This window comes from Aricia agestis, chromosome 17 (assembly GCF_905147365.1).
Source record: "Aricia agestis chromosome 17, ilAriAges1.1, whole genome shotgun sequence".
Classification (NCBI taxonomy): Eukaryota; Metazoa; Arthropoda; class Insecta; order Lepidoptera; family Lycaenidae; genus Aricia; species Aricia agestis.
Window position 1 is genome coordinate 10,951,726 of NC_056422.1, and position 144,179 is coordinate 11,095,904.

General features: G+C 34.9%; 9 protein-coding genes and 2 long non-coding RNA genes across 13 annotated transcripts; 5 read left to right on the top strand and 6 right to left on the bottom strand.

The window, feature by feature from the left end:
* The first annotated feature begins 514 nt into the window (after positions 1 to 514).
* Positions 515 to 1,736, top strand: LOC121735508. Its single transcript, XM_042126355.1, has 3 exons — positions 515 to 589; positions 985 to 1,217; positions 1,651 to 1,736. Exons 1-3 carry the CDS (start codon positions 571 to 573, stop codon positions 1,663 to 1,665), a joined length of 267 nt encoding a protein of 88 aa, XP_041982289.1. The 5' UTR covers positions 515 to 570; the 3' UTR covers positions 1,666 to 1,736.
* On the bottom strand, positions 1,604 to 2,759 carry LOC121735501 (nucleoside diphosphate-linked moiety X motif 8). The gene has a single exon (XM_042126347.1). The coding sequence runs from the start codon at positions 2,573 to 2,575 to the stop codon at positions 1,919 to 1,921; it is 657 nt and encodes a 218-aa protein (XP_041982281.1). The 5' UTR covers positions 2,576 to 2,759; the 3' UTR covers positions 1,604 to 1,918.
* An 892-nt stretch (positions 2,760 to 3,651) lies between these two features.
* LOC121735500 (nucleoside diphosphate-linked moiety X motif 8-like) lies at positions 3,652 to 4,517 on the top strand. Its single transcript, XM_042126346.1, has one exon. The coding sequence runs from the start codon at positions 3,819 to 3,821 to the stop codon at positions 4,500 to 4,502; it is 684 nt and encodes a 227-aa protein (XP_041982280.1). The 5' UTR covers positions 3,652 to 3,818; the 3' UTR covers positions 4,503 to 4,517.
* Positions 4,518 to 7,692: 3,175 nt separating this feature from the next.
* Positions 7,693 to 45,088, bottom strand: LOC121735493 (chloride intracellular channel exc-4). Of its 2 annotated transcripts, XM_042126338.1 has the most exons (8): positions 44,921 to 45,088; positions 14,508 to 14,609; positions 13,851 to 14,015; positions 13,154 to 13,293; positions 10,873 to 10,975; positions 9,777 to 9,887; positions 9,367 to 9,432; positions 7,693 to 8,362 (listed from the first exon to the last, which is right to left on the bottom strand). In XM_042126338.1, exons 1-8 carry the CDS (start codon positions 44,987 to 44,989, stop codon positions 8,267 to 8,269), a joined length of 852 nt encoding a protein of 283 aa, XP_041982272.1. In that variant the 5' UTR covers positions 44,990 to 45,088; the 3' UTR covers positions 7,693 to 8,266. The 2 variants fall into 2 exon arrangements, with proteins under 2 accessions (XP_041982272.1, XP_041982273.1); XM_042126339.1 differs by lacking the exon at positions 9,367 to 9,432.
* Positions 45,089 to 45,767: 679 nt separating this feature from the next.
* Positions 45,768 to 46,606, top strand: LOC121735497 (pre-mRNA-splicing factor Syf2). The gene is made up of 2 exons (XM_042126343.1): positions 45,768 to 45,794; positions 45,826 to 46,606. The coding sequence occupies exon 2, from the start codon at positions 45,874 to 45,876 to the stop codon at positions 46,564 to 46,566; it is 693 nt and encodes a 230-aa protein (XP_041982277.1). The 5' UTR covers positions 45,768 to 45,794; positions 45,826 to 45,873; the 3' UTR covers positions 46,567 to 46,606.
* A 6,108-nt stretch (positions 46,607 to 52,714) lies between these two features.
* On the bottom strand, positions 52,715 to 59,895 carry LOC121735480. 2 transcript variants are annotated; one of them, XM_042126320.1, is made up of 5 exons: positions 58,183 to 59,895; positions 56,495 to 56,710; positions 56,048 to 56,188; positions 53,046 to 53,093; positions 52,715 to 52,798 (listed from the first exon to the last, which is right to left on the bottom strand). In XM_042126320.1, exons 1-5 carry the CDS (start codon positions 59,408 to 59,410, stop codon positions 52,773 to 52,775), a joined length of 1,659 nt encoding a protein of 552 aa, XP_041982254.1. In that variant the 5' UTR covers positions 59,411 to 59,895; the 3' UTR covers positions 52,715 to 52,772. The 2 variants fall into 2 exon arrangements, with proteins under 2 accessions (XP_041982254.1, XP_041982253.1); XM_042126319.1 differs by lacking the exons at positions 52,715 to 52,798; positions 53,046 to 53,093 and having other exon boundaries at positions 55,207 to 56,188.
* A 922-nt stretch (positions 59,896 to 60,817) lies between these two features.
* On the bottom strand, positions 60,818 to 61,933 carry LOC121735514. Its single transcript, XR_006036867.1, has 3 exons — positions 61,709 to 61,933; positions 61,370 to 61,539; positions 60,818 to 61,257 (listed from the first exon to the last, which is right to left on the bottom strand). It is a non-coding gene; the product is annotated as an uncharacterized LOC121735514 (long non-coding RNA).
* Positions 61,934 to 62,209: 276 nt separating this feature from the next.
* LOC121735507 (ragulator complex protein LAMTOR3 homolog) lies at positions 62,210 to 63,719 on the top strand. The gene is made up of 3 exons (XM_042126354.1): positions 62,210 to 62,406; positions 62,488 to 62,680; positions 63,125 to 63,719. Exons 1-3 carry the CDS (start codon positions 62,363 to 62,365, stop codon positions 63,263 to 63,265), a joined length of 378 nt encoding a protein of 125 aa, XP_041982288.1. The 5' UTR covers positions 62,210 to 62,362; the 3' UTR covers positions 63,266 to 63,719.
* Positions 63,720 to 64,038: 319 nt separating this feature from the next.
* Positions 64,039 to 67,435, bottom strand: LOC121735484 (glyoxylate reductase/hydroxypyruvate reductase-like). The gene is made up of 7 exons (XM_042126325.1): positions 67,183 to 67,435; positions 66,653 to 66,801; positions 66,206 to 66,395; positions 65,720 to 65,883; positions 64,995 to 65,159; positions 64,616 to 64,741; positions 64,039 to 64,230 (listed from the first exon to the last, which is right to left on the bottom strand). Exons 1-7 carry the CDS (start codon positions 67,392 to 67,394, stop codon positions 64,109 to 64,111), a joined length of 1,128 nt encoding a protein of 375 aa, XP_041982259.1. The 5' UTR covers positions 67,395 to 67,435; the 3' UTR covers positions 64,039 to 64,108.
* Positions 67,436 to 68,288: 853 nt separating this feature from the next.
* On the bottom strand, positions 68,289 to 70,890 carry LOC121735490 (glyoxylate reductase/hydroxypyruvate reductase-like). The gene is made up of 7 exons (XM_042126335.1): positions 70,694 to 70,890; positions 70,216 to 70,355; positions 69,825 to 70,014; positions 69,477 to 69,640; positions 69,131 to 69,295; positions 68,753 to 68,878; positions 68,289 to 68,585 (listed from the first exon to the last, which is right to left on the bottom strand). The coding sequence occupies exons 1-7, from the start codon at positions 70,762 to 70,764 to the stop codon at positions 68,467 to 68,469; spliced, it is 975 nt and encodes a 324-aa protein (XP_041982269.1). The 5' UTR covers positions 70,765 to 70,890; the 3' UTR covers positions 68,289 to 68,466.
* Positions 70,501 to 74,426, top strand: LOC121735512. Its single transcript, XR_006036866.1, has 4 exons — positions 70,501 to 70,512; positions 72,807 to 72,812; positions 73,262 to 73,266; positions 74,352 to 74,426. It is a non-coding gene; the product is annotated as an uncharacterized LOC121735512 (long non-coding RNA).
* The last annotated feature ends 69,753 nt before the right edge of the window (positions 74,427 to 144,179 follow it).

The following is a 144,179-nucleotide window of genomic DNA, read 5'->3' on the forward strand; positions in this document are numbered from 1 at the left end:
TCGGCTACTGGGTACTTATTATATCGATAAGTGCATTTGTTGAATAAATAATAGTAAATTATTACAACTCGAGACTGATGGCGACCATTGTTTGTGCGACTGGATAGCGATGGACGTTGCCAGTTAGTCACTTCAATAAAATAATATGGGTGAAATACTTTATATGGCAAAAAAACGTTTGCCGGGACAGCTAGTAATATCTAAAATATATATTGGAACCTCTTCTACTTACAAGTTTTGCATTACCTGTATCACAGTAATATGTTACTTACCCGAACTTAAAAAAGACTACTTGGTTGCACCTCAAGTACATCAGTAATGACAATATTTAGCACTTCAGAAAATGCTAAGACATTAATTGATCTATAAAAAAGATAGTAGCACGTGTAAAATACATAAGATATGAACTTAATTTATTTTAACTGCACTCCAAAATTGAGGACAAGCAAACTTTAGTAACGTTTTATCGTATTTATTGTAATTTTATCACACAGAAATTATATATAAGTAAAACTCAGGTATGCTAGATTCATTGTCGTAGTCTTTAAATCAGAAGTGTTTTGTATAAAAATGAACGGGAAAGTAATTGGTAAGATAGTTGCAAAAGCAATGGAAATTTATTAAGTTTTTTTGTTACCTTATAAAAAATTTATTTGTTCAACTTGATGTTGACAATAGTTAAAATTTCCACCCCCTTACTAAAGCAATGATCTCCGTTCCTAATGTAGCAGACTAGAATAAAACATTTTGATGTCTGTATACACAATGATCATTTATTAGTAAAGGGATTAATTTTCTTCTGTGTGTTAATTAATATATTACTAGCTATTTGACCGAGCTTTGCTTGGTATTCGATAAAACACAAATAAAATGTCATTTTCTAAAAATGATTACTAGCTAGATCGAAAGAATTGCTCATTTAAAGATATAAGATTTAGTATTATAATTTTTGAGTGCACTGTCTTATTTCAATTTCCATTTCAGTCCTCCTTGTTGCGTTGATGGCGGTATCATGTTACAGCACACCATACAAACGTGTTTCAAATAAAAAGTCCTGTCCATGTTTTAAAATATACCTCCCAGTGTGTGCATCTAACAGAGAGAGTTACGACAATTTGTGTGAGTTCCAATGTGCTGCGGACCATTTATTGCTCACAGAAAATATTAAACTGGAAATAATTAAGGAGGACCGCTGTGACTCCTTTGACTTCAGTGATGTAAGTTGCAAATTTAAAATTCTGGATAGTATTTTATTCGAAGGGTAACTATTTTAAATATGTTGACATGTGAATGCAGTTTGTGTATTTTATTGCACAGTACTCAGATGAGTATTTGGCAGGATTTTATCTGCTTTAAAGTATTGTTGATTAATATTTTGATACAAATCAAGTAAAAGTAGTGGTGAATTATTATAGATAAAAACTAAAACCTTATAATTTAAACATAAATTTTGTTTGTTTTTCTATAGGTAAAAAGTTGCGTACCTTTGATAAAGTCAAAGTATCTTGTATTTTATTAAAAGGAAATTAAAATATTTATTATTATAAAAATAAATATATTTACCAATATAAAATATCACATATTTAATAATTTATATCACATTTGCGTTGTGGAATATTGTAATGTATAATTACATTTTTTTATTTACAGGGCTATGGCCAATAGTGCAACTCTCCAAGTAATAATAAGCTACAGAGCAGCAGTATTTATTGTAAATATATAAATTTTAAAATGTGCTATGGATTTTTATTGTCTTTTATGACAAACTACCATACAAGTGTTTCCCAACTAGTAGTAAGAGCTAATATAAATATTTAATTTCAACTAACTATTTACTACTTTTTACATTTAAAAATCAAAGCTTTTAATACTTTTTAACCCCATAAAGCCCATATTAACTATGTTTAAAATCTAGCTCTCATATTTTTGATGGTTGAAGTTCTTCTAACTTATACTGTTTTCTAGTGAAGTTGGGGTGGTATATATTGGGTAAGAATGCCTGGAGAAACAAATGAGTGATGAAACCAGTAATCCCCCAAATCTTATATTTGCCGGAGTAGTATATTGGTGCTATAACATCTTCATCTATCAAATATGCATGGTTGTTAACATCACACAGGGCTTGCATTGACACTGTGAATATTTCCTCTACCTCATCCGCGTTAGCAGTCAAGTTATTCATGTCAAAGTTTTTTAACACCCCTACTACAGGTGTTAGGCACATTTCTTTCTTATTATTGGTGTAGAAAGATGGCATTTTGTACCATACCTCCACATCGCTGCGCGGGAACCCGATTTCTTCCTCGGTCTCCCGTAAAGCTGTGTCCGTTGTCGTCTCGTTTCCGTCCATCTTACCACCGGGAAAAGACACTTGACCGCTGTGTTTTCTCAGATTGGGCGACCTCAGTGTATACAGCAAATGGACTTCGTTATTTTGTACGCAAAGGGGCACCAATACCGCAGCATTTAGTTTAGGTTTCTCGTCTTCTGATGTAAACACAGGTAGAATTTTTAAATTCTCTATACATTTTTCCCGACCTTCTGCTGATAATAAGTCTTGGGGCGATAAAGACATGATAAAGTTTCTATACTAACTTTATTAATTTGTGATTACTTAATACTTTCAACTGTTTTAACACAAATTAATAATTTATACCTACAAAAGCACAACAGACGACAAAAAGCAAACAAAAAGTTCTTCTTCTTCTTTTTTATTAATGGCTCCTTTGTGAGTTGCCAGTATCAGAGTGTTTTGGCAAAGACTTTACTTTGTGAGATGGCTTTATGAAGAAACAAGGTTACGGTATGATGAGACGCGTACGGTGACTGTTGAAAAATCTAGGGTTAGTCCTATACACCTTACAATTTAATACTGTTAGTATAAATGTATGAACATAAAAGCACAACAGACGACAAAAAGCAAACAAAAAGCAAACAAAAAGTTAAAAGCGAGCTGCGAGACTATGCGAGAAATGTCATGTTGACAAATGACATCTTTTTTTTTTCTTTTTCTTATTATGGCGCTCGGATTTTTAACCATGGCCAGTGTAAAGTAAAATATGGCGGGATAAAATTTTTTTTCGTGATAAGTTTACAAAATTTAAATTTAAAAGTTGTTTTTCCAGATTATCGTCAAGTCGAAAGTCTAGTAAATGTCTAAAAAAGTAGTCAGTAAAGTCAACTAGTCAAGTCAGTTGTTTTAGTATAGTGGTAGACCCTTTACTAAACTTTCGATGGAGTTTTAGAGGGAACACAAAATAGCACATTTCTTGAAGTTGTATCACTTGCCCACCCTTGTGCACGACATCGAATATTTAATAGTTAATATTCTACCAACATTAAACATCAAAAACCGAAATAACACAATTTTAGGAAAATAATACAAAAACACAACGGTATATACTCTTTCGTATCCCCGGCAAAATTAACCATGGCCCAGTGTCGAGTATAAAATATATGGCGGGAAAATAATATTCTAATTAAATAATAAAATTTTCAGCATCGTTCTTTTTTTATAATATTGTTAAATGGTTTTTATAGCCCACTGACCTCCATTATACAAGTAATGGAGATCAGTGTTATAGCCGAAGTGCCATAAGAAAGAAAAAAGAACTGTCAGTGACTGTCAAACGTCAGTTCAGTTTTCAATTTGTCACAAGCAGAAATTTTGTGGCAGAAATTCTAAAAATTGTTTTGATCAAAGATGTGCAAATTATCATTTATCTAGCCAAATAACAAAAAACAGTCATGTGGAAGTGTTCAAAGTTCAGTATTACGTGTTGTATTTCCTCAAATAAACATATTATGTAAGAAAAAGAATGGCGTCTACAGCTTTTAAGGTTCAGAACATTTTTTCGGCCGCATCTCGAGAACGGTGCCTGAAAAACTTTAAGAATATACGTGTTCCTACGATATCTAAATCAAATATCGATTTAAAGTCACTGCCCACCGCTGCTGTATTAGTACCACTGTGTAGTATAGACAGTTATTCCTCATTACTATATACTGTGAGATCATCAAATCTGAAGAGCCACAGCGGACAGATTTCTTTTCCGGGAGGGAAGACAGACAAAGGCGAAACACCTATCGAAACTGCCTTAAGAGAGACCGAAGAAGAAATTGGATTACATCGAGAAAATGTTGAGGTTTGGGGGTACGGACCGTCATTTCCGGGGAGGAACAATCAAATAATGATTACTCCAGTTATAGGCAGCATAATGGATTTAAAAGAAGAACACTTAAATATTAACATAAACGAGGTGTCAGTAGTGTTTGCAGTTTCATTAGAAACATTGTGCAACCCAAAAAATCAATTTTATACCCAATTTCAAAATGGATATATCTTACCTGTGTTTATGGCTAATGGTTATAAGATTTGGGGATTAACTGCAATAATTACGCATGTGTTTCTTACTACATTGTTACCAAAAGATGTTTATTCAAATGATTGGAGCTCGAAAAAGATTAAGTTAGATAAGAAAATTTTACCAATGACTAATTAAAACAGAAATTTTTTATTACAAAAGTATAAAATATAAATATATTTTTTAATTTATTTAATATTTTTTCTATTTATATGTATATTTCTCTGTTGTAATCATAGATGTATTTAAATAAATTAAACAAATAAGAAAAAGACAAAGTATGAAAATTTTATTTAAAGTACAAAAGCTACATATCACAAAAGCTAAAGCTATAATAATGTTATTATTTTCATCAATACTATAATTAAACATAATAATATATAACATGTTGGTCTTCTGCTGAACCTAAACTGTTTAAAATTTTTTACAGCTCTATGGCCACTATGGAATATTATTTTTTTAACAAAAGTTACTGGCAAGTAACAATTAATTTTACTTCTTGATTAAACGCTACATCAATCTTAAGAAATACAAAAGGACCAATCAATTTATAAAAACTATGCCAATACCGCATTAGCAAGATGTAACACAAATTATTTGGGCTCTTTTCCATACATTTTTATCTATTAGTGATCTCTCTAAAAATATTTTCCATATTTTTTACAGCCTGATGTAATAATGTGCAGGCACCTTTTGGTAATTTGAATGATTTCTGATTGTACTTACAGTATGAGACTTATGTTATATGTTTAAGTTTATTCTCATTGTTTCTATTTCAAGGTATGCAAGGTTGTTTAATTTTTAATTATAACTTATTATAAATTAATACCTACCTGAGAAAATTACCAATTGTTATCATAATAAATAACTTAATTACCTTGGAGACATTCTTTTCATGTATTTTTAACCCCCGACAAAAAAGAGGGGTGTTATAAGTTTGACGTGTCTGTCTGTCTGTTTGTCTGTGTGTGTATCTGTCCGTGGCATCGTAGCATCTAAACGGGTGGACCGATTTTGATCTAGTTTTTTTTTGTTTGAAAGCTGACATGATCGAGAGTGTTCTTAGCTATAATTCATCATCAACCTGCGCATTGCTGAAAAATCTGGGTTTATCTGGTTCATGAAAGGTCGTTAGCAACTTACAGTCGTTTGATGGGTTTAATATTTTCGTTCGTGACATTTGTGAATATACAGTATACATATACACATTATTGGAAAGTTGACCTGGTGCTGCAGCATCACCTGGTAATCTATAGGATACCCAACTCCTCACCAACTTAGAGCAGATTTTCGTGTTTGGGCTCATTTTAATTGCGACAGTCAGTAAGACGTAGATAAACAGTAAATATTTGAATGCTGCTGCTGCAGCATCACCTGGATTCTATAGGAGCCGAGCTCCGTATGAACCCAGTGGTTCAGGGTTTCATGTTTGGGCTCATATTGACGGGCTCATCCAAGAGGACATTCATAGACTGTATTCTTTGCATATTATTCTGCACTATAACCAACAAAAGTTTAAAAAGCATGAAATAAAATTAAATTAAGAAATTAAAAAAAAACCCCACCAAAAAACTTTAAAAAGTAATGAAATAATATTTACTGACTTTAAGTTTAAATAATTCCTAAATGTAAAGTAATATTTTAGTCCATAATTGTTGTCAAGGTGTGTCGGGGGACCGCCAAGTTAACTACGACAACAGCGACTTCTGCTTTTGTATGTCCAAGTCGTTGATTGTCTCGATTCGGTTCGCTGTGACCTGTCATCTGACCCTTAAATTATAATGTTCTGTCATCGTGAAATCAAACATGTACATTAGCGGTCCCCCGACACACCTTGACAACAATTATGGACTAAAATATTACTTTACATTTAGGAATTATTTATACTTAAAGTCAGTAAATATTATTTCATTACTTTTTAAAGTTTTTTGGCAGGGTTTTTTTTAATTCAATTTTTTTATGTTTGTTGTTTATAATCTCATACAGGTGCAGTGGTCATTTATTATACCAAAATGTTTAGAATTTTTGTTAAATAAATTGGTTTCTTCTAGGTGTTTTTTTATATAATTCTTTTAAGATTGTGGTATATCTGTTGTTCTATAATTTTGAATTTAATTATTTATAGAAATGTGTTACATATTTTTAAGACATATTCATTGTAACTTTAAAATAAAAACCAAAGGCAAAGCAAAAACCGAAACATGCTCAACCCAAAAGAAACAACAGGAATAAAATAAAATAAAACTCAAATAAAAAATAATATTTATCCAGGTTTATTTCTTAACATAACATTAACACCTAGTATTAATATTTTATACATTATCCAAAAACGAGGTGATATTTTGCCATTTCTATTGTATGTACTAAAACTGTTTCACCATACATAATGTAAATTATATTTAACAAATAAAATACCTTTCAGATATTTGTCGTTTAGGTGGTTTAATTTAAAGCCTCTCTTACTTACTTATGATAAAACAAAGCAATGGCGGGTAAAGTAAAATTAGTGCAGAATAAATTTTTATAAAAGTATTTAAAATGAACGCAGCATTACCACCGGCCGGCCGCCGCCGGCGAATAGGTACAAAAAGTTGTTTAATTTAATAACAATAATACGTATCAAGATAGTGTATAATGTATATGCTGTGGTACGGATTTGCGTCCACTTTTTCAGATTTTAAAGGAGATTGGCAAATACTGCCATATCCGTCAAGAGTGTTCATGTTCTAAACATTTGTGATTTTATAGTATATCGAAAATACAGTGTGCTTGTGTAAACACCGTTAACCTTAAAACCATCAAATGAGCCCGTCAAAGTGAACAACTTTTTCTATGAGAACAATGCTGGGAACTCAAAAAAAATGCCGTCTTCATACCCATATACGCATGCCCAGATCGGCAATATGTATGGGTATGAAGGCGGATTTTTTTGAGTTTGGGCATTGGTCTCATAGAAAAAGTTATTTATTTAACACTAACATCTTGTATATGCTGTCGTTTGTAAACACCATAAAAACTTTAAACAAGTGGAACAGACAACATCGGTGGGCACTTGGTAAAGAATTTTCTTAACCATCACCAATTCCAATTTTTTTGCACCTTAATCCTACTTTGACTACACCATTGTAAAGAAGCAGTAACATTATTTTCCAGTGCTAGGAAATATATGCAAATAACGGCAAAACAGTTTAACATTTAAGTTTTTACCGGCACTGGCAAGCAAAATATTACACTAAGTAAATATATATTTTATTACCTTTGCAAGGTAAGATAATATTTTAAGAGGCAGGCAAGAGATTAAAATATAAACAGCGATAACAATTTCACATTAACCGTTCAAGAAGGCAGAGGGTGATACAAAATTGTGGGGGAAAAATAACTACAGGACTAAAATAAAGTGGTCAAAAAATACTGTAAACGAATCTTAAAATCTAAATTGTGAATATATTACAAAAATATTTCAATATCCTTATTCGTTGTGTCTATTCTAATCCTAATAGAACTAATTAAGTGTACGTTTTTATAAAAAAAAAATATTTCGTACCTCTGCCATTGAAAAAAGTTTAGGCAAAGAAAAGTTTTCTCATGGAAACCAACATAATGGCCACAAACACCCCCGTAAAGAGGTTTCAAGTAAATACTTATGAATACGAAAATATCCAGTCGATAAATAATCGTCTAAGTGTAGAAATAATTTAGAATACATAAATACCAACTTTGTACGAATCTATTGAAATATGTATCAGTCAATCGTAAAAAACTGTTGCGATCAATTCGAATATAGATTTTGAATGTTCGGACTCTGGTCAAAAGTATGTCATGTAAAAAAATGTAAAATTGCAATTGGCATTTTAAGTAACAATATTTTTATTGTTGGCAACACTGTGCCGTGAGTTGCCGCTTTACTGCTCGGAGTTATTTAAGTCGTTTACGTCGATTGGAATGGAAGTCGTGAACGTTGGCGTTTCGAGCTCCTCATGTTTCTTCATTTTCAGTGCCTGGAAGTTAAAAAAAGTATTAGTATTTAAGTAACAAAAAAAAAGCATTTTCACCCGACTGTACCAAAAGGAGAGTTATATTTTTGTCAGTGTCAGTCAATGTGCGCTGCTGGTAAAGGAGAACTGTCAAAAATGACGTTTTTGTATGATAGAAGCGTTAGTTCCTTTTCTCGCCACATTCATAAACAGCCTTGTCGAACTCTATTTTTTTCACACTCTAGTTGGTTTTTAACATTTGGGTTTATAAGGCAAAGCAGTCGGGACTCGGGTCATATTTTATTTATTATTTACTAACATGGTCACATAAAATTATTGTCATGGTGTATTTTTAATACAATTAAAGACTCGTGCAACATGAACGTTAAAACATATTCATTTCACTGGAAAGTTACAACTGTGAGAAGTATAAGTCAAGACCAAACCTGTCCTTAGCAAATAATGCTGTAAATTAAGTATTATTTCAAGCGTTGTATTATTACCATATCCTAAACCACGGTTATGAATGAGTGACGTCACAGGAAGCGAATTATATATATTTTTTTTGTAAATAAGCCATGAAATTATTTGTGAAAATCCATTTTAGCTGATGGGTCAAATGCGTGTCAACTTGATAAATCAAGATAGTACAATATTTAATGTGGACAATCCTTTCAAGAATAAATTATGATAATTAGCCAATGCAATATAAATAAATTTGCCTTATAATATTATATTCAAATAAGACAATTAAATTTAAAATTTTATGTTACAAACTTATCCGCCTTACCAAAAAAAACTTTCAAAAGTAATCAAAAATATGTTATTGGTACAGAACACCTTATTTGTTTGTTTTTTATAATGGTACAATTTAAATTTCAAAAACTTAAAATCCATTGTGTACTTTGTCTATGGTTCAACTCAAGCAGCGCAGGAGACGTTTATCTATGAGACAGCCGTATGATATGGTTATTTCCCTCTCTTTCACCCACGTGATTGTGACGTGATTCACAACACACACAACGTACCGGTGTCGTTTCGTCTTTGCGTTGTCGCGACAGCGTCGGCGACATGATCAAACCTTTTGACGATTGCTGTGGTATTAAGGATACATGATAGAAAGAAGGAAGACAAAAGTTTTAAAACATATTGAAACCGGAGAGTATTCTACAGCAAAGAGAGTAATTGCACATAGAAGATAGACAGTAACGATTATAATACTAGGTACTCTAAACAAGATAAACTTATTTCTTAACTTACAATTTTTCGTCAATAGAGTTAGCTAGTTTTATTGCTATAAAAAGCTAGCATTATTAGATATTACCAGATAGATTCAAAATTAAGTTGACAGTTAAAAACCACAGACATGAGAAAATTTTGAATATAGAACACTTTGACAGCTGTCATTTTGACGTAACATGATAAAAAGGAGGTTTACCTGTTGGAGTTTGTAGTGGTTGATGATGTCCTGATCTGCGGGACAGCTTTGCGTGAATGCGTCCAACTGGTACATGTGGTACATGTAACGCCAGAGCGCGCGGAAACTCGTCTGGAAGGTTTTTTTTTGTTATTTACAAAAATTGCACTGCATTAAAAGCTTAGAAGAAATAAAAATGGGTCACATAATAAAGGGCTTGAACCTTTTCGTCCAATAACGTCCGGAACGTTAGCCAAAACACAACATATTAAGGTGACGCCTTGATAATTTGGCTGCAGCGATATCGATTTTTCTAAGCAATGACTAAAGCTAAGAAATTAAAGTTCATTGTCACTTGTCAGTATTCATCATGTCTTTGTCTTTCAATTACCCATAGCATAACACGATTAGTTAACTTTTATAACACAGAATAATTAATCAAAAAGACCTCTATAAAAATAGGGATTCTAATTTTGCCAACAAAGGAGAGTGATTTAAGCTTCCAAAATTATTAGTTCAAGCATACACTATAATTTGCCCATAGCTTATATGAAATATATTTATGGTTTTAAATTACGCGACAAAAGCCATTTTGTCGCTTACGCCCTTTCAATTTCTTGCTGTTCCATTTCTTGTTTTCTAATTTCAATAGAAAACAAGCGATCTAAAACATATCCAAAACTATTTTTTACTTTAACGCGGCGTCACCTTAACCACCTTTATTTAAAATATTCGCTATTTTCTCAACGTTTTTTGTAACTACCCGCAATTTTCTACCCCCTTTTTGTAATAAAATAAGCTACACTATAACTATTAGTCTTATTTATTTTATTTAACAGTTTTTTGTAAGTATACAAAACAATCAACAAGTTATAATACAAATACGAATAAAAATGACACAACAGGCCATTTAGCCGAGACTTTTTCGTTTTCGCTTCGTTATAGAATCGCCGATCAAAATGTATGGAATTGACATAAGACGAGTGGAACGTCAACGTCATATTAACGAACGCCTATGTCAATTCCATACATTTTCATCGCCGATTCTATAATGAAGCGAAAACGAAAAGATTTTGGCTCACCCCCCAGGTCATTTTAGTAACTATTTAGTCCTTACCGGTATTTCAAAGTCAACAAAGTATTTCCCCGCCACGCGGATGTGCTGCAGGCGCGGCATCAGCTCGCAATCGAAACAGCACATCGTGTCGCCCGTTAGGAACCTGAAAGTGAGATTAATAATATATCTAATGAGATTCAACTTTACTTAGAAAATAAAAAACTTTGTAAAATGTTGTGAAAACCCTTTTTGATTGGCTTCAACGGAGTTAAATTGCAAATAAACTTTTCAATTTTATCAATATTTTTTTTTTATTATTTCGCCCTACAATCTACATCATAAGTGGAACACATATTTTTTTTAATTTCAAGCTAGGAGCTTCAAGGGATTGCTTTGCGTGTTGATCCATCAGCAGCAAATCTTTGTCTTTTATATTGAAAAATATTACAATAACATATTGTTATTATAATAGCTTTTATTATTCGTAGTATAACAGATAAGTACCTGGATGACCGAGCTTTGCTCGGTATAGCAAACACTCATTGACTTCGTGTTACTTAATAACGCCATCTGCTGGTCGTTAAAACAATTTGTTGCTAACAAAATAGTATTATTACTCGCCAATAGCTGTCAGGAAGAGTCATATTTTTCAGTTTATCGATTATCGATAAAACACGAATAAAAAGACATTTTCTGAAAATGATTCCTAGCTAGATCGATTTATCGAATTTCATGAAAATCGTTGGAGCCGATTCCGAGATTCCAATTATATATATACAAGAATTGCTCGTTTAACCCTTCAGTAAGTGCCAAAATCTTTGCAAAAATGTAGGGTACGTGGTTTGCAAAAAAAAATGGCACCCGGCCTACCCTCTTTGTACAAATAATGTAATAACCTTACATCTAATCCATATTTTATGTTTGAGTGAAAAATATTATAATATATGTTAAATTTTCTATCTATCAAGCCATCATAATATAGTATTTAGTCAGATGTGATATTTGTCTCATCACTGTAAACTTTGAAATCTATGTTTCTAACTATTTCGCAACAAATATATTAATACATTATTATAATCTCAATAACACAGAGCTATACAAACTGTTTATGTAAACAATTCTTTGAAATAACTTAACTTATTATCAATAAACAGATAAGAGATAAGAGTAATAAAAACCGGTTTTGGTATTATACACAAGCAAACTTCGTCCTTAGTGCAATACAAATAAAGTTCAAAATGGCTGCGGCCGGCAAAAAGCCGTTATAAATAGGTAATTTTTATCTTGATTATTTTACTAAAACGATACCATTATATACTATTACTAGGATCTAAATCGTTTTGTACACGATAATATACGCTTTTAACGTCAATTATTTACAAAAATATTAAACAAATCGCGTTCAAATCACATAAATAACAACCAAATTTTCTCGTGTAAACTAGAAGTTATTACGATGTAAGTATTTCTTTCAAATGATTATCTAAAACTATTTATAAATTATAATTAATAAATTAAACTATTTTACTACTTACATTCGTTAAATCCATCAATAATATCAAACAAACAACACAACATGGCAGAACACACACGAAAAATTCACGATTTTCAAATGACTGACAAATATTCGTCGACCACAGATTGTATAATATTTTGCATGCAGAATGTGGCAAATTTATCGTAGATCATAACTAACCAAACTTCTTCATACAAAAGTAGTCTCTAAGTCAACGAAATACGTAATTCAATCGAACGAAAGAGCGCGGCCACATCCGGCCGCTTGGGTGTAGACGGAATGGCTGCAGTATAATCTGTGGCGGCCGGATCCGGCCGCTTGGGGATTAAAAGGTTAAAGATATAAGATAATTATTATTATCTACTAGTCTGTCAAAAAAGTGAAGAAATTAAAAAGTGGCAACAACATCGTAGTGTCATCCCTTTTTTAACCAACTTCCAAAAAGGAGGAGGTTATATGTTCAGCTGTGGATATTTTTTTTCTTAGATTGATTTGAAAAAGACACACACTTTCTTGACAGACTATACATCAGTAAAAATTAATAAAAATAAACTATAAATCTATCACTGGCAAACTTTAATAGTTACAAAAACGCTTTTTTATCAAAATTTTAACAAATTATTGCATTGTCATTGGCGCATGCAAAGATTCGAATTAATTAGACTACTGGAGATAGGTAAAAATCGTGCTCAAATATTCCGTTACATACATACAGCCCAAGCTTAAATAAAAGCGTGTTAATATAAAAACAAACGACAATAATTATTAATCTATCGTTGGCAAACTTTCCAGGAGTTACATTAAAAAAAGAAGAAGGCGTAGTACCTGGTCCCTCTGCGCTCCAGCAGGCCATCGATCCTGGACAGGTGAGCTCGCAGCGACGCAGACTTCTGTTCGTCCTTGCGCACCAGCACCAGTTTGAGCTTCGAGTAGAGGTTCTCGATCAGTGACGCCACTTCTTTGTCCTGGAAACAAAAATGGCGGCATTTTTAATATTTGGCACTTATTGTGGTGATAATATATCTTTAGGCAGCGTTGCGACTTGCGGCTATCCTGTGTTATCAAATATCATGCCTTCTCTGCATTAAACGATATAATTTTAGAGAGCGTCGTCAAGAATTAGCACACTTTGACCTACTAGCGCCAATCAAAATTAATATTGAATTGACATGATCCGACCAAAATGTGATGTTGGTCTATCAACTGCCTAGGAAAAAAAATTCTCGATGGTACAAGAGCGGACTTAATGTCAAATCATTCTTAAACCTGTGGTAAAATATCAGGCCTGATTTGCATTAAGCCGTCACAATTAATTTATAAACGTTACTAAAATGAGCACAAAAACCTGAATGAAGCATTAGCACAGAATATATATTAGTAGTACCAAGCATTAGTCAAACAAACAAAGTGGCTGTTCTATTCTTTAGTATTGGCCAAATATATAAGCTATTTACTTTATTCCTCCTTTGGCCAAGTGTCTGCACAATTTCCTCAAGTCTCAGCTCTAAATTCTCAAACCAACCTGTACAAACAGATTGTGTCCTCCCGGCACCGACTTCATGATGTGTCGCTCAATCTTCTCGTTCTCGAGGATGGCCAGGCCGTTGTCTATGAGTATGGGCGGGTGCGTCGCCTCGAAGTTGGTGCGGAAGTCGGGCGGGGGCTTCTGCATGTCGACTGTCGTCACCTGCAAGTTGAAAAAAAGCTGTCAGTTATGACATTGGCAAATCACTACGGAGGTCACTTTTAAAAAAGAAGGAGAAGTTGAAAGTTACAAATTCATTGCACTACTGGATGTTGCTCAAAACATCATTGCGCCTAAATGCGTTTATCACGCAAAATCGATTTAGTTTGCAATAAAAGTGTATGGTCTGTCTGTCTGTCTGGCACGTGCTCGTGCTCGTAAGTGCTCTTTTTCGTATTTCTCTACATGATTGTATATCCGAGAAAACTGATTCCTAGGCAGTGTCAACTGCCGTCATCCAACGTCATCTGGTCGGATCATGTCAATTCAATGTTATATTTGTAATCTGTCGGCTGGGTTTGACATAACGCGATCAAACTACGTAGGTCCCCCATCTGCCTAGGAATCAACTTCTCTGATAGTATATTCACAGTTGGCAGTTGCATTCCTTAGTTAAAACTCTCTACATAAAACAAAATCAAGTTGTGGACTAACTTTTAGACTGATGGTTTTTAATTCTGCCAATAGGTAGAGGTCCATGAAGTACTCCTGACAGAACAGGCACGCTCCCTTTCGCCTGCCATCGATTGTCGACGCCTGAAAAAAAGAAACGATAATTTAATATTGCAATAAAGTGATCAATTTATGTGTGTTGTAGTCACTCACGCAGAGATCAAAACAGAAACCCATTCCTATGTCATTTTGGGTGATTGGTTTCCGCCGGTTTTTAGGGTTCCATAGTCAAATGGCAAAAACGGAACCCTTATAGATTCGTCATGTCTGTCTGTCTGTCTGTCCGTCCGTATATCACAGCCACTTTTCTCCGAAACTATAAGAGCTGAAACTTGGTAAGTAGATGTAGTCTGTGAACCGCATTAAGATTTTGATACAAAAATGGAAAAATTATTAAAAATTTTAGGGGTCCCCATAGATACAACTGAAACAAAAAAAAATATTTCATCTAACCTATGCGTGTGGGGTATTTATGGATAGGTCTTTAAAAATTATATTGAGGTTTCTTTGGAATATCATTTTTTTCTAACCTGAATAGTTTGCGAGAGACACTCTTCCAAAGTGGTAAAATGTGTGTCCCCCCCTCTAAATTCTAAAGTAGGGGCATGATAAGTCTAATAAAAATATATGATGTACATTACTATCAACGGAAATTGGTTTGAACGAAATCTAGCAAGTAGTTTTTTTTATACGTCATAAATGGTAAACCTTAATTTAACTTTCATTAAATCAACTGAAATATAAAAATAAATCAAAAACCTTTTAATTTCATAGAAATAAACCTTATTGCTGCTGCGGAACCTTTCATGGGCGAGTCCAACTCGCACTTGGCCGGTTTTTATTGATTTTGGTAGCCAAAAAGGACAGATTATAGTCAAACAACGTTGAGAGTTACGACTAAAGGTTGCCCCATCAGTTTTGATCCCATTGCGCTCTATGGCATCTATGGTACAACTTGTGAGAAATAGTTTTAGCCTAACAGCGGTTACTGATGATTTTCGAATCACCAGAACAACATCTTTTCACTAGGAAGACAAAACATTATCTATTACCAACTAAGAAGTAAGATTATTACACTCTACTGGTTAGAAAAAAATTTTTTCATGCCATCCACTTAAAATAGACGAAGACCTTCATTGTACGTTCATAACTCCATACTCTATAATTCTATAGTCTATACTCTATAGCCATGCATTGTACCATCACCACTCCGTGACTTATGTTGCCATTCAACATCACTAATGAACCTCTTGTCTGTACACTATTCATTCTGATAGACCGACGCATAAATTGAAACGAAAATTCAGGTAGCTTCATTGTTCATACATTAATTATTTTAATGCAAATTGCAGAGAACTGAAGAGCAATCGAGGTTCTCCCACAGAAATTAAAATAAAGAGATCTTCGGCAAATCGTAGATATTATGTTCCTTTTAATAAAATACGTACGTTCACGAAAGCACTTAGACTTTAGTTAGAGGGATACAATCATTACTTAACTTTAAGTAATTTAATCTTATAATAAACTCCATACATTCTCTATCAAACTCTTCATTAAATTTAAATTACTTAAATAATTGTAAAATGCTCTGTTTGCATCATAAAATTAATATACCTAGCGGAATAGAGAAACAAAGTCTGAGCAAGAGAGATGTCACTATCAGTAACACTGCGTGGTAAAATGAGGCGTGTGATACATGACAGCAGCAATCTTTTTTTGACGTCCAGTCGGCACGTGCCGCACGCTGACAATTTAATCTCATAGAATTCATGTTCAATCATGCTTGTGTAAGTGTATATGTACACATATTTTTCACACAGATGAAAACCAATTTCGGTTTCGTTTGACAGCAATAGGTATATTAACTTTATGGTTTACATACATTATTCCTATAGTAATCCAACAGAAATGCACTGGATTGGAATAATGTAAACCGGACTGTATTATACAATATAATATGTACTAATGATATGTACTAATGATGACTGATCTTGACTGACTCATGATAAGTGATAACACATCTAGATATAAATAAAAATTACTTTGTTAATGCACAAATCAATGTGCGTGATAGTTTATCCGTAAAGTGTACCACAAAATATTCAGGCTGTGGGACTAGACATATCTTTTAACATGGGGAAACGCTTTACGCATACCCGGCAAATTGGGGATATCGGCCGGGGTATGTGGGACTCCTGTAGTCTACCCACTAAAATCCCATGGTCCACTCCTCGCTTAAGGCAGAGTTGCGGGTACGCCGTACGATAGAACCTACCGCAATTCTACCAGCGATTATCTACATTTTGCAGACGTGACACCACCCCGCTACACGGGGGGCAAGGACTAGACATACCTACTAGTACCTGGTAATAATATAGTAGTGTAAAACGTTGTCTAGGCAGCAGGTATGTAATATAAGCAGCAATGTGTGAAGATTAGAAAGTAACATACTAAGCCCTTTGACCTAAAATCGGCAGGGCCAATGAATCATGAACCAACAAAGAGCACACTACACAAGAGAGCTTCATTTGCATAAGAACTGTGGTTTTATACTTGTATGGGTTAACATACGCCACCTCCCCCATGAGTAAGGCATAAAGACTAACGGACGTACTGAGAGACAGAAGCCCGGCCGCACATTATCCGAAATTTGAAATTTTTGATCAGAAAAATTCGAACGCCTACCGGCACACTTTGTTGTGGACCCCGCATACTATCAGAATTCTGACGTGTCAAAAAACTCAAAATGTAGGTATGAGCGGGGTGGGGCGGGGCGTTCGAATTTTTCTGATCAGAATTCGGATAATGTGCGGCCGGGCTAAAACACATTTTTTGTAAAACTGTTAAAATTAAAATTAAGTTATCATTTTAATTTTTTAGGGTTCCGTACCCAAAGGTTAAAAACCGGACCCTATTACTGAGACTTTGATGTCTGTCCGTCTGTCTGTTTCCAGGCTGTAACTCAATAACCGCTATAGCTAGACTTGTGAAATTTTCACAGATTGTGTATTTCTGTTTCCGCTATAACAACAAATACTAAAAACAAAATAAAACGTAATTTTTTTTTGGTCGTTTTTGCTTGTAATCAATAATGGCAACAGCTAGGCACTTGAAATTTTCATAAAGGCCTTAAAGTTATATGTCTACTTTAATAATTAATAATAATATTTAAATAAAATAAAAATTTAAGGGGAGCTCCCATACAAAAACACAATGTTTGGCCTATTTTTGTCTATAACGGTACGGAACCCTTCGTGCCCGAGTCCGACTCGCACTTGGCTGATTTTTTAGATGACACTAACATGATTAAGTATATAATATATGTTTCAAATGGAACGCAATAACTTTACTATCAACTCAACCAAAACTTATATTTTCCGAGGAAACATTTTAATTTTTAAATACCTATCTAGCCCTAACCTACGAGTATCAGTTATTTTTGCAATTTAATCACGTATGTGTCGAATATTATAATCGACACACACTGGTGATAAGCAACACCTGATGTACTAATCAAATGTAGAAAAATAACACGGAAAAGTTTAATTATGTTACTGTAACCATTTAACACGAATGAATTTCAATGTTAATTAAAAATGAATAAGATACCACTAAAACAAGCGTTAACAAACTTAAAACTTTACCGTAATTATTATCCCACCAAAAACATGAAATGTAAAAGGAGCCAAGCAAAATATTGCATAGCTATTCAATACTTATGTCGTAAAAAGTTTTCAGATCACATTCAAGCCAAGCTTCAACTTAATTTTGTAGTCTATACCAACATTCAGTAAAATTCAAACTCTCAAACTCAAACTTTCTTATTCAGAATAAATTTTTGCAAATGTTCTCTGAACGTCTACATGATGCCTACCACCGGTTCGGGAACTAACCCGGCGAGAAGTTTTTTACCAAAAAAAGTGTTTACCAAAATGTATCAATAGATTTAGAATAGCAAAAGCACCGGATGAATATTTGACTGCAAGCTGAACCTACAACGCACATGGTGTCACCACAACGTACGGAATAGAAAACCAATAGCGATGGTGCGTAACGCGGACCACCACAATACCATTAGAAAACTGAATAGCGCATTGTCGTCTTGTCGACAATACGCTGAATAACGTTAAACTGCACGTGATGGAGTTACATCATGACTCATTATGACCATGAGAAAATTGAGGATAGGTCATAGGACAAAGGATGGAAACAATACTAAAAGCAAAAGTACGCATAACGCAGCAAAAGCAAAACCCGTAAGCGAGATAGATTAAAAAAAAAAAACAACCATGAAAAAAATGATGATGGTCATAGGACGAAAGCGTGGAAACAATGATAACAGCTGAAGTGCTGCCTAAGCAAAGGCAAATCCTATTAGTCAAAGAGATAAAAAAAAAAAAAACGGATTCCTCTTCGGGAATGCCGACTAATTAAGTGAAACCGAAACGGCAAGTAAAGGCTACATTTTCATCTCTGAAAGAGTGCATAAAAGTTACTTGTAGGAACCACAAAAACAGGCATTATAGCCGTTCTAGTTAAAATATAGACTAGAAATGATTTTATATAAGTTAAAGGACAAAAAATCTGCCTCATACTTGAGTGTGGTTTAGTGACTGGGTTAGCCTGGCATGCCCTCGCCACTGTTTTAGTTGCAGTAATGCAATATGAAATTTGTATAAAAATAAAGTAAATACAGTATACATTATTTATAGCATCACCCATGCGCGGCAAACATTTAGACTTTCCTTTTTGTACTTGTTTCATATAACATCGGTATATTTTAGTTTAATAATGTAATATGTAAATTAAAACGGTATTTATTACATTTTCCTTAGACTTAATTGTGTAATGTCATAATGTGTTAGTATCAAAATGTATACTCAAATCAAAAGTAATCAAAATGTTACATTAAAACAAAGGATTAACCGTAGAGTATAGAAGAAGTATTGTTTAAGTAAATCAATAGGAGCTAAAGACGTTGAAGAGCTAATAATCAAGAATACTTCGTATAACTTAAGTATTAATAACCTATGAATTTTCAATACAGTAACAAACGTTTTGGGAACGAGAAGCCGATGTTACAATCTAAACGTGAAGAAAAATGCCTTGACCTTCAGGTCTAGGACAGATTCTGGATGTGACCTACGACCAACTTTGGCAATCATGGAAGCATAATATAAATTATACCTACTGAGTGGGAACATGTGGGAAATATCAATGCGATAAACGCTAAAGTAACCCGACATAATATTTTAGCCCAGAGGCAAATGCTACTTTGGAATTGCGAGAAACACAATTTGGAAATGACATTTTTCCAGTGGGGATAACCTACCTACCTCTAATCTAAATGAGATCTAAGCTACTGAACAACTTACTCGTCATATGAACTAATAATGCAAAAATATGAGAAATTAAGAATGCAAAAAGCAATAAAGTGTGTCAGTATGACGCTGAATGGAATCATGACGCAATGGACGCAGTGGTCAGTTGGCTACTGGAACCTAAAGCACATGAGGACGACAAAGGTCAATCCACAAAAACAATCATCACAATTAATCGGAGCAGATTCAAACACGTGACGGTCGTTGGCTTGTGCCACACAAACAAAACACACAAAATGGCAGCACGATAGGATACGACCATCCAGGCGTGGCAAACAAACATTCGAGTCAACGACACAGCCGAACATCGCCACTTTCAGTTTCATGAAAACGAAAGCGGCACACACATCTCCGGCGCGTTTTCGCAAAGCCGTTGAAAAGACGATAATCCGTCACGGAGATGCGCGAACGCATCGGCCAAAACTATTTGTCAAACGCACGACCATTTCTTCAGCGATACTATTCCGAATGGAAGTCGTTACGTGCAGCGTAGCATCGGTAAACTTTACCAGTTTTAGGATCTTTCTAAGCTGTTGCTGTAGTCATCAACATTAGAAGTCAAATTTTGATGCGCATGTGATATCCTTCAGTAAACATAAATCCATATTGATGAGTGATTACATATTGTTTAATTTAAAAATCAGATAGCTGAGTCATAAAACCAATTATGTGAGGTGGTCCATTCGCCAAATTTGTAGAGACATATTATTCTCTAAGCTAACAGGGGTGAGGGGATATTTGAGAATCCTAATAATATGTCCAACAGTAAACTAGTATTTTACGCTAATAACTGTGAGCGTAGCACAAAAATATAAGTTTACTTAGATAAATGTATAACACAAACTATATAATATGAATAGTACTTTTCTCCAACCAGCATCAGTGCAGTGACCTGTAACGGGGGAACTGACTCAACTGACCACGTACCGGGCCCATTTGAGAAAGTGTCTCCTATCACCATTCGCCTTTCAAGGCGCCGATGAAAATAATTGAAAAACTACTAGGAAACTTGCAACTTCTTTTAACCTTTACGCCTTTCGATTTCGAGCTATCGATGCTTTTACAGCATGATGTAACTGAGCAAAGGTGAATTATACGATTTGTGAAGAAGAAACGATAAAGCGAGTAATATTTGTAATTTTTTTTGGATTCGACACTTTTCTGTTACACTTTTCAGTTACCAAGACTTTGAAGGTCTAAGAAATATCAATTTTACCAACCAATACCAAGCGCATATTCAGCACATTAAAATGACTTTGTGTACGCAGCCTTACTATAATTCTCCGAGTAATTGTAAGTAAACTACGTTTTTGCGTGATTCGGGCTGATCGCGAACAAAACTGTCTTCGGGCGCACGTTCGCTCTGATTAATCGCTCCCAAGATTGAATGATTGTAAAAACTCATCGCGTGCACATTAGTTTTGGTGAAGTGAAATTTAAAATAGACCTCACTGTCTCGCTTCCGCATGCTTCTTGCCAAAGTGCAGTGATGTAACTGCAAACTGCACTTGCAACTTCTAAAATTGTAAATGCTGCGTTACGTGAAACATTATTTAAAAGGCTCAAATACTGAGCAATAAAAAGTGTAAAACCAAATAAGGAATTCCGGAGTTGTTCCGTACTTTAGTGATATCAATTTTAAATGTTTGGTGTAAGTACACAGTAGATATTTGTGGAGGTCTTTATATATATTTTACGATTGATGGTTTATATATATTACGATTTACGAGGGAAGTGATACGAAGCTTGACGGGTCATTTAGTTGAAAATAATTTTACTTTGAGCAACGGAAACAAAGATTCGCCAAGCTGGGAGAAAATTCAAAGCCAAGTCTAATAAGGTAGAAAGTCAAGTACTATTTTCTAATCTCTATGATTGGCAGTCCAGCGACAATACCGAATATCGATAACTTTCAAACAATTAACACTGATTGAACGGAAAGCTAACAGAATATAATATACTATTCTTATTTCTTAATATAAATATACTTTTTTGCACACATGACTTATGCCTGGTTTCTGTGGCTTTATCTTATCCTTCAATCGCGGACTCTTGGAAATCTATTGTTATTCTATTGTTGTCGCGGTCGCTGGTGTCCTTATGGGGGTTGAGAGGTTACATGTGAATATTGTTATTTATTTATTTTATTTTCTTAGGAAAACTTACAGCTACATAATAATAACTAAGAGCCAATAACAAGTTTAAGTTAGCCACCCAAAGCGCTATTACATAGATGACCTTCTTAAAAAACCCAAAAACTAGTCACGAAACAGACACGGCATCCAATGATAAGAATGAAAATGCGTGGAGCATTGGGGTAAATATACCATCTACTTATCTCGTGGATCAAAATAGGTAGCCAGGTATATGGTATATTATAAAGATATCATTTCCATGAGTCATTTCTCTCTAGCGTGGGTGTCGCAATGTTGAGGCTACACTTTATGTCCACGAAACCTTGACATGCACGTTGTTCACAGGGAAAATACATGACAGAAATATTGAGAGCACTTCTTAAAATGGAGAAATAGAGGCTGCCTTAATTGAAGGACGCAGAACACCAAAGTTTTAGGTCTAAACTGGTCAAGGGCTAGGGTTACTTCAAACAATAAATGCACAAGGGAAAAAACTGTTAAAATATTTAGAACATTTTATCATACATATGAAGAACAAGGAATAGTGGGAAAGATTGCAGATAAGAACCACAGTTTTTGGTAACACTGATCTTGCTTAATACAATAAAGCTTACTAATTATAAAAATATAAGCTAATAGTAAAAAGGTTATAACATAAACAATCAGATTTCGATGAAGGAAACAATTATGCTGAGATATGCTCCCCAACGCAATAAATCAATGCTTATCCTAGATATCAGGATATGGCGAAGGAATCTAGGAACGAAGCAAGTACACGACACAGGAATTTTTAATAGCTCTATCCGAATGGTCATCCTATTATAAATAGAACATTTTCTTGATTGAGAACTGTTTTTGTTGGTGATGCTATTGTTACGGTACATGGTATACGGACACGTGGTGCCATCTAGCGATAAACCAGCGAAACTTACCGAGGGAACACAGGCAACATAAATCCCCTACTCAATACTGGATGGCAGGAGGTGCGAAAGTACATACTCGAACCTTCTAGAAAGGTCCAATGTTTGTTTACGTGTTTACCGTTTATTTGTTTGCGTGTTTACGTGTTTTAATTTAGACCTTATGACTGAGTCTATAAGGTCTAAATTAAATTTGCCAAAAAATTCAACTTACTGCACTTATCGTAAGGACGGCAGTTTTATTGTGGTACATGCTCGAGCCTCCGAGAAAGTTCCCACGGTTGTTTACTTGTTTACGTGAATCGGGAACTTTCTGGAATTCGTCTCGCCAAATAAAAAGCCGCAGGCAGGCCCGGCGAGTCAGTTCAGTTCGAGCGATCTTCGAGGCGACAACAAGTGATCAATAGTGAGTGAACCAGTGAAACCTGCGACTTGGCTACGACCTAGGACAGTGATAGTGCTTAGTGATTGGACCTAGTGATTTGTGTTTGGACTTAGTGCTAAGTGTTGTGACCTAGTGTTTAGTGCAGTGTAATAAAGTCTTCAAGAGAGTCACCAGGTCTTTCTCTCCAAATCCTCGAACCCTAGCACGTAACACTATTTTAAGATTCTATTAATAAGATTCCTGGTTATTTTCTATATTTATTACTCCTGTAACTAAACATACCATTACACCAAGACAAGTGTACCTTGTGATTATTTATTATGAGTAGTTCAATTACATTATAGTTTGTATAATGAATTTAGATTTGGATCATACTCTATTATTATATATTTAATTTTGGTTGTCGCTTAAAAGCTATCTTTGAAAATATTAGTATTTTAAGCTGTAGTGGTATAACACAGGTTATTCGTTTCGTTAGCTTCATCAAATGGATTATTAAAACAAAAATAACTTTGTTTATACAATTACGCAAATTCTGCGTCCAATTTCCGTTAAACATCAAAACATCCAACCCATATTCATCAAATCACTAGAACGTCTGCTAGTGTGTTTTCAGTGAAAATATCACTGATTGCAATTCAAATGGAGCACGCAACGTCGCTTGTCGACACGACGGACAGACTTCCCTAAACGGAGGAATACTGTTAAATTATTAATATAGGATATACTTCGTTACCCATTTTAATTAACACTATTAGTGTTAACAAAACTTAAGCATCGACAGCAATCGTTTAATAGTCATTATTTGTTAATGATTATTAAGCTTGACAGCTTAAACGGGCGTAGGAGTGCAAAAACTAAATTATTTAACCAGGGTGATTTATATATCTTTTAGATTTTAATTTGCTGGTTAACTTTCACAAATCATTTTTATCAAGGTCCACCAAATTATATTTTATCTGTTTTTTTTTTCCTACATTTTTGGATGTGTTCTTAAACTCTTTTGTGTTGACCACTAGAAACGTCTAGCCAATCAAGTCTCGCAAAATTACACTTGCCAGGATGCTGTTGAAGTATCACATCCACGACCCAACATTTCAGAAGAGTGACTCATCCTGAGATTCAAAGTCTGAAGAATAAAATAATTTTATGGAATTTTCAACATTTTTCAGAAACATTCTGTAGCTTCACGATCATCGTGATAATGTAACACATTATACGTAATATAGGATTACCATACGAATTTTATCAGCCAACAGATATTATATCATAGTAATTTTATCTTATCATCTTAATAATAACTTTATCAAAACGAAGCAACAATTTTTAAAGAAACAGAATGTTTCAAAATATGCAAATATAAAACTGTCAAAGAATGCAAATTTGTATAATTTGCATTCTTTGACAGTTAACTTTGAAAGTGACAAAACGATTAGAATTAACACAACATTAGATTTGCTACAAAACGATTTTTTGATTCTAGACGATATCTTATATCTAAACTTGCATACATCTTTAAAGTATGGCAGTTCCTAGTTTCAGAAAAATGCCATAAAAACACACACAAATCATCCTTTATTTCTTATTGTTCTCACAGAATTCGCATTACTTGGTTCACCTTCGCTATGAAAAGATTTATAGTAATTTATATTGCCAGTTAATATTAAACTCTGATGATCTCAACAAGTATGATGACAATGACGTAAGTACAGTCGACATATCCATTTTACTACTTTTCAACCTTAATTCTTCGTAATAAGCTTCAAAAGTGATAATCCGGATCTGTTTTCTACCGGACATTTCATTATTGACTTCAAAATGTAGCTTCGTTTTAATATTCATCAAAAATATGAAGTAATCAAAAATAAAAGGAGACCAAAAAGTGAAGGTCTTGTCTTTGAAACGCCTTACAGGCTTAGCATGAGCAAAGTAGAAATTCGAAGGAATAAAAATACTAACAGAATTTAAAGACAAAATGACAGATGCCTTTTGTATGGTCCTAAATGACTAATAATATTATAATGTGTTCATTTCATAACAAGGATATTTCCTTACTGTCATTTTGGTTTGTGGTAACCATTTTGGAATACTAATTGCCAAATGGTTTGTAATAGCTACCTTTTAATCAAATAAGGAAAAATACATACATATGAGTAATAAAATAACTGACATTGCTATTTGATTGTAATTTGCAATAGCTAATCACTAATTCTACAAATCAAACGAGGCTAGTCATAAGCTTTTGTCATTTTTAATATGAAGTTTTGTGACTACGTTTTATTACAAATCCAATGTACCTGAAAATCAGAAAAAAAAACTGACTACACTTCCATTAACCAGTAAACCGCAAACGACGATAACAATCACAATTTCCATTTCCTAGAAAAACATCTAGGTCGTTTGATAAAAAGAAGTACCTAAACGAAGTCTTTAAGGTCACCGGAGCGCAAAACTACATTATAAAATGTTGAGTGTTGATACTTTTAAAATCCATAGGGTCTTGATTTATCTGCATAATATCAAGTAAATTAAGAAATTTAAAAAAACCCCCGCCAAACAACTTTAAAAAGTAATGAAATAATATTAACTGCCTTAAACTTCAAATAATTCCTAACTTGTGTAAAGTAATATTTTAGTCCATAATTGTTGTCAAGGTGTGTCGGGGGACCGCCAAGTAAACTACAACTCTCTCTCTCTCGATCTCGATTCAGTTCGCTGTGAATTGATCCTTAAACTTGTTATGTGAAATCAAACATCTACATAAGCGGTCCCCCGACACACCTTAACAACAATTATAGACTAAAATATTACTTTACACAAGTTAGGAATTATTTGAACTTTAAGGCAGTTAATATTATTTCATTACTTAATAAAAGTTGTTTGGCGGGGGTTTTTTTAAATTTCTTAATTTAATTTTATTTCATACTTTTTAAACTTGTGTTGGTTTAAATATTGCAGAATAATTCCTATCAACATAATCATATTCTCATAATAACCATATTCTATCAATGTCCTTTTCGATGAGGCCGTTAATATGAGCACAAACATGAAAACTCCACTTTGGGTTCATACGAAGCTCGGTTCCTATAGAATCTAGGTGATGCTGCAGGAGCAGCATGTAAATATTTACTGTTTATCTACTTCTTACTGGTTGTCGCAATTAAAATGAGCCCAAACACGAAACCTCTGCTCTAAGTTGGCGAGGAGCTGGATATCATATTGATTACCAGGTGATGCTGCAGCACCACGTCAACTTTCCATTATTATGTGTATACGTATATTGTATATTCACAAATGTCACGAACTAGAATGAAATATAAAACCCATCAAACGACTACAAGTTGCCAACGAAATTTCATGAACCAGATAAACCCTGATTGTTCAGCACTGAACAGGCTGATGATGATGAATTATATCTAAGAACACTCTCGATCATGTCAGCTTTCAAACAAAAAAAAACTAGATCAAAATCGGTCCACCCGTTTGGATGCTACGATGCCACGGACAGATACACACACAGACAAACAGACAGACAGACAGACACGTCAAACTTATAACACCCCTCTTTTTTGTCGGGGGTTAAAAATAATAAAATCATTCATGATAATTAGAAAAGAGACAGTATTCAAAACTGCAAAAGAAATTGTCTCAATGAAGTAAAAATCGACCATCGACACTTTTCCTAACTAAATAAAGTAATTAGAGAGATAAAAGACGAGCACAAAAATGTAAATCACATAGTACGCGTACCGCGCGAGTGACCAGAGATGGCTAACATATAATTATGTGTAATGGCTCTTGACGAGAAACACCTGATATGAAAATAAATGCTTCAATAAAAGAGCTACTTACTCGTCATTGTAACAAGATAAATCTTGGAACTGACGACGACTTAACATTCTATTGGAAAAAAAAAGTAGAGTATGAAATTATGGTAATGTCCATTATATCTAATACTTTTAAACTAGAAATTGTTATATATCTATTTATTTACATCTGCTTGTACGAGGAAAGTAAATAGGAGTAATAATTATAAGACCAAGAAATGTGGAACTAAGCCTGACCACGACTTTTGATGAAATGATTAAAATGCTGCCTTAAAAGCTATACCATACCAGTTTGCACCTCTTTCAAAAGAAACCCCCGCCGTCTCTATCATCCTAAGAATCTTACCTGAAACAATACAACAGAAACATTAACGTTAAAAAATTCAGTGTTATAAGTTATAACACCGTTAATTTTTGTAAGCGTATCAAATTTTCACGCTTTCTCTCTAATCATGCAACAGCAAAATTTACTTTCCCCAAATTAGCCGATTTGTGTAATACAAAGGAGTCATTGATGATGAAAACACGAAATCAAATCTTTCAGCTTTTGTCAGAGTTGAGTGAAATGCTATTGAAAAATACTTATTATACCTTTTTCTGACTTTCTAAAAAGCATGCTCTGAATTCGTGTCAATTCAGTTTACCAGTTTATTGAAAAAAAATATTATGACGTCTTGATTTAGATTCTAGGTCCTCCGTTTGTTTGGGAATCTGATCATGCGTAACAACTGAGGCAAGATTACTTTGTCTGGTGTTGTAGATGATCTTTTGACGCTTGATTGGTTTTGCTTGCGAAAAAAGTGGCAATTTTTTGCAATGTTGACCGAAGAAACTTTGTGTTGAAAATGTACAGAATAATCGTGTTGCTATCGCATGCATAATGCGACGATCTTGTTTTGCGTTTTGCAACAGTTTCAGCTTTGTGATGTTTCAATTTTGATTCCAAAGTTGCAACTCAGGTCTCAGCATGTTGATGTACGGAACTATGTTAATTGCTAAGTAACAACAGCTGTGAAAAAAACATATTAATGCAAGATCTTGCAAAATTAATAAAGAGCTTCTTTTTAGCCATTAGCCAGAGCATAAATATTCTGGATTGTGGCGCTAGCTGTTCCACCAGTAACCACAAGAATCACAATTTTACACTTCACGTGAAAAATGACGAATGTATTTAACTACTTACATAAGATATAAATAGGATTATTTATTATTATCTATCTTATGTCATAACATTTAGCTCACGATGTGTTAAAAAGCTATTGCGACTCGTCGCTCGCTCGTGACAATCAATATGACCTTGAAGCACATCTTGACTTTTTCCGAGACCAATGTGAATTGTGCTGCTAAACTATCATGTAAGTATACTTTGTAATTTAAAACAATATTATACAATAGTTAGGGAGGGGAAGAGGCGATTTCGGGATAAGCTCGAGCGTGTCAGATTAAGCTTGTATAGGCTTCCGAGTTCCGACATATGTCTAGTTATCATGGTATAGAAATCTGATTTCTCACATGGTGGGTTTTTTTTAAAATACTTAAAGCTTCATATTTTCCTAACTAAGCTTCGCAGATATTTTATTTTGCACTAAACTAAATGATTTAGTCCTAGTTGTCTAAAATATATTTATAATTAACTTAAATAAGCAATTTTCTGGACATAATTTCTTTTTCAAAACTTTAAAATGGCTGCAATTTCTGAACCCACCGCTAAAATAAAAAAACGCTCTTATTATTTTTTTATCAGTTTTACCTGATGTAAAAAATTTACTAGGTCTCCATGACGCTCGAGTGACTACAAAATTAGCACCTTCCCCTCCCCTACTACAATATGCATAATAAGCAAAAAGTGTCTTTTTTTTCCAGTAGCTCACACCTATTGTTTCTAACTCATTTGTCATAGTAGAAAAACATTTGAAGCACTTCGAGATCAAAAAGATATATAATATGTACAAGAACTTAAGCGTTGTTGTTTCTAATTAAGCAAACGATAAGTTGATATTCAAGATACATGTTTTGAAAACTTGATAACTACTGTAGAACTCTGTATAAAGTTCGGCGACAGTTTTTACGTAAAACTCCTATTGTGGCTGTTGACACTTGATGAATCTTGTGGTTCAGTTGTACAGAAAATTACAAATGAATATACCATCATACGTATATAATGACATAAAAATATTAGTTCGCACGAATAAGTCGCATTCGTATGCTTGTATCCATGTGAAACGAGTTTACAATGAGATTACATAATCGTCCCATTGAGTAAAGGTTACGCAGCATTCTAGAAGAGTCTAACAGCAGACATAATTCTTTAATGATAACTTTGGAGCGATTGTTGTAAATCAACGTGATTCAATAATCACAAGTGTGTACGGTACTGCAGATGCAATTTTATGATCAGTCAGACAATCTAAACGAAATAGCTGATGAAATCCAAAATTAAGGGAATTGTATTCTGGAAGAAATTTGTGAGTTTGTAACACAAGTTTAACTTTGTAGTAGAATTTAAAATAATTTTGTTGTCCGAATAAAATTTTGGGATCACTACTGTACGGTTTAATGGAAAATTGTTTTAAATACGAATTAGAAGATTTAGAGAAAATATAACTAGAGGTAAAATTTTAACTCAAGTAATATTTCCGAGAAAAATACTCAGCCTAGAATTTTAGAGTTTAGACCTACATCATAGCCAGACTCGTTGGTCCGACTATAAATAAAACAAGTTTATTGCACTTCCTAGTGAGTAGTGACAGTATTGCACAAGCTGTGAAAGTGAAGATAAAAAAGGTGTTTGTGCCATTAACCAGTTGATAAATGCTGTAAGCAATGCAGCAAATGAATTACAAGACATTTAACTTAGACAATTTACAGACACTTTTTATTTTACATAAGGTCCGATTTTTTTTTTTTTTTTTTATGAAATAAGGGGGCGAACGAGCAAACGGGTCACCTGATGGAAAGCAACTTCCGTCGCCCATGGACACTCGCAGCATCAGAAGAGCTGCAAGTGCGTTGCCGGCCTTTTTAAAGAGGGAACAGGGTAATAGGGGAGGGTAAGGATGGGAAGGGAAGGGAATAGGGGAGAATATAGAAGGGAACAGGGTAGGGGATTAGGCCTCCGGCAAACTCACTCACTCGGCGAAACACAGCGCAAGCGCTGTTTCACGCCGGTTTTCTGTGAAAACGTGGTATTTCTCCGGTCGAGCCAGCCCATTCGAGCCGAAGCATGGCTCTCCCACGAATTCCTTCCGGAGAAAAAATGACATCCTCGCGATAAGTTAAAAATATGTTTAATGTATGCTTCAGTCACGCATACATTAAAAATATTCAATGGCTTAAAATGACCTTGAATTTTAAGCAGTAAAATTTGTATGTGTACATTTAATATATAAAATATCTTATCAGTATACCGGTTAACTGGTTTTACCGGTAAATGCAAAATTTTAAACGAATGACGATATTCTAAGTTCAATTACGGTCGATTTAACTTTAAAACTATGATAGAGACATGTCTGTGAAGCTGTTCAAAAAGATCACAAATCTCAATAATTTAATGTCAGTTTCTTCAGCATGAAAAGAAGCAAACACAGCTTGCGCCTTGCTGTGTAAGATGCAAATCTTTATTTTTCATTAATATCATTGGTAGCGTCTAAGCTTGAAAGTCTTTGCATCTATACAGATACTTACATGAATATCATGTTGGCTTTGACTTATAACAATACAACTGAAAGTAGCACAGGTACAATTCGATAGCCTTTCTCCCCCAGATTTGTTGATCATTATAACGTGAGGTACAGATTTGTGAGGCTTGCTAACATTATAAGCGCATGAAGATACAAGAAGAATATTTCCACTAAAATTAACACCACAATCCTTGAAGGATATTCTTTTTGGCTAAATACATGTCTGCATCAATTTCTTACACCCACCTTCCAGAGCAAAACAGTGTGTTAATACACCAGAACTATATAGCGAGGATTATGAGTAAGAATCATTCGCAGCTTATGATAAAAAAGATAAATAAAAAGGTTCTATATGAGCTTCAAAGCCGGCTTCTAAGTCGAGCGAATCCGGTTTTGAGGTGAGTCATCCGCGACCTGAGCGCGACCTCTGCGCCAAACATCTCCATATCGAAGCAAGCTTGAAGACTTGCAAAGCTCTTCATTATAATATAAATATGTAGATAGTTTCTTAAAGCTGGATACTATGGAAAGGGAAGACTGATGAAAAGACAAATTAATAGTAGAATCAAGGATAAGAGGCATGAGTCATGACTAATGTAAATGCAATACGCGCTAAATATCATGAAAAATTACAGAGTTTACTTGATAGTCATTGATTTATTGATACAATAATAAAATTCATGACGGATATTTCCAAATTTATAAGCAGAATCACTCACATAAGTCTAGGCATAAATATAATTGGCCCACATCAGAGAAATCATTCAACCAAGTGAACCATTGCAAAGACGTCCTGACCTAATATGGACGTGCTGACCTAATATGGAAATTGGCGTTTTCTTTGAACCCTTATAGGCAAATGATAAATGAAGCCATTACGGTAATAAAGCAAACGTCTCGAGCGATTTTACCTTAATGGACAAACATTTTAATAAGTGTGAAGTGCTAAGTGACATACATTTTACGCTTTATGATAAAGAGTCTTGCGGCACAATATCTAATCACTGCGTTATCTAGTAGAAAGGCGAAAGGCTTGTAGCACTTGTCATATCCTAAGGCGTGGACAGTTTGGAGATATCCAGTATCCTAATAAGGCTAGAGTTGTTTAAACTTTCCTAAATATTCAGATTAAAAAGTTTTGACGAATAGAAAAGATTTGTTTCAAGATCCAAACTTTGATCTCTCATCTCGGTAAATTGTAGTTTAGGCAAGGTCTTCTGCGTTTTTACAGATGAATAAAACTAAGGATTCCAAGTCATTTCGAGTCGTTTTCTCGTTTTTATTATTAATTCATATTATTACCTTCAAATTATCTTATCATTAGTATTTTTCTAATCGAAATCGCTATTAGTTTTATTTATCAATTTACAATAATTATTGTGTCATATCTCATACTTAATAACACAAAAAGTTACAAAAATAACAATTGAAATAATACTATTACGTTACTTATTTGTAAATAGTATCGGTTTTAAGGTTTTTTGAGATGACTTTAAATCTGATCAATAGCGTTTGTTGATTGGTTAACTTGTTTAGGGAGATCGCAGACAGCACACTTTTTGTGTGATCGAGTCTGCGGCGCACATACAGTCGACATGGCCGCGCTATGCCGACAAAAAAACTAAAAACTCCTTGGTAACCCGGCATTAATAACTCCACCGCGTGAAAATGATTCTGATAATAATATTTAAATATAGAACTTTTCTAACCAAGAGATATCATTACAGGTACAAGCTACTGAAGCATTTGGAAATATTTTTACAAGACGAGACTTTTACAACGCAATATAACATTCTGGACTTAGATGAATGGTTGGTCTCGCGCTCGCGCTACGACTAGATACCGTCGGAGTACTTGAAAAATGCGGCAACATATAATACGCCTCATCGGGCGTAACCGTGCCAGTCGCGCCGCAAGCTTCGGGTGAGGTAGATGTGTCGATAATTTTCGAAATTTTAAGTTACGTCCGTAGCAAAATGCCAATTTGCGTTGTGAGACTATGCAATAATAACACTACAAGAAACAAGAAAGTTACTGGCATCACATATAATCAGTAAATATTATATAAATCGTCATAAACACAGAAAAATAATATAAACCTGAAAATTCGGATCGGAGTACCGCTTGATGTTCAGTGTTGCCAATTACCATAAACTAAAAATTCCCAAATTTTTCTGAGATTGTGATTTTTATTTATTTATTTATTATATCTTATTTTTTTATATATACATAGTGGATGAGTGGATGAGCGCATTAAAATCTAGCTAGGGTAGCTGGTTCGAATCCCGCCAACGGAACAAAAGTTCCTGGATCATGAATGTGTATTAATAAATATGAATTATGAGTATCATATTATAATAAAAATCTTAAATACAGTTTATATTTTATGTAAGTACACAATACAGTAACAAATGCGAAAACAAATTTAGCATTTGCTTTTTTATGACTCATTCTTAACTTTCGTTAAACTTCCTACCATTGTTTTTGTATTGTTTTCTCATCAATATTGTATCCATTATATTTCGTTGACCTAAACAACGTTGTTATTTTATCGCATTCTTTTCGAATGGACTTTATTCCAATGGTAAAATTTATCTGGTGATTGAAAAATCAGCACTTACTATACAATAATAATAAATTACAAGACCACAGCAACTAATTTTTCCCCATTGATTGGGCACCAGTCACGTATCTGGCAACCCGATTATCTACGCACACAACTATATTTGTGCATTGTTTTACACACAATATTGAGGTGCCGCATTCGGGAATCTGTTTTCTATACAGCGCGGTATCTAGTCGAGCGCGCGCGCGAGACCAATCATTTATCTAAGATTCTGGACATAGCTAGCTGGCTGTACTAACGCAAAACTTTATATTCCATCAATGCAACGCCTTCAAGAATCTAACATGGGTTTTTAATTTGCGTTAACAAGCCGTATCCTATCTGATCTGACATTTAGATATAATTAGTACACTAGTTCCAATAAGCCGCGGGACGAATTTGAATGGGTAACGGACGACAGCTGCCGCTAACGCCATCTGTCCTACAGGTTGCTCCCCCTACACGAGTAATTGGTTACAAACATTACTGCAACCTGCGGGGCTAAAATGGTCGCTTTGAAGAATCATGAAATGAATCATAATATGATTCATTTTTCTAAAATCGCAAAATGCAACTCTTATTGCAATTCATTTCTGTATTTTTGTACTGATTTGACATTTGTCAGTTTGACAGTTTTGACAATTTATTTACTGAATTGATTGAGAGGAATTGCTAAATGTGACCATTTTAGCCCCGCTGTTATTCAATGTTTTGTTGTAAGATGATATTTTGAGTTATTTCAAAGGTAGATAAACATAGACAATGCGCGAATTTGTGTAATATCTGAATAATATTTGGTATGACCAAAAGTATCTTAGATACTACGCTTAGATATTATAGGTACCACATCCTTGTTTTGAATTATTCACTAGATTTATGTAAAATAGGATAATAAACATTAGTCACATTTTTGTGTACTTTCATTGCTTTTGTTTTAAGTTTTAATTATTATTTATGACTTAATAATTTAATGAGTCATGCCAACAATTACTATATAATCATAGAGGGCCTTACATATTTCCTAGAACATTGCAGTTGATAACGAAACTTTTCAGAATTATGAGTCTATAGAATAATAATATCTTAGTATCTATATATTAATACGTGAGCCAAAAACTTTGTATCCCTTCTATATATTAATTAATACGTGAGCTAAAAACTTTGTATCCCTTTTGACGAAATATGGGGAAACGTAGGTGAATGAAATTTTGCACAGTTATAGTTTACTAGATGTCCCTCGCGGCTTCGCCCGCGTAAATTAGTAATTTCACAGAAACCGTACATTTTCGAATAAAAATAGCTATAAATACTTCTTTCACGTGGTCTACTCTATATAAGTGCCAAATATAGCTATAAAAATTGCTCCAGTAGTTCGTGAGATAAACCCTTTCTAATATTTTCCCCGTTTTTACCACATTTTCCCGAGTTTCTTCGGTCGTATTAGTCTTAGCGTGATAATATAATATAGCCTAAAGCCTTACTCGATAAATGAGATATGTAACACTGAAATAAGTTTTTAAATCGGACCTGTAGTTCCTGAGATTAGCGCATTCAAGCAAACATACTCTTCAGGTTTATAATATTAAGTATCGATTTTTTTAAATTATCGCTTGGCAAACTCGACCCTCGATCTAAAAGACTATGAAAAGGCTCATAATCATGGGACGATGCATGGTATAATATTATGGTAGTGATGATGATGATGATGATGAATGTAATTTGCATAGTAGCATAATATGCTTTCCGTTCTTAAAACAACGCCGAAACTCCCAAACTTGTATCTATAAAGAATCAGGAGTTCTCTCAGCACCTTCCGAACCACGGTATACCAGGTATACCTCGGTGCAAAATCTTACTTGTTTGTAGCATATGCTTAGAATATACGAAACCAAAGTCACACATGTTTCCCCATAAATTTTAAGGAGTTCCCTCGATTACTTATGGATCCTTCATCAGATCACCACTTTTGTGAATATAATACCAAATTGGGATGATACGCTACATACCAAAAGAAAAATTTTGAAAATCCGTTAACAAACGGCGGAGTAATCATTGAACATAAGAAAACGAACATAACACCTCCCCCATTTTGAAAGTCGGTTAAAATTGTAGCCTATATGTTATTATGAAGCTATATTATTTAAAGTTTCATTAAAATCCGTTCAGTAGTTTTTGCGTGAAAGAGTAACAAACATCCATACATTCACACATCCATACATCTATACATCTATACATCCATACGTCCAAACAAACTTTCGCCTTTATAATATTAGTAGGATATGGTGAAGGAGTGCATCGAGCTAATATTATTTTGAAATTATGCTTTTATCATGCATTTTTTTAACAAATAAAACATTACACACACTACAACACACACACTAGGGAAAATGACAGATTTTTGAGTGACAAGCCTATACATACGAATTATACTCTTTTATTTATGGTTGAAGTCTGTTGACAGCAAGGTGACAAATTGAAAATGGATTATAGTTTTTTTTATTTATTGAAAGTGAGATACTATTAGACAATGCTTACACGGCCAGTCTGAGATCAGCTGAGTCCCAAATACAAGAGTTGAAAAAAATATGATAAAGATATATCTTTTTACAAAATATAGGTAGTAGTCCTAATGTCGAAGGTCGAATTTCGACCATTGGGCGATCTCTAGTTTGAATAAAATGTTTAACCATATCCTGACATCAATGATCATCATGGTAAAAAGAAATAAAAAAAACCAAATAGGATTTAGTCAAATCCTTATAATAGCAATTCGCATTTTGCATTCAACCTATTTGCACTACTGATGTCAATGACCACAACCAAGAATTTAGATTTTAAATAGCTTTAGAATCAGGTTATTCAACTTGTAGGCCATGATTATAGTTCGTAAGGTGACATGTGTCAAACTACTGAAGCCTTAGATTCTAAAGAACATTAAAGCCAAAGAGCACAGACGGCAAGACTATAATATACTAGACTACATTGTTAGCACTTAAACTTAATTGCTTTCTTTATATGGAAATATGGGGGATGCACGCGTACAATGTACATTGTTTGCAGGTGCCCGATCAACAATTAATTACTGTAAGTGTCCAATATTTAAGCTTAAGTGGAAAAAGATAATGGTGACAACACAATTGAGATACGTGCCGAAGATTATAATCACCAAGAAGTACCATTATAAGAAAATCGCATTGTTTTTCGCACGTTTTCAAGCTGGATTCAAGGTCACGTGATGATATTTCACCGCTCTTTTGAGCCATCTTGAAAACAGGAAACCTTTAAAAATTTTGACAGAAATATATCTTTTTACCTAGCTTTTTTCATTATCTTACATCAACCGTGTTAACCAATAAACAAGTAGTTGACAAAACTATTGAAAAGGTTGACTGATCATAACAAAAACATGCATTTATGCCTGACAAGAAATCCGTTACATCAAAGTGGACCAACCCGCGATACGTCATGACTCATGCATAATTTCCTCCATCCACACCTGTCCCCGTAAAAACTCGGCAGCACGCGCCAAGTACTTTGCCCCATTTCCGAGGGGTACTTTATCTTGTCACAACTCAGTACTCACACAGGAAACTACTGTCGTATCGTGACTGGTATTGGTCCCCCAACCTTTTAATAAGTAGTATAAATCAAACACGACATTTAATATTTCTGTGATATACCGGAAACATTAAATACTAGCTATCAGTCGTCAACTTTGGTTATCAAGCATCATTAATTGTGTCACAACTCACTAATTATTAATATTACAACTCTAAAATTGTATGTTCTGACTTCTGACGTTTGTCCGAAATCAGAACTAACAGCGCCAAGCGTCAATTGAGAGTCAGCTACTTCGCATCCACACTCCATGACAATGCCACCAGAGTTCTACAAGATCCTCGTGTATGTCTGTTGTCGAAGCAAGTATTTAAATTTTTCATCGCAAATGTTGGCTACATTCAAAGGATGACGTCATATAATTGTATCGTCAAGGACAAGGGGTTAAAAAACTTACGCGAGAGGTGGACATCTTATAAGATTCTGGCTTAAATTCAATATCATACTTTTCAATTTAAATGTGTTTAAAAAAATTGGAACTAACCGAGATATTGCTAGTCATCAATGAAATAAAATGTTGCGCAATCGAACCAGATGCCCACGACGAAAGAAGTTAATTTCAGACCAATTTACATGTTTGGAAACACTTGTCGAGGAATTGAAACGCGGTAGATATTGAGGGAATTCTAAAAGAATTGTACAAGAAAACCCACAAGAGACAAAATGAAAATTGTTCTCAAATCAAAGCAGACCAAAGAAATGCCTCTATAAAATGTAGAAATGTGGCATTAACTACGAATAATTAACAATCCAACAGCAAAACTCAGACAAGGCAAACAATAGAGAAGCATCTTCCAGCCTACGATGTGAAGCATGAATTTATGGTCTTTAAATTAAAGACGAAATAAAGTTACATTAATTTCAATTAGAATCTATTAGACAAGACGTGGGATGATTCGTTCACCCATAAAATATTAAACGACTAATCATAACTTTCGGAAGAATATGGCTGTTTTAAGTTAAGAGTCTTCCTAAATCACAAGGTGCTTCCTACTAATGTACTAATTTCTTTTGTTTTGATTCGTTGCAGGTCTCAATAGAACTTTATTATGTCCCTTGGCCAACCCTGGGACCACGTCCAAAGGTTTTCATGGTTTAATCACCAGTTGATCTTGGCTATGCAGAAAAAATCTAGCTATCTTTAACTTCGCTTGGCATCAGGTGGATTACGACCCACTTAAATAGTGTTTCAGTAAGCCGTAATAGAGAGGCTCTAACCCAGATCCAATGAACTTTCAACGATGGAGAGCGTGCAACCTAATATCTAAGGTATCATTCCTATCACGTATGGAGCAACCAGTTGACATTTGAAGAATTCACATTCAGTATTGACCCAACCGGGCGATTTGTAACATGTTTTGAGCAAGTTTTGCATAACATCAAGTTCAAACGGTGCTGAATCGTGACATCGAAATTTCACAACACCAAGGTCAACACCAATATACCAAGAACATTTAGCACTTTCAACTTCAAATCTGGACAAAAATATTTGGATTTTACACCTTCCGATTTCGTAATTTCTAGAATATTGTTCAATTTACTGACCTAGAGGAGAGAGGATCAATAAATACGAATGGAATTTTAGACTATGTGGTGTTATAATAGGATTAACGAATCAGAAGTTGGAAACACGGAATTCCACAAAAAAATCATTGCTGTTAATAGATTTAATGTTTCCTAAAGCATTAAAACGTTGAAAGCATTCGCAGAATTCAAAAGACTGGAGCTTTTTATAGGTTATCACATCTAAAATTCTCTCTCAAACATTCAAAGGCGATTAACTGCTAAGTTTTAATTAAACATTTCTTTAATAGAAATAGCAAAGCAAAAACTTAAGTATATCTTACACCATCGCATCGTACTTAAATGCTAGCTCTTTAGTTATTTGCACCTGCCTCATACATTTATCTTGGGACAAAATAGAAAAAGCTGGCGTGTGATGGACATTATTCATTAAAGTTTATCATCCACGGAAGGTCAAATTAAGTAATTTGTTAGTTCGATTAAATACGCATCAAGTTGAAGGAAGGCACGTAAACATCTTTAAAAATAGTGGCGCTAAAGGTTTGACAAAGAAATGTGATGAATTTATCGTTCCTTTAAAATGGAAACAAATAGCAGATTAATAACGACGAATAAGTTGCTGCAGCGTTCTTTTGAAAAAAAAAATCTACAGCCGAACATAATATTATAACCTCCTCCTTTTTGGAAGTCGTTTAAAAATGGAATCACGGTGCCGGGTGCAGTAACATTATCTGCATCATGTTTCCATTTTTGAAAAGAAAGATGCGGAAAGTGATTTAGCTGAGGATTTAGGACAACGAGTCTTTTGAAATCTTTTGAAAATGGAATCACTATTCGAAACGAATGTTCTTTTGATAAGGGAATCATGATGCTAACAACTTACTGTGCCATCGTTTTTTATACAGTCTTAATTGACTTAGATTTTAGACTTTTGAGTTTGTCTTTAGAGTTTAGAAGACTGCGTTATGACTTAGCAACTAGATATTTTCGCAAGTATGATACAACATCCGCAATCTATACAAAACCTTTAAAAGACTATTCACCTTCACATTATGAGCAACAAGCTAAATATTTGTTATTATGTCATGCACATAGTCATAATATATCCGTATATTGTATGGATATGATAAATTACAAGATTTATTACGTAAAATTTTCATCTTTTTGCAGACAGGAAACTTTTCAGGAGACATTTTGGCATGGTATTCGGATACGGAGTTCTGCAGATTGCAAGGCAGGTGGTGTCATTTCAAAAGTCGAAATGAGATTTTTGCTGGTACGCACTCTCAACAGATCTGAGATAAAATCCGCTGCTGAGGGGATAGCGAAGACTATCCAGATTCCCCTGTTAAAAGAATAGAAAGAAAAGCAAATATTGTAATGAGTATGATAATGGACGTGGACATGGTAATCGTTCGTGTCACCTGACTTCCAGTGTCGCGTGCAACATCACTTTCTCTGGTGAGGCGACCAAGTTTTCTGTTTCGAAGGCGCGCGAGCTCTCTCGCGTGGAATGTTCTCGAGGACTGGAGAATTTTCTAGTCCTATGCATTGGCGAAATGTTGAATAGGGGTTTTTAATTTAATGACATAATATGACACGAAAGACCGCTACATAGCCCCACCAGCAGGCCATGGCCACCATAGAAAGGTTTGTTCTTACGGTAAAGTAGACAAAGTGATGGATTAACACAGGAATCTGTCAGTTTGTAATCTATATATATAAAACTCAAAGGTGACTGACTGATTGACTGTCTATCAACGCACAGCCCAAACCACTAGACGGATCGGGCTGAAATTTGGCATGCAGGTAGATGTTATGACGTAGGCATCCGCTAAGAAAGGATTTTGATAAATTCCAACCCCCTTGGGGTTGGAATTTATCAAAATCCTTTCTTTCAAATTCAAAATAGGTGATGAAAGTTTGTAATATAATAATCTTCTTAACGCGAGCGAAGCCGCGGGCAAAAGCTCGTAAGTATATAAAATGTCAGCGTTTCTATTCTTTGGCATTTCTATTGTGGACATGCTGAGCCTGCTGGTGGTAGGTAGAAAAGTCTTGGAAAATTCATATTGACAGTTTTTGAAAACATGAGTCTACTAGGCGGTGCTCCGTTGCTAATTAAGTCTCTAGGCTTGGCCATGCTTGGCTAAAAACTAAAAAGACTTTTTCAGTGATGGTCAATTTGTCGAGTAGGGAAGTCTAGCAAAGCTGCTATAGTATCGTGTTGTCTTTGTCGTTCTGCCGAGCATCAAACTAAGGAGCCCCAAACCTGCCTTGAGTAGCACTTAATTTTAAGTCGCATTTCATTACATTGCTTGATATTTACTAAGGGTGGGTTGCACCAGAGGCGTGGTTATAGTTACAGTTATGGTTATAGCTGTTAAGACTAACTTAAGGTTATAACTTTGACCACAGAAGTTGACAGATGTCTGTTGCTAGTCCGACAAGGCTTTAAATGAACGTGGGCGGCGGCGCTGCTGGTAAAGGAGAACTGTCAAAAATGGCGTTTTTTGTATGATGACAGCGTTAGTTCCTTTTTTCGCCACGTTAATTTAGGGTGGGTTGCATCAACTTACTTTAACTTTAACCATAACAAAATGTCAAATGAACTGTCAAATCCCTAGTAAAAGTCCATAATGGACGCCTTAACTATAACTACGCCTCTGGTGCAACCCACCCTTAACCGATTCGTTGCCACCTTCATTTTCACGACTTCTTACCACAGGCCAAGCAGTTTGGTCGATGACGCGCCATAAGCGTCATCGGCCCTGCCAAACGATGACGCCCCACGTGCGGCATTGGCCACTGGTTGTGTTTTATGCACATTCAGACTAAGGAATTGTAATTACTGTATAATAAATTAGTTTTAACGTGTTTTTTAACAATCCTTGTATGCCGCGCCTGGCGCGTCATCGGCCTCACTGAATCTTTTTAAATGACGCGCTGGGCTTGGCAGTGGCCACGAATCGGTTAAACTTAAAGCATTGTCGAGCTCTATTATGGTTATCGTAAAATATGGTGTCCAATATTGACTTTAACCAAAGATTTGACATTTTGCATTGTAGTTATAGTTAAAGTTATAGTTATAGTAAGTTGGTGCAACCCACCCTAAACAGATTAACACGCAACGGCGCGGATACGTTCAAAATAAACATTTATCTCAGAATGAACGTAGCAAGATGAATGTTGCCAATTATTTTTATAACAGTAAACCACATACATAATCAACAACCAAAACAAACATTTTATGTAATAGCGCGCAATTAAAACATTGTTCCGTAAAAAAGGTATTTGGAACATACTCATATTGTTCAGAGAATGTATCTAAATTACAATACATATTTAATGATGAAGAAATAATCTTTAGAATGTTACCTCATATTCAGAAATTAATTTCTTGACTGGATATCTAAATAGATATCCAGTCAATCTATACAAATTATACTATACAAATATGCGAGCGAAAAACTTTGGAACGTTTCCTGGCAAGTAGGAATTAAAAACGTGTTACCTACTCTGCGCAAAATGAAGTGTTGAAAATAAAATATTTTTCAGTCATGAATAATTAATAAAATAAATTTTCATGATTTTTTATTTCAACATAGCAGAATAACCATATTCTCGAAACAGGTATGAGCTGGCCCCTCCTAGCTGAAATCCTGGGTACGCCCATGAACAGTATGAGAGAAAAGCAATAGTTATCAATTCAATATTTAGGAATATAGGTAAAAATATTCTCACAAATTTCTAATTAATTTTTTTAACATATGTATAACATTGACTCCAATTTCGTTAGTATTACAGAAATTCTAAAAATAATTGGCACGCTTTGCAATTTTACAGTCTGGCATACATCCAGCAAAACTTTAATGAATAAAGATTTAGATAAGAAAATAAACATTTGTACAATAATATTATTCATTATGTAACAAAAAATGTGATTTAGCTGATATAGCATTGATTGAAAAAATATTGTAACAGGGACAAAACCTAATATTATATGTGCATAAAATGAACAGAACTTGTAACCTTGAAACCCATGTTGTTGGCCGGTTTAATCTTATGATGAATGGCCTTTAAATAAAAAAAAATACATTAGGTAACAATAGAAAGAGGGAAAAAAAATCCTGCAAGTTAGAATTCAGTCTGTAAGATAGTAGCAGTCCTTGTTACAAGTTTGTGCAACTCTTTTAGATATTGAGAATTATAAGAAAAGTGCTCTGCGACAAAATCCATTTAAGTGACTAAAACCTAACTGTTTTAAAGTAAACCATATTGGTGTAAAGAAAAGGAGCAAACACCTAATTTAACCAAATATTTAAAAAATGTAATGAAACTGTTTAAACATATAAATTAAATCTTTTAAAAAGTTTGTAAGTTATTTGGACTTGCGTTTCCGCTTGGTTTACCAAGCAATATAGATAGAACAGTCAAAGTCAATAAGCTATCTTATCTATATCTGAAGATTCAATAATATATGAAACAGAACTGCTACAAAAAAAGAGGTCAAAAAGAAATTTTAATAAATTAATAACCTTGAATCAAAAAATTATTGATAATAAGTTGAAAAGAGTAATTCCATCTTTTAACTAGAAACATGTCCTACAATTCTAAATATCAAAGATGTTATGATTGTAATAAAAAAAATATATATTGTATAGAGTACCACATACTCAAAATATTTATATTTTTATGACCAAGTTATCAACTTGGTCTTGAAGGTCTTGCTAGTTGCTTCTACTGTAGCTTTAGGTAGTATCAAATAAAGTAATTATTATGCACATATTTACTTATGCCATTAAGTTATCTATCAGTTTATTAATAAATTAATTTACTTTTTTATACCAGCTTAGTCTTTCTGGTTGTTTTAGATCAGGGGTTTCCAAAACTTACTTTGTCTACTGCCCACTTTGAGAATAAATTATTTTTAGCGCCCCCATTCTTTCGCTTACTTTTTTGTCTATATTTAAATTCAGGGGCTTTTTTGATAAGTTAGTCATTGCAAACCATATTTTTAACATTACCACCAGCTGATTATTTTGCATTCCTGAATTTTCCCTAATCCTGGAATTCCGGTATTTTTGTTTAATTCTGCAGTTGTGGGAATCATATTCAATTGTTATGTGGCCACTGGGGGCGCTTGGGGCTTGATGGGTTAATGAAATATTATTTATATTCTATTGTCACCTTCAAAACTTAATAGGCAAAAATTAAAACTACATGCATTTAATTTAAAATGCATCCAGATGAAATTAAATTTACAAATCACCTCCCAAGCTTTTCCACAACATCCCATTTTTTTGTGGGTCCCACATCACCCCCTTTAGGCCTTCAGGGTCTATACAGACGGACCGCATTTCAACTGCAATCCAACCGCAAATTGCAGTTCAAGTGCAGTTTGAATGCAGTTGATAATGGTTTGCAGTTCTATTGCAGTCATGTCTACTGCAATTAAACTGCACTTGAACTGCAATTTGCAGTTGGATTGCAGTTCGTCTGTATAGACCCTCAGCGCCCAAAAGGGGGCGCAATCGCCCACTTTGGGAAACACTGTTTTAGATTAATAAGATCCTGTCAAAGAGTTCAGAATAAAATTCTGATAAGGTTACATTCTGTACAGTGTACACTATGGGCAGCTGTGCTTATCTGCCCAGCAATATCTCTTAGTCCCAAAAGTATTTAAAAAAAAATGGTGTCTTTTTACAGATGGGCCTTAATTTTATTTAAAATAATGATGCTTATAATAATAATTTTGTAAATGGACCATGTGGATTGTGCGTATAAATTATTATTATTGTTTATTCGATATCGAAATCTGTCAAAATGAAAAACTGAACATTCTACATAATTTTCCTGTTAACAAAGGTGATGTTTACATGTATCCTTATTTTAATTATGATTCAGCGAGCGATTATTAATAGCATAAGTTAAGATTAAGTATGACCTCATCCGTACAACCGACGAAGCTACGCAATATTTACACCCCATGAAGATAAAATATCTAAGAACAACGAAACGCAGTCACAAATGACCCAATTATCTCGCATTATAAGTGCGGCAACAACACTTTCATGCATATGAAGTATGGAACGCGCAGAAATAACATATAATGCGGTTTCATACGCATACGTAAGTACGGCACGTTTTTACACACTATTACGATGTGCAACTGGAAAAACAACTTGTATTACTTCTGGAATACACTTTCGGCGATAGTTTTTAGGTTCTATTACAACTTTGAAGGTCGTGTGTAGCAAGCGATGAGGTTGCCGTCGTTAGAATTTAGGACGGTTTAGCGGTAAATAAACGATAGTTACCTTTATTATCAGCTCGATTTCTGGAACGTCTCCGTTGGCCGTTCCGTTTTCTGCTATTTCATCCGACATTGCTATCTTTTATGCACTTAAATTTGATCAAATTTAGTTCAAATATCGCACTGCACACCCGACACTCGTCCACAATTTTCAATGACTGGCTCACTTCACTTTAGTCTTGGCGGCAACATGGCGTGCTGGCAAACTGTCATTTTCTTTCTGTCGTGTGATCTGTGACTAACTTCTGGCAAGTATTTTTTTTTTATTCAGAAAAAAATAGGCGTAGAATGTAGAAATAAAAATTATTTTGAGTTTGTTAACGTCTAGTTAAAACTTGAGACTTAAATTGTAAGTCTTAACTTGATTTCCTCCGAGGGTCCGAAAAAGGTGAAAAACATTTAGGAGTTATGTCATAGTCATACGAAGTTTACGATTCATGATGATTGATGAATAATGACCATTCATTAATTATTTTATAAAGATAATTCAAGATTTTGAATATTTTGGATTCACTAATCACTATTTTCATGACAAGATTCAAGAATGTGGAAAGTTCCACTGGAAAGTGGAAACTGGAAAGACCAAAGGCCAAACTCCAAAGGACTAACTACTAAGGAGTACCGAGTGCAAACTGCAACTGCACTGTGCAAGCAAGGTGGCAAATCTTTTATCTTTACGGAAACCATAGACACTAAAAATTGACACTCATCAGTCATCACTCATCAGTGATCAGTCAGTACCTATTCTGATTTCTGTCAAAAAACCAACAAAAACCCAACATACGTAGTATCCCGTAGTCTGTGAACCCAACTTAATTCATATTTTCTTACTACCTACTAATTCTAGTACTTCGTGTTTTTGCGTTTAATTTTAGTAGGTAATCCAAATATATACTAGTAATCTGTGAGGAAATCAAATATCAATTAGTTTGGGGTTGTTATAAAATTAACTCAAAAATGAGTGAGGCAAACGCTCCCAAGGAACTTACATTTGCAGAAAAACAAGCAGAACGCATGAAAAGATTGCGATCGTTACACAGCGCCAGAAACGAAGCAAGGACACAGAATCACCAAGAAGTTGTAGCAGAGGAAGCAAGAAACAAGTTACCTGCAAACTATGAGGCTAAAAAACGGCAAGCTGAATGGGTTTTAGAGGACCAAGCTAAAAGAGAGGAGGCCTCAAAGCAGGGCAAAGACTACGACAGAGTTAAACTCCTTAACATTTCTGCGGTGGAAGCTGAACGACTGGAACGTAAAAAGAAGAAAAAAAATCCTGACCAAGGATTTTCTACTTACGAGCAAGCAACAGTGCGGCAGTACTCGAGACTTGTGAAAAATATGCCAGCACCAGACATGGAGCAATATGAGAAGCAGAAACAAAAATATGGCGACGCATTTTACGGTGGGCCTAACGTAATTATACATGGGATGCACGAGGATCGCAAAGAAGCAGTTGACAAAATGGTGAATGATATTGAGGGACAGATAGCTAAGAGATCCAAATATTCGAGAAGGAGAATCCACAACGATGATGCAGATATTGACTACATCAACGAACGGAATGCTAAATTCAACAAGAAACTTGAGAGATTCTATGGAGAGCACACGGCTGAAATTAAACAGAATTTGGAGCGTGGAACAGCAATATAAAATATGTACTAAAAATATTCTCATTATCTTATATATAAAAATGGATTTTGAAATGTGTTAGTCGCGCTAAAACTCGAAAACGGCTGAAAGGATTGGGCTAATTTTAGTCTCAAAATATTTGTAGAAGTCCAGCGAAGGTTTTAAAGTGACACGAAGTTCACCGGGACAGCTAGTAATTCATAAATTTAAGTATATTTTCACACATGACATTGTACATAATATCCACTTTATCATCTTATTTTGTAAATTGATTAGTTAAATTAATTTCATTTATTTTACTTCAAATATTAATTTAAGACATAACGGTACTTACTTGTGTGGTTCTCCTATACAAAAAAAAAAGCTTGGTTTTGAAGGCTTTTGTATAATATAATATTTTCTTTTAATAAAAATGTAGGAAACTCCCTTTGTGTTATTAACCATGACACATCTAAACTTTATCTTGGTTTTATAAATAATCAAAACAAAATAAGTTGAACAATTTTCAATAACAAATTTATTTTTATAGAGATTAAGTACATTTCAAATTGATAAATACAAAATTCTAAATATTTTATATATAATAGCACTAAATATTTTGTGAGTGCACTTAACTAAAATGCCAGTTTCACCATGGCCTTATATGTTTATTGTCCACATAAATACATATTATCTTCCTTTGACTATTTGTATCAATGTAAGAAAAAAACATGATATTTTGACAGAGGACTTATAAACGGCAATGGTGAAACTGAAACTTAGCTTAAAATATTGACTGTAGTTTAAAAAGTTTATTGACTATGGTTTAATAAAGTTTATTGCCTGTAAAGTACACATAATACATCTCAGTCATATGGTTTTATTCTACTGTGGTCATCAGAACAGCAGTGTTTTTTTACCTTTTTTATAATGCTTGGTATGAAAAAATATTTTGTGACCCTTCCCCACCCTATATCATGTATGTATGTTGATAAATATGTCATTTTGTTAAAATTTTCCTACATTGTATATTATCAGTTATCACTATTTAATCTTTATTGTTTTTTTTACTGAAATGGAGAGTATTTCAGCTTCACCTCTGGAGACCCCCCTACGGAAGCTTCACCCAGGGAGTCGCGACTCCAAGGTTGAAAAACACTGCAATAGCCACAATAAATAATCCATAGACAATAAACAATTTAAAGGATATGAAAAATCAAAGTCTAGTTGAGCACCTTACCCTCTTTAAATATTATAGTTCATAGAAATACATTTTTGATCAGCCAAACTACATCACCTTGTTTCAGTTAGAAATAATATTGATTAGGTATATTATTATAGATTGATTTCCCCCTTAATAATTTGAAAAAAATTTAGTTCCATTACTGCTTGCAAAAAGTTTTGTTAAATAACATGAATTTAAGAAACTTGTAGCTTTTGCATTAACAACTCCTCTTAATAGTCCATTTCCTGCCACACTCAGAGTGGAACATCATTTGCTTAATTGTAATTAATTCAAAATTTTGACATAAGCCCCATACATTATCTGTCAAACTCTTCATTAAATTCAAGGTTAATCGTAATTAAATGTTTCTGAGTACGGCGGTTAGAGTTTTAACTAGGATATACACTTTGTTTCAAGCAATTGATCTGAATGAAAACAAAAAACTTCTCTTGCGCAGTAAATAAGAACCATTAAAACTGGCCAAACCAGTAAAAGAGTCAATATTGCAATAACAAAAGTAATCACCTCTTATTTTATATACATATATATAATAATAAGTATATGATATTATGTAACCCTAATACATATTTTAGTTTTTTGGACTTTCCTAAATTATAACTGGTTCAAATACTTACTATAATAATTATATCATAATAATCTATGATTTATGGCACAAAACTGTATTATAATTTATAAAATATATAAATTGTTTTAATGTTCTGCTGTATTTTATATGTGCTGTTTGTAGTTTTAGGGGCTGTTTCACGACTTCCTGATAAGTGCAGGATAGGCTATCCAGTATCCACAAGCCACAACTTATCTGGCAGATATCCATACTCTATATTCTGTCAAGTTAAGGTGTGGAACATCAGGAAAGGAAGTGGTGAAACAGCCCCATTGCCCTTAATCAAATGAAATTGTTTTGTGTATTTTTGGTTTATTTGTATATTTTGTAATTACATAAGTAAACGATTAACCTGTAACAATTTTGATATCACTTTCTGCTTTTCACATTGTCTATTCTTTTAATAAAGTTTTTCTTTAAAAACATTATCTTCTTAATAAACAAATAATCAAAATATGATTCAGAACATTCAATGACAAATATGAAATAGATAATACCTAATAAAAATAATAAAATAATAATATACAGCGCAGTCAAACAATGTGCTCATCTACTCGACGCTAGATGGCGTTGTACGATCCTCCAAAATATCGGTGTTCGATATTATTATGAAAATTGCATGTTCTTGATGTTTACAATTTGTACATTGTGAGCTAATACGTTAAAGAAATACTAGTTTACAATTTGAGCGTTACTTCGTTGAGAATTCGTTTCAATGCATCAGCTGTTGTTATTCTTTAAAAGTATGTAATATCCAGTGACTATGAAGTGAAGTTTTAAAGTCGCTGGATATTTTACAAAACATAACTTAGATCGAATTTTTATCGTTATTAATTATTATTTTCTAATCCTCCAACATTTCTATAAAACAATATCATCACGAATGTTATTACAACTAGTAACATTGGATGATATTTTCCACTCCACATACAAAAATGGCAATTTAAACATTTCAATTAAGTACTACTTTATATTTGCCTGACCACAGAAGTTCCTATTTGAAATTACTAAAATAAAAAAGTCTTATGAGGAAACGCTTAGGTACACTGTTTTTCCATACAAACGTATTCCCAATTTACTCCTGGACAATGCATCTAGACAAATTATTTTTATACAATATTGGGATCTGTTAAAGCTATGTTCAATTTTTTCTCAATTTACTAATAAGTAAAAAAAAATATGACTTCAAAAATCGCAAAAAATGAATGCCCCGTAACCTTGGCGGGATTCATTTTTTCCACCGACCATAAAACCAATTTGAAAGATTTTTAAGATAAAATAAAAACGTAGAGGCATAGACACTCTCTTTCTGAAGATATTTATAAAAATAATAATTAGATAGGCTCTATTTTAAAGGAGGAATCAGAGGTCTACGTTACCTCGATTTACTGTATCTGTCTCTATCACAATACACGTGCCGGCGCAGGGTGAAGCGTGATGGCAATAGTTTCTTCGTTTAAATTCTACTGCACCCGCGTTCCCTCTAGGTGCCGGTTGGCAGCAGACGACATGAAGCAACCGCAGACGACGTGTCATCGCGACACTACTGGTTTGCATGTATTTCTATGAAATACCCTGCGCAGCTAGCGACACGTTCATAGAAATAGGGTCTATACAGACGGACCGCATTTCAACTGCAATCCAACCGTAAATTGCAGTTCGAATGCAGTTGACACGACTGCAATAGAACTGCAAACCAAACGCGCAGTCGAATTGCAGTTCAGTTGCTGTTGGCGTGCAGTCGTGTGAACTGTATACCGACTGCATCCAAACTGCACCATCCCACCCGCCCGCACGCTCCGTTCTCCCGTACATGGAATCAGTATAAACAACGCGTGCGCTCACTTGTTTTTCTCCGTCTGTATAGAGTTATATATACGTTCTCACAGAAAACCGGCGTGAAACAGCGCTTGCGCTGTGTTTCGCCGAGTGAGTGAGTTTACCGGAGGCCCAATCCCCTACCCTATTCCCTTCCTTACCCTCCCCTATTCCCTTCCCTTCCCACCCCTTCCCTCCCCTATTACCCTATTCCCTCTTAAAAGGCCGGCAACGCACCTGCAGCTCTTCTGATGCTGCGAGTGTCCATGGGCGACGGAAGTTGCTTTCCACCAGGTGACCCGTTTGCTCGTTTGCCCCCTTCTTTCATAAAAAAAAAAAGTTATAGACCGTACATAGAAATGACGTGTCGCGACGACACGTCGTCTGCTGCAACTTCATGTAGGCGGCTCCCAACTTGTACCTTTAAGCCAGGCTTATTGCCACTGTTAACTGATATCACTCGCGCTGATACCATGATTATGGCAAAATAAGTTCCAATTCACTAACGGATAATAAATATCATGCCTTCTCTTTCATTTATACGAAGGACGAGAAAGATAGATATTAAAATATAGAAAATTAATGATTGAAGACATGAGTGGAATTGGATAGTTGGTAGGTTATTGGAAAACTCGTTTTTTGCATAAATGGAGGCTTTGGGAGCGGGAAAATGTTTTGAAAATCAAATAATGTGGATTCTATATATATTACTTAGCTAGATGATAAAGCAGGTAAGTTACAAGGTTTGTTCAAATTAAAAGAAAAAAAGGGGTAAATAAAATTATTGCTCTTATGTTGTAAAATGTTAGTTACCTACTTTATCCACTCATGTCCTCAATTGTTTATCAGCCATTGACGAAACTGGCACTAAAATATATATTAATTGAAATGCTCATACCATAAATTCCTTTCTATCCTTTAGAATCATAATAATTAATTCCTAATCCAGCTAAAGTGTGTCGCGAAGCATGTAGGAATCCGTACATTGCTATCTGCCTACTGCCTGCCTAAGATTTGTTAGGAAATTTATTTCTATGGGAACCACTCATATTCCGGGATTAAAACATGAAAGAAAGTACCTTTCCTGGGATTCAAAATATAGTTACAGTGACAGACAGAGAGAGAGATATTTGAGTGAATAAAAGAGACATATAACTGTACTTAGCGATAGTTCTATGTATAAATTCCTACAATTTCCACGATTGGACATTATATTACGGTTTATGGCTAAAATAACATACAAAACGCCTGCTAAAGCTATGAATCTGCCAAGTGCGAGTCGGACTCGCGCACAAAGGGTTCCGTACCGTAAAGTGGCGATTTTTGTATGAAAGGCCACCTTCAATATTTATTTTATTTAAATTTTGTTAATTATTCTAAAATAAAATACCTACATTTTATGAAAATTTTGAGTTCTTACATCATTGACACCGAGCAAAAAAGGGCAGAATAAAGTTTGATGTATGGCCCCCTAAATATTTATTTTATTTTGTTTACTATTTATTGTTATTACGGCAACAGAAATACATAATCTGTAAAGATTTCAACTGTCTAGCTATTGCGGTTCTTGAGAATATAATTATATAGGTACAGCCTGGAAACAGCAAAGTCTGAGTAACAGGGTCCCGTTTTTAACCTTGGGTACGGAACCCTAAAAACGATGTAAAATATTGTACAGTGTGTTTGTGTAAACACCGTTATTCTTGAAACACTCAAATGAGACCGTCAGAATGAACAACTTTTTCTATGAGAACAATGCTGGGAACTCGAAAAATAAATGCCGTTTTCATACCCATACGGATGCCCGGATCGGCAATTTGTATGGGTATGAAGACGATTTTTTTGAGTTCCCAGCATTGTTCTCATAGAAAAAGTTGTTCATTTTGACGGTCTCATTTGATGGTTTCAAGGATAACGGTGTTTACACAAACACACTGTATAAGACATATATAATGTTTCAGAAAAAAAATATCTGAAACAAAACTTGATGATTATGAATACAAACTCAATAAAATAACTGTAATAATTAGAAACTGTTTGTAAGGACAGATAAGTATTCGTTTTAACCAACTGCAAAGTGCAAAGCATACAATCCAAAGTTATAGAATGACTACAATATTATTTTAGAAGTCCTTTACTTATATATTTTTTGTTCAAAGATCTTTGTGAACATTTAAAAAAATTATCCACCCAAGTACTCTTTGTTTTATCAAATCTCAAATGACAATAAATGCGTATGCATTTTGAATCAGTAGTAGGTACATTTCAAAATAAAAATAAATCTTCCCTATCCATCTTAAATGCAGCAGTTTTTAAATGAAAATAACAGTTAGTTATTCGCATTTGGTAGAACAGAGCACTCAGACAGATCAGAGAAGATTTGTTAGCCACGGCAAAAACGTATTTTTTTTTTAATTTAAATAATCAAGGAACTTAGTCATTGGAATGTGTAGATCAAATTAAATCTAAACTAAAAAATTTAAAATACCAAATGCGAATATCACAGATATGTTTATTTTTTGACTACTGCACTTAAGATAGATTGCGTGATATATAAAATTATACCTCTCAAACACCTTATCATATAACCCACGACCGCACGATTTCTGAAAAAAAAAGACAATTATAGAAACGAAACTGTAATCGTTGTATTTTATAAAGAAAAGAACTGCACTACAGGGTGTTTTCTTCGTCTAATTGTTTTTGAAACAAAATTGTTTTTGAGTATATTGATTTTTATTTATTCTTGCTATTGATAAGTAATGGCATAATAATGATTATGCTGCTTCTTTCTAAAAGGTCGTATCCTAATAGCAATCTGATGATAATATAAAGGTTAAAGTTAATACTTACTTCGACGACCAGGCATTAAGCGAACTGTGATTCCATCTGGGGCCCGAACTGTATAACACAATAATATATTATTAAAATGAAAATATTTCAGTTAATATTTAGTAAAATGCTCAACAACACTCACAAACTAAGTATAAATTTAAAAAACAGTCTTACCTTAGTTATAACAGCAAAATGGAATGGGTTAGGTTAGGTTAGGTTTTGAATCTCAAAAACACAACATTCAATCAAAACTTTTATTCTAAATTCCTTTAAAATATTCATAAAGTACAATCATTTGTATAATTACAATACTGAAGTAAGCAGAAAATTTTGTTTCAATTTTAAAATCGTTCCTTAGTTGCTTATCATTTTAAAATTTCACAATATTCAAAAATGTATGACGTGCACATTATTAATCATAAAAGTTTTGTGCTAATCTATTGTGCTTGACTGTATAGTGCGTCAAGAAAGTCATGACAGGGGGGAAAATTTTATAAACGTAATCACGCTTAAAATGTGTATTAATTTTTCTTTATATTTTCACAGAGAACGCTTATTATATTTTAAATATTGCCACCTTGCACAATTTAATCTAAAAAAAAAATAAAGTTCTCTTATTTTTTAGTTAATTTAAAAAAATCTTGCCTGTCATGACTTTCTTGACACACACATGACTATACATTATTTTTTATATAGGTAATCTCAAAAACGTCTATGACCAGCCTTACCCCCGAAACTGATACGATTTTGATTTACGAGTCTGATTAGTTTTAAATTGTGCCGCAGCACGATCGTGCGCTAGTATAGCTGTCAGGAGTGGGAAAAGCCGTTGAGATGGAATTAGTTCCAAATTGAGCCGCAGCACGATCGTGCGCTAGTATAGCTGTCAGGAGTGGGAAAAGCCGTTGAGTTGGAAATAGTTCCAAATTGAGCCGCAGCACGATCGTGCGCTAGTATAGCTGGCAGAAGTGGGAAAAGCCGTTGGGATGGAATTAGTTCCAAATTGAGCCGCAGCACGATTTTACGCAAATATACAATTTAACAAAACTATAGTCTGTCAAAAAAGTGAAGAAATTATAAAATGGCAACATCTCTTTCAAATCAATCTTAGAAAAAAGGGATGACACTACGCTGTTGCCACTTTTTAATTTCTGATAATACTTTAGGGTGTGTACGTGTTCCTCGTAAAGAGTTCACTGTGAAAGTAGCAGCGCTGAAAGACAAACATTTTTATTCACTTTTGTATGGGGAAACTCGTACGCTGCGGCGCGTGCCCATACAAAAGTGAAAAAAAATATTTGTGTTTCAGCGCTACTACTTTTACAAGTAAACTCTCTACGAGGAACACATACACACCCTAAAGTATTATCACTTAGTTTTGTTATACCCTGTAGGAAGTAGCAATAGCATTGACATCGAACTGATTCGATTCTGTCTGGAGTAAGGCAGCTGGATAACTTAAAATAATTTTAGTATTGAATTGTGAACAGACTAACTTAATTATTAAAATTCGTCAAAGTCTCTTGTAAATATATTTTATAAGATACCTAGGCCCTAGCTTTTTTGTTTGTTAATACTTTTCTATATTACGAAATACGATATAGGAATGTTAGTTTTTATTGATATGTCGTACTAAATGTAAAAGGCATGTATATCACATTATTTTAATAGGCATAACTTGAATAAGTTGATAAGATTAAAGTTTGTTTAGTATATTATAATTTCTAAACCAGGCATGGCGAAATGCAAAACTAAAAGTATAGGCTACAAGTTATTGAAACGCTTAAAGAGTTATTGAAAAGCATTTAAAAAGTTGCGAGCTTGGTTTGGATGAAAAAATATCATGATAAAATAGGAAAAATATTTTATTTCAAAAAAATTTTAATGTTTTGAAAAAAAGGAACATGAATTTTGAATGCTTGACTTGAAATAAAAATTTTTGGTCGAATGGCTTTTGATTTTGCATTTCATGCCCATTTTTAAATTCATTCTGACTTCTGTATATTTTTCGGTGATGTGCACTTCAGCTTTCTATAATAATAATTAGATTATTCAAGCTCTTTATAATTTTTTTACTGCACTAAGGCGATGAATAATGGTCTATCTATAAAATAATTTGTAATAAGATATTTAGAACTACAATAAAATGTAAATATATAAATTATATTTTTGTATAATTTAACCAACAACTTATTGTTTTAATGTTATACGTAAACGGTAAATTTAAGTACACCTTTTTATATTTCCTATTGAAAATTTGTTATAGTTTATTTTTTAAGTTTTTATTATGATTTACTCAAAACCTAACTGAGCAATTAATATGTTTGAGCAAAGATATAAAGTTGGCAAAAAAATTTCGAAACAAATATTTTTGGCAAGGTGCTTTGATAGTCTTTTTATGAGATCTTGTGATGTTATGACCAGACATACAGTGATGTAAAAATAGATCAGGCTCGTCTTTACAACTACAACAATAAATATATAACATCGCACCTAAATTATAACGCGAAACTTAAATAACATCTTAAATACAGAATAAGTCTTAACATAACCAATTAGTAAATTGTAAAAACCCTATATAAAGTCAAATATACAAATAACGATAAATTCAATCGATGACCATAGAATGGTAACAAATCTAAATATTTTCTTACTTTATAGTAATTTCTATACAACTATTGTTAATACACACTTAACACATGGAAACATGCAATAATTCAAAATGTTACAAACAGGAAGGAACAAATAGCAATATGCCATAATGACAACAACAAAAGTCCATGTTGCCAGTGGTCATGCCACATGCTGGGTTAAGTTTCTCACGACCTATATAGTTCCACTTAAGACAAGCACTTGTAAGGCACTCATAAGGCATCAAACGTTGACAGCATGACAGTCACTACACAGATTGGATATGGGGGCATCTGTTACGTCTGTATTGCCACTGTTTTTGATGCCTCGTCTGTTTCTGTCACGGAAGGAGCCAAACCCGGAGTCATGTGTGGTAGCGGGAGACGTACCTACGAGTATCCGTGGCATGTCACACTCCTCGCACTTGTCCAACAGTGGATGATTCCGGAAGGTGCACATGTGACACTGCCACGACGACGGTGGCCTCTGTCCCGTGTAGATGTTGCTGTAGAAATTCCCAACATCGGGTTCTGAAAAAAGTTGACACATAGTTGAGTAACACAGATCTAGTTTGTATTATCTATGTAGATATGTAATCAAAATAAATGTAAGCACAAAAATTATACTTAGCAAAATTAACATAATAATCATTATTTATTTGCACATTTAAATAAAAGTGGTAACATAGAAGTCCACTTTGTGTTTAAAAAATGATAAAAAAATCTAGTCTTTAAAATGAATCAAAAGATATCAGGACAATAGCTCTGGTTTTTCCTTCCATTTCATTTGTCACTGAGATGATATCAATGCTATACAGTATACACTAGCATACTTACCAGTGCCTTGCATTTCTAGACGTTTTGATAAAGAATCACATTTATCCCTTAGCCACTCAACATAATCTTTGAGCCTCTGAGTCATATTTGGTGTGGGAGGCGGTGCAGTCAAAATCTGTGTCTCCTGGTTTAACTGAGCTAGCCGTCCTTTTTCCTGTGCTAGGGCGCTAGCTAACCTAGAAAGACGCTCTTTTTGACGTTCAATAAGGGAACGATCTGAAAATCATATTAAAACAAGATCAATTAACAGAAGATTTTTTTATGTCCTGAGTTGTTGATTCCTGGACACTTTTAGTTCTTATAAATATTAAGGTTGTAACGGTATTCAGGCTTTTAGCATTATTTGCTTCCTCCCATACTTTAGCCTAGTTTTCCAATTAGGGAGCATAATGCGAATGCGACTCAGTGGCGCTTAATGTCGAATTATGCTGAAACTACTTTTCTGTCAGAGTTGGTATCCATTGCACGCATCAAGCGAAACCACTACTTTTGATAGTGCTTGATTGTGCGAAGGGGTGTTGTTGTTGGAACATTCAACATTAAGCGTTATGCCGCATAATGCGCTATAATGCTCTTATTGGAAAACACCCTAGGAATGCACCTGACAAGAATAAAAAAGATATCAACCTGTATAGTAATTTTACCGCAGTGACTTTTATTTTCATCATGACAATACTGATGCATTACATAACAACATATTTTGCAGTTAAGAAAACCTAACTTTTGTAGTTAAATAAAAAATGAATTACTGATAAGATTAGTACTATGTTACTGATAATATTGTTTGTTTTATGTTTCGGAGAATTGTTTCCTCAACTAAAATAAAACTTTTTGTTATCTTATCACTCAGACTTAATAATTTCAATAGTTGATTATAATTCATTATTTTAGGCTAATGTTGCATTAAGGAGTGAGCACATTGAGACAGGCCGTGCCGGGGCTCAGCGTGCCGGCGCGTCGCAAAAATCCGCCTCCATACAATTTGTATGGAAGGGGATGCGCGTATCGTTTACTGTGTCGGGGCGCAGCGGATTTCTGTCAATGCGACAAGGCCCGGCAAGGCCCGACAAACCCACTGCGCCCCTGCAACAGTGTGACCACACTTCACATAGATTTCCACTTTTTGGTAGATTTGAGGTCAAATGAATGACTGATGATTTTTTGTAAATTTTAATAGAAGATCGATATTATATAACAAATAATATAAAAATTTAAAATTCATAATGAAGACAGTCCATATAAACATTTTAGTTTTATTTTAGTTTCAACCACTTAGAATACATTGATTAATAAAGGTAGATTTTCGGTAGAAGCTAAAACACGGTCTAGTAGATTTTAGTAGAATATAGCAACATTTTTGATATATCGAGAAACGAGTGATTTAAAAGTGGTCACACTGGAGCTATCCCATTTTGCCCTGCACTGAGCCCCGATCCACCCCAAACAAACTGTGCGTGTGCTTTAATGCCATAAGCATTGTGCTATAATATTTTTTTACATATTAGGTATGTATTTATTATATACAGATTTAAAAATTACATATAGATTTATGAATTATTATGTTCTTTAGACATTTTAAAACAAGTCTTGTTCAAAATTAAAAATTCTACAAAAAAAAAAAAATTGGGCTAGTACACAAATGCTTAACAGCGACCATATGGATGTAACTAATATAATATTAAGCTTACCTATGGTTTGGTCAGGTGGTTCAGGGGCAGTTCTCGTGAATCTTGGGGACTCAAGTTGTGAGGCCTGTGGCGGAGGTGGCGGTGCTCTTCTTCTAGGAGCTCTAGCAGTACTTGGACTCACCGTCACTGTAACATGACCCTCAAAGCCACTGTCATCATCCCTGGTATCTCTCACCGGACTTGCCATGTTGGATGTCGGTGTACAGACTGTCAAATTGACTGACGTGATTGCTCTTGGACTATCGTAATCTTCTAACCATGGATCGTATCCATGGCTCAAGTCCATATGACAGTTGACATTCACAGATAAATTGAGAGGGAAACCTCTTTCTTGTCTGTAATTCCCGGGCTTCTGTTCTTTTGCTTCTTTATGTGGTGGTGCAGGGGAGACTGTCCGACAGGGCTCTGAGCTTGGTTGCTTCAAATTTTCTTGAAATCCCGCGTCCGGATTTGCTTTAATAAAATTCAATGTGTTAGGACGTTGAGGCTTCTCCTGAAGTTTGATCTCCTCTTTTTTTATTGTTTTCTTTTCTTTTACAAACTCTAATTTTTCATTGAGGTTGGCTGTAATCTTATTGCTCTTATGTATTCTATAATTCGTATTCTCTTGCTCTTTCAGATTGCCATCCTGCTGATTTTTTACAATTTTCTTGGGAAAATCTACAGGTTGTCTGGCTGGCACCTGGGCACTCTTATCTTCATTGGTTAGCTCTAAATCGCTCGGTGAATCTGAACAGTATTTTGCCTCACACTTGTCGATATTGACCGTAACAGGACTTGATACATTACATTCACCAGTTTTCTCCAACACAATATTTTGATTATCATCAGTGTTTATGTTCCCTTTGAGCTCCGCTATGGAGCTAATGGTCGCTTTTTGGGGGCCTGGACAGGTCGTCGCCTCTAGAGCTTCCGATCTGACAATGTCGTGCTTAACGATAGGCTGGTTTCGACATTTGACCGGAGGATTGGCTTTCAGTTCGCTGAGCTGGCGGGCCGCGGCCAAGGATGAGGCATGGTAGGCGTGCGTTAGGGAGGCCTTGACTTCGCGATGGAGGTGGGTCTCGCAAGCTTTCTTGTCGTGGCAGTACAATTCGATCGTATTGGACACAACATGATCGGGAACACCGGGGAACTTCTGTTTTAGCTCATGAAACAATTGCATAAGAGATATATTCGTGCACGCACATGGTGAAGAGCCTGGAGCGCTATCGGAGGGGGCAGACATCGCCGCCCATCCTCGCGGAACACCGACTCCGCACCCCGAACTTCCCACTCGACACGATTACACAAATATCTTCGCACTCACAGAAAAAGATAAGTAAACATCATACACTAGCACGAAATTTATTATTTCTCTCAGTGACGTCACAAACCCTATAATCACTTTTTTTACAGTTACGTGTACGTAACTACGACTCAGTCTCCTCGTTTAACATGACTCGCTAATATGTACTACAAACTGGCGAATAAAAAGAACATATATGGAGACAAGACGAGATTTTTATATCTTTTGTTATCATCGTACCAAATGTAGTTCTTACTGGAAAGTAAAACGAATTACACAGGTTTTGAGCCACCGTCACAAAATTAAAACATTCAATTTTACATTTAGCGTAACTACTAGGTGCGTAAACGATCTAAAAAACAGTTATTGGCCCAAAAATAAGACGAAATGTATAAAATGAAATTCACAAACTTGTCAATTCTAGATTCTCCATTTTGCTCACAGATGATAAATCATAAAAGTCAAAAACATAGATAAGAAATTAGAAACTAGAAATTGTATATTCTTCGCCCTTTCAATGGGGAAGATTTTTGCCATTTTTCTCCGCTAGGTGTCGCGATTCCTATGATCCGCTATGCCTATCTGTGCATCGTTACATTTGAGATCTTTTTGACGTTTTTATAATAAATCTAATAAAAATGACAAAGTGTGCAGTGCCGGGATGCAAGGAAAATGGTTATCTTTTGTTCCCAAAAGATAAAAATAGGAAAAGGTTGTGGGCTAAAGCAATAAAACGGCCAGAATTGACAACATTTCAAAATTTTAACATGGCTTTTTTATTATTTTATATGAAAGTAGACTTAAAATAAGGCGACACGTGTTTCTTGCTTTTTCAAAATTATGTTTTTATGATACCTAAAAAATAGATTTTAATCCTTCGTATTTTAAAGAGACGTAAGCGCCAAGTGACGTCATACTTACGTCTGAACGGTTAATTCCATTACACTTTAACAAAAGAAAAAATCTGTCAATGTAAGTTTGTTACGTTTATTATGACGTCTGTCAATGTCATCGTCAACCTGGAGGATAGGTAACCAATGAGGTAATGTTATTATTTAGAAATGTCAGTGTTGACAGGTGGTTGACAGTGACGTTTTTGTTTTTATGCTTCATGTTGTCTTTTTAAAACTATTTTACACCAGGCAAACAAACTGTATGATATTATGCCGTAAGTATGACGTCACAGCGTATTTTTCAGTTTTTATTTATTTTCTCAGTAAATAAGCAATATAAAAATTTTTTGAATATTTTTTTGATATCAGGAGAAGAAACTAAAGAAACGGTATTTTTTATTTTAAGGCTTAAAAATTTTGAAATGTTGTCAATTGGCGAAATCGCAATCTTCATATTTACGATTTTGTGGACATCATTTTACAGAAAATTATTATAAAACTTTTCTTCTAATTCTTTTGTATGGTAAATTTTGTGCTTTCAGAGGTGAGGAAGAATATTTTTTCTTCGGGCGATGAAAACTCTATAGCTTTTGAGTGGACACTTCCTCTAATACTACAGTTTTATGTTCAATCATATCAACTGTACCAAACAACACAGTAGCAACATGCTTGCAATGTGAATTAACTCCAGATCCGGCTGTTCATTCACAATTAGTCTCTTCTAATATACCATTTTTGTATAATTTAATATTAACCTCATACTGAGTTTTTTTCATTGCTGCTTTACAAAAACCTTTTATATATTATGTAAAATCATTTATCGAGACAGCTCTTAATATAAGAAGGTATCTATTCTCGTATAAACTTTTCCCCTTTATTAATGATTGACTGCATCTGAAAGAATTAAAATTAAGTAAGTAGAGTAACACAGCAAACTTTTTTCCTGATTATGAAAAATGATCTTTTATAGGTACAAAAAGTTTATTAAATGAATTAATATACTCACTCTCCAAAATACTCTTGTATTTGATGTTTATTTAATGGTGGCAATGGGGTATTGCTGTTTATATCTTTATAATAATCGTCTTTTGGTATGACCATAACTTCGGTTTGTACTGGTTCTGAGGGACATGATTTATCAGTGAAGTTAAAATTTCTATCATACGCTTCTTAAACCTACAAAAGCAGAAGATAGCTTAGAACTTGTTTTTCACAAACAATAATAAACGAAGTGAATAAAGGTTCATAGAATTATGGTCAAGAGTTTAATGTTAATCAGTAAAAACATTCGCCAAGAAAATATAAAGTAGGTACTGTAGTAATTTATTTACTTTTATTTACTAACCTCTCTACAAGGTCTGCCTTTCTTCCACTACAGGAAGCACCCCTCTTCTTTAATTCTTCTTTGAGCTGATTTAATTTCCAGGTACAATACATTGCACAGGTAAACATCAGACAGGTAAACGTGGCACAGGTAAACGTTATACAAAAATATTTCGTATGAACCGCTCTGAACCATAGAATGTAAATAGATCATACGCGTGGCGCCCTCTGACTATGAAATCTTCCCCATTTCATACAGTATCAATCCCTTTGCTATTTGCTGCAGCCTGCAGGTACACAAAGTCAAAACATTGAGATATTTTGGCTTTTGCTGATTGCTCTGAATTTTTATCAAATTTTTATTTATTTGTCACGGTCGAGTGACGAGTGACGACTGACGAGTCCATGGACCGCGATGCCATATTATAAGTTATAACCTGTCTGGCGCAGCTGGGCTTAAAAAAAATTACATGACACTTGGCACTTGGCAAATGGCAGATGTGAGAACTGTCAACAGAGATGTCAAAAAATAGGAAAACAAATTGTAATTTTGCAAATTGTGATTTGGATTTCTTTCACCTACGGTATTTTGTTTGGATTCTGTTCCTTTCTACCTAAACCCCAGGATTTTCACAGATCAAACTTTTCTCTATATTTAAATACTACTAAATCAATAATGGTTGACGACTTACGGAAACATTTAAATCATCTTTTAGAGAAGTGAGTTCGTTAAAAGATTAGTCATTACAAAGTTAATAATATATGCTTAATTCATTCATATTCGTTGTGTTTTGTGTTTAGAGTTAACGGTCTTCATTGCATCCTGATCACTGATCGGGATGGAGTACCCGTAGTGCGCTCGGTAACTGAGAAAGCACCCCAACTTGCTTTGAGACCAAATTTCATATCAACATTCGGCATGGCGACGGACCAAGCGAGTAAACTAGGCTTAGGAAGAAATAAAACGATAATCTCCATGTATTCCAGCTATCAGGTAACAACAATGATTACCGCGGGCGTTGTGAAGCTTCAAATACGACCCAATTGGGTCGTCTTTTAGTTAGTCTGTCTCTTTTATGTAAATGGCATTTCGTATCTTTTGTTTCACTTATCTGTCGAATTTGTCAATGTTGTTCGGAAGAAATTTAAGCCGGAAAATAGTATGAACGTAACAGATCTGTTTAAGTAGAATATCATTGGGTAGGTAACAATAAAATTCTAAAAAACATTGTATTTTCTTAACCTATTAATCTCCAAGCGGCAGCCAGCTGCCGCATATCAATTGAAAATCTATTGTGTCTGCGATACCCACGATGGATGTGTTAATCTCCAAAGCTTTTGTATTTACACTACAAACACATCTCTTTCCGCTATGCATTAAAAGTAGTTTCTTCATAATTTCTTCAATTAAACTTTTAAGTCACTTCGTTTATTGCAGGTTATCCAAATGAATAAGTTGCCGCTTGTAATAACATTTATTGGCAGTGACAACTGCAACACAGGTCACATATTATCACTGGAGAGCCAAATTGAACCATTCCTAAAGGATCTAGAAACAATTGTGGCTGATGCTCCTTAAGACAATGTACTTTTTGAGGCCTTTCACATTATAATGCACAGACAGGTATGTTTTAATATGCAACATGACAAAGAAAAGTATAATTATTAACATTGCAACATACTTTCTGGATATTAAAAACACATCATGTGTGTTTTGCAGTTTTATATCAGGTACTGGTACCGATAATGTGAAAAGGCTGTAATTCTTATAAACATGGTATTCATATTTTATCATAATAATATGATTATGTTCATAAAATTGGTTACAAAGTGAAACAAAAGTGTTCTGTAGAACTATTTTGCTAATTGTTCATAATAGATTTTTAATGATGATAATGTATAAAAATAATTTCTTGCAGCCATTGGTTGATCTGAAATTTTTTTAACATTTTTATATGATAAAAATATGTGACTACTTGATTAGGTAGCCTGTGTAATATATTCAAGCCTTTACTATGACTACTATGTAAATAATATTAATATTTCTTATTTTATAACTTTAATGTTAGCCATGTTAAATAAATTTTTTAAGTTATTTTTTTTGAACCCTTATTTTTTACCCAAACATTTGCTACATTATTTTATTCAGAATCACTCTTTACTCTTTAAAGTCTAACATAACTAATAAAAAAGTTATGCAATCAATAAGCTAAATAAAGTATTGTTTGTCTCTCAAGTAACTTTTCAAATGTATCAGACAGGGACATAAAATTGTTCATAAATATAACTATTACACATATTATATAAAAGGGGGCTAATTAACTAAACTTAAGTAACACATTAAAAAAAAAATTAAAGAGCTCATGCATTTATTTAGTCAAGATGATCATAAAGTAATATAATAATTACAGCTGTAAAGATGTTAAGGTAAAACAGGGGTAATAAGGGGTTTTCCAGTAAACTCATTGACAATGTTGTTCGCACCGAGAATGCCCATGTCGTCACGAGTATGAACAGTAGCACTTCCAATGTGTGGCAGGACAACTGGAAAGAAGGGAAGAGGACCTTATTATTTTTTAAAAATCAAACACTAGAATACAAGGCATCTAGTCATTTTACTAATTAAAAAAATATTCTTGGGGGCTTCCTATTTTGGTAGACGTCCCTATTTATCCAAGCAAGTGACAAGAGCACTGTCTCTTTACCTACAGTCTGTCTTTTTGCCTGCTATCAAGTTTCTGTTTAATAGAGAAATGTACTATCAGAGAAGTTGATTCCTAGGCAGATGGGGGACCTATGTAGTTTGGTCGCGTTATGTCAAACCCAGCCGACAGATCACAAATAACATTGAATTGACATGATCTGACTAAATGACGCTGGTCTGTCAACTGCTTAGGAATCAATTTCCTCGATGGTACTTAGTACTTACACAAATTGGGTAAGGTGAACAGCTTATGATCTTTGGGCAAAGGTTCTGGGGTAGTGACGTCCAGTCCAGCAGCGTAGATGGTTCTGTTCTTCAGAGCATCATATAGTGCGTCTTGATCGACCAACTCTGTAAATTGTAATTTAAAAAATCTTACTGAAATCACTATGTAGGTATTAAGCAAAAAAGGGGCACTTTTTGGTACACGAAGAAATTCGTAATCTTTACTTCAAGCATGCTGCGGCGTTTCAACAATTAAAATCGCAATGACAATATTTTCGTGCGTGAGTGAAAAAGACAAGAAGTGATAGGTCACCATACGAATTTCTAGGTGATCTGCGACCAGACTGGTGATGTGAAGAGATAGTGCTGGTGTTCTTACCTCCTCTCCCAACGTTTACTAAGACAGCGTTCTTTTTCATCTTAGCCAAGGTGGCTTGGTTGATCATGTGCTTGGTCTCTTCGTTCAGTGGGACCGCTAATACTATGAAGTCGCTCTCAGCCAACAATGTGTCTAAGCTAACGAACTCTGCGTTCAAAGCTTTACCTGAAAACAATAAAATATTTTAATAAATAATTGGTCGAAATAATAATATTATGAATTTATGACGATTGAGATACAAATAGGACAGGTATAATTAATATCTAAGGAGTGACCATTTTCTGGAGACATAATCGATAGTCTATTCATTAGCAATTTAGGTTTATTATACTTGATAAATGATATGTAACAATTCTAAGTAATATGTAACAAATCTAATATATTAATACCTTATTTTCTGGACAAAAATGACATTTCTACCGATAGATGGCATTAATACATACCTAAATTAATTAAAAAATTCACAGTAAATATGTTGTCATTATATTATATGCTACTTTTGGCTATCAAGGTAACATAATAAGATTTTTGACAAAATTTTTGCGCACAGTCAAATTGCTAAAGCCAAATTATACTTGGAGTTTGAACACATGTAATTTTCCTACTCATAAAAAGTTTCATCTACTGGCCGCTAGATGTGTCGGAGTTTTTTTTAAATTTCGAATCTAATTTAAAATGTAAAATCTTTAGAAATCGCGTGTTTTTGAATTAGGAATACTGTTTACCTTCAGGTTTTTCTTTGTGACCTGTATAGATGAATTTAGCGACTTCGAAACCGGCCAGCCGCTTAACTGTAGCTTGACCAATCCCACCCAAACCTACTATACCCACTGTGCTCCCACGAAGATCCTGGCCCAGTACTTTTTGGAAGCCCATCTCCCATACTCCTCTGTAACAGAAAGACGACATCCTCTCTAGAGTTAAGTCGGAAATAATTAACACAGTGTGCGTGCGCCTGATGTCTAATATCTGACTGAGGATGGTCTATTGTACCCACGGAGCTCTGTATTAGCTCCGTGATTGTACCATCGAAGAAATTGATGGCGGACCTACGTAATTAGGTCGGGTTAAATTGTATCAATTCGATGTTACTCGTGATCTGGCTGGGTTTGACACAGCACAACCAAATTACTTAGGTCCACCATCTGCCTATGAATCAACTTTTCTGACAGTACATAATATTTTGCTTTGTACTATAGTTATAAAGTTACCTGTGCACTTGATCCAGGTTCTCCGTGAAGCGTCTAGCCGCGCCCAGCATAAGCGCAACGGCTATCTCTGCTACTGCCGAGCTTAGAACGTTAGGTGTGTTGGTGAGCTTGATGCCTCTAGCTTTGAGTTCTGGGACGTTGCAATGGTTGTAGCCAGCTGAAATTGTGCTCACTATTTTCAGTTGGGGACCTTAAATAAAACAAAAATTAAAGCCATTTTTAGTTACAATGACATATAAATCCTTCTCAAAATCATGTTCCTATTGATTTAAATAATTTATCTTCCTAGTTAATATTATGCCGCGGCCGCACATGCGTCTATCGTACGAAGCTTCGTGCTATCATATGAGACGATACCATTGGACGATACACGTAGATCGTCCAATGGTATCGTTTTAGGCACGAAGCACTACGCATGTGCGGCCGCGGCGTTAGGAGTATGTTTACCTGCTGCGTCTAAAAGCTCTTTTGTGATTGGGTGATGAGATATCCACACGAGTGCTGAACATCCTGGGATTAGTTTTAGAAGTTCCTCTCGATTCTCCTTTAGGCCCTCTTCGCCAAAATTAGAAAAACGACTTACCAGAACCGTAAAGCTGAAATGAGGCGATTTAAAACATAAAATATAGAATAGGATCACTTTTTAAAATAGTAGGTACACTACTAAATTGGCAAAAGCTTTGAAATTAAAACTACACAAAGAAGACGAATAAGTAATTAAAATGTTTTGACAGTTGACACTGACAACTTATGAGTATGACTAACAATTAACAAATTTGTTTGAATCTTGTATGACTTCACCAGACCTTCGCTACATAGAGCAAAGTCCTTTAACCACTCTGACATTGGCAACTCACCGAGGCGGCCATTTTTAAAAGAAGAAGAAGAATCTTGTATGAATGAGTTTTCAAAATACATTTTCACAAAAAAAAAATATTTTTTAAATATTCTTTTCTATTAATACGAGTATTACTTACTGTTCTTGAAGAATTTTTAATCCAGGTTCTGGATAATCGTTTGAAGATACCAACACTTTTATATCTTTCGTCATGTTTGTTGAAAGAGACGCACCTTCGCTAGCCGGTAGCAAAGCAATAGTGACGACAACAAATATTGCACAGTACATTGTTAGATAATATTTTTTATCAGGTACAATACAATACTCAAAGATAGTAAATTTATCAAACATGAGTTTGCGCTACAGTTGTATTGAGATGAAGGCCACGGGTAAATGGAGTTTACCGGTTTTATATAATAGGGACAAGCTAAGGCTATTTACAAACTATATAATATTATGAATGAATGAATTTTTTATACATATTAAATGCCACCCGGAACTTTTTCACGCAGAAATCGTGAATCATTCATTTTGTGATAAAACTATTTTTTTTATTTTCGGAAATTTCTTTTGAATCTGTTTAGTCGTTTAAGCGAGAGAAGGTTATATTTTTACCTTTATAACTTTATTTTTATTAAATTATAAGCGCTTTCGTATAATATGCATTCAATATTATGTAGTTTTCATAGTTCTTTCAATTTAATAAAAAATAAATAGGTAAAACAAACTTACTTTGTATAGCGCTTAATTTGTGGGTTTATCATAAGGGTTATCACTTGTCAGTAATTGGTTTTGTACATTCATAAAAAACGGTAGTAAAATTTGTAACTCTTTCACAAGTAAGATTTCAAAAGTAAAAATCTAACTTACAGGCTACAACCCTGTTTTAACATTTAAAACAGCAAATTAAATGTAGATTTACCTCAAACAACCTCTACAGTCTACATAATAAATTAAAAATCTAACAACAAAAATAAAACTTCTTGTGGACTTGATTATTTTATATTATTATCTGGTTTATAGTATGCCCTTATTTCACTAGTTTGTAAACAACCTGCATGAATTAAATTAAACTCGAACTGTGCACCATAGTAAGCAGACACTAGATTATGAGTAAGACATAAGATATCTCCATCTCTCAAACATAATTTGATATTATGTTTAAGAGATTTTTGGATTTTAAATTCCAAATAAAGTAAATAAAGGTACTAAAATTATTAAAAACTAGTAAGTAATAAAAATAAATTCGATTTTATGCATTGAATTTAATAAAATACACTTGTATTTAACTATTTAGGACCTCTCACTTGGCCTTGTATCCAGCATTCCCTTTAAATAATGTAAATACTGTAGGAAGTGCATTTTTTGTCATTGAAATAGATGATCATAATAAGGATAATATTATAAATACATAGCACATTTTTTACGACACAGGATACAACATTGGCTTTCCTTCCAATCCCAAAAGTATGTTTTGTGCTGATATTTTGGCCATCGCGTTTCGTGTTTCGAATGTGGCACTTCCGAGGTGTGGAATAATGTCTGAAACATTACAAAAATATAAGAAGAAAGTCTAAATAGTAACAGAAAAAATTGATCTAACAATATTAGTGCAAACAATGACACTGAAAAATAAGATTTTTAAATACATTTAGATAGATATGTCGCACGATGAAGAGAAATAAAAAATAGTCGTAAGATGAGCTTACAGCAATTTGGCAGAGAAACAATAGGATTTTCTTTAGGCAAGGGTTCCGGAGTTGTTACATCCAAGGCAGCAGCAAAGATTTTATTCTCCTTCAGTGCATGGTAGAGGGCATCCTGATCAACGATACCTGTAAAAATCATTTTGAAAAACTCAAACAAGACAAATGAAGAGCTGCAGACTGATACTAAGAAGAAAAAAACCACAATATAAAATCTGGAAATATACCCAACGAACAACACAGAGGTCCGATATTAAATTGTCTCTGAACATAGCGTCTTTTGTTATGAAATCTAAATCGGCAATTACCAGTTGGTGTTTCCATAATGGATGCTTATGAATAAAAGTAATTAACTTAATAATCAAAAAAGTAATACAGTACCTCCTCTAGCAATGTTTACAAGAACCGCGTTCTTCTTCATAATATTCAAAGTATCTTTGTTAATAAGATGCTTGGTTTCGTTGGACAGAGGACAGCAAATATGAACAAAGTCACTCTCTTTAAGTAACTGTTCCAAAGGCACACGTTCGGCTTGCAAACTCTCAGCTGAAAATATACAATAGTTGAGTATTAGTCATGAATGGTCCTTCGAGACTGCAAGTAGGTAGTAATTAAAGTAGCAATGAAGGTATAATTCGACTGATAAACATTTTGTTGAATGTTTTAGGTCTGTGCCTCAGCTATTATTGTTTTTGATAAATACTTATAACTGCCTCTTAAAACTCACCCTCAGGCTTGTCACTTCTACCACTATAAATAAATCGTGTGACACCAAAGCCTTTAAGCCTCCTGACAATGGCCTGACCAACACCTCCCAAGCCAATAATCCCGACTGTGCTATTGTTAATATCTTGTCCCAACATCCACTGAACACCATACTTCCATTGGCCCCTAAAAATTACAATTTACTACTTTTTTAAATTGGACATGGTTCGAAAATTTCTAAAGGTCAGACTTGCAAAAATACTCTACTGGTTAGGATTCCAAGTAACAAACCGAACAAGACACTTTTATATTGTAGCATATTGTAATGAAATAAATAAAAAGCTGATTACTGAAAGTACTAAATACATACGTTTCTAATTCTTGTACCCCTTCTTTGAATCTTCTTGCAGCGGCTATCATGATACCAACTGCTAAGTCAGCAACGGCGTCGTCAAGTACCTTCGGTGTGTTACCCAGCGGTATATTACGTTTCAATACAGCGTCTACGTCGATTTGATCGTACCCAGAAGCCATCGTTGTGATTGCTTTGATTTGGGGACCTGGAAAAGTTCGACAATAAATTTTATAGGAATTCTTAATAATATGAACAAAGTCTATAGTATATAATCTTTTTTAAATTAATTAATGATATCAGCAAATTGTATAATAAACTTCTGTACTCGCTAAAGAAAAACATAAAACAAAGCAGAGTAATAATATGAAGAAAATATAAAATTAAGTTTAATATAATTTCTACCTACCCGCCGATCCCAAAATTTCATCTGTCAAGCGATACTTTGTATTCCAAATTATAGCATCGAATCCCTGTGGTACAATATTTTTTACTTTGCTATAGTAGTCCGGTTCGTATTCATAACACGGGATTACAGTTGTCGTAGTCCTGAAGTCAAAAATAATATTTTTATCAACTTAAAATGTAAATAAAAGTTTAGATTATAAAAGCTATAATTAAAATAAATATTAAATCACACAACTATAAATAAATAAAAATATTACTATACATGTATAATTTGTATGAACTTATTAGATTCATCTTGGTTTTATTAATCAAGCAGCATGCTAAGAAATTCCATTCGATTTTCGCGCCAACACGACCTGACAGTTGACAGTTGAAATGTCAAATAATATTCCGAAATCCGAAATCAAAAAATCATCAGTGAAACGATAAAACTGAACAGTAACGTAGTGAACAGTAACAAATTTTAATATAGAGCTTACTTCTGTTTTAATAATTGCAAACCGGCAGCTGGAAAAGCTTTGTTCACAACAAGCACTTTAGGTAACGACATTTTGGTGACCTTCAACTAACAAGATAAAGCAGCTGTGATGCAACAAAACGATAGGAAAACAGTTTAAAAAATATTGCGTAATGTGTTCGACGCTCGTTAGGCGCTGACGTTTCCAGACTAGTCAAATTAAAGGAAACACGCATAATATACTGTGTAGTGTGTACCTACATAAGTATAACATATTATACACGTACGTGTACGGTGTACCTATACGTGAGAGATACATCATACAATGGCAACGCGCGTATCTTCGAATTGTTATCGTAAAATGTGTCATATGTTCAAAACCCTGTTATTTGTAAAGAATGATGCAAAATTAGACAATATGCACAGCTTCTTAATACGTAATTTAAATTATGTTAGCGGATGTCAAAGGACAAGCTATATGATATTATATTTATTTATTTAAATCGGTATATTATGTTAGTCACTATATATAATTTTAATAAGTGATTATTATATTTTAAATAGTAATAAGTAAGGTACTTGATTTTGACAAATAGTTAGTTATAAATGGCAGGAGGATTATTTTCTTCAGTTATAACTTCCTCTTCTCATATTTAAGTAAATAATTATCTTAAATATGGGAAGTACATTAATTAATATTTAGAACTATGTATTTAACTTATTCTTAGCCATTTTTAATTATTTTACTATATTTAAATTGTCAACGGCAGTTCGTTTCTTTTGTGTAAAATTGTATAAAAGCCAGCCATATTGCATTGATTGATTCATTCTGTAAATAACTTTGAGACGTGTAAGGTGAAACTCTGTTCGAATAAATACCGCTCAATGTATAGTTATTCAAGACTTTTAATACTCTAATAATTATTTAGCTAATGTTTTTATTAACCTAACTTGATTCAGCGCCATCTACCGCTGAATAGCTAGTTTGTAAGCGCATAATGTTAAACTAGATGGCGCTCAGTTGTAGAGTTTAGAACCTGATAGGCTCTCTTGTTTTAGTACAGGAAAACAAATAAGTACTATTAAAAACAAATAGGTACTCTAAAATGCGGATTGCTGTTATTGTAACTATAATAGTAAGATTGAAGTACAATGATTTAAGAGCACTCTGAAATCTGAATACCACAAACACGACTGTTTTGTCGTTGACTGCTCGATACCAATGGCAACAGGCAGAGTTTCAAAATATTTTGTTAGATCCGGACTCCGGTGTGGGGTGCACCGGAGTCCCAATATACAATTTCAAAATCTCGAAAGAATAGGGAAGATTAGTCTTAGATTTATCTATATCTATCTATGGAAACTTGCACCTTTTTAAGAACTATAAGTACCTATGTATAACTAACCTATTACTTAACAACCGCTGAGCTGAATATAAGGTGAGAAAATAAGTCGAGGCAACATTTTGGTTCTTCACTATGGAAACCAAATTCATTTTTATGCCTGCTCAGTGGCCAGTGCTTACGACCCCCATTTTCTCACGTGGATGTGGTGTACCTACATTGGACGGGAGAAAAATGGACGAGTCAGCGTTTACGTTATAAAGTAAACGCTGACTCGTCCATTTTTCTCCCGACTTCCAAAATAGGTGGAGGTCCTATGTTCGACTGTGGATATTTTTTTATGATGTCTCGACTCGACTAGCCCTAGTGACACGGACGAGTGGCGCAGTACTCTCGGCCGAGTACATGTATAATGCTTTGATTACACCTACCGAGTAAGGTGAGACAGTGCTTTCGGACATTTTTACTAAACAAGGTGTAACAAAATGAGATAATACTTTAGGGCAGGGGTCACTAAGTAGTTTCGCTCGGGATCCGTTTTAAGAAATAAAATAACCTACGCTACGCCCACACATTTAAAAAAAAAAAACAAATGTTATTACGGAAATTACAATGGTGTATTTTGTTTGTATCAATGAGAAAAGTGACAATAATTATGTTCATCAATCATCAGTATGTCGAGACATGGTCGAGACCGAAATTATTTTTTAACGAAGTTCATCTTGGAACATGCTTGGTCCGCACACAATGGGTCGGCGGTCCGGATGTGTGATGTGTTCCTTATACATATAGGTTTCAGTTTTCACTATGAAAGTAGCAGCGCTGAAAGATTTTTTTTTCTGTGATTTGTACGGGCTAGCGCCCGCGCGTCATGTGTTTTTCGATACAAAGTTGAAAAAAAAAAAACTCTTTCAGCGCAGCTACTTTTACAGCGAACTCTATGTAGGGGACCTATATACACCCTAATGCCCTAATAATAATAATAATAATGATTTATTGCATAAATGTGGTACAATACAGATGGTGTTTTATCACTAATAGTTTTGTTACACCCTGTATAAATAATAGTAATTATGATATCTGAATGCTTGGCCGAAGGCACTGTCTCGTCGGTCGTCACTCTACTCGGCAGGTATAATCAAGTCTTAAGAACCACATTCAATCAAGAATCTCTGGATGTACCTGGACTGCTAGTGCTACTACTATAATAGTCTACAAACTGGACCATAATCAACGGAGAACAATAGAGTAGGTAATTGTAACACGGCATTCGGAATTTCCGTTTCCGAGTGTTCGCGTGCGCGTCACCTGTCGCCGCCGCAAGGTGGCACCACCGCACGTGCCCGCCCCAGTGTACATTGTGGTGGGTTCCACTTGGCACTGCTTTACATAATGAAAAGGACTATAACGGCACGAGCGGCACTCGGAGAAATTATTTTTGAATTATATTTGATGAAAATTTTGACTTATATTTACAAAGTATATAGAATATAGATTATCTCTCAAACTTTTTATCAAATTAAAGTTAACGATGTATATTACATATTTAAAAGTCTTTGAGGACGGCCGTTAGTTTGAGGCTACTTATGTAACTTAACCATAATATTATTTTAGATATTAGTTATATTTTGCTTAGTTTTATTTTGCTCTTAGGTAGGTATAGCATAGGCTATTCTATGTTGACTCTTCGCGTTCTTTATTTTCAGAGCAGCTGACTACATTTAAGTCTGTTGCATTTTTTTTACTGTGGAAAGGTTTTGAAACCGCCAAATAAAAGCGCTGGCCGCTGCTAAATAGGAGACCTATAATTGTCCTTGTATTACCTGTTTTAAAAAATCTTAGATAGATAGCCATAAACCGGTTGGTAAAAAATCTAGAAACAGGGAAATAAATAAAAAATAAATAAATATTGGACACAGAAGACTTGATAAATTATATTAAAATTTAAATTGTATGCAACCTCATAGGTGCACAGTGGAACACACCGTCCTCCCCATTCTGCTCAACACCTGTAGGGTCCATCAGGTGGTATTGTCGTTAATGACATTAATATTCATTATTCATCTTCAGAACCGTCCGTGTTAACATTCACTTATCTAATAAGTAATAACTGTTACGCTTGTTGAATATAGTCTATTCGCGTTCAGTTTAGAGTGTATACCTATCGAAAATGTCATAATTGATTAATGACGCTTAATGCGCAGATAAAACAATAAAAAGTAGGTTGTGTCATATTAGGATAATATATTTCTGCAATGTTTTTACGCTAGACGGCAGCACCAGCACAGACGTGTTTTGTTCGACGTTTGACAGCGTTTCAGTCAATATTCTGATCAGTGGTGTTCCTAACGGCTATATTTTTATAGCGCGCTAGATGGAATACGCTACATTTTTCAAGCGCGCTAGTTTTGAGTTTTGACGCTACGTTATATCTAGTTTTTATTATTCGTAGGTTATATCGAATGAAATCTCGATTCTTTCAAATTTCTGATATGACACCATGTCGGATTTTGGTCGGAGTACTATTTACTCTATATGCTAGTAGCGCCCGGCTCTCTGCTCCGATTTTCGCATAATATTTACTACTAGATTTTTACGGAAACCGTACATTTTCCCATAAAAAATAGCTTATGTCCCTACTCCATTCACTTGGTCTCTATATCTGTGCCTAATATTGCCATAAAAATTGCTCCAGTAGTTCGTAATTTATAATATTTCTCCCGTTTTTCCCGCTTTCCTGAGTTTCTTCGGTCGTATTAGTCTTAGCATGATAATATATAGCATATAGTCTTACTCGATGAATGAGCTATCTAACACTGAAATAAGTTTTTAAATCGGACCTGTAGTACCTGAGATTAACGCGTTCAAGCAAACATACTCTTCAGGTTTATAATATTAGGTAGGTAATAGGTATATATTTTTTTAATCTAAAAGATGAAAAGTACCAATACAAGGTCATTATAGGCTCATAAGTCATAACCATGGGACGATGCATGCAGGTATAATAAGGTAGTGATGATGATGATGATGATGATGATGAATGTAATTTGCATAGTAGCATAATATGCTTTCCGTTCTTAAAACAGCGCCGAAACTCCCAAACGTGTATCTATAAGGAACCAGGAGTTTTCTCAGCATCTTCCGAACCACGGTATACCAGGTATATCTCGGTGCAAAACCTTACTTGTTGGTAGCATATGCTTATAATACTTCTCACGAAACCGAAGTAACCACATGTTTCCCTATAAGTTTTCAGGAGTTCCCTCGATTACTTATGGATCCTTCATCAGATCACCACTTTTGTGAATATAATACCAAATTGGGATGATACCCTATATACCAAAAGAAAAATGTTGAAAATCGGTTAACAAACGGCGGAGTAATCGTTGAACATAAGAAAACGAACATAACACCTCCCCCATTTTGAAAGTCGGTTAAAATTGTAGCCTATGTGTTATTCTGATGTATAAGCTATATTGTTGTAAAGTGTAATTAAAATCCGTTTAGTAGTTTTTGCGTGAAAGAGTAACAAACATCCATACATCTATACATCCAAACAAACTTTCGTCTTTATAATATTAGTATCTACTTGTACTATTATCTATTCTGTGATATTAGTAGGATTTAATATTGAGATATTCGCTTCTATCATACGCTAACTTCATTAATAAAGTTAACATATTTTAAGGTTAAAACACATGTGTCAAAGTTTTTCAGTTGCTGCATTGATTAGAAAACTACCTATCGACTATTTTGGATCATTAAATAATATAACACATGTGTGATTAGTTCACAGAACGCTTAAATCATTAGGAAATTACGTTATGATGACATTTCACCAAATAAATACTGATAAATAGTTTTTGGGTTATAGGTGAACCAATTTTCAGTTGCACGAAAATGAATCCTATACTACATACTTAAGGCTTATTTTGGGACTCCCAAATTCATGAAGGATTTATTTCGTTCAGAAAAAGTAAAGTTAAGACAACCGATTATGTAGTTTTTGCCTGCAAAATTGTCAGGGCAAAGAAAAATAAACAGTATTTCGGGAGGAAGAAGGTTTGAAATTGAAATGTTATTACGCGTTACACATGTTTTCTAGTATACTTTTTCAGTTGTCACAAATTGTGTCAATAAGGTATACTTAAAAATAATTAAGGAACAGATGCATTCGTTAGCTAGTATTGAGTGCTATTGACGATCATTTATCTAAATGTTTAGCTATTTTAAAGTTAAGTGAGACGACTAATATAATAGGAATATTGTAAGTTGTAACTACATACCTGATGTAAAATCCAGAAAGAAGAAATACTAGCTTTTGTTCCTATACATATTTTGTAATTAATAATTATTGTAATTATTATAAAGTTAGCATTTATTTATTGTAAACAAATTACAATAAATAAATGCTAACAAAATTTTAACAAAATTTTTAATAAATAAACTAGCAATCACAACATTTGCGAATATTCCCAGGAGTTAACAGCAGTTAGCACATAAAGGGGTTATTTATACCATTTAACCCTCTATAATTACAATTAAAAGTAGCTCAAACTGGGATATATTATGTGTCCCAGTTAAGTTGTAACTTATGGCATAACTATGTGCGTATTTTGAACCCAAAACGTATAATTTTGTAGATAATCTAATTTCAAAACATATAATGGACACCATACAAGCTCCAACAGTCAAATCCTAAATTCTAACATACTGTAACGTAGTATTGGTTAAAGTTAAAATATTTATAAATTCGTTTCGCGTGGAAACCGTACGTTTTTTCCGGGACACCAAGTATCAGTTCATTAAAACATAAAAGTAACAGTTTAATCATGAAGAGGTAATAGACAGACAGACACACTTTCGCATTTTATAGTATTAGTATGGAATATGGATTTAGTTAAATTTTTCCGTTAACACTGAAAAAATCTATGTTACAAGTATGAAGTAGGTATCTACAGTCTACAACTCTACACCTACGTCATAGTCATACACTGTACACAGATGTGTATCTGAGACGTTGTAGCTCCCAAATTGATAGACCGATTTTGATCTTTTTTTTCCAAAACTGACCTGCAACTATTCAACAATTTCCTAAAATTTTTAATTTAGGTACCCCTGTGATTTATTAAGATTGTATAGTTCTTTGTTCATTTAGCCACAAATCACAGTCCACTATTCTTATGTTTACCATCTACAGAACGAAATACAGTACCTATTGTAATTCGTAGATCTAACTACAGTAGCGTGTAGTTCTAAAAGTGTAGTACGAGCCAGATGTGTATTCTGTGCCTAGTAGGTATGTAGTAAAATGCAGTCAGTTGTAGGGACAGATAGCAAATGTAGCGTCATTTTAAATTCTTATTTAATAAAGGATAATAGTGCTTACTCTATAACATTTTCTTGTATTCCTTCTGTATCTTTATAAGAGAGGATATTTCATTCATTCATTCATATTATAGCGAATTTCAAGGCCTCTCTCTCCTGACTTCTCTTGATGTTACACTCAGAATTATTAAATCGAAGTAAGGAAAAGCGTTACAAAGATCGTTATATTATTATTATAATGTTGCACTGCAGGCCTCACAACCTTCATGGAAAAATAACAAAAATGTCACATGCTTTACTAATAATATTTGTACATTATTAAGTGATCGGTGTGTAAAATTAACTATCAGATTAATATTTAAAGTAGTCTGAGATAAATGATTAATCTCGCCGAGCGCGAGACCAATCATTTATCTAAGAATATAGTGTTTGTGAATTCACCTCAGCTACAGGTTTAGCTCAAGCATCGACGTTTATAGTTAATACTTTTATAAAATAAGATAAGAATAGATAGTAATATAAGAATTTGGGAAAGGTTGCCCCTCGTACTATTTATCACTTACAGAAGTGACACAACATCGAAATTATACATTCGAGTTATAAGAATGAAGAATCACTTCCCAAATCCCAGGTGGTTTTTTTTTTTTTTTTTTTTTTTTATGAAAGAAGTGGGCAAACGAGCAAACGGGTCACCTGATGGAAAGCAACTTCCGTCGCCCATGGACACTCGCAGCATCAGAAGAGCTGCAGGTGCGTTGCCGGCCTTTTAAGAGGGAATAGGGTAATAGGGGAGGGTAGGGATGGGAAGGGAAGGGAGGATAGGGAAGGGAATTGGGCCTCCGGTAAACTCACTCACTCGGCGAAACACAGCGCAAGCGCTGTTTCACGCCGGTTTTCTGTGAGAACGTGGTATTTCTCCGGTCGAGCCAGCCCATTCGTGCCGAAGCATAGCTCTCCCACGTATAAACTGACTGTCCCACGTATAAACCGTGGTAACTGACTGTCCACAGAACAGTCAGTTACCACGGTTTAACATGGTAACTGACTGTTCTGTGGACGGTACAGTCGGTGCACTCCGCAGTCCACGCGCGGCGCCGCCGTGGCGCCATTTCGCATTTCTACACTCATGCTGTGCGTATTGGCACGAGTATTCGCGATCTTTATTCTATTTTCATAATTTTGGTGTAAAATTGCAATATGAAATAAATCTAAAACAAAATGCAAATAAATTATTTAAACTTACGCGGATAGTGGACGACTGGCGTTTAATTTAGCAGCTCTACATTGCTATTAGTTTAAACTTTAAAAGCTTTTATATATATTTGCGTATAATGAATACACAACATATTATTATATTATATTCATTATTCCCTCAGTGATTTTGATTTTTCATTTTGTTCGTGATCATCATCACCAACAAAAGTGATTATTATTGATTTGTAATTTTATGCAGTCAAAAATTATTATTATAAAAGCATTTGTCACTAGGAAAGGTGAATATACAATGGCTGCGGTTAGGGTAAAGCCTTAATTCTTGTGCTTATAAGCACAAAAACATCAAAATGTAGACGCCTACGAGCGCGTACCGTACCAGGTCAACGAATTAGGGTCAATTCAGACCGCAACGTGACGAGGCGAGGCGAGGCGCGGCGCGGCATAAATTGTATGGATTTGACAGATTTCAATTGTGTGAGATGTCTTGCGAATTTATTAATGCATCTACGCGTCGCGTTGCCAAAAATATTTACGAGATTTTTGTTCATATATTTTAGCATACGGATGTCTAATTTGTCGCGGTTTGCGGACCGCGGAGCACTTTTATTATTGACGTTTAGCCTACTTTCTACTTTTCAAGTTTCCAGCGACCTTCTGTTCTATTCTTCAAAAATCCATTGGCTCCACTTTTCGTACTAAGCCGAAAATGTTAGCACCTTAGTTATGAACCATATTAATCTTATGTAGTTTTTTTTAGTAGAAATACTAGTGAGTAGCCAATACAGCCCGTCCCGAGTGGCCGGCGCGAGGTAATCGGTGACGAATCTGTGAAATTGGCTCGCTGCGGTCTCTCGCCGCGCCCGCGCCAGCTGCACCAAACACGAGGGTAAGTTCACACAGCGACGTGATGAGGCGGTGCGATGCATTTTTATATGATATATTTACTACTTAGGAAGTAGGAACATACACATTATTGTGTCTCGGTCACCGTATGGGGCTTGATGAATTAACGAGGCCACGCACGATTGTCAATAATAATATGATTGCGCATGCGGCATGCTATAAGCTTTACAATCATTGGTTATCCATAATGGCGCAGCGTGGAGAAGGGCCATGACGTGCCTTTGAGTCTATTTACATAGCAACATGACGACTGACGAGGCGATAAGAATTGCGATTTGCGATGCATTTTTAAATGAGACATTTAGAACAGGCAGCCCGACACCGCCTCAGGTAAACTCACTAACTCGGCGAAACATAGCGCGAGCGCTGTTTCACGCCGGTTTTCTGTGAGAACGTGGTATTTCTCCGGTCCGGCTCCGAGCCGGCCCATTCGTGCCGAAGCATGGCTCTCCCACGTGTAAATCAAATTGCATCTAATTGTCAATTCAAATTGCATCTAATTGTCAATTCAAATTGCATCTAATAAGTATTGTATTTTAGCAATTTTCTCTTAATTTTATTTGTCTTTTTACCCACCAGCAATTTTAGACACAAACTTTTTTTTTCTACCTATTTAATAAATAATGAATATTAAAATATTAATATTTATTATTTTTTTACTTTTTTATCGACATTCAAGCTAATATTGTTAAAAGAACAAGAGCTAAGTATAGCCGCAATCTAAAGTTACATGAGTAAGTCGCATAACGGTCGTTTTATGTCCCGCTGGACTATAAACATTCTATAAACTACCTTTTTACTCTTGCCACCCAGAATAAAACGCGTACTTATGCTTAAGGAACAAGTTGGAACCGAGCGACTCGCGACAACAGCAGACGACGTGTCGCCGCGACACTACTGGTTTGTAATATATTGTATTTCTATGAAATATCCTTCTGGCTCCGCAGCTAGCGACACTTAGGGTCAATTCAGACCGTAACGCATCATAAATTTGTATGGATTTGACAGATTTCATTTGCGTAAGGGTTGATTCAGGGGGCGACTAACCCTAAAGTGTCGATTTTATAGTTCATTTTTATACTTGAAAATAAGCTCCGAATTGTTTTATTTTCTAAAATTAGATACTACATTATATTTCTGAGAATTCGATCTGAGCAAAAACACGATATCTTAAAATTTTCTCGATAGAAAAAAATCACAAAGATGCATCTAATTTTCACGAATTTTTCATTTATTGCCATAACCGTGCATTGAACTAAGTTAATATTTTAACACATTGTATAAAATTCTATCATTGAGAGATCGACCTGGCGGATTTTTAAAATGTTGTATATTTATCGAGTTATTGAGAAAAAACTAATTTGGCGATGAATCCGCGTCGTTCTTTTTCACCTGGCATATGAAAGACGGGCGTGAGTGTGAAGAGAGAAGGACGTTGTTTAATTTTTGGGGTTAGTCGCCCTCTTCAGACCGCAACGCGACGCGTGCATTTCTAAATTTATATGGAATTGACAGATTCGCAAGACGTCTCGCGCAATTGAAATCTGTCAAATCCATACAAATTTATGTCGCGCCGCGCCTCGCCTCGCCTCGTCGCGTTGCGGCCTGAATTGACCCTGAGACGTCTTGCCGCTTGCGAATCTGTCAAATCCATTTAAAAGAAATGCATCTACGCGTCGCGTTGCGGTCTGAATCAACCCTAATTCATAGAAATACATAGTACATAGTTACATACATAGAAACCAGTAGTGTCGCGACGACACGTCGTCTGCAGTCGCGTGTTGCTCGTTTTCAACTTATACCTTTATGCTTAATCTTAACGATGTGCTATGTTTTTTATTTAAAGGTGTAAAATTGTAAATGGTAAAATCTGTATAATATTTAAGATTAGTAAGTGGAGCCTTAACAAAAAAGGAGGCTTACATTTATTTAGTTACTTCTATTTTGGTAATAGACAATGGTGAGTGGATACTTAGAGACTTCCATATAAGTAGACTCGTGATTTTAGTAGTATTAGGCATATTTGTTATTTTAGTAAACCATCTTTTTTTAGAGCTGTTTCCGGTAGCACCGATTGAAGAACCTTACTAACTCAAAATATCTACAACCTTTGAATCTAGATACATTGTTCATCAAAATACGCAATAAAGATTGCTTCCATATTGTAATAAGAGAATTTAAGTTAACCTCAGTTAATTTAGAATCCCGTTAATGACAATTATATTTTTTAATTCCCACACGGGAAGATTTTAAAATATTCGTCGTTTTTGTAATTTAAGATGAGGCTTCAGGAATTTTTGACGTAGGACGATAATTAGAAAGAAAGTTGCGCGGAAAATAATTGAAGACTTATGTGAATAAAGTGGGTAACTTTTTTTTTGCATAAATGGAGTCTTTAAGGCTCCTGCAGACAGGCGCGATATATCGGTCGATATATCGCGCGATATATTATGTTTTCAGTACATTTTGTATGAGGATGGTCATGTAGTTACACACTGCTGCGATATTAACGCCGCGATTGAAGTATATCGCGCGATTTATCGACCGCTCCGTTCTGCAATCTACTTGACTTCGTACGAAATTGACAGTTTTGACGGTTCGCAGCGGACCGTCAAATTTGACACATGGGCTTAGTGCTGCCAATTTAACAAATATCTGCCTATATATAAGGAAAAATATTTATTGTATTAAATTTAACGCAAAACTTAACATTACTTACGGCTCCTGTCTTTATTTTAAAAATAATTGGAGTTTTAGAATAGAATTGTTTTTTTTTATTTGTACAATACACGATTGTCCTACAAATAGTACAATCCATATTTTAGGGCCATCAAATCAAAGTATGAAATCCTTTTTATCTCTGTTAGCTACCACTTTCAAGATTTTTCGCAGACAAAAATGTTGTTCGTCTTATCAAAATGAAGCTACGCACAAAAAATTAGCTTGATAGTAATAAAAAAAAAAATCTAGGGTTCCCGTACTAGTTAGTTTCAAACAATAGGGGAAAAATGAGTAAGTAGTAGCTGCTCTTATGTTGTTTAAAATGTTAGTTACGCACTTTATCCACTCATGTCTTCAATTCTGACGCATTTTATGACCAAAATAGGCAGCCGGCAGTAATGTGGATGTCGTTCTGCGAAAGGGAAACTGGAAATTACATAACAAACATAATATAATTATTAATAATTATACTAATAATATACAAAATACAAGCACATTCGTTACCCTTTTACGCAGTAAAATAAGTAAATAGGCTTTTAATAGAGATTAAAAAAATTGACCTAGGAATAATTCACAGAGCTGAAAATCATCAATCGTCATCTAGTCTGCTTTGGTACAGTTTACATCTCAATGGCTCAGAAATTAATTTCTCTGATAGAGTAGACCGTATGAGTAACCTGTGTTTTGTTCAAAGACCAAATAGTCCTGGCAAATTATAGAGACAAAAAATTAGCACTAGATCGACGGGGACTTTTGAGGTTTTAATTATAATGGTATAAATATGTCTCTACCACATATTTATACCATTATAATTAAAACCTCAAAAGTCCCCGTCGATCTAGTGCTAATTTTTGTCTCTATAATTTGCACTAGACCGACGGGGACTTTTGAGGTTTTAATTATAATGGTATAAATATGTCTCTACCACATATTTAGATCTAGTGCTAATTTTTTGTCTCTATTTTTTGCCAGGACTATTTGGTCTTTGAACAAAACACAGGTTACTCATACCTACTCTATCAGAGAAATTAATTTCTGAGCCATTGAGATATAAACTGTACCAAAGCAGACTAGATGACGCCCGCAACTCCGTTGCGTCAAAAGTATCCTAGATGTCCTTTACCGAGGCTCAGAGTATCTCCAATCTCCATGTACCAAATTTTCATTTTAACACCTCCGTTGTCCAGTGATTTAGAGCGTGGCTCTCGACTAGGAGGTCGTGGGTTCGATTCCCGCGTTAGAAACATGTTATTTCCAAGTTTGGTTAGGACAATGCAGGTAATCACCTGATTCATGATTGTCTAACAAGTAAGATGATCCATGCGTCGGATGGGCATGTAAAAAGTCGGTCCTGCGCCTGGTCTCTGGCCAGTCGTGTCGGTCTTCCGTCCCACTGGGTTATGAGAGTGAAAGGAATAGAGAGTGCTCTTGTGTACTGCGCACACACTTGGGCACTATAAAATTACTCCTGCGTAACAGGCCTGGTTTCAATGAAACTGGCCACCGTCACCGAAACCGGTGTGGGGAGTATTATACCAAATTTTAGCAAAATCGATTCAGCGGTTTGGGCGTGAAGAGATAACAGACAGACAGACAAACTTTCGGATTTATAATATTAGTATAGATGGCGGACGTAACTTGGTCGGGTTATGACTTATGACAAGCTCATCCGACTAACATTGACATAAATCTTGACAAAATACATATAACTTGCCATAATCCGACCAATAATAATCATTTCAACCACCATCTGCCTTTGAAACAATTTCTTTGATGACATTAGCAGCGTTGCCAGTTTTTTTTGTGCCATGTCGGGAATTTGGAACTTTTTGAGTGAAAAAGCGGGATTCTTCAGTCAAAAGCGGGACAAAGTAAAAAAAATTAAAAAAAAATTTATCTTTTTGCGTTAAAATAACGTTTACGTTACGTTACGTTTAGCCAAAGAAAATCCACCCCTCTACTTCCCATACTCTTATCTTCATTACGCATCTTTCTTTCTCAGCACCCTGCACGTACCTTCGGGCTTTCCCCGAAAAGCGGGACTGAGCCTGTCCTGCGCGGTTTATTTTGCGTTTAAAAATTCTTGACTATTATAAAAAAGTAATACGAAAAAACATGTCTTTAATTTTTTAACATCTATCGTGTTTATTACGAAAGTTACGTAAAATTATGAATATTTATTTTGTTTTTATTAAGTATATCGTCATTTGCTTTTGTAATTAATGTAGCTATAATGGCTATTTTTAAAGTTTATTTTGGTCGATTCCAGGTTTTACGTTGTTCTGTGTAGTTTTTGACACTCTTATTAATGGCTCATTTTTAATGCATTCATCAAAATATTATATTACTTAACTTTAATATAAGTAACAATATAATTATTTATTATATAATGTCATGAACGAGAAGCATGGTCAATACAATGGCTTTTAATTTCTTTAATATTTATTTTCAATTCTTTAGGTATTTATTAATAGTATTTCTTGTATATGACAGTTTCTTCTTTCAAACTTGTGCTAAATATATCAACTTCTCTCATTTGTACTTCTTGTTTTAACTCCAACGGTACAAAACTGTAATAACATTACTCTTGTACGTCTGTCTGTCTCAGCCAATTTACTCAAAAGTCTTCCTATTATGTTCGCCTTATGCGTTTCAGTAAAAAAGATGGCCGATAATTTAATTCGATGCAATATATCTCTACAAATATGTTGATATATCCGATGTCGCGTAAACTATGCCTTCATAATATTGAATTGTAATATATCAGTGTAAGGACCAATTCATACTCACATTCGAAACGCAGCGACGAGAAATTCTGAAAACGCAATCCATACAAAATTAGAAATCAATACTATAACTATAATAATTTTATTATTAAGTATAAAGAAATGGGAAAATCTGTCTGTTAAAAATAACTATTAAGTATATCCACAATGTACTGCATGATAATGAATTTCTTGTAAAAAAAAAATACGTCGCTCTTGCGCAGTCTGCATGGTGAAAAACTTTGAGCACTTTTGCCACATGCATAGATCAAGATAGATACCGCATGTCGCTCCATTTGTATGAAAATAAGCGTGCCACTTTTTTACTACCTACTGTGACGTACCGATGATAAGAAACGTGTCCATTATCATCTGTGACTTTTACTCACTTTTCTTTTTAATTTATTCCAAATTAAAAACTTAACAGTTGCATATAAGTAATACATTATTGCAACTTACATCTAACATAGTTATCTACAGGGTGTAACAAAAACAAGTGATAATACTTTAGGGTGTGTACGTGTTCCTTGTAGAGAGTTCACTGTGAAAGTAGCAGTGCTGAAAGACCAAATTTTTTTTTCACTTTTGTATGGGGAAACTCGTGACGCTCGGGCCCTTGCCCATACAAAAGTGAAAAAAAAATGTTCGTCTTTCAGAGCTGCTACTTTAACAGTGAACTCTCTACAAGGAACATGTACACACCCTAAAGTATTATCACTAGTTTTTGTTACACCCTGTATTGTCACCGTTGATAACAGTTCCACAGTCCTCGCTGCGTTTCGCTTCATTGCGCGTTTCAACCCTAGTATGAGTTAACCCTAACCCAAAACGAGATGAAGTAGACTTGTAATGACACTTATAGTGTTATCTTGAGACAGACTCGCGAGACAGATAAATGACAGCGAAGACAAATTGCGCCAAAGCGTATATTAAATTAGTGGAACCGGTGCGCGCGCGCACACCTTTCCTCCGACATTTGTATATCACCCTATAAATTGTCAAGAAAAAAGTCAACGTTATAAAATGAAGATATAAATTTAGCACAGTTTCCCCATAAAATATTTAATGCGTTATTCATTATATTGTATGCAGTCTGCACATAGCGTTGTAACCTTACATTATGTTTTGTTTTCATATTGAAACTTATTGCGCATATAAAATGTAAACTTAATACAAATATTTAGATACAAAGTTACTAAGTATCGATTTTATTACATTCGTCCGGTAATTTGTACAAATGGCAAATAATGGAAGCATATTAAATTTATTTACTTATTTATTTTTATTTAGTAGCTTTGCCAAGTATGTACCTACCATTTTTTTATTACAATGTAAGTCACATTGTAATATTATAGACTCATCATTGGGTTTACTCATCCTACAAAATAAAATTGGCTTATTAAATACTAATTCTACTCATATTAAGACTATCATAATATCTTATGCACCTTTTAAAGATGTTTAACATTTTGTTGTATGCAATTTTAATTATTCAATGGTTTAATGCCATCCAGATGTTATCTTTCAGAAATTGCAATGTCACAGAGGCTTAATTCGTCTCATTCTATAAGTTATGGCGTCAAAATTAGGTCTAATTGAGATTATTATAATGTCAAAGATGGCCGCTGTATATTATAAATTATCTACGGCTGCCCCGCGTAATTACTTTATTTTAATTTATCAGGATCTCATTTACAGTGTTGCTATACAACAAATTAAATTATTATAAAATTCCATGCCCGTTACTTTGTAATTTTCCCGGGACCTATAGTAACAAAATTGTTAGAGATTTTCAGGCAGTAGATATTTCTAGAACACAATAGTCAATACATATATTATTAATTATTATGCTCAATGTAATTATGGAATTTCTTTGAAGACCCTTCAAATTATAAAACTAGGTAAATGATACAATTTGAAAGTCCTTAAGAAATCATTATGTATAATTAGTTTCTAAAATTCTAGTTCTTGAAACTTTACTGTTTTCGCCAAAGCATAAAAATTAAAAAGTATTGTGTGAACTTGTTACATACTTCACTTGAAATGGCCTTAATTTCCAGGCATTACTGTATAAAATTTTGTGTACGTATAATGTATATTGCTCTATAGCTATGTCCACACTATGCAATTTCATCTTAAATTTTCGTCATCATCTTTTTATTCAACTTGACATATTATTATTCAATAATTGAATGCGTCAAAATCCACCCGCGTTGGAAAGAAAAGTGTCATAGCGTCGCGGGCATGCCTCACGTGCGATGTTGACTGCGCTATAAGTTATAAGTTATAACGCATGCCCTTGATGAACAAAAAAAGGAACAGTGTGGACAAAGCTTATCACTTATACCCAGAGTCATGTAAGAAATATTTTCAAAATGGTCGAAAAAAAACATTTTATACCCAGCTTATCATATTTATGGAATTGTAGTATTTTTTGACATTTACGGCGAATGTACTTAACTTTACGAATTACGACATGTTCTTTTAGAAAATATGGAACACTATTAAAAATATATGGCCGTTGTCAGTTGCCCCCAAAATAAAAGAAGCAAAAATAATAAAAGCAGCTGGTAGTTTTTGAAGTTGTTAAGAGGATACACCAAGGGCGAGAGTAATTGAAAATAGGTATTTGAAAATGTATTGCTGTCTCACCAATCTCAAGTCTCCCACCGCAGAGCGCGATAGAGACAACACGACAAAAGTTCTAATAAAAGAACAGAAAATCTTCGATTCGTTGTCCGCTGATTCCTTCTCCAAAATTTAACCGATTAAAGTACTTTTTTAATTAAGAATTAAAACAAGGCTGGAGCTGTGTTCCTATGTTTTATTTTTTTTGTATATTCTAGCCAGTTTCGTTTTCTGAGCGTTTGAACGCAGAGGAAAATCTGTTTTTTTTTTTGGGTGTGTGGCCATATATATTCAGGAAAAAATCATAACTCTACCGGCATTATCCAGGGAGAAAACAGGGGACAACGTTTGTATGGAAAAACGGCAGTGTGGACTCCTATTAAAGATAAAAGAATTTAAAGCTTTGGATGCATAAAAGATGCGTCATACTTATTATAATTTAAAGTCAAAATAGGAAACCTAATTTCTTCCTAAATACATTTCTTTAATTTTATAATGTTTTTAAAGACGATATTTAATTTTTTCTGAAGCACAAAAACAATCTTAGATTAGACCTATTAGTTATTACCTATGTTTTTATGTTGTAAGCTTTGATGAACAATATTTAACGACAATAAAATAACTATTATTTCAGTCATCAAAAGTACTTAGTATGTTAATTGTTAACGAAGCACTTCATTTGCGATAAAATGTAAAATAATCGATTACAGATGGAGATTGATGGGCGATGACGATCGCCAATTTTAATTAACTAATGTCCGACTAAATTAGACAGTTGTTTTCGGACAGCTGACTTTTCGCCTGATCGAATTCGAATTTCGAACACCTGCACAGATTTTTAGCCGGGTGATCTTAACTTTTTTATTTTTGTGAAACAGTCGGCAATGACACCTGGCCGGACAGCCTAGCAGCAAAAGAATGCTATAGTTCGCGTGAGTAATTAAAACGTAGGGCAGCTTTTATGATCATTGATTGGCTGATTAAAAATATATGTACATCTGCTTTTACCATCTTTTACTTAAAAACGTGTAGCAATTTTTAGACGTACTTTTTTTAATATACTTATTTCTTTTGATGCTCAAGGTGCGAACGTAAAGCTGCTTATTTATTTTCATAATTATTACCAGTAGTACAACATTAATCTTAAATATTATTTTGAATTTGCAGTTTTTTTAACCATTTATGTCCAAAATTGTTATTTTCGGAGGTATAATAATTATTGTGCTCCATTTCGTTGATGCTGTAAAATAGTGCTAATGCAGTAGAAGGTTAGCTAAGCTTAATTATTAGTTTGAGGCCTTAAGGCGCTCCCCCTACGGAGATGCCGTAATTTATCGTATTTAAAGCCTTGTAAACTAATAATTTGAAAGCTACAAAGTTATAATAAAAATACAGCAATAATAATCTTCAGTATAAGTATATCAACATTCGTTTCCCCGTTATTAATTTCCTATTTTTGTTTATTATACTCATGATATTAGATTCCAAAGTAATACCAATTTATTAAAATTTAAGCATTCTTTCACCATCTCCCTAAAAAAATTACGTTTATTTGAAACACACGACTATTATATAGAAAATTTCACATATTCCCGTTTTAAATTTTTTGATCAATTTTGAACTAAGTTGTAAGTAAAAAAATAGGATTTTTGCGCGATCTCGGCAACGCGTTAAATATATGGTCAAGGTCGTTTGCTCGGGGGATGGCCTTAAAAAGAGTAATATCCATGGTATTTTGGCCTTCAAGTTTATACCTTACAGTGATATTGAACGAAAGAGTACGGTCTACGCGACGTAATTTTCATGAAAATCCTTCTATCGGAAAAACGCCTATCGTTAATCCTAAATTTGTGTCATAATTGCTTTCTCTCCCTGTACGCTTGGCTTGATCTTAGAATTTAGACCGTTCCTCCGAAAATTGGTTTAAATATTGGCTAAAATTGTGACAACCAATTCTTATTGGGCAGCTGTGGTTATGACAATTATGACCAGCTGATTGCCAGGTGGACTATCGGCATCAAATGAACTATCAAATGATCGGCGAAATGATCGTAAATTGTAACAAATGCTTAAGGGACACCTTTTTAGTTTTTACTGGAGATAGTTGGAGAATTTACCGCATTTTAAATTGTATGGCTTTGTAATTAGGGTTATTTTGTTTCCGTGTGAAGTTCAGTGGGCCACCTGTAGAGCCTTGCGTAACACCTTGACCTGTTTTATATTTTCACATTAGAACACATGTAATTGACGTGTGGAACATATTTCATACCTAGCTTGGTTGGGGAGGTCAATCATTATTTTTTATAACACGTGCTGTGAACATCTTGTGCTTCTAGATCTGTATATCTTATGTCCTCCAAAAAGTCCAATGTAGATTTCTTGAGCCGTTTGAAGAATTTTTAGTACTTTGCGTAAGTTATCGTCAGATTTAATAATAATTGTTTAATTAAATTAAACTAAAATACAATATTATTTAATATTGTTATTACCTTTACGTTTACAAGTTGGGGTAATTTCATAATACTTTAATATTTGACAGCAACAATAGGATTTTAAAAGTTAATAACTAAACAAACCTTCAAAAGAAGGAGTAACCAAAATACATTTGCATAATATGATTTATACAGGGTATAACAAAAAATAAGTGATAATACTTTAGGGTGTGTACGTGTTCCTTGTAGAGAGTTCACTGTGAAAGTAGCAGCTCTGAAAGACGAACAATTTTTTTCACTTTTGTATGGCGAAATTCGTGACGCTCGAGCCCTTGCCCATACAAAAGTGAAAAAAATTGTTCGTCTTTCAGAGCTGCCACTTTCACAGTGAACTCTCTACAAGGAACACGTACACACCCTAAAGTATTATCACCTTTTTTGTTACACACTGTAGAATCTTCCCAAAGAACCACTTTTCACATAGAAAAGTTATTGGACGGTGAATCGGCCTGTTATGTAGATTTCCTTTTTATTATTTTAACCGAATTCCAAAACCAACCCTAAATATGAGCGCTTATAAATTTAGGTTTTTAAAATTAAGTAACTACTTTATTAGAAGCCCTACCAGTATCGACATTTATGGGTTATTCATTGCTGAGTGCGGTACAGTTTTTCCGAGAAAAACTGTACGCCCTTTTATTATGTCATTATTTTTTATAATTTATACCTATGAGTTATGATCAATAGCTAGAAATAATTTTCCAGGCGAAAAGAGCACTGAAATCAAGTTTCAGTGCTCTTTTCGCCTGGATTTTTATAACGAGCGACTTTTCTGCTTTTATCTAGAAGCTTTATATTTTCAGAAAAGAACAGGAGAGAATCATTTAAAGTAGTAAATGGAAAGATTATAGTGGTCCGAAAATACTTTTGACTTTTATGTTTATCAGAAATGCGTTTTCACTCGGAAACACGCGAATCTATGAAACGTAAGAGCCCCAAACAATGCACTTGCATTTTGCACCTTATTCAAAGGAAATATAAGTAAATATCATGGTGGCTGTCCGCTGTCGCCGGTCCGTCAATAAGTGCTATAGCCTATAACTCACCGAGAAGCCATCGCGGCGTTACCATATTGGTATGTCCAACAAGCAACGTCAGACGCCTCTACGTCGCTGTTCTTCAAGTTAAGTTTAAAACAGCGCTTGCAGCGATGTCTTCCGACGCTCGGGAATTACGACCGTTGCCGGAAAATTACGAAAATTTCTATGCGCATTATCACTTTGGGAGCACTGTACTGCCGCACTTAGAGACGTTACTTAACCGTACCAATCAATTAATTAGGATTTTGACATTAGCCCCATTTCATTATTTGTGAAATTATTCATTCAGTTACAATTAATATTCGACTTTGAGTGCAGAGGTTAGTATTGTTTCATGTACATCTGTAGATAGACTGTAATTGTAATACTGTGACTGTAGCCTATACGGTGCGGCATTTATATTTTTTATGAGAGTAGGCCACTTTATTTCTGCAGAGAACGCTGCCGCCCCTAGCCGCGGCCTATACAGCATATTTATAAATCCGGGGCTATGCCTATCCCAATGAATTTTTTGCCTCTCTTGTTCTCGCCTTGTCCTTCGCGTGAAAAAGTCAAATAAATTAGTGCCTGCCGCTACAGGTGATATATTTCGTTAATTACGTTTCCCACGGCGTTTGATAACTGATAGATTTATCATCACCACTGTAATATATTTTGTTGGTGTAATTTGTACGTCAGTTGCTCGATTCACAATTCACAATGTATTTAGCACTAATAATTTTGATTGGTCGTAAGTTGACACGAAATTCTTATTGATGTTTGTTACTATGATCTAAACCACGAGAAGAAACAAAAAAAGTAGATATATAGAAATACTTTGGTATTTATTTCAAAATACTAATCGCTCAAGGATCCTTTTCCTGAGTATCGTCATTTTGAACCCCAAACGAAAGCAGTTAAGTAAGATGTAGTTAAGATTAATCTTACAAAAGTACGACGAGTTTGACGACCTCTGTGGCTCAGTGGTGAGCGCGTTGGTAACTCAAGCCGGGGGTCGCGGGTTCGAATCCCGCCGACGGAACAAAAAGTTTTCAATGTTCCCGGGTCTGGATGTGTATTAAATATGTGTATGATATAATAAAAATCTCAAACATATGTATAGTATAAAAGTATTAAATATATTTCCGTTGTCTGGTACCTGTAACACAAGTCCTTTAGGTACTTAGCACGGGGCCAGACTAACGTGGTGTGAAGCGTCCATTTAAAAAAAAAAATCGTTGCAGAACGGTCACCCACGGTGCGAGGGAATGAGAGGTAGTAACGCGGTGGGAGGGCGCGCACGCGGGGTCACATCACGCGCGGCGACGCGTCGTGTCCAATAATTGTAGTGTTTTTTAGGATAACTTTCGGAAACTATTTCTCAACATTTTAGTACTGAGTGATTATAAAAGAAAAAATACGTGTATTTTTATTTTTATCAAGGATCAATATACCTATCAAAATTTGGCAGGAACGTTTAATTGCACCCTGTATGGGAATTGGGAATACTATTTTGCTTTTTGATAGGATCCTGGTTAGATCTTAATCGATGCAGTTACGTAGAATTATCAATCAGGGTTCAGATTGGTAGAATGTGTGTGTCTGGCAATGGCTCCCCAACGCCTGAAAGACAGATAGATACTTTTAGACACTTTTTTAGGCGTTTCATCCATGGAGCTTATAATGTCTCCACAGTTTTATTAATTATTATAATGAAACAAAGAAAGTCTTGCGAATGTCTAACAGGATAGTTGGTTGGCGGTTGGCACACCTTGCGCCAGGTGGGCCGCTGACACACATCGAAAGGGCACTTCTAAACAATAACGGACGTTATCTAAGCGAGGGATTAAGGACATTGTTTTTTAAAGGAGGGCAAAGGCATAGTAAAAGGAGGGGAAGTAAGGTATCTTCATACAAAGGCACCGCGCGCGGCTTGTATGTGTGTGAGTAGTATGTACGACATAATATTTTAAGTTCTAAATTATTTGTAGACTGAATCCTAGTTGAATTTAAAAAATACTATAGACTACAGCCAGTTAATTCATAACAGGAGGGTCAGGAGCATTCTTCACAAAAAAAGCATTTATTTATAGTTGATAGCAAGTTTACAAGTGCATTTCTTGTAATGCATTGTTAGACCATGAAATGAACAAATTCGTAACGGGAGAAGGCGTGTCAAAATATCAATGAATGGGGTGTTGGGCCGTGCACATTTACTAATTTTTTATTACATTGCTGTTTCATTTAGCGTAGGATAATAAATACGTAACTAAATCATCGATGTACAACGTACTTGCACGTAAATATCGCTCAATGAATATGTAGAGCAATTAGTAAAAAGAGGTACATTGCTGGCTCTCTATGAATTGAGTTTAAAGGTGTTGGAACTAAACCATCGATGTATATTACGTGTATCAAAATTGCCGCTAGACGAGGGCTGCCGTTGTTAATAGGGTGTATTCGGAACACCTGATCGTGTGAACAGGTGTTTAATTTTGTACGGCTACCTGAACAAATATGTGGAGATAGATCTTAAGATATATCTGCATATTCACTTGTGTGACGACAAATCGAGAGATTAATAATTTAAGGACATTCAAAATATCTTCTCAAATCTTTCAAGTCGAACATAAGTGGAAAAATCCAGAATAATTTTAGGGATTAAAAATATTATAATGATGGCTCTTTTTCTCCACTTTTCATTAATTACTTGTTCTTTATACAGGGTGTAACAAAACTAAGTGATAATACTTCAGGGTGAGTATGTGTTCCTTGTAGAGAGTTCACTGTGAAAGTAGCAGCGCCGAAAGACCAATTTTGTCTTTCACTTTTGTATGGGCAAGCGTCCCAGGGTCACGAGGTTCCCCGGCCATACAAAAGTGAAAAAATTTGGTCTTTCAGCGCTGCTACTTTTACAGTGAAATGACTACGAGGAGCACGTACACACCCTAAAGTATTATCACTTAGTTTTGTTACACCTTGTATTTTATCCCTACGTGCATTTTCATTTCACGTTTGGAACTCTTTTGTCAAAAACCTTTAGCCGGATATCCCACGGGAACCCGAGGCACAATATAATTTACTTTCGGACCTGCTTCTTAATAATCCAGAAGAAACGAGTAATTTTGCAATTGCAAAATTTTGCCAGCGAATCTTTGGATATCTTGAGACTCACCCCGGGACATTTAGCTCGCTTACAAGTATTATTAATTGCGTCCATTTGTCAACGACAAGTAAAAAATTACCCTTCAATTTGCCATTGTTTTACGTGCATTTGTGTTTGCCACGTGGCTTTGGTGAATTGAGGTTATTTAGAGCTAAAGCAGCTAAGTACATACATATACGATTTTCGAACGAAGGTAATAAGATACTTAATGATTTTACTAAGTATCTTATTACTTTGTTCGTTCGTTTTATCATTAAAAATTAAAAGTATTTAATTAATAAAAAACTTGAGAGGTGTCAAGGGACACCCAAATGGAACGAAGTTATTTCTTATGTTCAAAAAACTTGTATACAGGGTTTAACAAAAATAAGTGATAATACTTTAGGGTGTGTACGTATTTCTTGTAGAGAGTTCACTGTGAAAGTAGCAGCGCTGAAAGAGCAAAAATTTTTTTCACTTTTGTATGGGGAAACTCGTGACGCTCGGGCCCTTGCCCATGCAAAAGTGAAAAAAATTTTTCGTCTTTCAGCGCTGCTACTTTCACAGTGAACTCTCTACAAGGAACACGTACACACCCTAAAGTATTATCACTTATTTTTGTTACACACTGTATACACTAAAAAAATTGATTAAAAATGCCATCTATTGACGCCCAAGAATACTAATAACGCGTCGCTGTTTATTTAAAAAAAAGACACCATCTAGTTGACGCACAGTAATACTTACTATCAACGCCCTCTGCCCCTAACATGCAGGTACTAATAAAAAAGTGTCGAGGTCAAAATATCTAGGTCAAATATCGTTCTATCTAGCCTTCAGATTTACGCCTCGGAACGCGCGACAATGAACGAATTCGTTTCAAATATTCAGGCTTTCGCTTATACAATATAATATCTGAGCTTATGCGGCATAAAACATTGCCTCTTCATCATTGACTTAAGAGTTAGAATCAATGATATACTTACAGTATTTGAGTTTTTCATATAATATCATTGGTTAGGATCTTAACTGCACTGTCTCTACATCTTTAAATTAAGAGTCGGGGTCTGTTTCACGATTTGTAAGTGACAAATAGCTTAGATTATTGTAATAACAAGTTCTTAGTCATAGTAGAGACATAAATTCAAATAAAGAAATTAATATACATACTTACAAATGAAGAAGCTGAGAAAAAGTTAAACATCTTTGTTTTTTTTTTGCGGTAGACGGCGATAGACACTCGGCAGAACTGCAGGTGTGCGACTGCCGACCTTTCTTTTTAGTTTTTTTGCCACAAAAAAGTTTATCTGCATGTCGATGATGTCGAGTGTGTGTGCAGTGTGACTAATTCGCTAAATATTTGAAGATGGAATTTATTATTTAATGCTTCCTTAAAAAAGTTACTTTGGGGAACTTGAAAATTGATGTTTAATTTTCTTAAAAAAAAGTTTGAAATGACAGATAACTGATAAGTATAACAATATACATACATTAACATAGGTAAGTAAATGACATTATAGTAGGTATAGAAGATACAGATCTCTTATCGACAGTAAAAAGTTAGCAGGTGGAAATATTGCCGTAGTTTTTTTAAGTTGCTAGTCAGTGACAACTTAATTTTCTTATTCAGGTTATTAATCGTGACTACAGTAGAAATCTCAGTAAAAATGCAAAATAATTGAAATACTAAGAAGATAAGATTATATGGACACGGTGACTTGACGGTGACACATTTTATGTCCTTTGTCAATCTGTCATTTTATCTATTCTATGGTAAAAAGAAATGGGTTTCTTTCTAGTAGCATAAGGTGGTCAAAGCTGGTCTGACATAGCGTGGTGGTCCAAGCTGTCCAAGCCATATAAGAAATATTAAGTTTTGTGACTCACACTATTAAATAACTGGCGAAATTCACGTTTATGCTACTTTTTTTCTTCTTTAACTGCACATTTTTGTGTAAATTATAACTGCAAATAAGCAGGAAAAAAAGCTTTTAATGACGAATTATTATGACTAGGTACTTTACCGACCCAATATGCACATAATCAAGTGTCAAATTCAGGGTCTATAAGTCACAAAATGGAAGTCGCTAATGATATGGAATAATTTTTTTTTGCACTCTCGACAAGCCATTACGTTGAAAATTAAAACATAAACTATAAATTGTTCGAAATGCGAGGAAAGGAGTTTTGGAGGGCGTCGGACATTCTAGGTTGTAAATTTTCGGTTTTTGTGCGCAACACCGCGCTAAATAAGCGGTTATTGTAAAAACCGGATGATAGTACAGTCACTGACAAATATTGTTTCACTTTAGAACGAGGGGTGAGAAAAAGTTACACAGCGAATAACGATACGAAGTAACGTTAACAAAAAACCAGTAAATGTGACTTAATTATGTTATTTATTTACGGCTATTCAAAAAATCGAGTATCACTTATTTTAATGAAGATTTTGACAGAAATGTGTGGGGTTTATGTCAAAATCTTCTACATAGTTGGTAATCATAAAATCTCTCAGAATGCGGCTGTGTAGTAAATTTAAAGACTCAATTACATATTCTACTAATATTATAGATACGAAAGTTTGATTGCTTCACTCTAAACACTAAACAATGGGCGTACCCAGGTAGGGGCAGTTGCCCCCCCCCGAAAGATGAAATAAATTATAAACGTCAATTATCCTGGCAAGTGGGAATTAAAAACGTGTTACTTACTCTGCGCAAAATGATGTGTTGAGAACAAACTAGTTTTCAGCCAGATTAATAAATCTAAATTTTCATGTTTTTTTATTTCAACAAACCAGAATAACCATATTCTCGAAACAGGTATGAGCTACCCCCCCCTCTAGCTAAAATCCTGGGTACGCCCATGTACTAAACTCTTCAGGCTTAAAGTACTAAACTGTTTTGTTTTTTTTTTAAATTATCGCGTGACAGAAAATATCAATGTTACTCGATTGTTCCTATAAGCTTTCTATTTTTCCAAGACCAAATCATGCTAAGGCTGCTAGTGTTTACACAGTCTTCTTTATCTAAATACATACATACATACTTCCATTCATGGAGGTATTATAGTTCCATTCCGCCTTAAAAGTAAAAAAAAAACATTTTTTTAAATTTAAAAACGCTCTGTACCCGACTGTATTGCATTATCAGCTGTTAGTGCGTTCTTTATTGTTACTTTATATTTATTTATAAGCGGCGTCAGATGCCCGCATTTTAGCTGTCCACGTATTTGGTGTTTACGTGTCTCTCATTTGTTTTATGGATGACAGTGACAGCACCACGTGGGATTGACAGTCAGTTTTTTGACACCTTTTTGACAAGTTTTATCTCGGAACTGTCAATGTATGTAGAATAGCAGCAGTAAGCAGAATAAAGCGACACACAGTATATTTAATTATTTAATACTAGATGATTGATGAAAACTCGTTTATCGCGCGGGAACCGTACATTTTTTCGGGACATAAACTATCCTATGTCCTTTCTCGGGAGTCGGGACTCAAAGTATCTCCATGCCAAATTTCAGCAAAATCGGTTCAGCGGTTTGAGCGTGAAGAGGTAACAGACAGACAGACACACTTTCGCATTTATAATATTAGTAAGTAAGTATATGGATTTTGTAAGGTACAAATTCTCAATCAATCCTTAAAGTTTAAGTGGTGAATTAAGCAGTTCTTAACTTTAGGAAGTAAGGGCGATACCATCAGATTTTTTTTAATATTTAAAAACAACTTTAAAAGGTCTAAATTCTTAATCCTAATAGGTCTTGATACAAAATAATCAAAACATTAATAAAACTAGAGCCATAAATGATGATACCTTTGCCCAAGCACCAGTAAGCAGGGATCGTAAACAGGTGATGTTTTTTTGTAAATTAAAAAAAGGTTGATCACCACTCCGGTTTGGTTCAGTAAATCATCTGTCAAAAACGCGGCGCCCGCGCAGGTAGGCCGCTGGCTAAGAGAGGACATGCCCTGTCAACTGCGTTTCAATTTAAAAAATCTCGATAAAATTCAAGTAAACCTAGGATTCTGATAAATAACGCTTACACACACGTTACACGTACACGTGTAGTTTTTTAGAGACCAAGGAACAATACTTGTCCTGTACTGTTCCTTGGTCTCTAAAAAACTACAAGCTTAACCGCTTTGTATATTTTATTTTATAATCTCTTTAATACTGATCCAGTTAAGTTAGATAGTGTTGCTTAACATTTTGTCTAACTGTTGTTTTAACTAACTGTTCAAATTGTTGTCAAACTTTTTTTTACAAATTATAACAAAGGACACGTTTATTTCTTGTCATGTAGCGTTTGTTACAAAATTGAATCCACACAATTCTTTCGTTCGTAATTCAAAAGCAATTCGAAATGACAGCGCGGCAACGGAATCAATCGCGCGGAGTCGCTGAGCCCCGCCGAGCGGACTAATTACAGTACGTTTATTCTACCTGGAAGTGTCTATGGTGTGACAGTTGTTATTTCCTTTAATGAGAGCAGAAAAATAGAAGAAGGGTTGAGGAAGACCAACGAAACACCACCTTATTAGTACCAATAAAGAAAAAAAAACTGTTCTAGATCTATTGTATTGGCAATTATCATGACGTTGGGCCATTTCCCAATTTCTATGGGAAATGCAGCGCTGAAGCATGCTAAATTCACACCCAAGCCGTTCTCCAGTTTTAGCGACAAACGAGATGATGGTTTTGTTAAAGAAGTTTTTGACATGGGAGGGCCATGCTTTGGCACGAATGGGCCGGCTCGACGGGAGAAATACCACGGGCTCACAGAAAACCGGTGTGAAACTGCGCTTGCGCTGTGTTGCCTTTTTCCCTTTTTCCTTCCCTACCCTCCCCTGTTCCCTTTCCTACCCTCCCCTATTACCCTATTCCCTCTTAAAAGGCCGGCAACGCACCTGCAGCTCGTCTGATGCTGCGAGTGTCCATGGGCGACGGAAGTTGCTTTCCATCAGGTGACGCGTTTGCTCGTTTGCACCCTTATTTCATAAAAAAAAAAGACATAGCCAGTAATAAACAAACTATCCATGATATGTATTTGGTGTAGTCAATGATCAGTGTCAATAGATCAGTTAATAGAAGGTACCTGACGTACCAGACCTTCTCACGATCATTTACGGTCCACCCACTGAACTTTCATACAGCCCGGAGGCGAAGTGGTGTAAGTTGAAAAGTCTATTTTTTGGAATATGGAACTTATAAAATTGGCGTAATGGTTAAAGCTAGAGGGATATAAGACTGTTAGAAAGATAAGTAGAGGTTATGATAAATATTGTCCTATTACCTATAGCATGAAACTATAATATTACGTAAACAAAGAAAGCAAAAATAAAAGTATTACAATAATCAAATTAAGCGATTTTAAACTGAAGGTACAAACAATAATTTCGTTGTCTTCTAAGCCCATAATTATTAGACGTCAATTGATACATTGCTGCATGTAATTATTAAAGCACTACGTGACTCTTTATTAAAATTAACCGTAATAACAAATCACCCAAAAAAAAAACAAATTACGACTTACGTTTATTGCCGTCATACGGTTACGTTCTTAATGTATCATGGTTTGTACTGACAACTTACCAACTTACCGTTAAATCACATGACACTCCTTTTCGGACACTGTTTACTTGATGTCTACTTAAAACTACTTAAGACGTGCTTGTGAAACCATTTACTTATATGATTTTAAGTTCAAAAGAGACAAACTTTTGTCCTTCTCGTCGACTTGTATTATTTTTTATCGAAGAAGCATGCGGTCGCCTGATAAAAAGACATAAGCGCAAATCAATGGTATTCTTAGATACTTTATTACTTTACCATTGTTCTTTATTTGGCCAATTCTGACAGCAAAGGTAAGGCACTTTTTAAATCCAAAAACTGCTTAGCACAATAAAATAATTTTATAACAAAAGCTGATAAGTGATAACCAGTCAAGCAAATTTGCAAAAAATGGTACGAGCCATGGGGAGATATTATTCTAATATTATGCTTAACCCCAAACAAGTCAAATGCTTGCTAAAGATCGCTTGAGTGTTGAGACTTGAGACCCTCTTATTTTAAGATACGTGTAAGGCGAATAAGCTTAATTGAGTTAGCGCCGGAACTCGTGGGCGCTAACTGCTCCGGCAGTTACTTTTAAATACCAGTTAACATAATCTCAAAAACGGGATTATTTGAGGTTACTAAAGTTTGTTTATGACGTAATAAAGATTTAATTATTTATAGGGCTTATAGAAAAGTGTCACTAGGCAGGTATTATCACAGATAACAGATTACTAAATAATTAGTACTTCCTAACTACTACCTAAGCTAAGTAACAATCTTTTGCAGTACTTAATCCTATTTTTGGCACCTTAGATGTTTTCACTACTTTTACAAGCTTCCACAGTTTTGACATAATGAATTGACAGTATGCGCGGCCGTGGCCCACGGGTGGGAAAATTTGGGTGTTTGTTTAGGGTGTTTGCTCAGGTAGGTGTTGGACCAGTGGGAACTATCAACAGGGTGAGAGGTCGGTGCGGTCAAGTGACACCGATATGTAGAGTTGTTTGTAGCGGTCAGAACTCAGAGACAAATACAATGTAGTGAATAGTGGTAGCAAGTACCGGTTCGTTTTTTTTAATTTAAAATAAGGGGGCAAACAAGCAAACGGGTCACCTGATCGAAAGCAACTTCCGTCGCCCATGGACACTCGCAACATCAAAAGAGCTGCAAGTGCGTTGCCGGCCTTTTAAGAGGGAATAGGACAATACACTACATATAATAGAGTAATATAACACATTCAAAGACAAAAAGGAAGACATTCTTTATTTATGTGGTCCGTATAAAATTTTACTTACTTCTTAAAATGGTTCCGCCACCAAAAAAGTTAAAGAACCGCTGAACTAGATGTATAAGTAATGGTAAGACGGTAAAGTAATTCAAGTAGGCCTTTCATTGGCCATCATTAAGTCGTTACAATTAATTAGAACGTTTGTCTGTGTGTCACCGCTTCCTCTTTAAATCTAATGTGGATGGTTTATGCGAGATGGAACTAATAACAATAAACGTGTCCAGCAGTTTCAGAGCCTATACTCAATGTAATTAACTAACAATAGTTACCATTGTCATTTACAATATGCACCTATTAGCTATTATATAATTTAAACTCTATTATTTAGTGGTAGAAATTTGGATGATATGGTCATGAGGGCTAAAGTATCGCATTTTTATTCACAATTCATCAAATGTCTATTTTGAACGACAAAATTATTTCAGAGTTATACGCGTCCTAAGATAAAAGGGAAGTTGGGTCAGAGGACGCTACAGTACATAATCCGACTAAAATCCGACATGTTGCACACCGTCCGCCCACACGTCATAATATCACAACATTGACAGAAACGTTGTCAAACGTCGAACAATACTTTTTGTTCACTGTCTATGCTGGTGGTGCCTCTAGCGTGAAGGCATTGTAGTAATATAATATCTTATTGTCATATTATTATGTTATTACTATGTCTACAAGGTGTAACAAAACTAAGTGACTAACTTTAGGGTTTGTATGTGTCCCTTATTTAAATTCACTGTGAAAGTAGCAGCCATACCAAATTTTGTAGTACCCAGTTCCAAGGGCGTCACCAGCCGATGGCGCAGGGGGGGGCAAGTGGACTTTACCTACTACAATTCATACTTTTCTCATTCTCTATGAATGAGAAAAGTAGGTATGAACTGTAGGTAAAGTCGGTTTGAGCTGTTGAGTTTGGTTTATTATGTCAGAATTTCTGCCAAAGCTCGACTTCAATTTTTATGTATTTGATAAATTATAAAACTGAGCGATAGTTTCACAAGTTTCTGTGAGATTTTCGACTTACATCGTTTGCATTTGTGCGGGGTGTAAATTGCAATTTAGATTTAAAAGCAAATGATAGAGTATTTTCTTCAGCAAAGCGTGTTTGTCAAGGGGGTGACAGACACGCGAGCAAGTACGCGGACTTATGGCTCGACGACCTTACTCGCCTGTGTCTCACCTGAAGTTCGCGTACTTAAAGATTGCCGCGTAAGTTCGCCGTCTTGGAATTTTACTCGTAGCTCGTACGTCTGGCAGAGGCAGCACTGCGAGTCGCGAGTCGCGAGCCGTCAGGCAGTGTTGCCAACACGACTGATACAAAATTTGCTAAGCTACTGTTAAAATTTACTGTAATTAATGCTAAAAATTATGCTAACATTTTTCAGTCAAATAAAACGTTTTTTAATTTTAAATCTTTAATAATCAACAAACTCTCAATTTATTTTATGTTATCAAACAAAATATTAATTTATTGGTGTTCATCGATAGCTGCTGATGTACCTACATGTAGACGTAGAAAATTCATTGTCCAAACTATAAATCTCCTTGGTACCATAAAGTTAATAGGTAAGCGGAATAGAGCAACAATTTCGAGCTGTCAAACGAAACCGAAATTGGTTTTCATCTGTGTGAAAAATATGTACGTACGTATACACTTAAGTTTTTTCTTATTAGTAAAACGTAATATGATATTATTCTAAAATAACACAAAGCTTCTTCCGTCGACAACATGGTAACCCAGTGTACTCGTGTGTCACCGACGCGAGCCGTGTAAGTTCGTACGTCTATCACCGACGCGAGCTGAGTAAGTTCGTGAACTTAAAAGCCGCGTACTTTAAGGTCGTACGTGTGTCAGGCACTTCACTCCCCCTCTCCCGCTTCAACGATAGAGTAGAGCAGAGCGTAGTTGAGCCATAGTAAAAGGAGGGGTTGAGCATACGGAATATTTGTGAGTGGAATTGGTGAATTCATTCGAGTTTCGACGTACGGGAATGATTGTTCAAGGCTTGAACTTCAAGCAAATCAACTCAAGGACTTTGGTTGCATTATATTTGGAAACTTTTTTAGAATCTCTAGGGGGGGGGGAATCTGCCCCTCCCTGCCCCCCCTTGGCGACGCGCTCGCCCAGTTCCCCATACAAAAAAAAGTTACTCTGTCAGCGCGGCTACTTTGACAGTGAACTCTTTAAAGGGGACACATACACACCCTAAAGTATTATCACTTAGTTTTGTTACACTCTGTATTAAATTTAAACTAACTGGTGACCTCTCGCATAACATCGTCCACGTCTTTCACTAGCACTTCCGCCGCTCCGGGACGCCACAGAACTTGTCAATTGCCACAACCATCTAATAACAGACGCAAACTTAAAGACATTAGCATAAAATTATATTATTATTGCTCACTGCTGAGCTGTTCAAGCATAGGTTCAAGTGTTCAGTAACATAATATTGTGACTTGTGAGAATATAGGTGATGGTCACAAGTCATAAATAACGTTTTGACCGATAGTATTTTCGGTTAGGCCGCCTACGAGAGGGCCTAGACAAGCGGCAAGCGATTATCCTAAACGACAACGCCACAAAATGTATGGGATTTGACATTAGTATTCGCTAGCGAAACGATGACTTAGGTATGTCAAATCGCATACATTTTGTTAGCGTTATAATCGCTATTGCCACTTGTCTACTAGGGAAAATTGATATCAGCTGGACACATCGTATGTATATTGCCGCACTTTCAAAACTTAGATATTTCTATATTCGATCAGGTTTCTTACGTCGTCGCGTCAGTTAGTCTGTTACAACCATAAACAGAGCGCGAACCTTGCTAGATCTGTGGTTACAATCATTGTAATATGTATGTCGTTTCAGTTTCACTGTGTAACATTTTATTGTGGCTCATTAGTCATTACACAGCTTATCAGGACGTTTAGCCAAGATGCATTCTCTGTTATAAATTAAAATATGTAGTTGGATTTTGGGCAACAATTGGTCAAAAACTTTAAAGTAAAATAGTTATTCTAAATACATTTAAAACAACATTGATTGCGCGCCAAAGCGTGTGAGAAAAATTCTAAAGCGTTTGTTGCAATGGGCATTGTCCAAAAAAATCACATGTACTTTTTATATTTCTTTTCGTTAAAATAGGGTATTTTAAGAACACAAATTAAATAATTTTGAAATTCATTGGCTAGTTTTTTCTCAATAAATTTTTAAAGTTTCGCTCTGACGTCATCATCGGCCGCCAATTGACCTCTACATATGTTTTAAATTCCCTTTCAATCTTATTTATAATGGCTGTTTCGTCAAATGCAAGTTCTCATTATGTGAAAGCTGATACGAGAAGCTTACCAAAAGTTCGAAACGTAATGTTGGTCGAATTTATTGCTAATTTAACGCCATTGAAGGTCAAACAAAGGTTAAACGTATTTGTTCAAAAATATAAGTAACTAATGGGTATTTTTTTCGTTTATATACAGAAAAACGATCACTGACCTTATTCCTCGAAATGTTTTTGTAATGAGCAACATTAAAAAAAAATGGACAATCCCCATTTGTACAAAAAAAAAAAAAACTAGTTACCCGCCGGATCATTTCTATAATGATCGTCATTAATTCGTAGACTACCGTAAACAAAAAAGTACGGTGTGCAAAAACAAAAGTATGGTCCGCAAAAAAGTTCAGGCTGAAAAAAGTACAGACTGCAAAAAAGTATAAACCCAAAAAGTACAAAGAACAGGTAAAGTACAGCCTATGAAAAGTACAGAATGAAAACAATATGGACGGTAATAATGTGTAATTGAGATTGTGGACTGATTCAGATGCTAACATCTATGGGATTTAGTCACGATTTGTGTACCGATAGCGAAAAAGGTGCATATGTATATTTTGTTCTCACATTAAAAACTACATCATTTTTATGTGTGTCGTATCTAAAAACTTGAAATAAACTAATTTATTTTCAACATAGGCATATAACGGTTAAAATTACCTTTCGTTGTTTCCTTAAGACTTAAGTATTTCCATAAAAAATATAGTTTTTCGCATTTATCATATAGATTTGTAGTAGCTTCTTGTGATAATAAAACTAGCACTAAAATAAAGTCTATGTATGGTATTTTAATAAAAATTGAATTCATTATTACAATCAACGTCATTTTGTGTTAAAATAAATCTTTTGTTTCGTACGTTCTCATTACGTAGCTGTGGCGTAGCCTACGTCGTAGATGTCGTAGACTTTACGTAGCTTCGTAGACGCTAATTTGATAAGTATTAATCACCTTTGAAGCTGACGAAACAGTAAATTAAAGCTCAAACGTGTATTGTTCACATAAAAAAATATAAAGTCATCATTTCGAAATTCGTAAAAGATTCGAATTTAAATATTTAAAAATCGAATGAACAATCATTGAAACACGGTTGTCGTGCTACTGGTATCACGTTATTATAATCTGCTGTCTGTACCTGCGCGTGGGAATGTCTGCTCGTGAATCGCCCGTGGCTTATGACAATTTGCATTTTTTTGCCGCCCGCACCAACTGATCTCTTTGCGGCTGGCGCAAGTTAAGGTGACACCGCGTTAAAGTAAAAAATCGGCCAAGTGCGAGTTGAAAAAAAAATCAAAGGGCGTAAGCGACAAAATGGTTTTTGTCACGTAATTTAAAAACCATAAATACATTTCATATAAGCTATGGGCAAATTAAAGTGTATGCTTGATGGTTGAAATAATTTCTCTGTAAAAAAGGGAGTCCTATTTTGCCAACAGAGGAGAGTGATTTAAGCTTCCAAAATTTGTACATAAATTGGATCAATGTACAAATTTTGGAAGCTTAAATCACTCCTCTGTTGGCAAAATAGGAATCCCTTTTTTACAGCGGTCTTTTTGTTGATTATTCTGTGTTATGAAAGTTGACCAATCGTGTTATGCTATGGGTAATTCAAAGACAAAGACATGATGAATACTGACAATGAACTTTAATTTCTTAGCTTTAGTCATTGCTGAAAAAAATCGATATCGCTAAAGCCACATTATCAAGGCGTCGCCTTAAGTACTACTTTGAACATGTTTTTTTTTTTGCATTTATCATGGTGCTATTTGTCAGATGTTATTGCTAATAGAGTGTTGTGTAATTATTATTATATTTCCATCGAAGTAGGCAATTTATAAATTATGTCACTTTGTAATTCATAACAATAGGTACAGGTAAAAATATCTATATCATTAAAAAGAGCGCAAGATTATTATAATATAATCTAGGTACGTTAACTTGTACCAAGATTAGTGCACCTCGTCTTGGCTAAAGTTTAGGTAAGCTTATACAATAATATAAGAAGTAATTTACTTCTATATATAGTCTATCTATAGACCTATCTGCTGTCGTCATTAATCATTCATACGCACAAAACTTTAATAAAGTTTTGTAAAAAATAAAATAAACAAATTTACAAGCTTAGTTTAATTTTTTGCACTTATGTATTTTAGGATAAAAAGAAAAACTTTTAGCTTCGCGATGATGACCACAGATTACTAAATAGTTACTTCTACTTACTATCGGCCGTACCACAAAAATCACTGCTCTCAAATCCGCTCCGTCTCGTCGCTTGCACCATTCCCCCTGAGGCCAGCTCTCAGCCTTTCTCTTGCTAGTCCCACTAATTACTAACGCTTATATCGCGTGTTAGATTGCGTACGATACTGTATTACTGTGACCCTAAATGCTACATAATTTGGGTACTAAGAATCTAGACCATATAGTTAAAATACCTAGCGGAATAGAGCAACAATCTCGGGCTGTCAAACGAAACCAAAATTGGTTTTCATCTGTGTGAAAAATATGTGTACGTATGCACTTACAGAAGCATGATTGAACATGAATTCTATGAGATTAAATTGTCAACGTGCGGCACGTGCCGACTGGACGTCAAAAAAAGAGTGCTGCTGTCATGTATCACACGTCTCTTTTTACCACGCAGTGTTACTGATAGTGACATCTCTCTTCCTCAGGCCTTTGTCTCTCTATTCCGCTAGGTATAGAGAAAAAAAAATAACTTTATGATCTAGACGCAGTAGCGTGTCAAGTTTGGGTCATCTACACAAATATCCATATGTTTTAAATGCGATATGATACGAGTATGTATGGTTTTTTTTAATGGCCCCTCATTTGGGACCTCTAGTTCCCCCTTCAAGAAGAAGGGACAATTATTTGCTGTTATTAAATTTCTACATTTTACATTATTTATTCTTATTTACTAACAGTTTCATTATTAATCTATTTCTATTTTATCATTTACTTTCCTTTTAATACATCTTACATCAATTTCTAACTTGTCATTTTTACAATATCTACCTATTATATTTTACATTTTTTATTCATTTCCATATTTTTATATACTTCTTTACAGTTCTCCCTCCTTATTTCTTTACTTTACATCTGTATTTACATACATATTTTTCTTATTTCTATATTGTACATAATATATTTTCTAAACATTTGTCTTATGTATTCCTAATTTTAAACCAATATATGTATGTTTGTTGTCTGCAGTTTCTATTTTAACAAGAATATAAGAGTCAATTGGAAGTGGTTAAAACTGTTCACTAATGATATTATTTGCTGGCGCTATATCAACTCATAATAAAAACAAAAAAATATACTTAATAGCGGGTTTATAATAATGCAATCCAGTAATTCAATCCAGAGCTGGGTTGGATTATTGGATTGGAAAAATATAAACTCCACTCTAAAAATGAGACTCCCATTAAACGCGACGTTTGACGTGAGAAACAGCCCCACTTTTACCAAGTCACTGGTACTCCTTTCTACGCTAGTCCGACTCGCACTTGGCCGGCTAACCGTTCTTCTGGCCATCGACTTCTATATATATCACAGCCATATTGATACAGCCAATTATATGGCGCCCCGAGCGACTTTCTAATCCAATTTTCCTTACACTTTGACCTCTATCAGACCATAATTACCGAACAAGTAAAAAAAAGGCCAAGTGCGGACATGCGCACGAAGGGTTCTGTACCGAGCAAAATAGGCAAAAAATTGTGTTTTTTTTTGTATTTAAAATTATATTTTTGTTTGCTTTTAGTATTAATTTGTTAATAAGCAACAGCGATACATAATTTGTTAAAGTTCCAAATATCTAGCTATCGCGGTTCTTGAGATACACCCTGGTGACAGACAGACGGGCAGACAGCTAAGTTATTATTAAGAAGCTATTACTAATAAAATAGGGTCTCGTTTTTACTCCTTGGGTCGGAACCGCTCCGAAAAAGAACTGAACACGCTCAATGTCGCCAAAGGGGATCCCACGATGATAAATGCATACCAGCTTTCAAAACAACTCATGCATGCTTTACTGTACATAGCGGGATTGTGTCTGAGAGTAGAAGAATCGGAATATTTTAGCAAGCAAGCTTTTTTGTTTTCGCGGAAAATGACAGTTCACAACATTATGATCGTTTGGCAGAATTAGAGGAGGCGATAGGCAAATCCAGCAATACTTTAGGGTGTGTGTTCCTTGTAGAGAGTTCACTGTGAAAAAAATTTTTGTTCTTTCAGCTCTGCTACTTTTGTAGTGAACTCTTTACAAGGAACGCGTGCACACCCTAAAGTATTAAGTATCACTTTTTGTTATATCCTGTATATCGATTTAGAATAAAACTATCGAGCAATGCTGAATGTGTGGACGAAATCCCGAGCCGCGGGTTTCGCTCGACGTTATTGCTCAATCGAGCAAAAAAGTATGGTGATGAATCATCACCATCGTCGCTGATGATCTACCAATAAAACCCGCCCCGCTCACTCCTCGCCCGACCAATCGCTGAAGTCTGCGCCTTCCCCCAAGCAAGCGATATTTAAGTTGTCCGTATGATGTGTCCAAAGTTAATTTAGAAGTTAGATCACCTGATAAAATCATTCTTTTGGGAGCGACGATGTTACATAATATTATGTCAGACCATAAACATAATATACCTAGCGGAATAGAGAAACAAAGTCCTGAGCAAGCGAGATGTCTCTATCAGTAACACTGCGTGGTAAAATGAGACGTGTGATACATGACATCAGCACTCGTTTTTTGACGTCAAGTCGGCACGTGACGCACGTTGACAATTTAATCTCATAGAATTCATGTTCAATCATGCTTGTGTAAGTGTATACGTACACATATTTTTCACACAGATGTAAACCAATTTCGGTTTCGTTTGACAGCTCGAGATTGTTGCTCTATTCCGCTAGGTATATTAACTTTATGTGTCAGACAGACACGTCAAACTTATAAAATATAAAGCCTTCATTAAAATAAAATTGCATTGATTGCTGAACGTGGTATACACACAGAGAGTGAGATTAGACAGACCATGATAAACGACGTGTGAAGGCACAAAACGTGTTGGGAGCCATTTTATTACCATTTTAACTATTTTATAACCGGCCAGTGCCGGAAAACGGTAAACACCGGAAGTTCTCTTTTTAAAAAGCTAAAAAGTATATCTTGCGCATCAAAGGAAATAGATCTTCAGAAGCTTATGTTAAATGATGAGCCTGGCTTAAAAGTAACTGTCAAGTTAGGTTCAGACTTAGGTTATGATTTATGACCATTTAGATTTAGATAAGTAGTGTTTTAAAAACTAACTACAAAATATGGAATTTTTAAAATATAAATGGCGAAATTTATAAGCTGAACGGTGAACCTTTTCAGCCCAAAAAAATGCTGAACTAGATTAGAACTCAAGATGTAAAAGAGATAATACATTATCCTGATATTCACGTAACACGAAGAATCTCATATTTGAAAATATAGAAAACAAGCCTGTAAAACCATTATAAAGATGGTTTAGTACCAACTTTAAGTTAGATCGCAGACGACAGACTTTTTGTGCGATCGAGTCTGCGGCGCCCATACAGTCGGCATGGCCGCGCCATTTCGTAGTCTGTCGTCTGCGATCTCCATAAGGATGACAAAAAAAAAAAAAAAAACTACAAGACGCGCGCTTTTTCCAGCATGAGAACTTTTTTCTTCGGACGTGTATTGGTTGATTTGGTTCTTTATCTGTGGCATGCTGTTGGCTGTTGGAATTTATTTTTTATTGATTTGTGACACTCCTGCAGCAGATGCCAGTAGATTTATAACTTTATTGAGCCGGCAAAGCCCAATAAAGGCATAAAACAGTTGTTTGAGATTTTCCCGAGTAATGTTAACTTTATGACACTTGTAAAGCAAATACTGGCTACCAGACGTTTTGGTGGTCGTTGAACTTTTAAAAAGCTATGAAAAAATGTAACTTTATAAAAATTATTGTTATGGTCATGTAATTTAAGGGATCTTAGTACAGCTGATATAATGCCGCCCACATATATATTGATCTATGTCTGTGATGTCGCCACTCCACGATGGCAAAGGACAAATGCATACGAACACGAATCACGAATGTGTTGACTGTAGAGTGTAGAGCAGGGGTCACCAATTAGTTTCGCTCGGGGTCCGTTTTAGGACATGAAACGACCTTCGCGGTCCACAAATTTTATATAAAAAATTATTAAACAATGGAAAGTAATTACGAAAATTACAAAGATATTTTAAGATATCAATGAGAAAAGTAACCATTTTTTGTAACTAATTATATCTCTGAACTCTGAAGTTTGGAGTGAAATATTGGTGCATTGATTCTCAAGTGTACTGTGATACTACGATTCGGCCTATTACACCATCAATATTATGATGGTGTAATAGGCCGAATATTGATGCTTGTAATACCTGCCAATAGGTCGGCGGTCCGGATGCGGACCGCGGTCCGCGGTGACCCCTGGTGTAGAGGATCCATTGCCCATAATTGAGGTCGATTTGTTCAATGTTCATGCTATGGCTTCACAACCGTAGCGTCAAATATGACCCATTGCATCGTGGAAAAAGGAATATTTTACACGTTTAAACAATAAAGTTACGAGCTGAGTATAATTCAAGCTAATTACAAATGTAAGCTGCATCCTGACATTTATATTATTGAGGTACGAGTTTATTATTCGTAGCCTCGTAAGTCGTAGGGTAAGTACACGAAATGAAACCATAAAACATAACGAAGGAATTAAAATGATTGGCAATTTCACAAAACATCTGCAAGCGATAAATTATATTAATCGATGTTATTGTTTTTAACCCCCGACAAAAAAGAGGGGTGTTATAAGTTTGACGTGTCTGTCTGTCGGTCAGTCTGTCTGTCGGTCAGTCTGTCTGTCTGTCTGTCTGTCTGTGGCATCGTAGCATCCAAACGGGTGGACCGATTTTGATCTAGTTTTTTTTTGTTTGAAAGCTGACTTAATTGAGAGTGTTCTTAGCTATAGTTCATCATGATCAGCCTGCTCCGTGCTGAAAAATCGCGGTTCATCTGGTTCGTGAAGGGCCGATTAGCAACTTGCAGTCGTTTGGTGGGCTTTGTTGCATTGTAGTTCGTGACATTTATGAATATTTACACATTAATGGAAAGTTGACCTGGTGCTGCAGCATCACCTAGTAATCAATAGGATACCCAACTCCTCACCAACTTAGAGCAATGGTTTCATGTTTGGATTCATTTTAATTGCGACAACTAGTAAGACGTAGATAACCAATAATTTTTTTCATGCTGCTGCTGCAGCATCACCTGGATTCTATAGGAGCTAAGTTTAGGTTTCATGTTTGGACTCATATTGGTGGCCTCCCGCCTCATCCAAAAGGACATTCCTAGATGGTATTCATTGGGATATAATAATATGATCCTGTTGATAGGAATTATTCTGCACTATAACCAACACAAGTTTAAAAAGCATGAAATAAAATAAAATTAAGAAATTAAAAAAAACCCCCGCCAAACAACTTTAAAAAGTAATGAAATAATATATTTTACTGGTTTTAAGTTTAAATAATTCCTAAGTGTAAAGATATATTTTAGTCCATAATTGTTGTCAAGGTGTTTCGGGGGACCGCTAATGTAGATGTTTGATTTCACATAACATTATAGTTTAAGGGTCAGTTTTCAGCAAACCAAATCGAGACAATCATTGACATGGCGATACAAAATGCAAAAGACACTGTTGGCGGTCCCCCGAAATTTAATTTTATTTGACAATATTTTTCCTGCTCATTCGTCAAATGGCTATTCTGGTAGGAAAAACACATTATGTGCTTAAATGCTTACTAATATTATAAATGCGAAAGTATAGTCTGTTACGTCTTCACGCCTAAACCACTGAACCGATTTTGCTGAAATTCGGTATGGAGATACTTTGAGTTTCAAGAAAGAATGACATTTTTTATTACCCGGAAAAAAGTGTGGTTCTCGCACGATAAACGAATTTTGGCGCAACGGAGTTGCGGGCATAGATTATTGTTACATATATAAGTATTTTTAACCGACTTCCAAGAAGGAGAAGGTTATATGTTCGGCTGTGGATATTTTTTGTATCAGTAGTCAGTACTCTTGTCCTTTTATATCTTCTTTTCCAAATTCAACACCCAAATATGAGGGTTAAATTTGAACCTCAATACGACTACAATCCAGGGGTTTAAAGTTTAAACCGTTCTTTCTTCTCAGTGGAAAGTTCTAGTTGTTTTGGGGCATAATGGAGGTTCGTGAGGAATGCTCGCGTGGGCCCCGCGGCCAGTTCACACGGCCGGCCAGATGACCGCTATGGGAAACCATTGTTACAACTTACAGTGATAAACCACTTGGTCAGTTGGCGAAATATGGGTATAACTGTTCCTCGTAAGCGCAAACAGAACCTGTGTCAAAAGTACCCTATGTCCTTTCTGAATTTTGAGCAGATAAAAAGTAGAAAACTGATCTAGTCTGTATCTGCGTATTTCAGCAAAATCTGTTGCGTGATTTTAAATTTCTCAATAGTAGTTTATCTATCCAATTTGATTGGCTTTAAAAGGGAACAATATAACTCAAATATCGACGAATTAATTAAAATACTGCAACTGCAAAAAGTAACAACTCGTGTAAATAAGGATATAATAGAAAATATAGACTCCACGGACGACTTATTTTGAAAGTAGGTATATTACCTACTTTTTTGATCTTTGCAGTTTCCTTGTTAAAAAAATAAAATCGGCCAAGTGCGAGTCAAACTTCCGCACGAAGGGTTCCGTATCGTTATACTTAGCGCAAAAATAGGCAATTTTTTTGTATGGGACTCCCTTTTTAAATTTTATTTTGATTTTATTTATTATAAAAGTAAACATATAATTGAGTATTTTGTGAAAATTTCAAGTACTTACCTATCTGTTGCCATTTTTGATATCGAGCAAAAAGGGGAAAAAAAATCACGTTTGTACCCCTTATATAATAATTTTATTTGTTATTATAGCAGCAACAGATATACACAATCTGTGAAAATTTCAGAAGTCTAGCTATAGCGGTTCTTGAGATACAGCTTAAAGACAGACAGACATACAGACAACACATACAGACAACGAAGTCTCAGTAATAGGGTCCCGTTTTTATCCTTTGGGTACGGAACCCTAAAAACATTGCTATGTGCTACTATGTTGCTACCGTGCGCTACCAATCGTCATTCCACATTTGAATTTAAAAAAATTCGATTCGAATTCGCGTGTAGCAAATGCTACCGATTAGGATTCCTTCATAATGAGTTCTTCCTTGACCAGTTTCGATGACACGTCGTTTATATGAAAGACATAAGAGCGGAGGGATCAATAAGACTTGTTTTGAGTTGTCCCTCTAATTTTTAACCTTAGGCGATTTGTAAGGTCTTTAATCTTATTATGAGTCATAATATTCTCACGATTTAGGTGCATTCCTATGGGAAAGTAATGTAAGTAATGCGACTCAATAATGATAGTCTTAATGGCTGATATTAAAAAATAGTTAGAAGACATTCTTCAATTTAATCTCATAATAGAGACAGTTTATTTGACTGTTTTGTTGACGGCTTTATCTGCATATATAAGAGAAGAAGAAGACTGAGAAATGAGGATGTCCCAGGAGCAACCAACGCAAATTATCATGAACGTGTAGAATTGTCTATTATTCTACCATCGGGGAAGTTGATTCCTATGCAATTGACCGACCAACGTTATCTGGTCGAATATGTCAATTCAATGTTAATTATTGTGATCTGTCAACTGGGTTTGACGTAACGCGACCAAACTACGTAGATCCCCCATCTGCCTAGGAATCAACTTCTCTGATAGTACATTCTGTAGACGGCTTCGCAATCTTGGTAAGCATCATGGTTCACAGTAATAATATACACTTTTCATGCACTTTTTCCACTTTTATTAATAACAATTATGTTTTACACGACCGGTTTCGATAAAATCATCATCAGGTGATGATGATGATGATGACCTGATGATGATTTTATCGAAACTTATCGAAACCGTGTAAAACATAATTGTTATTAATAAAAGTGGAAAAAGTGCATGAAAAGTGTATATTATTACTGTGAAACATGAATTTCCACCAAGAAGTTACGGTACATTCAATATCATATAAGCATCATGGTCATCAAACAAAATAATCCATAGAACAAACAAAAAAAATCCATTGTTTTAGTTTAAGATTTTGGTATTTCGCCCTACAGCAGACCAATTGAATACGAGAAAGTGACAATCGTGATGTATGGAACAATTTGTATGATTGTATGAGAACATTCACATCTCCCGTTTGTACCAAAGTGGCCATTAATGCCAATTGCGATAGCCACAGCGGATACACTCATAAAAAATACAGTAATTGCAGTTTTAGATTACAGTGCGGTCTAGTAAAAGGTATGTAAACATAATTTTAAACTACGTAGTCGCAATAAAATTAGAACTTGCTTTTACTTATTTATCTAATTTAAGGAGTCCATAAAAGTGGGTATGAGGTACTTTTTTATGTTTTGAGGCATTATGAACAAGGCTTTAGGTTCGCATATTTTTGCTATTACTTATTAAAAAAATGATTGAAGTGTTTAATTGTCTTTAAAATAATTGTACCTATACTAAATTAAGATAATTATTATGAGTTTAAAATTTAAAAAATCTTATTTAATCCAGCAACATAATTATTAATTTTCTTTGACGGATTCACAATTTTAATGCCTTAATTTTTAATTAAAGAAAAACACGAGGCTAAAACAATTTAACACCTTTTTTTGATCAATTAAATATCTTTATTTAATTGGACGCACATCCGAAATTAATTCCGAAACTAATCACTAAAAAACTTTAATGTTCTAAATGGCGCCAAAGGTAATGGCGTTATTTCTGGGGAAGTGGAGCCTCAAGCCAAGCGCCGCACCGCAGTCAAGTTTTTTTAATTTTTTTTTTATTTTGCACCTGCGAAGTGCAAAAACCAAAGTGGCCGAACCCGTGTTTTGACAGCGGCGCCCTTTGTGTCATTATTGCACGAATTTGGTACGCCCGCGCTATATTACACTTGAATTAGATTTTAATGGTGGCAAGTAGATGAATAGGACAAAATAGGGAAGGTAAGGTGTCGGCATGATATTGCAGAATTGGTGTGAAATAGATAGGTAAAGGTTGTTTAAGCACATTTTGTATAGAGACCTGACAATGAGGCAATATTTGGTACTGGGTGGTGCCCGCAATTCCGTTGCGCCAAAATTCGATTATTGCGAGGGAATCGTACGATTCCCTCGCAATAATCGAATTGTCGGAAAAATTTACATTTTTCCGGCAATAAAAAGTATTCTATGTCCTTTACACGTGACTCAAAGTATCTTATATACCAAACAGCAAAATCGGTTCAAAGGTTTGGTCGTGAAGAAGTAACAGACAGGCAGACAGACATACGGACAGACAGACAGACACACTTTCGCATTTATGGTATTAGTATGGATTAGTATGGAAGTATGGATACCAATTTGGAAGATGAAAGAAGATATAGAGAAGAGGAGAGAAGATCAAAGATCTTTTTCATAAACCTTGTATACGTATACTTTCTACTCGGACACCGACGATAGAAACCCATTACAGACTTGACAGGACAGAACTTGACAGAAGTTCGAAATTTAAAATCTCACTTTTTTACGCCCACGACAGAAGCCAAAGCACACCGTCCATACATCCATCCGGTGTACATTTTACGATGACAGGCGGGCACCTTCAGTTTATTTGTTCAGAGCAGAGATACACCCGTTCACAACTATTTAACCTCTGATAATACCTTAATGCGTACGAAATAAGGATTAATCTTAAAGAAACTCCAGGTAAAAGAACTCTGAACAGAGATACATTGATCTTTGTTGGGCGATTAGCGCTCCCGAATACACAGAGCGGGTTAATTGATCATTTCCGTTTCCTGCTTCTGTACACCCGCATCCAGAAGATTAATTTGGATCACTTGCTTCTTTGGCGGTTTTTATGTAACTGGTCAGTATTTTTATTTAAAAAAATGCATTAGGCTATGATTAGGCTGAGACTACACGCACCGGAAATCGGGTTCGCGACGAAAGTTGGTTATTTAGGTAAAGTTTTAGGTTTAGGAAAGCTTAGAAAGGTGTTCTTACAATTTTTAAACATTTTACCAAAATTTTTTACTATGCACTTTACTAAGGTCCCCCTTCTCGTTTTTTGTGAGTATAATATTTATTATTAAGATCAAGAACTGAGAGCCACACATTTCCACTGAAATTCCACGAAGAAGTACTAATTATATCATCCTGGTTCAAAATATTAGTCATATCGCTTTCTAAGACTCATTCCTCTGCTAATGAAATTTGCCAACACGCCAACAGTAACTCATTCAGCTGTTTACATAAGTGTGATTTTTATTTGTACAATCATACTTGTATTTTTTTCAAACAAGAACACAGTACTAAAATCACCCTAAGATTTCAAGCGTGAGGATAATATTATATTATGCTATTTTAAAATCTTTGTGAGAATTTTAAAGAAGGACTTCGTACCTACTAATGTAGCACTTTGAAAGTTTGAAACATATGCCAAATGAAAGGGCTTGAAAAGTTGAACATTTTATTGTATGACGAAAAATCTCTAAACCATGGGAGAAAATAGTTAACGAGGGTAGAAGGCTTAGGTTAGGGTAGAAGGTAAGAAAAAATCACAAAAAAACACCCTGTATTTTCCAGTCGTACCAGTCCCAAAAGCTTCAGATATTCTGACATTGACTGAACTCACGATAAAATTAGCTGGTACCGACTTCAAATAATGAAGACTGTAGTATGTACAGAAATAGTTGAGATTCAGACGAATTCTAAAAAAGGCACTATTATAGAGTAAGAGTTATTTAATACTTTTTAGTTCATATTATTATTGTTTTTACCTTGGAAGTCGGTTTTAATTTTTTGTTAAAAATAATAATTTTACTTTAAATATTTACCCCAGCACGATTCCCCTAATCAATAGTGCCTATAACAATGATATTAGGTATATGAAAAACACAAGAATATCATTGGCTTATAATGGTCAAACTCCAACTACCTTGGTTTCCGTATTACTCACTATGGAAACAGCGGACACGTTATTTTACATAGTATTGTTGAAGTGTCATGTGGTATTGTACATTTATTTCTACACAATATGAATCTTCCACGTTTGGACAATATAGATTGGACAATATCTGTTTTAATCCTTTTACGGCAGCAACACGCCAAATAATTTTTGCTCATTGAGCAATTAACTTTTTAATTTATCCAGATATTTCGCATTATCCGTCCATCATCAGCTGCTAACAGATGTGGCGGGAAATTAATTGGAAATGTCAAATGCACGGCCATCTTGTCCCCCTATTCTTTAGCTTTTTTTGCACGCACGTGTCCAATGCCAGATGGGATAAAACGATCGATTTTTTTTCGCATGGCAACATTATGTTGGCATTTGACATGAACACTGTATGCCAAACGGCAAACCGTTTTACAACTGTTAATATTATTATGTAAGACCATGTAATAGGTACTCTTTAAAGGGAAAAAGCATCAGTAGGTACTAAGCAGTACTTTAGAAGCCAGCAATCCCATAAAATTCAAACATTCTTTAAAAAATACAGTAGGTTAAAACAAGATTTTTTAGCAAGTAAAGCGCCATTTTATATACCAATCCAATTGTATAACACTTTACTAATTAGTAATCAGTGCAAAAACATTTTATGCGTTTGTCATCAGTTCATCACGCTATCAAAAACTACTCCTAAGTAGATTAGTAGAGCAGAGTAGATTCTAGATCCCATCAAAAACATCCTGTAAAAAAACCAAGTCTCGCAACTCAGTTTTTATACCGTAAAAATTTATGAGATCCATGCAATACCAATTCGGTTAATTTATTCAGTCTCTACCTAGGGGACCTTCTGTCTCAAGTTATTACGTAAGTTATTATCATATCAATATTAAAAATCTTTTACGTTTTAAATAAATAGATCGACTTGGACATCGCATGATTAGATTGTTTAGTATAACACTATACGGTATCACACAGCACTACAATAACGGGCCTGCATCAATCGCATGGAGCGAAATAGACTAATTAAACATCTATTATAATCATTATGTATAAGAAGTTAGAGAAAGAAGAAGAAAACTGGACAGTAATTATGAAATGTTTATTAGGTTTTCCCTTAATATAGACACTAAACACTAGCTAGATATCTCTCTACCGACGATAAACCGGAGATATTGATGGTACGGGTACAATGATTCATAAACCGCAAATGTAACTTTGTAATCCTATACATTTATATGGGATTACAAAGTTATTTACGAAGTTAGTGTATCTAGAAAACTGGACAGAAATTTTGAAATATTTGAATTTTTCCTTGGTTTAGATACTAAACACTAATTATATTCTAAATTTGAAGGTTCTGTGTCTGCTAGAAATGCCTTAGACTTTTGGTGATCGGTCAGCCAGTCAGTCAGTCAGTGACAAAATTTAGAAACTTTAACTAGTTACAGCTCTTAATCTACTGGTGCAAATTAAATGAAATTTTAAATATACGGTGTTTATACAATGCTTGCTTAGCAACTGAAAATTCAGGCTTGTTGGTTTATCCACAATGAAGTTATAGGGGGTCAAAAAGAGCCTGAATTGGTTCGAGAAAAGGATGGTACGGCCGCGCCGTGCCGCTTTTTTGCTCGACTTGGCGGGGGCACTGCCGTGCCCCCAGATGATAATAACATTTTATTAAGTAGTAAGTTCTTACGATATTTAATTAAATGATTATATTTAATACAGCTTTAACCATCATCATTGCATTGACAAGTGACATTTGACACAAGATGGCCGCCCTGCGTTTGGATAATGCAAATAATTAAGTATATGACCTATATAACTTGTAATTAATAATAGCCATGTGTTTCCTGTAATTAGACGTATATTCTTTAACATTTTTATTAACTTTCGTCTACACCTTTCCAGTCGAATTTGAGCACCTGAACACCAGCTGATGATAGTTTGAGACACCTTTTCGCTACGGAATTTCATTTTAGTAATTACATATTATAAGACCGTCCAGTTAAGAAGATATCGATTTAACTGATACGGCAGTCTTTATGAAATGAGTACGATTAAATGATGCATCGAATTTTTTTCACTTAACTATTCAAATTTATACATTGTCTGCTTAATATTTTTTGATGTCCTTTAATTGTATGGAATGCCGGAACAATATAGATTAATTGGCGTATAAAATGTTCTTAATGAAACAGTATAATTTTAGCGGCAAAAACTCCATTCATAAACAGCTGACGCTCCATATTTTTGGGATGTTGGCGACCTTGATATCCTTATACAAATTGCGTAGGTGATCTTAATAAAGGCTATATTTTACGCCTAATGAGATCAGATAAAGGAACAAGAATGTGTCACGATACATTGCGACGACCGGATGAATACTACATTCTTACACAAAATCAGCGGGTTAAAAATCCTTTGTAAGTGTGGAGCTTAGTTTATATTTTTAGACTTTTTTGCAAATAAAATATCCACAGTTCTTAGACAGTGTCACTTTTAGACAGTTTTTCCAACGTCTTCATAATATCAAAATGCTGTCGGGCCAACGTCAGCGTTTAAGCGTTCTTGCGTATTGCACACACACTTGGGCACTATAAAAATAATTTCTGCGGTTTAGTTGGACACCGGTATGTTGACAATTTATTTATGGAAACCGCCATATTCTTATGTTTGTAAGAACATCGTCCTGTATGGAGTGGAAGTTAAGTGGAAGACAAATATGATGATATCATTGTCTTCTCACCACCATACGTGGTGTGTTAAGCCGTACCATATTGGTTAAGTGACTAAATTATAATACCAACACCTGTAGCTCTTATAGACATTCGACCTCTCTTGTCGTGATACATAAGTCTGTGACTTCGATGTCGAATTTTTGATGGAAAATCTTCGTTACGAGAAAATTACCGATAATTCAAACCAAACCAAAAAAAATATCAAAGTGGCCAAATTTTTGGGCCGCGCTTGCAAAATAATACTTGGATGATGTTGATAAGAAGATACAAATTGAATCAATATACTTGCTCGCAGTATCGGGCTGCTTATTCCAATTTTGAATGGCTCATTTGAAAATTTATCGCATCGTTTCGTCTCGTTGCAATGGAAACAAGAAAACAAAAATCATGTAGAATGTAGATATGTATTAATATATTTTTAATTTAAGCTGGGAAACGCTATATGTGTGCCCTGGTTTGGGGTCTGGAGATGTGCCTAAGGTAATCTAAAGCACTCTGGGGTATGCGAGACTGGCCGCTAAATCATGCAGAGCTAAGTTAGTATAGTCTGTCAAGAAAGTGAAGAAATTAAAAAGTGGCAACATCGTAGTGTTGCATCCCTTTCAAATCAACCTAAGAATTAAAAAAGGGATGACACTACGATGTTGCCACTTTTTAATTTCTTCACTTTCTTGACGGACTATACATATTATGTAACAGTCGTCATTACTTATGTCAAGTCACCTGTTAGAACATAATATTAACTATGAATTAGGTATCATAAATGTTTAACTTAACACGCAAATGAAATATCACCATTCACCTGTCTTCGAAATTTGTTAATAATTTATGTAATAAACGATTAAAATATTTAATATTTAAATTCGCCTATGATTATATTTTATTAGGATGTTTTTGGTCAGCTTGTCACTTAATATATCTAAGGATCATAATTATATTATACTGACGCATGTTGGATTTTTTCGTGGTTCGTGGTTCATACTTCATAGTCACTTTGTTCGTAAAAATACATAGTTAAATACCGTACTACCTAGGTAACACTGAAAATATTTAGAAAATGAAAAACGGCTTAATGTAGAAAGTTGCCAATACTTTTATTGTTTTTAGAAGTAATCTCCGTTCCTCTCTACACATTGTCACATTCAATGGAATCACCGAAAAAAGCAGTGGGTCCAGTCTTCCTTAGGGGTCTCTTCTGTGGCATTTTCGTACGCTTTCATCGCATCTTCAGGGCTCGTAAAGCGAGTACCTCGAATTTTATCTTTATTTCTTGGGAATAAATAAAGCCGCAGGGCGCCAGGCCAGGACTATATGGCGTATGACTCAATATCTCAACACGTACCATAGTCAAATATTCAACAGTCCGTCTCGCGGAGATCGCTGTAGCATTGTTGTGGTGAAGGAGTGTCCTGCTTCGAGGGCGCTGCTGTCGAAATATTTCCAAGACGACAGGCACACAGCGATTGACATACCAATCTGCAGTAACTGTCCTTTCATCTTCTAGCACAACTGTCGCAAAATTACATTTCCGACCAAATAATGAGGCAATCATCTTTTTGCCTTGACTTCTTCCTTTCTTTACCTTATTTGGCCAAACCTCGAAAGGAAACACCCCTTGAGCTGATTGTCTTTTGGTTTCGGGTTCGTAGCAATATATCCAGCTTTCATCACCTGTGAGGTTGTCAAATACAGCATTTGAGTCACCGCCGTTGAACTTATCTAACATTTGGCGACACCAGTCCATGCGAAGGCGTTTCTGGTCGTCGATTGAAGTATGGGGAATGCATCTGGTACAAAGCTTCCTGACGCCTAAATGCTCATGTAATATTTTTTGAACTTAACTCATAGCAATGCCTAGACTTGCTTGTATCTGCTGGTAGGTCACTCTTTTATCTCCCTCTATCATGCGTCGCACAACACTAATGTTAACTTCAGTAGTCGCTGTTAAAAGACGTCGCGCGTCACGCGGATCATCAGTGAAATTGCTACGTCCACGTTTAAACTCGTTAAATCAATTGTAAATAGTGACACGAGATGGGGCTTCATTATGAAATGGTAATAGCAGCCTATCAAAGCTTTGTTATTGAGTAAGCCCACAACGAAAGTCATAAAAAATCATTAACTGAAAAATTTCTCGCGTTAAGTTCATTTTCATGTGTAACAAGAGTTTTAGATTTGCCGCCAATTCACCAAGACAAATGACAAATAAATGTAATATATCAGATTATGTTACCAAAGAGTTCTAAAATTGTAATTTAAAAAAAGTTTTCATTAGTAATGTTTCTAACTGGCTAGTTCTAAACACTTTCAGTGTGACCCACGTATCTGAGATAATTGCTTATCTAAAAAAATTACAAGCAATAATAAAAAATAAAAATAAAACTTCATCATTTTCATTATCATCATCATTATCACTGATGTGTCAGTGTGCAAAATGCATAAGACCTGCAACCAACAGGTCAATGACTTCTTTTAATAATAACGTCTTAAACACAAGCTTAATTTTTAGTAAAAATTGTCAATTTTCTTAAAGTATAATAATTCATTATGCTTAGTCAACTAAGTTTTAGTGTATCACGAGTTGACGTTGAAAAATGCGCTACCGGAAGAATGTCGATATAGTGCTACAAGGCTTTAAATGAACGTGGACGGGGCGCTGCTGGTAAAGGAGAACTGTCAAAAACATGTCAAAAATGACGTTTTTGTATGATGGCAGCGTTAGTCCCTTTTTTCGCCACTCTCATTTAAAGCCTTGTCGAGCTCTAAGTTAATTTCCATTTAAGAGAATAAAATCTTTAATAATATTACAAATGCGAAATTGTGTAAGTATGTCTATCTGGCTTTTATGTCTGTTGTCTTTATTCTGTTCTTTACGCTTAAACCGATCAAACGATTTAGTTGGTTATTTTGATACCTTCAAACTTAAGAAAGGACATAGTATAACTTATAAGGGTGGGTTGCACCAACTTACTTTAACTATAACAAAATGTCAAATGAACTGTCAAATCTCTTGTTAAAGTCAATAATGGACGCCATATTTGACGCTAACCTTAACCTTAACTATAACAACGCCTCTGGTGCAACCCACTCTAAGTATATATTTACCGGAAAAACAAAAATTGGTGGTGGTTTCCGCACGAATTCTATAAAATGATACATAGAACGGGAGTCCTAGAACATTTTTTTTATTACTATCAAGCAAATTTTTTGTGAGTAGCTTCAATTTGATAAGACAAACAACATTTGTATCTGCGAAAAATCTTGAAAGTGGTAGCTAACAGAGTTAGAAAGGATTTCACACTTTGATTTGATGGTCCTAAAATATGGATTGTTATTTGTTCTATTTGTAGGACAATCATGTTACTCTTTAGTTATATAACTAATAACCTATCAATATACAAAAAAATCAGCTGATTGGGGTTCCGTTTTAGGGTTCCGTAATCAACAAAACTTGGTTGACTACTGAACCCTATAACGGAACACTAACGAGCTGATTTTTTTGTATATTGATAGGTTATTACCTTATTAATAATAATCATAAAAATAATAATAATTTAATAATTATTAGTTATATAATTTAAGAGTAACATTATCCTACAAATAGAACAATCCATATTTTAGGAGCGTCAAAGCAAAGTATGAAATCCTTTCTATCTCTGTTCGCTACCACTTTCAAAATTTTTCGCAAATACAAATGTTGTTCGTCTTATAAAAATGAAGCTACTCACAAAAAATTTGCTTGATAGTAATAAAAAAAAATGTTCTAGGGCTCCCATACCAACAGTATTATTGTAGCTTTCGTATTCAATATGCATGTCCCCTTGTTTACACAAAGAATAAGTACCTACTTTTCAGAACATTTTAATAAAACACTGAGATGACCGAGGTGTTGATCTGCCATTGTTAATCAAAGTCAAGTTTGTTTGTTGGAGGATAAAAATAGCACGCGTCAATATATTCTAATGTATGGGGAATGGAAATGCACCCTATTGTGGACAGGTTGGTACAGTTTCTGGGATAAAAAATTTGGTTTTTTTCGACTTATGCCGGAAAATATAAGTGGTTTTAATTTAAAAAACTTCATGACCACTTGATGAATTATATAATTAACTAGCTGTTGCCCGCGACTTCGTCCGCGTTAGTAGATCACTTCCCAAGTATTATTTATTGTACAAAAATATTCAATGTACAGCATTGACTTTCCTACGATTTTATTATATTAGCGTGATAAAATATAGCCTATAACCTTCCTCAACAAATGGGCTATCTAAAACTAAAAGATTTTTTTAAATCGGATCAGTAGTTCCTGAGATTAGCGCGTTCAAATAAGCCCTTTCATATAATTTCCCCCGTTTTTTTTTCACATTTTCCACTATTTCTTCGCTCCTATTAGTTTCAGCGTGATCAAATATAGCTTGTAGCCTTCCTTGATTAATGGGCTATCTAACACTGAAAGAATTTTTCAAATCGGACCAGTAGTTCTTGAGATTAGCGCGTTCAAATAAGCCCTTTTAAATAATTTTCCCCCGTTTTTTCCACATTTTCCTTTATTTCTTCGTTTTTATTAGTCTGAGCGTGATAAAATATAGCCTATAGCCTTCCTCGATAAATGGGCTATCTAAAACTGAAAGAATTTTTCAAATTGGACCAGTAGTTCCTGAGATTAGCGCGTTCAAACAAACAAACAAACTAACTAACAAACTCTGCAAAATTATAATATTAGTATAGATTGTAGTGTTTTTTTATTGAGATAACTGTCGGAAGCTATTTCTCAACATTTTAGTACTGAGTGATTATAAAAGAAAAAATACGTGAATTTTTATTTTTAACAAGGATCAATATATCAAAATTTGGCAGGAATGTTTAATTGCACCCTGTATAACAGTTTACAGTGGCCATGCTATAGATATTAGTTAGATCTATTAGCTAAGTTGGTCTTATTCCAAATCGATTTGAATCTTTCAATGATGAATATATTTGGAAGCTATCGCTTATATGCACACTACTTGGTGCGATGAGTCGATGAGTGTCTTGGTTTAAAAAGACACCATGCTCTGACACTGGAACCATAGTACGGTAACTTGAACAGAAAAAAAAATCAGATCGACTGTCTTAGTACATTTTTTTGATTTGTGGGGAGTTAACTACAATTTGTGTGCCATCGAAACTACTAAAGAAAATTCACAAAAATCTACACTCAATTTACAGATGCGAAAGATGTTGTTTTCAAAATATTCAAATGATTCCCAAAATTTAAAATTTGGGACCTGCTGTCAACCTGTGCTGACGCCTGACGTCAAATCATTTGCGAGTAAAGACGATTGGCGCTGAATAATATATCCATTTTCCGTATTCTAATAAACTAGACTATGTAGAATACATTTATTTACAAAAGCAGATGTCAGTACAATTTATTCCTATGAGCTGCATCCTGCTTGGGAATAAAAATTTCCATGGCTTCAACCTACCTACCAAATTCGATTCAAAACTAAAAGAATTGACAAATTTTACCTATATCTATAGTGCTAGCTACTATTTTAAAGGTTATTCTTCGTGTCCATGTACTTTAAATAAATGTAGTATCAACACTTCTACCGTTTAACAACATCCTATTTATCATGCACCCTCATATTTTTTTCAACAATAGATGTTTCCCCTCCGGCGGTCGACGCGCGACTGACACGCGCGCACGCGGCCGCCACGTGCTGCCATCTATAATTGTCCCACACTTGTCATATTGCAGGGTAGAAGTAAAACAGGGGAGAAAACTTCATATCCAGTATAAATATTGTTGTATTTATATTACATTAGAGCCATACTCAGCACTTGGAGTTAACGTTCTAAAATCATCACTTACGAGTTACGGCCGTTCGCAGAGACAGGGACTTTTAACGATTACTTAACCTTAATTTAATAAAGACCATTATTTTAAGATATATCAAACTCTTAATTAAGTTAAAGTTCAGTAATTATTAAATGTCTCTAGATGCGGCGTTTACGTATTCAATACTTTGTATTTAATTGATTGAATAAATATATTTTATCTTTACAAAGTAGGTCCTCCGAAACTTAAAATGTCTTTATACCACCTTTAATACCAAATTTTATCAAAGTCTGCTCATCGGTTTACGCGCGAACTAGACAATTTCGCATTTATAATACTAGCAATACTAGTATGAATGTATGTAGTAATTTCACTGTTATCAATACATCTGCGTTGCTCCCTTTTTAATGGCGCCACCTGTAACCTTTGACCAACTATTAAAGGCATATGGGGGAACACCTTGGCTTACACCTGTTAACGCATTATAACGTTTATACGCAATTTTATAGACAAAAGAATTTTACGAATAGAAAGTTAATAAAACTAAAATATCTATGGTTCGTAACATCTTTGGGTAATAAAGTGACAAACATAAAAATGTCGTAATGACCGGTTTACATTACTCCAATCTAGTGCTGGATTGCTGCTGAAATAATATGGGATGGCAAACGGGCACTAAAATTCACTGGAATACAATTCAGTCCATTTCTACTGAAATGGACTGAATCTATCCTAACGAAATAATGGCTAGATTTAAGAAGTCTATAGTCTGTTGAAAATAAGTACCAAACATACATTTTCACTTTTCCGGAAATATTATGGTTCTTGGTTCTGTACATGTAACATGTGATTTACTCTGTGGAAATGTAATACCTTGACATTAAAGTATTTTCCTTGTAAGTACTCTAATCAAAAGCTTCATTAAAGCTTTTCGTACCTTGCGATGTTATGAAACGTTTAACACTGACATAAGCCTCGCAAACACTAGAGCTGAGAAAAGCTAGATTAAATATAATAATCTCTTATATATAAAACGAGCTTTTGCCCGCGGCTTCGCTCGCGTTAAGTATTATTATATACAAACTTTCATCCCCTATTTGAACCCCTTGGGGTTGGAATTTATCAAAATCCTTTCTTAGCGGATGCCTAAGTCATAACATCTACCCGCATGCCAAATTTCAGCCCGATCCGTCCAGTGGTTTGGGCTGTGCGTTGATAGATCACTATGTCAATCAGTTTTAGGTTTTATATAAGTATATAGATTCTCGTGTCACAATGTTAGGCCGCGTACTCCTCCGAAACGGCTTTACTGATTTTAACCAAATTTTATATGCATATTCAGTGGGTCTGAGAATCGGCTACTGGGTACTTTTTATTTTGATAAGTGCATTTGTTGAATAAATAGATAATAGTAAATTATTACATCTCGAGACTGACGCGGACGGCGACCATTGTTTGTGCGACGGGATAGCGATGGACGTTGCCATGGGGACATACTTATTTAGTCACTTCAATAAAATAATACGAGCCAGTGTATTATATTCCTCTATGATACGGGCGAAATACTTTATATGGCAAAGAAACGTTTGCCGGGAGTGACGGGACAGATAGTTAGGTTATAACTTACAACGTATCATTTGACGCGTAAAACAGAAGATAGATTATCATCGACTTTTTCGCGACGCTCGGCTACTCTACAATGCTGTCAAATCGCATTAACCCCCACAACGATCTGGCTCATGTCTTACCCTAAAAAAGGAGCATGTACTAAGTGTTTATAAATACTTACACTTCCCCCAGATGGCGGCACTTCCTCGCCAGATTGCCCGCCCGCGGCCGGCGCACGCGACTTCCGCGCCATTGTTTAATTTCAAGATGGCCGTCCTAAATATAGAGAGAGGGTGGATTTTCAGATCAGAGATACTTGAAATTAGAACTAATATGCATTAGATATTTTGTAAAATATGTAAAACTGACTATTTGTTTAACTTCTTTACGCATAAGCGCTTTTTAAAGTCACAGAGATTTATGAATATGTAGTTTTTATCACTGAAAAATTGAATGGATTTCGCACGATACGACGATTTCTACTTGAACCTGGCAATATTTTGCTACAGACTTAATAAGGGCATTATTTACCGGAAACTTGAAGCTATTTTGTAAGGGCGGAAAGAATCAATGGTTGCTCCTGAAACCAGGATAATAATTAATTCTTAGATTAATGATTGGTCTAGCGCTAGCGCCGCGCGCGAGACCAATAATAATTAATCTATCATTTCATTAAATTAAATATGAAGAAAAAAAAAATTTAGTGAAAAAAAGTGCAGGTACAATGATCATGGCCTTAGTTATATTATGGTAAGTATTAAAATATCCATAGCCGAACGTATAACCTCCTCGTTTTTGGAAGTCGGTTAAAAAGAAGTAACTGTACAGTCAAAGACCGACCCATCTTCGTAGCCCGTAAAAGTTATAATTTGATGCTAGGACACAGAATACAATATATTTAGGATCAAAGGAGAAAAATAAGGTAGATTTAATATAATACGGTCTATGTAACAACTTAAAGTTTTTGACTGGATTGTCTGACAGAAAGATGTAATATTATGGAGTCACTGAACTGTATTGCACAGATGACTGTAATTTTAAAATATAGCAATTGCAGTCATCTGTGCAATGCAGCGATGTCATTGTTGAAATTGTTTAAACAAACGCAAATCCTAAACAGCTTTAGTTATCGACCACCTGCGAGCCAGGAGGCAACGTTTAGTTGCAGATGTACGCAGATGTACGTAATTACATTTTGTTAATAACTAAAAAGCTCTTCTCCATTATCTCCTAACGACTATTTTTATTTATTACTAGATGACGCCCGCAACTCCGTTGCGCCAAAACTAGTTTATCGCGCGGGAACCGTACATTTTTCTGACAAAAACTATCCTATGTCCTTTCTCGGGACTCAAAGTATACCCATGCCAAATTTCAGCAAAATCGGTTCAGCGGTTTGAGCGTGAAGAGGTAAAGACAGACAGACACACTTTGCATTTATAATATTAGTATGGATTTGAAACGGGAGTTATTTCCCAATGGAAAATATCAACCTCATAGAACAATTAGAAAAACACTATCTATTCAAAATAATGGCTAATTAGTAGTAAGTAATCAAAGAAATATATTTAAATAGAAGTCTTTGTAAGTAATGCGCTTGTGACGATTTTGGTAGGTATTTGCGCAATGCGCTGGCGCATCATTTGTTAAAATAATTATCGTGCCATTTATTTCATGAATACGAATACGAAGAACGAGAGAGCTTATGTGACATTTTACGATCAAATTTTAACGTGTTTGTCGCATTTCAAGACGATTAGTCTCTTGAAGTCTAAAAACATACGCTTTTTGTCTCATTAGATAGAAAGATCTATAGATATTGGTTAAATTGCATACGATACGAAATTATTAAAAATGTACTATGGAGAAATAGGGGAGGTTTGCGAATTGCCATGCCTCCTGTCAAATCTCACACTGTTTTGGTTTTCAACTCCCTCGATGATATTTTTATAGACGGCATCTTGATCCTTGGCTCGTAAGCAAAGATTCTTTCGTTAGGTTAGGCTAGCCGCTAGAGTCCATATTTACGATTAACTGAGACCTAAACCTCTATGCCATTTTGAACAAAACACTTTTTTTCAGCACCACCAGTTGCTTACGAACTTCAGGATGTGTAACTTCCGAAGCTGAAGTTTACAAGACAATGAGTGATCGCGTCGGTTTATTTACGTTAACACCCGACAACACGCACAACATGCACAACACCCGATGGCTATTTGCGGCTAACGAGCCCACGGGGACCGCGCACACTGCAGCTTAATAGAATCTAATTGAATCAGTCAAATAAGACAACTTGCAGTCAGTGATATTCACGGGAAGTTAGAAATTAAAAATGTATAGGAATAGGCTTGATGACTATTTTTTTTTTCTTATTGGTAATTGAATGACCCTTAAAAAATAGAAACATCGCTGAAAGAATGACTCCGATAGCTTAAAAATTCACCAAGATATGACAATTCAAACATCTCATAAAATAGACCTGCCCGAAACGCTCCATACAAAGTGCTACGAAAGACTGACGTCACTCTTTCGTAGTTTGTATGCATCGGGAGAGAATTTTGTTCGATAGGTATATTAAATATTGCGTTTATGAAAGTGGTTTTATAACTAAAGTTGCTTTTAATTGCATAAGTTATCGAATGGTATACAAATATTAAGAAATATAATTGAAAAAAAAAATCGACTTGATTATCCAACTTTGAAGGCGCATAACAAAAAAAAATACAAATGCTATCGAGCTGAAATTTAGGGAACACTTATTTTTTACCGTGATTTCTTTATTTTATTAACAAAATTCGCAAATCTTTGACCTTGTCATCATCCCTATTGTTTTAAAAAGCTTCTTAAATTAGTATTGAAACTATCGAATCCATTGCTGTAAACTGGATATAATATACTTAGGCCTACTGCAGTTTACATAGAGAAGTATTCATACTTTTTAAAAGCGATATAAAATTGAAATTTCACTACCCCGCGCTATCTCATGATGATTGGTGCGTTATGTTTTGAATTTCAAAGTTGGATTACGAACATTATAAATGCGAAAATGTGTCTGTCTGTCTGTCTGTCACCTCTTCACGCCCAAACCGCTGGACCGATTTTGCTGGGTTTGGAGATATTTTGAGTCCCGGGAAAGGCCATAGGATAATTTTCGTCCCGGAAAATGTAAAATTCCCGCGCTATCAACGAATTTTGGCGTCATCTAGTTAAGAATATTTTTGGCCTAATAGTGCCACAAGTTACAACAGTTTGCTGCTGTGCCTTCCTACTTTAGCAAATGCTTTATTAGCACATCTGTAAGTGTTTCAATAGGAAATAACACGTGTTTTAGCAAGCATGTTACGATGAGTCAATTGAAGTCTGCGGCTTGCGGTCACACAACTGTTGTTAACAAAATTTAATATGGGTCCCAAAAGATTACCTAAAGGAATTTTATTAAAATATTAAAACATTTTTCGTCAGCTGGCTGTGATCAAGAAACACATTTTTCGCGTTTTTTAATAATCATCAACTTATTAGTGTTTGGTGCAAAAACCGCCCATCAAATTTATTATTTTCATAGCAATTATAGTTTGTGCGTTTTAAGCAAGTTTTAAGATGATATGGGTGACAGTTTTCATATTCCTTGCTACGGGTTTTTTTACAAGAAAACAAAAAAAATCAAAATGTAATAAATTATATTCCATCTACAAAAACAAATGTTTCCTATAATAATTGTAAATGAATAAAAATGAAAAATTGATAAATGCTAACTTATTAAAATAAAATTATAAATATTAACTGTGAAGGAGTATAAAATTATTGTTACGAAAACATTTGAAAAATGTCAGATGCATGAAACGGAACTTATGTCAATAGAGATTGACTCTGTTGAATCGAAATCAAATCGATAAAAAAGGGCGGCCATTTTAAATCCCCGACACCACTGAAATGTCAGTACGAAATCGATAATTTCGATTGCAATTCCTTTACGAAGTGATTCGATATTTTTAAACTATCGATTAATTTTTGTTAGGTAACTTCCCTACTATTGTCAATTATAATGTGTCGCGCATATCATCATAAAACGCACAAACTATAGCCAACAATATTTTACATTTTTTCTATTTGTTTGTTTTACCTGTATTAAGAATATGTAAGTACATATCTTAGATTAATGAATGGTTTTCCCGCGCAGCGTCTTAGCGTCGCGCGCGAAGATCTATAAAAGTACTTGTACTATTATCTATTCTGTGTCTAAAGGTACAATTCCGTGCATCGCGACAGTCGTAAGCCGCGCGCGACCTACGACTGTCGTCGGCCGCTTGCGACAATAGTCATTGTATGAATTCGACGACCTCTGTGGCTCAGTGATGAGCGCGTTGGTAGCTCAAGCCGGGGGTCGCGGGTTCGAATCCCGCCGGCGGAACAAAAAGTTTTTCAAAGTTCCTGGGTCATGGATGTGTATTAAATATGTGTATCATATAATAAAAATCTTAAATATATGTATAGTATAAAAAGTATTAAATATATTTCCGTTGTCTGGTACCTGTAACACAAGTCCTTCAGGTACTTACCACGGGGCCAGACTGACGTGGTGTGAAGCGTGCATAGATAATATTAAAAAAATATATATATTAATATGAAAATGTTTGGCAATGTTTCTAACTTTGACAGACGCTCTGCCGACGACGGTCGTAGGTCGCGCGCGGCTTGTGACTGTCGCGATGCACGGAATTGTACCTTTAAGTAAGTACATAATATTATATTATTTTGTTGTTATTAAATTTGCTGCGCAATATACAATTTTGGCCGCATTTGCTTAGGCTAAGCCTCAGGATGAATATGAATTAACTAATTCGGTTAAATATGAATGAATTAATAATTCTAGTGTTTTATTAATATTTGTGTCTATAGTTTGTGCAGTCTTGTTCACAGATGCGCCACGCTACTTTGGTCCGGTGCGTAAGGATGGAATGAGAACCGCTGCATGGTGACGCCAAAATATCAGTATGCTGTATGACTCTAGCGCCATTAGTGTCTAAATTGGGAAGGTACTAATTCTTTTAATTTTAATTAAGTACAACGTTTTTCACAAAATTATTTGTTTAATACAATTGAAATTCAGATTTAAAGACCACACAACTAACATTTTATAACATACAGACAATTACTAATTTTTTCCATTATACTTAATTTGAACAAATCTTATGTGGCGACCTCTGTGGCTCAATTGATTGAGTGTGTGGCAGCTTTAAGCCGGGGGTCACGGGTTCGAATCCCGCCGACGGAACAAAAAGTTTTCAATGTTCCCGGGTCTGCATGTGTATTAAATATGTGTATGATACAATAAAAATCATAATATAATTATGTATAATTATCTTAACTATATGTATAGTATAAAAGTATTAAATATATTTCCGTTGTCTGGTACCTGTAACACAAGTCCTTCAGGTACTTTAAGCACGGGGCCAGACTGACGTGGTGTAAAGCGTCCATAGATATTATTATTATTATTATCTACATCATCATCTGGATGATGTATCTGGCTACACATAAAATCCAGTTCTATTTCAAAAAAAAAATCCGGTCTTAAAAATCGTCAATTTTTTAACTGTTACTAACCCGATTCTTTCTGAATTCTGCCTAACAAAATTTAAATACATATATAAACACCAGCTTAAAAAATACATTACATATTGTCCATCCGACGCATGGATCTCATCATAATTCATAATATTATTAGATGATAAGCCGGCGTCGTTCCAACGGAACCGAACCCACGAACTCCCGAGTGAAGAACCAAGCTCTAAACCACTGGGAGCACAATGCAGTATGAAGTCATCAAGATATGACATGTGTTTGGGCCCATTTCCTCGCTGTTAGTGCGGCATTGTTTGCGAACATATGTCAAGCATTATGTGTGTCATATACACTGTGTATGTTAGCATAATATGTTAGCAACTTGGCTCTGCATACAAGGTGTAACAATTAACAAAACTAAGAGATAATACTTGAGGGTGTTTATGGGTCTACTGTATAGAGTTCGCTGTAAAAGTAGCAGCGCAGAAATAGTAAATTTTAAACCTTTGCACGAGAAAATTACCGACGCTGGAGCGCTCGCACATACAATATCACAAAAAAAATACTCTTTCAGCGCTGCTACTTTTAGTGTGAACTGCATAAAAGGAACACGTATACACACCCTAAAGTATTATCACTTAGTTTTGTTACATTCTGGGCCTGTTTCACCACTTCCTGATAAGTGCCGAATAGACTATCCACCACTAAAATGACAGATGAAGTATGGAGAATCTGTCAAAAAAGTTTTGAATAGCCTATTCGGCACTTTATCAGAAAGTGGTGAAACAGGCCCACTGTATAATACATGTTTATAAAAGAGCTTTTTTTTTAATTTCGCATTGGTCCAACATCTAGCTGGCAACAGCCAGCGACAGCTAGATTTTCGTCATTTTATAAAAGCTGAAACTGCTTAAATGTTTTCCTGCATATGACCGCTATAGAGGTAGGAACGAACAGCAACTGGAGTTTCGGTCGTGGTTACTTTAGGAGGTATCCAGTTCCGAAGATCTACCTTACCTTCGATAAAGTATAAAGCTTACGCCGCGTTAAAGTAAAAAACCGTGTTGGATATGTTTTAGATTGTTTGTTTTCTATGAGAGGCCGGCCCGGCCTCTCATAGAAAACAAGCAATGGAACAGCAAAAAATAGAAAGGGCGTAAGCGACAAAATGGTTTCTGTCGCGTAATTTAAAAACCATAAATACATTTCATATAAGCTATGGGCAAATTAAAGTGTATGCTTGAACCAAGCTATGCACACATTTTGGAAGCTTAAATCCCTCTCCTCTGTTGACAAAATAGGAATCCCTTTTTTACAGAGGTCTTTTTGATTGATTATTCTGTGTTATAAAAGTTGACCAATCGTGATATGCTATGGCCTATAGGTAATTCAAAGACAAAGACATGATGAATACTGACAATGAACTTACAGGAACCAGAGGGACTTTTGTTTTCTAAGTTTAGCTCTACCTGTCAGAAAAGGTAAAGACAATATGAAAATTTGCACTGTAGTCTGTAAGTATTGCACGAAGACTGAACAGTACAGTTTACATACTATTTAGATCAGTGTTTTTCAATCTCCTTTAGGATGCAACCCCATCTGGTATGAAAAATTATTTCGGTTTTTTTTTAATGAAATAAGGGGGCAAACGAGCAAACGGGTCACCTGATGGAAAGCAACTTCCGTCGCCCATGGACACTCGCAGCATCAGAAGAGCTGCAAGGTGCGTTGCCGGCCTTTTAAGAGGGAATAGGGTAATAGGGGAGGGTAGGGAAGGGAAGGGAATAGGGGAGGGTAGGGAAGGGAATAGGGTAGGGGATTGGGCCTCCGGTAAACTCACTCACTCGGCGAAACACAGCGCAAGCGCTGCTTCACGCCGGTTTTCTGTGAGAACGTGGTATTTCTCCGGTCGAGCCGGCCCATTCGTGCCGAAGCATGGCTCTCCCACATAGAGAGTTAGTATAGTATATTTTTATTGTTAAAATTATTATTTGTTTTTCAACCTGTAGGCTGTGAATTGTGACCCTTTGTCACACAAAACACCATTTAAGATCATGAGTGCTGGTACAGTTAATATTTTCAGTTACAAAAGTGTTGATACAACTGTTATTATTATTTTAAAGTCACAAAGAAATTTACCATTTCACTAAATAACTATTACTAACAATAAAAGTTAAAACATATTGCAGACTATTGAATCTTCAGTTTGGACTTATTCTACCTCTAAATGGACCCTCAAACAAACGGAATAAGGACCATTTTATTAAAAGTTTAAGTCTGAAAGTACCAAAGTGTGTTCTCCACATGTAATGACAGACAAACAGATGCGCAGCCGCCTGTACAGATGTTACTGGCCAGTTAGAAAAAAAAAAGAATTTTTTGCTGCTGTTATTTGTTTTAACAAATTGCATTATTTTAACCGGCTTCCAAAAGGAAGTTAAAATATCGCATGATTACAAAATTTTTGGGTGAGCAACAACCGTTTTGTGTTACTAAGAAATAATAATTTTGTAGGTAAAAGTAGCAGCTAACAACCTTTGAAATGTTTTGTCGTTGCTATTTATAAATAGTAAATACTAAGTACGGTACTTTTTTATAATCTAATACATAGTTGTAGAAATTAATCAATATAATAAGAAAAAAAAAACGTTTTTTTTTGTAAAATCGAAGAATGTTATCTAAATCTCTTGCTATACTGCGTAGGCTACGGCTTCTTCCTTCTACTAGTGACTAGTATTTTTTTTAATGAAATAAGGTTGCAAACGAGCAAAAGGGTCACCTGATGGAAAGCAACCTCCGTCGCCCATGCACACTCTCAGTATCAGAAGAGCTGCAGGTGCGTTGCCGGCCTTTTAAGAGGGAATAGGGTAATAGGGGAGGGTAGGGATGGGAAGGAAAGGGAATAGGGGAGGGTAGGGAAGGGAATAGGGTAGGGGATTGGGCCTCCGGTAAACTCACTCGGCGAAACACAGCGCAAGCGCTGTTTCACGCCGGTTTTCTGTGAGAACGTGGTATTTCTCCGGTCGATCCCACCCATTCGTGCCGAAGCATGGCTCTCCCACGTCTAAAGCCTTCGCCACTGCCGACAGTCAAGTTTAGGAGTTTTCTCAGGTTCAGTCTTTAGAGTATAATTGCTCTACAGTTGCTGACAAAAGTGACATAACTCAAAAATGTCAAATTACACTTCCATTCATTCATGTAAATGATTATCACATTAAGTAATTTGGTGCCGTTTAGGAGATTACCAATTCGGTAATTAAACGCATCCTGCTTGTCAAATTGTCAGCGTTTTTGCCGACATGTTTGACGGCGTTTTTTGCCCACGTGTGTCGGCAGTGTGTCGGTGATAGTGACGGTGAACTCGGCGTAAACAGATATGTTACAGTTTATTGGAACATTGAGAACATAATCGCTGGATGTATGTGGATAAGACAGTAATTATTTGGTGGGAAAAATATAAAATATGACAACCACAAAATAGTAAAACGTTATTTTTATGCCTTGTATTTAGTTGTTATAACATGAAACTGGTAACCTATATGCTTAGTTTTTAAATTAAAATTTATTTTTATAATCGACTAGAACTAGAAGCTCCCAAAGACCACGTACTAGAGAATTTCGCAAAAGACGATTCTGGCGTTAATTTTCTGTATTAAAAAATACTCCTTGTTCTACCCACGGAGATGGGCAAATTTATATCTGACCTATGTTACATCAAAATCGGTTCAGTAGCTTAAGAAACTATTCAATGCAAAAAACTATACTCTATTTATACATTTACTTATCTTATTGATTTTAAGCACACAATTTCAAATGACAAACATACAAAAACATGACATCAGCTAACGCTGAAAACGGGAATATCCAGGTTATGACATTTACAGCGGAAACGCCAGTCGTTAGTTCTGACATGTGTCCCCAGGCCCATGTGCACAGAAATTGATGAGCTCATTAGCTCTAACTTGGCGGTTTTTTGGGGGTTCCTGGGTTGTGGGTTTTTGGATTCGGACCTCACAGATTGTTTTCTTCCTTGGTTTTGGGGTGTGACATTGTTTAAGTTTAGGAAGTTATTTATTAATTGCTGTGGAAATGTGACTTATGTCGCTTTGCGTCCTGGATTCCTGTGAAATGTTTGGGGAAGTCGGAACAGATGTACCGACTACCGACATACCATGTTTCTTGTTAGTTATAGTTTTGTACGTAAGAATACTATTGTAGGTTTGATTAGTTGGGTTATCTGACCGTGTGAAGGAGGGTTATGTTTTTAAAGAATTTAAATAGCTCTAGAATCAAGATTGTGATCGGATTGTAGCTCAGCGTAGACATGCGTTTTTTTCTAGGCAACAATAAGAATACTGTAGTATATAAGAATAAATCAAGATGGCCGCTTAGGTACTTGGGTACTTGGCGTGGGAGTGGTCGCTCCACTTCGGTCTGATGATCACTTCTACACCAGCCGTCACCAGAGTACTAGTGTCCAGTTATACGTTATTTCTGTGTTTAATTCACTGGCCCAGACATTGTACATACTGTACAAATAATGATAGAATGAAAATAAAAATTGATGGTTTATTTTATTATCTGAATGTTTGACTATATTTCCCTTGGAAAAACTTTTCTTTTGCATTTATATTTTATACTAATCCTGTACTAAATATTATATTATTATGTAAGTATATTAGTTGTTATTTATCTATTTATAAAACAATATTTAATTTCACTTTCATCGCACACAAAATGCAATAAAAATATCTAAAACATTCCATTTCAAACCGGATGTGCTCGCCTTTGATACTGTTTTAAATTTCGAATTTTATTTTTTGCGACTTCCGGTACGCTTTTGGCGTCCTCTTGCAGACATATGGTGGCTGCTACTGCTAATTTAACATGTCTTCATAATCATAATCTCGCTTTGCGTTTGACATAGATACCTGTAAATATATTTTATATTAAACACAATGTGACTACGATGACCAATTTGCTAATATTAACGCTGGTTATCGTTTGCCCATCATGGGCCAATGCGACGTGTAGAAGCAAAAAATTAATGATAATGAAGAAATAGTTCACTTGTAGGCCCTACTGAGTACTACCTACTGATAGTATATAGTAGTCACAACTTGTGACGTGTGAGCTTACAACTCACCCGTCAGAAATATAATATAATTCCCAGTACGGTATCTGAAGTTTTTTTACAGGATTTAATTGGGTAACTGTTTGACGTTATCCAAAAGCGCTAGTCAAAAGATTAACTCCTGTCAAAAATTATGATATCGCTCAAGTTCAGATATGTAGAGCAGTTTAGGCTCTACATTCTAGAAATCTAGACTCTAGACATAAAGAAAACAATAACTCCTCCTTTTTTATGAAAAAGTCAAGGTTTATGTTGCATTAAGGTTGGGTTGCACCAACTAACTTTAACTTTAACTATAACAGTGCCAAATGTCAAATCTTTGGTTAAAGTTAAATATGGCGTCCAAGGACGCCATATTCTCCGCTCATACGTATATTATATCTGAAAATTTACTATGTTTTACAGTGTTATATTTTTCCTGACGATTTTTACGGATAATTCAATTTTTTATACCCTCAATCCCGTTACCTGTAGCTTCAATAAAAAAAAAAAACGCAACAGACATCTGTGAATTTCTCTGGTTAAAGTTAAGGTTAAAGTTAAAGCTAAAGGACGCCATATTTCACTATTACCATAACTTTAACTTTAACCACGCCTCTGATGCAACCCAACCTAACTGTAACGACTAGGTTTTTATTCGCACCGCGGGTATAGAACTCCTCTATAAAACTTCGCGCTGATTGTGACGGGGGCAGCGAGCCGCATTTTCACATACACTCGGTCTAGAGACCGAGTGAGCGGTCCGGACCGGACCGGAGCGGACCGGTCATCAATACTTCCATACTAATATTTTAAATGTGAAATTATGTCTGCCTGTTACCTCTCACGCCCGACCGATTTGTCTGAAATTCGGAATGGAGATACTATGAGTTTTGGGAAAGGACATGGGATACTTTTCATCCCGGAAAAATGTACGGTTCCCGAATCCCGCGCGATAAACGAATGGAGTAGCGAGCGTCATCGTCATCGCATAAAACTAGTATGAAAAAATGGTCATCCAAAAATATCAAAAAGTGCACAAAGCTTTAATCTAAAAAACAACAGCTGACTTCTAAATCTTCTAATACTTATATTTCACCTGATCGCAAATGCCTAAGGCGTATTATAAATCTAATAACGCAACAAAAAACGCACGATTTAGGGTCGTTCCCAAATCCGCTCGGGATCACACCTTGTACAAAAACGCAGCGACCTTCGTAGTCAAGTGCTTATTGTAGAGTTAGAAGCATTAGAAGTGGTTTTCTATTCAGTGATTTGCTATTGCTAGAAGTTTTTCGTAACTTTGTTATGCTAAAATTCGTTTACAGCGCACCTTTTAATATCCTTTTCCTCCAATCAAAATGAAGACTACATATTACTTACTTACATTAAAAATTTCTAGGGCAGTTTACGAGCTAATCGAATGTCTATTCTTTATCTGCTGTCTAGCAAAAAAAGCTAAGCAAAAAAAGATTATGAAAGGGTTATGGACATTTTTTATCACGAATATAAAATTACTTTGTGTTATTTCATAGTCTTCAAAATATTTGTAAGTATAGAAAGCTCTACGCATCTCTATAACCCCTATTTTACCACTATTTTAAGTTCTAAAATATGTACTTTAATTTTACTCTAAAACATTTATAAAATGTATCAGACTTTTGACCCTTTCTAACCATCATCTAATTCTACATTATACAATGGCACACCTAACGCCAAGATGCAGGTGCGGTCACAAAAAACGAAAGGATTCGCCGCAGGTGCAGGGATGTGGGTTACTGTAACCTGCTAACGCCGTCATCATCAGCCCGAGACTGCGACCGCCCATAGAGATATGGATGGTTGTGGTACCATAATTATCTTTGGTATATGGTTTTGAAATACTTACATAAGAGTTACTAGATGACGCCTGCAACTCAGTTACGCCAAAATGAGTTTATCGCATGGAAAAGTACATTTTTCCGGCATAAAAAGTATCCTACGTCCTTTCTCGGGACTCAAAGTATCTCCATACCAAATATCAGTAAAATCGGTTCGTCGGTTTAGGCGTGAAGAGGTAACAGACAGACAGACACACTTTGGCATTTATAATAATAAGTATGGATGGTGCGCAAAAAGGTTTTAGTGTTTTGGTTTTGACGAGCTAGTTTTATGGTGGATTGCTTATACTGCGCAAATATGTGCGCATTACACTAGAAAACTTTTTTATATGCGGCGTCTTTCTATGTGTAAAGATTTTGCAAACAAACTAAAATACCGATTTTAATGAAATAATTATGTATACATATATGTATAATGTATATGTACGGAATACTGATACAGATTAAACTACATACCATTTTCTATTGCGTTCACATTAATTGACGATTACAAAATCTAAACTACTGTTCTTCTAAGATCTTAACTTACTAAGCATAAAGTTTTTTTGTATATCAACCCCTTTTTGTCGATGTTGGCAAAGGCAAACATTAAATTGATTAGTTGACATCCTCCGAACACTATGTATAAACTCTGAACTGAACTCTATTAGCTATTAATTTAATAACCATCCCATATCACAACATCTGACATTTGTAACTTTGTTAAACATGATGGAATATTAACAAAAACATACCTACTCGTAAAGTCCATTGAAAACTATATAGCGAAAACAATTTGATTTTATCTTTCGTTATCGCCAAAAAAAATCTCTAACGGAAAGAGGCTAAAAACGTGCGCCGGCGCATCCCCTGTCAATGTCAGGTGAGTGACAGGTACATTGTTACACCTGGCAAATAAATTTATACCCTACCTCTTAAGATTTGAGGTCTAATTTTCATTGCCTGCAACTTTTTGTCAGAAAATTCTTCGGTTTGAATCCTATTATTAGTTACATAAGGATGAATTTAGAGGGGACATTTTGACAATAGCTGATGTTTTTGTGACAGTTGTCATTTTTGTCGGCAATTACTATGCAGTATGCACTTGTTGCATCCCCACTGTGTCTGACCTATGACATGGACTTTGATGTTTTGGCGCTTTGATTTTAAGCTTGCTCTTTTGAAAAGACCGCTTGTCGTTTTATACCTTATCTACATATAGCGTTGCCAACTTCATTTTACTAAAAATAAAGTTTTTTCAGACTTTTGAAGAATTTTAATTTTTTATGTAAGTAAGTATGTCATCATTATAAACATACTTTTCTAGTCGGTCAGCAGAGGTTACTAAGTATATTGTATTTCCACAAGTTGTCAACTCTACCAAAAATATTTGCTTGGCGAATAACAAAACAACGTCTGCTTGTCGTTGACTAGAATATTAGAAACGTTATATTACATAATATATGACATAACAGACAAGAACTGCGGACTATGAATATCCTTCGTTAACATCTTTATTACTTAGGGACAAAAATTATGTTTGCTTCTATCATAATGCCTGCATTTTAATTTCTTAAAATCTTTACCTTCATCATAAGTGTAAAGATTAAAATTAATCGTATCATTAGAAGCGGTCATTAATCGGCGGGACCGCGACGACTCCGCGCCTCGAATACGATGCACATCTGGGAGCAATGAAATCTGGCACACCTCTATAATGCACTAACTAAATTTTACAACAAGGTGAAGTGGACTCTATTGCGGGTTAATAGAGTTTAGATTTGATTGGGGCTATTGGGAAACTCATAACTCCGAACACCTGTTTCAACCACAGCATTTACTTAACGCCGACACGAGCTAATTTAAACTCTATGTTGTCGTGATAAGATGGAAATTAGGTTACTCTACAATGTTTACTGCATTCTTGTTGTTAGGGATGTTCGCATAAATTATCGATGTTTCGCTCCGAGGTAGCACGCAGCTATATGTCTGTCTCTTTCTAAACATTTGTTTTTGTTTCATCGGCTTGTATGGCGAGACGCGCTTCTAATGCGAATTCTGTCCACACATCATCAATATTTAAAATATTAAGTAATACTGTATTTCTGCAGCACATATTTTATTAATAAAACGATCGTTTAGCGGATATAATAAATCTAATGAGTTCATTAAGCGAGGTATTTGCATAAAGAACTGAGGAAGTTACTTAATTCTGACTTCGATGAAGTAAGATAACTTTGTTTTATAAGTATTTAGCAATTTGTAAGTTAATAACCCCAAAAAGATCCATTGATTATCAAATAGAACGCTTAATAGACATGAAATCTATAAATCATGCTCCTCCAATAACAGATACAAAACAAAATCAATATAATTGTTCCACAAACAGGCGAGTAATGAATATTAAACAGTTCCATGTAAGTACTGATGCTTAGAAATCACTTAATGGTATTGAAAAGCGAGTCGATCGACGCCGGGTCACGAGGCTAGTTCATAATACACGAGGTGTTGGCGACCAGTCGGCGCCAGGCGCGGCGCCTTCTGTACAAGCTATAGCAAACCCACCACATGCTAAAACAAACCCTAAACCAATAATACAAGTCGTAAATTCCAACAATCGTAGCCTTGCAAGCTATTCCGTAGCCCACACAAGCGGATTCAAACCTTAATGTCAAAAGGTAGGTCATATAATAGAACAAACGTTGGAAATACGCAAAGATTTTTATTCATTTCAAACTTGTGACGTCATAAAATCGAGCTTTTTCAAAAGTAAAGATCTGAAATAAAATCCACATATTACTGCGATAAACACAAATCATTATAAATTAGGAACAACCCAGGAAAGATAATAATGTATGGAGATGAGTGACATAATAGTAAATATTGAAAATAATGCTGACAGTGCAAAATTGTTATCGCGATGAAATGTATGAAAGGCATCAGAAAACATAAGCGTGTGATACCTCACTGATTACGCGTTTTTACCGGAGAAAGATGAAATCATAAAAGTGACTTCATTCGAAAATTGTGATTTGCATTCAAAAACAGTAAAAAAATAATATTATCTATGGACTATGTATTTACATATTATTTGAATATAAAAACAATATGACAATACATATCAAAATTATAGAGCTTTTAATGTTCTCTACGTTTAATTGTTATTTTACCTAGCACTTATAGAACAACGATATTAAAAAAAAAAATTTCAACTCCGTTCCTAATAACAATTACGTAATTCAAACTCCGTTCCTAATTTAAACAGCAAGTGTTCCATGATCGGTGGGAACAAGGTACGGTTTGCGGTCATGACACGCACACGCAATGTCACATCGTTTGTAAACAGAGGCAAATCTTAATTTAGTAGGGTTTCCTCTTTTTCATGATAGATAGAATAAACTTGTACCCAATACTAGTAGATTTTTGTCATCTACGAGTATTGGGCCGAGAAGTTTACCTTGAAGTTGGTGGACTTTTAGGTTACTGACAAAATCTTGTGTGTTACTATTGAGATGTATGTTACTAAAAAAAGTAAAAAAATATTCCCTTCTTCAGCTGATCTCTCTTGAGATATTTGTAGGTGACGAGTATTTTTATTATTATTAGGTTTTTTTAGACTTCACCTGAAATCTTTTTGGCTTTGTCATCTTCGTTCTATAACTCTAACCACGAGCCTTTGACCTTATAGGTCTCAGCAACTTTTGAAAAAAAAATCAAAATTTACTTTTACATAGAATCAATCGCATTCCCCAACTCTCTACATCAAAAAAATCTAACACGGTTTATTTGTTTAGCAGTTCTAAATAAAGAAAAAAAATATATATCGCGTGGATATTCACACCGTTTCCTCGCGGCCTAGGTGTCAAAAGCCTTACCTGACCGTTCACGCCTACACAGGACAAGTTATATTTACTAT

Coding starts and splice junctions, on each gene's coding strand:
- LOC121735501 (XM_042126347.1), bottom strand. CDS start 2,575: ATGTCTTTATCGCCCCAAGACTTATTATCAGCAGAAGGTCGGGAAAAA.
- LOC121735500 (XM_042126346.1), top strand. CDS start 3,819: ATGGCGTCTACAGCTTTTAAGGTTCAGAACATTTTTTCGGCCGCATCT.
- LOC121735493 (XM_042126338.1), bottom strand. CDS start 44,989: ATGTCGGATGAAATAGCAGAAAACGGAACGGCCAACGGAGACGTTCCA. Junction 13,294..13,850: donor GACACAATCTGTTTGTACAG/GTTGGTTTGAGA, acceptor TTTTGTTTCCAG/GACAAAGAAGTGGCGTCACT. Junction 8,363..9,366: donor GCAAAGACGAAACGACACCG/GTACGTTGTGTG, acceptor TTTAACTTCCAG/GCACTGAAAATGAAGAAACA.
- LOC121735497 (XM_042126343.1), top strand. CDS start 45,874: ATGAGTGAGGCAAACGCTCCCAAGGAACTTACATTTGCAGAAAAACAA.
- LOC121735480 (XM_042126319.1), bottom strand. CDS start 59,410: ATGTCTGCCCCCTCCGATAGCGCTCCAGGCTCTTCACCATGTGCGTGC. Junction 56,711..58,182: donor ACCACCTGACCAAACCATAG/GTAAGCTTAATA, acceptor TATGATTTTCAG/ATCGTTCCCTTATTGAACGT. Junction 56,189..56,494: donor TCTAGAAATGCAAGGCACTG/GTAAGTATGCTA, acceptor AACTTTTTTCAG/AACCCGATGTTGGGAATTTC.
- LOC121735507 (XM_042126354.1), top strand. CDS start 62,363: ATGGTTGACGACTTACGGAAACATTTAAATCATCTTTTAGAGAA. Junction 62,407..62,487: donor TTAAATCATCTTTTAGAGAA/GTGAGTTCGTTA, acceptor TTTTGTGTTTAG/AGTTAACGGTCTTCATTGCA. Junction 62,681..63,124: donor CCATGTATTCCAGCTATCAG/GTAACAACAATG, acceptor CGTTTATTGCAG/GTTATCCAAATGAATAAGTT.
- LOC121735484 (XM_042126325.1), bottom strand. CDS start 67,394: ATGTTTGATAAATTTACTATCTTTGAGTATTGTATTGTACCTGATAAA. Junction 65,160..65,719: donor TCACAAAGAAAAACCTGAAG/GTAAACAGTATT, acceptor TATTGTTTTCAG/GTAAAGCTTTGAACGCAGAG. Junction 64,742..64,994: donor AGTAAACGTTGGGAGAGGAG/GTAAGAACACCA, acceptor TACAATTTACAG/AGTTGGTCGATCAAGACGCA.
- LOC121735490 (XM_042126335.1), bottom strand. CDS start 70,764: ATGTCGTTACCTAAAGTGCTTGTTGTGAACAAAGCTTTTCCAGCTGCC. Junction 70,356..70,693: donor TTGCAATTATTAAAACAGAA/GTAAGCTCTATA, acceptor TTTTGACTTCAG/GACTACGACAACTGTAATCC. Junction 68,586..68,752: donor TGTTTCTCTGCCAAATTGCT/GTAAGCTCATCT, acceptor GTAATGTTTCAG/ACATTATTCCACACCTCGGA.